Source organism: Ammospiza caudacuta, chromosome 20 (assembly GCF_027887145.1).
Source record: "Ammospiza caudacuta isolate bAmmCau1 chromosome 20, bAmmCau1.pri, whole genome shotgun sequence".
NCBI classification, from domain to species: Eukaryota; Metazoa; Chordata; class Aves; order Passeriformes; family Passerellidae; genus Ammospiza; species Ammospiza caudacuta.
The window spans coordinates 7,303,642-7,420,176 of NC_080612.1; the positions used below are offsets into that span (position 1 = coordinate 7,303,642).

Sequence of the window (116,535 nt, forward strand, 5' to 3'; positions counted from 1 at the left end):
GCGGGCTGGGATGCTCTGGATCACCCAGATGGGGTTATTTTCCTGCTTTTTGGCCAAAGCTGCTGGATTTGACCTTGAACCAGTGTCTGGTTCCCTCCTGCCAGGTTTCCAGCAAAATGAAATCAGGAGCTGGGCGAGAGCTGCTCCTGGCTGGCACCCCAAACACCCCAAATGACCTCAGGGTGCCTGCCAGCCTTCAGTGGGGTTTGCAGGTGAATTTTGGGGGCTCCCAGCAGCAGTGAAAGGGGAGGGGAAGCAAACAGCCCCTGCCAGCCCCAAATCTCCCAATTAACGCTCCTAATTCCCCGTTTGCAGCCCAATCATGGTGCTGATGGAATCAAGGATGCCTCTGGAGGCTCCCTGCCCCACGGGCCGAGCCTGACTCCACCGCGGCGGTGTCACTCGGGGGATATTGAATTATTTCCCTGCCTTTTTCTGGGAATTGCCAGTTAAGGCTCTCAGGCAGGGCTCACTCCCAGCTCCTAATCTCATTCACCTGCCATTTACCCCAGGAGCAGAGCACGAGGCAGCCCTGCCTTCCCAGCACGCACAGATATGGGGGAGCACGTTGCTGATTAGGGGGAATAATCAATGTTTATCAATGGGACGGCATTGCTTAGCAGAGGGAATAATCAATGTTTACCAGGGGTGCTGCAAATTGAAGAGCAGGGCAATTCCAGGTGTGTGGAGTTGGGGTGCAGCAAAGGGGAAAATGGGTCCTGGCACTCCAAAATTCCTCAAGAAAGGAAATGGAAAAGCAGAAATTGGGGTTTGTTGTGCATGTGGATTAATCATATTAATAAAAAAATCAAAATTAATAAAAAATCATATTAATATAAAATAATAAAAATTAACAAAAGATAATTACCGAGTTATTTTAATTTAAAATGATATTATAAATAGAATAGGAAAAATATATTATATTATATTATATTATATTATATTATATTATATTATATTATATTATATTTCTTAATTTTAAAAATTATTTTAATTAAAAAATTAAACTACTTCCCTAAGCACCCAAAACTCCAGCCTGGCACCTAGGAGTCTCCAGGGAGTGCTCTGCCAGTCCCCAGGATTTCTGGGCCCTAAAACCAGATTTGAGGACACCAAAACCATCAAACTTGGCCCAGTTGTTCATGAAATAAAGAAAGAGGAAATCTGACAAGTTTGGATTTCACACTGGCAGAGGGAGAGATTTTGTCCTGAAATCCCTTCTCCACTTCCAAGTTGCCTTCAGGGATGCTGGAAATGCCCTGAAATCCAAGCAGCCCCCCTCACATCCCTTCCTTTCAGCCCTCAAAGTTATCATTTAATTAAATACAACCCAAAATGCTTTGATTGGGGCCCAAGACTGATATGCCTCTTTTTTCAAACCTATTAAAAAATTAAAAACCCCAAAAGCCATGGGGGTGGAAGTTCCCATCAGTTTCAGGCAGAACAGGGACAAAGCAGCACCAGGAATGGATGTGGTGCCACAGAGGCAGATGGAGGAGAGCTCTGGATGACAAATCCTCTTTACCCCACCTATATTTTGCTAAATTTTGATTATTTTTCGACCATAAAGTTTTTAAAACCCTGTTTTTTAACGCCTTCCCAGAGGGCTGCATCTCCCTGCCAAAAATAGGGAGGCTGCTGACACCCACTCCCCGACTCCTCCCGTCCTCAGCTCCACTTTTTTTTTGTGCTATTGATATGATTTTTTTTCTGTCTCCTGGCTCATTTCAAGCCTGAGCTCCCCAGACTCCGGCTGACATCTGTTAATATCCTGAAACCCAAGCCCCAAGGCTCTGAAACCACGACTGCTGCTATTTCCAGGCCACGCTGGGATCAGGAGGGGTTTTCCCCACCCTGGGCTCGCCGGCAGCCCCAGGCCATCCAGGACATCAACCCGCTGAGTTTTCCACTGGATTTGCTCTCCAGGGACAGCACAGGCTCCAGAGAAGGCAGAGAAGCTGCTGGGAGAGGGTGAAACCAAAATCGTCCCCAGTAGTGGGGACAGAGGTGAGAGAAATGGCGGATTTGTCTTTACAAACAAGCTGTGGGTCTGCTGGGAGATAAAACCAGCACTGAGAGATAAACAATGGGAATAATTCCACTGATTGATGAATGGAAAAAGATATTTGCTTTTACAAATAAACCTTAGGTTTGCTGACAAATGAAATTGGACATCGAAAAAGGAAAGAAACAATGGGGAGGAAAAACCCCTAAATTCAGTAAAAATTAAAAATTAAAAGGGAGGGTTATACATTAGAAAGAAATCTTTGGTATCAGGTGTTCTTGGAAGTTTGAACCTCTCAAGTACCTCAGGCAATGGGGAAAGAAAGAAGGGAAATGTGGCTGGGAAATTGGGATAAAAAGGAGGCTGCATCCTCCAAAAATTGGAGAGATCCCAGGGGAATGCCCCATGGCCTCTCCCTTTATTCAAATAAAGTAAAAGACTCCTCTGTCTCCTTTTTGGACATAAACCTCTGGTGTTTGTGGATTAATTTTCCTATCAGAGGGGACCAGCAGACCCCAGGAAAGACAAAGCACATCCCAGCATGCCCAGCCACCTTCCGGCCTCACCTCCTCATCCTGCTAACTCCAATGAAAGAAAACTCCATCTGAGGAGAAGAGAAAAACAATAATTTAATTTTTTTTTTATTTTTTTTTTCAGTGCATATTGAGTGTGCCGTGCTCTCCGCCCGAGCCCAGCCTCTGTTTTACTGTACTAATGACTTTTTACACTCCAGGTAAAATCAGAACAAGACGAGGAGGCTTTTCGAAAGCTCGTTCTGACAAATTCCTCACTGTAATTACTGGAGCAGAAAGAACTCATCAGCAGAACACGCCGTTGCTCGGGGCGCTAAAAGTCTCGAGTGGTGGTGAATGGCCCAGATCTGGGAGCGGGGCAGGGCTCAGCAGGTCCTGCACGCTCAGCCCCGCTCCCCTCCCGACCCAGGAGAGATTTTATACCCCAGTGATCCCGAGAAATGCCCAACTGCCTGGGGCACGGCGGGGAATGGGCTGGGTTGGGTGGCTAAAGGAGATTTGGGGATGGCTGGATTCACTGCGAAGGGTGAGGGTCCCCCCCAGGATCATCCCCACTGCTCAGCCAGATCTGTGTGCTGTGGTAGGGGGGAAAAAAATAAATCCATTTCCATCAAAATCAAAATGAAATCCATGGAAAGCAAGAGGGGGAAATAAAGACCAGCCTGGGCTGGTGGCAAAGCAGCTGGTGCAGGGGTTTCAGCAGCCAGCTGAACATCCCTTGGAGTATCCTTTGGAACGTCCCTTGGAATACCCCTTGGAATATCCCTTGCAACATCCTTGGACTATCCATTGGAATATTCCTTGGATATCCCTCGGAATATTCCTTGGGACAACCTTGGAACATCTCTTGGAATATCCTTTGGAACATCCCTTGGGATATCCCTTGGAATATCCTTGGAATATCCATTGGAATATTCCTTGGAACATCCTTGGAATATCCCTCAGAATATCCCTTGGAACATCCCTTGGGACATCCCTTGGAACATCTCTTGGCATATCCCTTGGAACATCCCTTGGAATATCCCTTGGTATATCCTTTGGAATATCCAGTGGAACATCCCTTGGGACATCCCTTGGAACATCTCTTGGCATATCCCTTGGAACATCCCTTGGAATATCCCTTGGTATATCCTTTGGAATATCCAGTGGAACATCCCTTGGGACATCCCTTGGAACATCTCTTGGCATATCCCTTGGAACATCCCTTGGAATATCCCTTGGTATATCCTTTGGAATATCCAGTGGAACATCCCTTGGGACATCCCTTGGAACATCCTTGGAATACCCCTTGGGATATCCCTTGGGATATCCCTTGGAGCATCCTTGAAATATCCCATGGAATATCCATTGGAACATCCCTTGGAACATCCTTTGGAATATCCCTTGGAATATTCCTTGGAACATCCCTGGAAGAAGAAAGAGTCAGTGCTCTGAGGAGATGCCCACACGAAACACCAAGGCGTGAAACTTTTCTGATAAGGAGACAACGGTGTGGAACCCCTGCAATAAGATGACAACATCATCCCTCATGTCCCGGCCACAGCACAGGGAAAACCCATCCCAGCTTGGCTCTCACTGCCCTCTCCAGTCCCCTCCAGCCAAGGCAGCTCCCAAAGAGGGAAATCCCATAAAAAATGGGCTCTAAATCCAGGCTGAGCAGGTGAGAGATGAGAGATGGGAACCCCTCCAGCTCTCAGACACAGCCATGGGGACAGGCAGGCACCTCCCTGTCCCCATGGCTGTGGCCAAGAGCTGGAGGGGTCCCTAGGCACCGGGGCAAGAGGGGGATTTGAAGCCCAAAAAGGGACAAATGTGGACCTGGATGGATCCAGAGCAGGATGGATCCAGAGCAGGGTGAACCCAGGATGAACCTGGATAGATTCAGAGCATGGAGGGATCCATGATGGACCTGGATGGGTCCAGAGCAGGATGGATCCATGATGGACCTGGTAGGAACCAGAGTGGGTGGATTCATGGACCTGGATAGATTAATGATGGACCTGGACAGATCCAGAGCATGGATGGACTCAGGATGGACCTGGATGGATCCAGAGCAGAATGAATCCATGGACCTGGATGGATCCAGAGCATGGATGGACCCAGGATGGACCTGGATGGATCCAGAGCAGAATGAATCCATGGACCTGGATGGATCCAGAGCATGGATGTATCCATGATGGATCCAGAGCAAGAGGAGAAGTCACCTCCAGCTCACCCCCACCGAGGCCAGCCTCACAGAGCATCCCGAACTGAGCACTCCCAGCAGCACCACGATCCCACAAAGCTTTCCCTTCCCCCTGGAAAAGCTGGAGCTTGGATCCTGACCCAGCCTCTGCACTCTCCAGCTGTGTTTGCTGCCCTCAGCAGCCAATCCATTGATGGGCAGTGATGCTTTTTTGGATCCTGACTCTCCAAAAAGACTTTTAGCTCTTTCCTTGGCTGGCTGGTTTGGCTTTACAACACCCAGGTCAAGAGTTCTCTCTGAGTGAGGCTTGGAAAACAAAACCTTTCCTTTTTGGAGGGGCTTCCTCCCTTCCTTTGGGGTCCCTGCACCCCGATTTTGGCACTGAGTGTGACCCCAAGAGCCCCCCAACACCCTGAGAGCGGGGCTGGAGCAAACAGGGAGAATGGATCCCTCTGCTCTTAATCTCCCTCTATCTGCTCATTAAATATTGATGGTAGTTAAATATTCATAGAACATTTGGCTCGGAGTTTTTATCTGTCTTCAGGCAGACGTGGGGTCTTTGATGTGTTATTTTCCTGGTCACACAAGGTCCCAGAAGCCTCCAGACTTGTCAACACTCTTTTGAGGGAGTTTTTCCCCCCCTTTTTGCCACGTGTTGCTGGGAGAGGGTTGGGGCTCTTTCATCCCCAGCTTCTTTTCCCTTTTTATCCTCTTTCCTCCTGGATCTCTCCCCAGATGATTCCCGTGGTTCTGGAGGTGTCTGGGTGCCTCCAAAGGGGAGGTTGAGCATCACCCGCTGTTCTAAGAGCCTCTCCACCAGCAGGGAGAGGTTCTGGTGGGTCCCCACGGGTACATCCGGACCCTGGGGTGCTGCACCCCAATTTAGGGACCCCAGTGAGCACCGTGACCCGGCCAGGCCGTGCGGAGAACAGCACCGAGAGCCGTTCATGGGGCAGCACTGACATCTTGTGCCAGACGCCGGGAAAACAACATCCAGGGATGGCTGGGATGGATGCAGGAGCTCCTGCACGGCTGCTGCTGCTGCGCCCCAAACCCTGCCCGTGCCCAGCCGGGGCTGGCACCGCACCCAGATCAGGGCTGGGCTGCTGCCATGAACGCCCTGAGGGGCCAAAAATGGCAGAGGGACACAGGGCTCACCCAGCCCTGCACAGCTGGTGCTTATCCCCTTCATCATCTCCTCCATCATCCCCAGCCTCATCCCCAGCTTCATCCCCATCTTCATCCCCATCTATCTTCATCCCCATCATTCCCATCTTCATCTCCATCTTCCTCTTCATCTTCATCCTCTTCATCATCCCCATCTTCATCTCCATCATCATCCCCAGCTTCATCCCCTTCATCATCTCCGTCTTCACCCCTGTCTTCATCCCCATCTTCATCCCGACCTTCATCCTTTTCATCCTCTTCATCCCCATCATCATCCCCATCTTCTTCTCCATCTTCATCCCCTTCATCCCTACCTTCATCCCCATCATCATCCCCATCATCATCCCCATCTTCTTCTCCATCTTCATCTCCTTCCTCCCCATCTTCATCCCTGTCTTCATCCCTTTCATCATCCCCATCATTATCCCCACCTTCACCCTCATTTTCATCCCCATCATCCCCTTCACCGTCCCCATCATCATCCCCATCATCATCCCCTTCATCACCCCCATCTTCATCCCCATCATCATCCCCTTCATCACCCCCATCTTCACCCCCATCTTCATCCCTTTCATCATCTTCATGCCCATCTTCATCCCTTTCATCATCCCCATCATTATCCCCATCTTCACCCTCATTTTCATCCCCATCACCCCCATCTTCATCCCCTACATCATCCCCTTCACCATCACCATCATCCTCAGCTTCATCCCCATCTTCATCCCCTTCATCATCTCCATCTTCATCCCCATCCTCGCCCCCACCATCTCCCTCATCCCCTCTGAGCTGTCCCATTCCAACCCTTCCCACCTGGATTTCTCCCTGCAGCAAACTCCTGGGGACATCAGGAAGGTCCTTCCCCACTCCCAGCCCAGGAAAATATTTCTGGGAGGATTTTGGGGGAATTTCCAGCCCGGGGGAAGGGGAGTCCCCACCGGGGCTCCACCCACCCCACCCCACCTGCTCGGAGCGATGCCAGGGGAAGATTCTCGAGGAAAACACCCCGGGGTGGGCCTGGAGGAAATGAATTCATCTCCCTTGGGGTGTCTTTTCCTCCCTGGTCAGGCGGTGGCAGAAAATACGTGTGAAAAAGGTCACCGAGGCCACAAAGGCAGATCGGAGCTGCTGATAGCTGGGAAAGCACCGCGGGGAGCCGGGGCCAGCTCGGGTGGGCTGAAACAGAATTCCCCAGACCCTGGGGATGCTGATCCCCCTGACCCATCACCTGCATCCCATGGGCACTGCCCAGCCCTGGGGCTGGAGCCTGGAGGAAACCCAGACAGCTCCAGTGTGGATTGTTTGGATTAGTTTTGATCCCAGCATCTGGGTGAAGAGGATTTTATGAGCATCTTCCTTGCTGGTTTTTGGGATTTATCCTTCTTTTTCTTGTTTTGTGCTTTTCGGGTTGCTGGAAAATCATGAGGAGAGTGGAAACTGCAGGAATGGGGGCGCAGGTCAAGAATAGGGGTGCAGATCAGGAATGGGGATGCAGATCAGGAATGGAGCTGCAGATCAGGAGTGGAGATGCAGATCAGGAATTGGGGTGCAAACCAGGAATGGGGGTGTAGATCAGGAATAGGGGTGCAGATCAGGAATTGGGGTGCAGATCAGGAAAGGGGCTGCAGATCAGGAGTCAGAGGAGGCTTTGGGTTTATCTGAGCTCTGAACTCGGGGTTTTCAAAGGCCAGGGTTGCTCAGCCCGAGCAGCCCAGCCCTGATGGCAATCTCAGGCAGAGGAGTTGGGTGTGAAATCAGCGTTGGAGGAGCCGGGGCCGCCCCTGCGGGGGCAGCCAGGATGCCGGGGCCAAAGGACACGGGAAATGAGTCAGCGAGCACCCGGAGATGTGCGGGGAACGGGGAGAGTTCAGCTCGGGACAGCCGAGAGAGGGTGGAATGGCCAGGGACAAGGGGACAGCCACCAAACCTCTGTGCTGTGCCCAGGGACAAGGGGACAGCCACCAAACCCCTGCCCTGTGCCCAGGGACAAGGGGACAGCCACCAAACCCCCTTCTCTGTGCCCGGGGAAAATGGAACAACCACAAAACCCCCATTCTGTGCCCAGGGACAAGGGGACAGCCACAAAACCCATGCCCTGTGCCCAGGGACAGTGGAATAACCCCAAAACCCCTTCCCTGTGCCCAGGGACAACAGGACAGACACCAAACCCCCATCCAGTGCACAGGGACAAGGGGACAACCACAAAACCCCCATTTTGTGCCCAGGAATGAGGGGACAACCCCAAACCCTCCGTCCTGTGCCCAGGGATAAGGGGGCAAATATCAAATCCCTTCCCTGTGCCCAGGGACAATGGAACAATCAAAAAAACCCTTGTGCTGTGCCCAGGGACAAGGGGACAACCCCAGAAACCCCTTCCATGTGCCCAGGGACAAGGGAGCAACCACAAAATCCCTGCCCCATGCTCAGGGACAAGGGGATAGCCACAAAATCCCTTCCCTGTGCCCAGGGACAAGGGAGCAACCACAAAACACCTTCCCTCAGAAGACTGGGACAGCAATTGTCATCCCAAATGGGAATTTTTCACCTCTCTGAGGTCCCCACCACTGTTCTGGGCTCAAACCCTTTCCTTTTGGGTCTGCTCTCCCTCTAGGCCAGCAGGATGTGGGGACACGGCTCGAAAATCAAGAGAGGAGCCCAAACCCCCAGAGATTGACACCAAAGCCACACAATGCCATGTTTTTCACTGTGTTTCCACTTCCCACAGGTGGGAACATCACTCCCAACCTTTCCTTGATCCTGAATTAGGTAGGCCAGGGTGACATGGGCTGGTCCAAGCCTGGAGCAGCTTCTTCCAGCAACACCTGTGGCATGCTCAGCATTCCTCCCATAGGACTGACATCTAAAATTGGATTTAGCTGTGATTTTCCTGGTGAAATCTCCCCTGGAAAAGGATGGCAGCACTCATTCCATCTCAATCCCATAGGAGGAAGGAGTCTCAGGGCAGTTGGGTGCCAGGCAATGCCTTGGACAAAAACAAAATACCCCAAAACATCTCCACTTTCTGCTGTCTGGGAGCAGAATCCAGCTGGGCTCTGCAGGGATGTGGGTGGTGTGAAAAATGCATGTATTTTATTATTGGCTTTTCATAAATATTAAAATTAATATTATATGTGTTGTTTTAGAAAGTAATGCTGTATTAATTATCTTAAGCACTGTGTTAAATATAGTTTTAGGTTATAAAAATTGTTAAAATAGAAACGATGCTATGTAGGATGCTTTTTTTAAAGAAAGGATTCCCAGCGAGATATCAACTACAGGACACCTACATCTTTCAGAGAAAGTGAATTTATTGCTCTCTTATCAGAAGAAAGGAACTTCTTCCCACCTCAAAGGCGCTGTTAGGATTCGGAGGAAGTAGTTCACAATGACAGACAGAATCCTGTATTTGAATGGAATTTTATGAAGTGTATGAATATGCAACAAGCTATTGCTTTTAAGGGTTAATCCTTTGTTAACGTGGGTCCTTTTTCAGGTTCGTGCTCTATTTGTTGTCTCATATTTGTCCTAATTCAAATTGTCGAAATTATTATTACTCTAATTGTATTACTATTTTTATAACCATTTTATTACTATTAAACTTTTAAAATTTTAAAAACAAATGACTGGCGTTTTTAACAAGTGGACAAAGGGGACACCCATTTTCGGGGACATTTTTTTGGTGGCAGAAACCATCTCTGCAGCAGCTGGGGAAGTCCTGCGTGGCTGGGGCCGGACAAGGACTTTTAAAAAAGGAAATAGCACCAACGGGGTGTGAATTCAGTGGTTACCTCAGCGTCAGATGGAAAAGCTGACCTGACCACGCTTGAAAAGGGAGAAGAAGAAACCAAAAAGAGGGAGAAGAAGAAATCAAACAAATCCTTGTTAGAAACAGCCCTGACCTGACAAAGCAGCTCTGATCCCTTTGGCTGCCCCAGCTGCAGCAGCTGCCCCGGGGGCTATTGATCAGCTGAGAGGGAAATAAAGCATCGATAAAGCATCAGGGTGGAAAAGCAGCTCTGCCCCGGGGGTGGCAGCATTCCTGGGCTGTCCCGGGTTGTCCCAGGCTGTCCAGGGCTCTCCCTTTGTGTCCCAGTCTCACACCCAGAGCTAGGAGTGCAAGCACAGAGCCCCCAAGAAACAATATTGTTTTGTTTTTTCTTCAATTTTTTCCTAAGCCTTCTGATATTTATATTTCTGTAACGAACTTTTTTACACACTGTACGTAAACAGCTTATTGTTATGTATTCTTTTATGGAGGAAGAAAAATTTAATAATAATTTTATATAAATTTTAATAATATTAAAATTTGATAATTATTTTAATAAGCTGTTAATTTGTTTAGTGTCATTGGAGAGGTAGCACTGTCATCTCCTAATCTACTGTCACTTTTGGAAATCTGTAAATATTAAAGCTAGAAATTAAACTTTCTTTTTTACTTTAGAGAGCTGGATGTCTGTGTTGTTTTATTTCGTGTCCTATAGCAACAGAAATAGGGGAATAAAGGGAGAAAAAAGATGTTTTTCAGCCCAGTTAATTTGTGGGATCAGAGGACTTTCGGGACCACCCCAGAGCAGAGATTCTGCCCATGTCCCTGCTCTTCTCTGTATCAAACACTGATGAGCTGGGAATGTCATTCCCGGCCTTCTTTGCCTGCTGCATTCGGAATTTTACCTTGGAATAATCAAAAGGGGTTTTCCCAGGCCGATAAACCCTGTCTGTTCCCCTTCCTTTTGTTTTCCAGGGAACATTTTCTACCCTTAGAGGGCCGTGTTTGCCCCAGCTGCAGCAGGAGCTCTGCGGTGCATGGGGGCAGGAAAAGGGATGAGGGAAAAGATGGATCCAGACAGGGAAAAGCGAGCCAAGGGCTGGGCCAGGGCCGAGCCAGAGACGTCCCTGCTCCCCCAGGAGGGATGAATTGGGGATTTGGGGGATGACAAAAGGTGCTCAGCTCTGCCAGACAAACACAAACCCCAATTATCTGCTCCCACCACCCTTGGGGCGTCCCCTGGCACCTCACCGTCATCCCAAAAAAACTGAGGCTGGTTTCTGGGAAGTGGCTTTGGAGAAGAGCGAATTCCCATTCCTATCACAGACATCTTTTATTGAAAATCCTTTCCTTAGGATTTTTCCTCCTGAGAAGCTGAGAGGCCTCAGGGACAAAATGTAAACATTGATTATCTGCTGCTGTGGAATGCAACAGGTGCATCTGGGATTGGTCTCATGTGGTTGTTTCTAATTAATGGCCAATCACAGTCAGCTTGCTCAGACTCTCTGTCCTGGACAGAAGCCTTTGTTATTCATTCCTTCTTTTTCTATTCTTAGCCAGCCTTCTGATGAAATCCTTTCTTCTATTCTTTTAGTATAGTTTTAATATAATATATATCATAAAATAATAAATCAGCCTTCTGAAACATGGAGTCAGATCCTCATCTCCTCCCTCATCCTAAGACCCCTGTGAACACTGTCACACATTCCCATTCCAGGAGCAGCACCCCAAGGCCAGGACAGAGTCTCAAGCTGCATGAAGGGAAATACAGGTTGGATATTAGGAAGAAGTTAATTACAGAAAGAGTGATAAAGTTCTGGAATGTTCTGCCTAGGGAGGTGGTGGAGTCCCCATACCTGGGTGTGTTTAACAAAGCCTGGATGTGGCACTGGGTGCCAGGGTTTGGCTGAGGTGTTGGGGCTGAGTTTAACTCAATCTCTAAGGTCTCTTCCAGCCTGGAGGATCTGTGATTCTGGGCAGGGCTGTGTCCCCATCACCCCAGGATCCCTCAGCGTTCCCAGCACAATCTCCTCCTCTCCCGCTGCTCCCCTTCCTGCACCAGCTGCAGGCAGCTGGGAAGCGCCCTGGGATCTGCAGGGCTGGGGGGGAGAAGGGGCTTTTCTGACAGCTGCAGCCAGGCCAAATCCACCAGGGATTCCCTCTCTGGCCTCTCTTTCCCAGCCCAGCACGGCCAAGAACATGAGCTGCTGCTTTGGCACCGAGAGCGGGGAAGCGCAGCCACCTGCCCATCCTTCCCCTGGGCCCCAAACACCCCCAAAAATGCAGAGAGGGGTTTGTGTGCCTGATGCAACCAGGCAGAAGCTGTTTCTCTATGATTTGTGGTTTCTCTATGGCTGTTTATTTTGTGGTGGAGGAGTAAAGGAGTTTTTGGCTGGTGGTCCCAAGGGCCATGATACAAAACTGCAGGGCGGGGAGAGGACAGGGACAATGGGAGACCCTGCCTGTCCCTTGACCCATCCAAAGGACATCCCCAAACCCTCTCACCTCCCCTCCACGAGGTTTGGACACAGCCTGCCCAGGGGCTCAGGGTGCAGAGCCAAGCTTTGGGAACAGCCTGTCTGTCAGCCCCAGCGCTGGGGGCTGGAGCTCAGGAAAAATCCCAAGCACATCAGTGCCAGAAGCACGGCCTGGGAGCACATTCTTCCTTTCCCAGGGCTGGGGAGGGGATGAGGGGATGAAGTATCACTTTCCCTCTGTGCTTTGGGACGTGGCAGGGGCCAGGCCCTCCCCCATGGATCCCCCATAAAAGCAGCCGGGGCAGGCTGGCCCCAGCACAGGCGGCTCAGCCACTGCCACAGCCCGGCATGGGGACAGCGTCCAGGGTGCTCTGTGCCCTCCTCATCCTCTGCACGCTGTGCTGGCACAGCCTGGCTCAGAGTGAGCATTGCCCCCAGACCAGGGGCTGGGGATGGGGACAGAACCCAGGGATGGGGATGGAGACAGAACCCAGGGATGGGGACAGGGATAGAACCCAGGGATGGGGACAGAACCCTGGGATGGGGATAGGGACAGAACCCAGGGATGGGAGGAACAGGGACAGAACCCAGGGTGGGGACAGAACCCTGGGATGGGGATAGGGACAGAACCCAGGGATGGAGAGGGGGACAGAACCCAGGGATGGGAAACTGGGGACAGAATCCTGGGCTGTGGGATGGGGACAGAACTCAGGGACAGGGACAGAACTCAGGGCTGGGAAATGGGGACAGAACCCAGGGATAGGAGGAACAGGGACAGAACCCTGGGATGGGAGGAACAGGGACAGAACCCGGGGACAGAACCCAGGGATGGAGCACAGGGACAGAACCGAGGGCTGTGGGGTCGGGTTTGCTTCATGCACAGAGCACATGGGGATCCCCCCAAAGTGCTGCCACTGCCATGGCAGGAGGGCTGAGGAGGGGCTGGGGGTCTCCAGGCTGAGCCAGGCTTGTGCTGTCCCCCCCAGGAGCCCCAGCCATGCCAGACAAGTGCTGCTTCAACTTCCAGACCAGGAGGATCAAGAGGGACAACGTGGTGGCCTGCTACCCCACCAGCCCCGAGTGCCCGCACCAGGCTGTGATGTGAGTACCCCAAACCCACCCCTGCCTCCTGCCACACCCCTGCCCTGCTCTGCTGGGTCCATCCTGACCCCCTGAGCCCCTCAGGAGCTCAGGGTTGGGGTCCCCCACTGACCCCAGCCCCTCTGCCCCAGCTTCAGGGTGAGGAACGGGAAGGAGATCTGCACGCAGGCCAGCAGGCCATGGGTCAAGAGGTACCAGCAGAGCTTCCAAGTCAGCTCCTTCTCCATCCCCAGCTAGGGGGGTGGCTGGGGACAGCCCTGTGGGGGACACCACGCCGGCAGAGGGGACACTTCTGCACGGAGCAGCTCACAAGGGACATCCTCCCCACCACCATGACCCTCACCACAGGAGGAAGCCTTTTCCAGCCTTTTCCAGCCTTTTCCAGCCTTTTCCAGCCCACCAGGTTGGAGAGTCCAGACCCTCTGTGGTCCATGGAGAGGCTGCAGCAGGCTGGGGGTGAATGGGGAGCAGCTCCTCAGTTGTTTTTTGTCGACTCTGACCAGAATTAAACGCGATTCCCACGTGCAAACATCTGTGTGTGTGAGTCTCTGGGGCCTGGGCAGGTCCTGCTGCCGCCTTTCCTGCCCAGGTGTTGGGACCAGCAAGGAGCCAGGAGCAGCTGGAGCCTCAGCCAGGTCTCTGTGAGGGTGTCCAGGGGGGAATGGGGCCAAACCAAACCCAGGAGGGCTCTGGGGAAGAACCAGAGGGACAACATGGCTCGAGGAGGAGGCCTCCTGTGCTACTCAGCCACCATCCCAATTAACAGCCCAAATTCACTTAGAGGGGGATCTCAGGCAGCCCAAAACGCCAGGAATGCCACCAGAAAATGTGATGGGTGCTGTGACAGTGGCAGAGCCAGCCAGGAATGGGTGATGGATGTGACGGTGTTCACAGGGGTCTGAGGATGAGGGAGGAGATGAGGATTTGACTCCATGTTTCAGAAGGCTTGATTGATTATTTTATGATATATATTATATTAAAACTATACTAAAAGAATAGAAGAAAGGATTCCATCAGAAGGCTAGCGAAGAATAGAAAAAGAAGGAATGATAACAAAGGCTTGTGGCTCGGACTCTCTGTCCAAGGTAGTTCACTGTGAGTGGCCATTAATTAGAAACAACCACATGAGACCAATCACAGATGCACCTGTTGCATTCCACAGCAGCAGATAATCAATGTTTACATTTTGTCCCTGAGGCCTCCAGCTTCTCAGGAGGAAAAATCCTAAGGAAAGGATTTTTCATAAAAGATGTCTGTGACAGATGGAGAAACAAACCTGGCCACCACCCCAGAGCAAGCCGAGGCCCCAGAGCCAATGGCAAGGAGTGGTTTTTGCACAGGAACTCACAAGTGTGAGCATCATCCTGTGCTCTTTGCTGGTGGCCACAACCCAACCCAAAATAGACTCCCAGCCCAGCATCACCAGCCTCTCCCACACCTCTCAGCAGCCTTGGGGTGTCACGGTGGCCAAAGTGGCTGCCAGGAGGAATTTCCCCTCCCCACTCGCCCCTCATGGAGAGATCCAAGCGGTTCTTTCCACGGGGACGGTCCAGAGCTGTCATGGAAAGCCTGGCAGGGGTTGGTATAAATCACCCAGGGCTGCAGGCAGGAGGGCAGGCATCTCCTGGTGGGCTGAGCAGAACCAGAGCTGCTGGTGCTGACAGAACCTCGGGGTGGACATGAGGATCTCCTTGGCCCTGCTCATCCTGCTGCTGGCAGCTGCCTGGACTGGAAGCCACGGGATGTCCTGTAAGTTGCAGCAGGGAGATTTTCCCTTCTGAGACTTTCCTCTGATGGGATTTGGGGCTGGGAAAGGGGAGGAGAGCTCAGCTCCTGATGGGGTTGTGGGGCTGTGGGGCTGTGGGGCATCACCAGCTGCCTGAGCATGGGGCTGGCCTGGATTTGCTCAAAATCCAGGTAAAAATGGAGTAAAAATGGGGTAAAAATGGGGTTAAAATAGGGTAAAAATGGTGTTGGTTTAGCGCCAAAGTCCCAGCTGAGGAACTCTACGGGCAGGGTGCTCACACCCTGGGGCAGAGCATCACCCCTGGGGCTGTAAGATGCTGCAGCTGCCTGAGCATGGGGGTGGCCTGGATTTGTTCAAAATCCAGGTTAAAATGGAGTAAAAATGGGGTAAAAATGGGGTAAAAATGGAGTAAAAATGGGGTTGGTTCAGGCCCAGAGTGCCAGCTGGGGAGCTCTAAGAGCAGGGTGCTCACACCCTGGGGCAGAGCATGACCCCTGAGGCTGCAAGATGCTCCCTTTGTGGGATGAGGGAGCAGGAGCAGAGCCCACAGCCCTCATGCCAGGATGGGGAGAGCACTGAACCCTCCCTCCTGCTCTCAGTCCGCAGCCTCAGAGCCAAGTGCTGCTCCAAGGAAATGTTCTACCACCGGAAAATCCAAGAGTCCAGGATCCTGGGCTACCTGGAAACACCTTCCACCTGCACCCACAGGGCTGTCTTGTGAGTAACCCCAGCTCCCAGCCAGCCTTCCTCCCCTCCAGCCCATCCTCACCTCACTCACCCTCCTTCCCCACCAATCCCCATTGCTGGGCACTCCCCAAAATGAGTCCCTTGTGTGACGGTGGTCACAGGGGATGAGGGGAGGGACGTGGATCTGACTCTATATTTCAGAAGGCTTGATTTATTATTTTATTATATATATTACATGATAACTACACTAAAAGAATAGAAGGAAAGGTTCCATCTCAGAAGGCTAAGCTAAGAATAGAAAGGAATGAGAAACAAAGGTTTGTGGCTCCGACAGAGAGAGAGAGCCAGCTCTGCCGTGAGTGGTCACTAATTCCAAACATCTACACGAGACCAATCACAGATCCACCTGTTGCATTCCACAGCAGCAGAAAACCACTGTTTACACTTTGTCCCTGAGGCCTCTCAGCTTCTCAGAAGGGAAAAAAAACTTAAGAAAGTGTTTTCATAAAAACATGTCTGTGACACCCTTGCACAAGGTGCTGCGGGTGGGACTGTCCTTACCTGGCTCTTCACACTCACCTCCCTCCCTGCTTGACCCAAACAGCCCCAAATGGCCCCATTTGTGCTGCCAGCAGGCCAAGAGTCAGCCCTGGCAGGGAAAAGGGGGACAGGATGCTGCAGGAACCCCCAGACTGACTCCCAGGATATTCTTTTTCCTCCCCAAGTGTGAAGCTGCTGAAAGGGATGGTCTGTGTGGACCCAGACAAGAAATGGTTCCAGGAGTACCTGAGGAAGCAGAAGAATCCAAACAGCACCTCCACGTGAAGCTGCCTTCCCCAAACCTCTATTTAATTGTACCCCATAGTTCTCTGTGTGTGTGTTTTTGTGTCATTAATTTACAGAGCTGGCTCTGTCCCCTTCCCCTGCACTCAATAAACCTTCTTGTAAATAAACCTGCAGGGCGTGAGATGTCAATGCTGGGCAGAAAATGGATCATATCCAGGGTCAACCTTGCCAGGAATAGTCCAGGAAACCCAAAGGGTCCAGCTCCCCTAGCCTTGCCCAGCTGTGGGGTTTAAGGATGCCCATGGGATGGGGATAAATGGGAGAAAAATTCCCTTTGGGTTGTTTGAGGGTGTTTAGGGATTGGCTCAGTCCCTGGGGAGCAGCACTGGAGACAGCCCCAGCTGGGTGTCACTGCCCTCCCCAGCTTGTCAGCCAAACAGGGCACCCGTCCCAGCCATGGGCAGGCAGTTTCTGCAGAAAAACACTGCATTGTTCACTTTCCTGTTCGTTTGTGAGTCACTTGAGTCATCTTTTTGATGAGCTAGGACATGCCTCACTCTTAAAGACACCTTTACACACATTGCCAGATTTGTTGCCATTTATCTGCCCCCATTTAGGGCATTTTTTGTATAAATCAGTCACCAATTTTTACAAATCAATGTCCAATTTTGTACAATCGATGACCATTTTACAATTAATCTGCCACAATGCCCACAGGACTACATCACCTGGAATTGGACTGGAATTAGAAGGAATAGGACTAGGACTGTGTAACTGCAATTCTCAATTTTTGCAGCAAAAATGAGAGTTAACCAGACTTTTCAGTCTTTGGTGTTGGGAATCCCAGGATCCAGCAGAATATGTGGGATATGTGAAGGACAGGGCAGGAATTGGTTCTCTAAACCATAGAAGCATTAAAGAAAAGACCTTTAAGGTCAAGTCCAAGCACTAACCCAGCACCAAACCACATCCCCAGGGGTGACACATCTTTGGAACACCCCCATGGGTGGGGATCCCACCCACCCAAATGCCACATTCACCCCGAGAAGGTGACTCAGAGCTGGAGCCCACACAGAGGTGCCAGATGATGAAGAACTGAACCCCTTGGAGATGAAAGATTGCCAAGGGTGGGGCTGAGGGCACCAGCTCAGTGTCCCTGTGCCTCTGGTGCTGCTGGGTGGCAGCAGGGTGGCAGGCATGGTGCCTCAGGTTTAGCTTTTATATTCTTTATATTTTTCAGATTCTGTGCTGCTTTAGTGTGTATTTCTGAAATTCATATCATGGGATGGTGAGCTCTGTGCCCAGAGCAGGGAGACAAAACAATTCCTTCTGTAGCTGGGGACCAAGCACAAATGATCCAAATCTCAGGCCCAAGAGCATAAATAATGCTCTTAAATAGTGGTGAATATAATGTAATGTAATATATAATATAATATAATATAATATAATATAATATAATATAATATAATATAATATAATATAATATAATATAATATAATACTATATTATATTATATTATATTATATTATATTATATTATATTATATTATATTATATTATACTATATTATATTATACTATATTATATTATACTATATTATATTATATTATACTATACTAAAACTATACTAAAAAATAGCGAAAGGATCCAGACAGAAGGCTAAAAGATAATAATGAAAAACTCGTGACTCTTCCAGAGTCCTGACACAGCTGGCTGTGATTGGTCATTAAGTAAAAACAATTCACATGAAACCAATGAAACAATGACCAGCTGGATAAACAATCTCCAGCCACATTCCAAAGCAGCAAAACACAGGAGAAGCAAATGAGAAGCAAAATTTCCTTTTTTCTCTGAGGCTTCCCCGGAGAAGAATCCTGGGCGAGGGGATTTTTCATTCAGAAAATGTGAATGTGACAGGGGTCTTACCACAGGATCCTCAGGGAGGGAAGGAGCATTTGGAAATGTGAGCTACAAATCCACCAGCAGGGCCTGCTGTAGGAGCTGTGCTTTGAAAGCAGAGCTATTCCCAGAAAAGCCCACAGAGCAGGGTCAGGGCCAGCTCATGCGGCCGCCCCGTGCTCTCCCCGGAACCCCGAGCCACAGGAGCCCTTTGCAGCATTTTTATCAATGAGTGTCACTTCCAGGGGGATGTTGCATAAGCCCTGTGGCTTCCTCTGCCCTTGCACGGGATCGGGGTGCTGGCTGCGACTTTCATTTCTTCCTGCTGTGGGTTCCTGCCTTGGGGAAGGCAGAGGTTGCTTTGATCCCTTTGGTGCTCCCCAGAGCATCCCTCTCCCTCAGGGCCTGAGCTGGACTTCGTCATCCTTGTGGATCCCTTCCAGCTCAATAATATTCTGTGATTATCTCTTATCCCTTATTTCTGGGATAAGAGCCCTAAGGGAAAGGTTCCTCACCCTGGGACAGAGCAAATTTGGGGTCTGCTCTGGCCCCACACTGTCCCTGCTGATCCCCCTGTCCTGCCCTCAGTCAGGGACGGTCCCTCTGCCCAGCCCCAGAGGGTGAGGGGGTCTCAGACTTAATTCTCTCCTTTTCTTTGGGATACTCATGCAAGGCAGTGCCAAAATCATCAGATTTTGTGAGACCAGTGCCACATTTGCTCTCCCACCCGATGTGAGTTTGTCTGGTGATGAGATGGCCACAGCCTGGCTCAGGAGCAATTTATGGGAATCTTTGTAGCCCTTTTGTTTTGGCTGCACCTTCCTCAACTGCCTCTTCCTTCCTTATTTATTCCTTATTTATTATTTGTTCTCTTTATTATTTTCCTCTTCCTTCCTTATTTATTCCTCATTTATTATTCCTTATTTAATATTTGTTCTTTCTTCTCTCCTGTGTGCACAAAATTCTGGTGGTACTGAGAACTCAACCATAACCAGACAACCCAAAAAAGAAGTGGCATCTTTGGCTCTTTACTCGCCCCATTAACTAATGGGCTTTTTCTTTCTTTAATTTTTCAAATTTGCATTTGTAAAGCTGAAGTTTCTCTTTCCCTGTGTTTCCTCCCCTCCAGATTCTTGTTCCTCTGTTGTCACCTGCTCACAGAGATCTTCCACAGCAGGAGAAATAAAACCACAACTCATTGCTTTACTCTCCCTTTACATCAGTTCCTGATATCTAATTCCTTAAACAGAATTAAACACCAACTGCCTGCTCATGCTGCGCTGCACTTTTGTGCAATTCTCTGTAATATCCTCGATTCCAGTCACAATGGAAAGTATTTCATCAGTGTCCAGTAAGAAGTCCCATCCGGCCCTCAGCTGAATGGAGAACTGAAAGTTTGGCCAGTCACTTCTTCAGCAAAGAGGAAATTTTTTTTTTTTTTTGCTTTTTCCATCAGAAATAAACTATTAATTGTGAGATTTTCTGTGGTTCCTGCCGGATGAGAATTCATCCTGTGGAAACTGCAGCGCCCACAGAGCCCTGATCTCAGTTTCCAGGCTTTTCTGGTTGTGGGATATTTATTCCTCACCACGCTCCTGGCGTTTGTTGGCTCCCAGTGCTGCTCTCTTGCCCATCCTGCCCCTTTTCCCTCTGTTTGGGCACCCAAGCTGAGCTCAGCTCATCCCTGGCTCCAGAAAAAATCCCATCCAGGCTTTGGATAGCTCAGGATCTCATTCCTGTGGTGGACCCAGACAGCAATTCCTGGTTTCTTTCCTCCTGTCTGTCCCTCTCCCACTTCTCCCCCACGCACAAACCCAGCTGGCCCTCTGAGGCAGGAGAGGTGCCAGAATTCCAGAGGGGCTGGAGGGCAGAACTGTGAGGAAATCTCTGTGGGTTTACAGGCAGAGACGGTCATGAAAACACAAAAATCTTCCACTGGCTTGCCCTGAATTTGGGTCTTCTCTGCACACAGAAGGTGCTTTGAGCTCTGGAGAAACCTCTTGGAGTCTTTGCAATCAGCAGAGCAGAAAAATAGAATAAATTAATGCAGATCTGCATTACTCTGGGGAACTGAGCCCCTTCTTTTTGCCTTTGTGCACCCAGGGACATGTGACAAGCAGGTGCCTTTACAGCAGGTGAATTTTCCAAGCCGTCCCTCAACCACCCCAAATGGTTATTGGCAAACCCAAAGGATTTATAAATTTATTTATTCATTGGTAGCTCCATGCAAAGAGTGGCTAAAACAGACAGAGCTGAAAATTGGGAGTTGGAGGAAGAGCTGGAACAGCTGGACCTGTTCTTCCACCACCTCAAGGCCAGATCAGCTCCTCCTGAGCAGCTCCAGGAGATGATTTGCAGCCATTCCCTGTCCTGCTGACACCAGGCAGGACCTGATGGCAGGGGAAAGTTTTTCTGGACAAGAACAGGCATTGCCATAGCTCAGCATTTTGGGCACTTGGACTTTTCCCTTGAATCAGTCAGGAATTAGTCATATACCCCAGGCAGGGTCAGCAGCAGGGCCAGGGGAAGCTGGGCTTTGCATGGCAACTGCAAACTCACTGTGGCAGCATCAGGAAAAGGCTGGAAAAGGCAAAAAAAACTGGAGTAAGGAGTGATTTTGACAGCTCACTTTGTTTGGATGCGCAGCAGAGGGGGGTGTTTGGGGAATTACCCTCTGGAATTGCAAATGCTGCCCTTTTTCAGTCATTTTGCAGTTTCCTGGAGATTTTATGTGCAATGAGCTGATCCCAGTGGGTACCAGTAGGATCCTCTCCTCCCTCCATGCTGTGTCCTGCCATGGGAGTCTCTGCTTGTTGGGGCTAAATCAGGAGAGATTAAATTGGATTAAATGATCCTGCTTGAAGAAGTGGTCACGCAGTTATTGCAACAACTTCAGCCTTGAGAGGCTGCAGCAAAACTGAAACTCTTCAGTGTAAATTCAGTCAGAGGAAAGGCAGGAAAGGGTCAGCTGCAGCCAAAATGAAACCCTTAGAGAAGTGTAAATTCAGCCAGGGGACAGGGGAGGGTGGCAGGGTGGGCTGCAGCCAAAAATTAAACCCTTATAGAAGTATAAATTCAGCCAGGGGATAGAGGAAGGTGGCAGGGTGAGCTGCAGGCCTGGAGCAGGGCACCAGAGTCCAGGCCCTGCACCTGCACCTGCAGGGACTCCGTGTCTCTGCAGCCTTTCCAGTAAGGAAATTGCTCTTTTGACCAACCACCAGCAAAAAGGGACAAATGTGAGGCTCACAGTGACTTCTAGCTCGACACAACCTCATTCCCTCATGATTTTCCCTGTCCAAGCAGGAGTTGTGTTATCAGTGGGGACAAACGTGTGTGCAGTGGTTGTAGACCTCACTCTGGATCCCTGTGGTGGAGCAGGGTGAAAAGTGGCAAACCCAGGGAGAATTTGGCATCTCTCTCCTTGCAGGGCTTTTCTGCCAGCACCCCCAGAGCTGCTGCAGAGCCCTGACACAGTTTGGGAGCACCAGGCACCCAAGGAGAACCTCGGAAGCTGCAGCCTCGTGGCCGGCGCTTCCCCTTCTGCGGTTTCGTCGCCTTTTTCCAGCTCAGCAAAAATTAATGATCCCAACATAATTTTTAGGCACAATTTCCTAGTATGATGTCCTCACTTTCCTTCTGTGAAACCATGCACCCGCCCCTGGGATGGGGATAAAAAGGGAGCACAGCCCCAGGGCCACAGACAGAGTCCTGCAGCCTCCTCAGCTCCATCTCCAGCTCCTCTCTCAGAGCCCACAGCACCATGAAGGTCCTGGCAGCCACCCTGGCCACTCTGCTGCTCCTGGCCACCTGCTCCCCAGCTGAAGGTCACCTTGGTGAGTCCCAGCCCTGGCACGGTGGCTCTGGGGAGGGTTTGGGGGGTCTGCGTCACATTGGGGGATGCGGGTTTGGAGATGGGGGCTGCCCAGAAGGGGTTTTGCCAGGGGATGTGGAAATCCCTGGAGCGGGAAGGGGCCGTGCTGGGCTCTCACCAGAGCCACGTGTGTGTCCCCTGCCCTCACAGATGGTGTCCCCACCAAGTGCTGCTTCACCTACCAGACGAAGCCCATCCCTCAGCGCCTCGTCAGCTCCGTGTTCGACACCAGCAGCTCCTGCAGCCAGCCGGGAGTGATGTGAGTACCCAGGGGTGCCAGGGGGGACCTGGGGGGATCTGGGGTGCCAGAGGTGACAGGGGGACCTGGGGACACACATGGGCGTGATGTGAGTGCCCAGCAGTGCCAGGGGACACACTGGGGTGTGATGTGAGTGCCCAGCAATGCCAGAGGTGCCAGGGTTCACAATGGGTGTGATGTGAGCACCCAGCACTGCCAGGGGTGCCAGGGGGGACCTGGGGACACACATGGGATTGATGTGAGTGCCCAGCAGTGCCAGGGGTGCCAGGGGACACACATGGGACACTCGGGGTGCTGCTGCTGGCACTCAGACCCCGCTGCCCCAGCCCAGCAGCTCAAGGCAGGTTTTGTCCTGGCAGTGTGGTCACCCTGAGGAAGAAGGAGCTGTGTGCAGATCCAAAGGAAAACTGGGTGCAGAAGCTCCAGAAGCACTTCCAGAATGCAGAAAACTGAGCCTTCCCTGCTGACAGCCACAACCCCAACCCTGCACAGCCTCCAGACTCGGGCACAACAGAGAGGATTTGACCCCCAGCCTTCTTCAGAGGAGAAAATTATTTTATTTAACTTATTTAAGTTAAACTAAATATTGTTTTTTCTAAGCATTATTTTTAAAATAATTTCTAAAAATTATTTAAACTATGTCAGAATAATACACTAAAATAAAGAACATTTCAATCATATCCACGTGTCTGTTAATGAAGGGTCAGTTTTGATGCCTCCTTGCACCAAGGTGGGAGAAGGGACCATGGGGGACCCCTGGGTTTGCTGTTGCCAGCTCTGGTGCCAACCAGTTTGTCCCCACAGGTGACACCTGTGTCTCACCTGGGGCTGCCAGTGGTGGCTCTTGTTTGGGGAATGTTCTGGAAGCACCTGTGGTGCCACAGGAGAGCTGGGGTAGGATTTTCTATGGGACGGAAAATCAGCTTGGATCACCTGGCCTGGCTCTGCCCCCTTTACAGCAGCTCCTGAGTCCTTGATGAAGGAAAACACCACTTAGGAACAGCTAAAACATCAACATCATTCTCATTTGCTGAATCCATCAGCAAATAGCTGAAAAAATAATAAAATTGAGCTGCAGATCCATTGTCCCACACCACTGGTAACAGGACACAGGACAAGGGGACAGCAGACCCAAATTTCTTTGCCACCCAATTCTTCATCTACAGGCACATTGATATAATGGAAACTATTTTTGTGTGAACTTATTATCCTGACATATTTGAAATACCAGACCTAATAGCTGCCTTTTGTAAGTTCAGAGGTATTTGTGCTGAAGGAAATGCAGTAGATTTCACTCATCTGGGCTCCAGGAAGACACTTGAATTAAGGCCAGATAGTAAATTATGAGCAAAGGCAGAGGAGATGTGACTGGCATGTGAAAAGTAAATTTGGTCAAGAGCTGCCTGAAAGGGGCATGGTAATTGCTTCAGCTGGAAGGGGCTGTGTCACACTCACAGGGGCTTACCCACACTGTTCCTTGAGTTTCTGCCTCAAAAAATATCCTGCTTGACATTTGCATTAATGACCTTGGCACACAAAGCAGGAGAAGGCAGAGGAAATGTGCTGGTGAGGCAAAACGAGATGGGCTCATCAATCTGGAGCAGGCCAGGACATCACACACAGAGGGATTCCAACGACCTTGAGGGGTGGAGGAGGATCCAAGGCAGCAGTGCAGAGCAGGATCCTGCCGTGGGGACAGGGATAACAGGAATAGGAACTCCAGTTTGGGAGCTGGGAATGGCTGGGGCAGGGAAAAGCACACAGCACAGGATTGATGTTACCATGAAAAGAGCTAAATGCAAAAGGTTTGGGTTGAAAAATGAGGGACTGGTCCATGTGAAGGTAGGAAGGAGGTGCTGCTGGTGTGAGGCCAGGCTGGAAACCAACAGAGAGGAAACCAGGTTTGCACAGGGATGTTGTAAGGTTCTCATGCAGGTTTCTGACCAAAGACAAAAACCAAGCTCCCATGGACACCAGTCCCACTGATGGCTCAGGTTTGAGCTTTTCTATTTTTCAGATTCTGTGCTGATTTAGTGTGTGGGTCTGGGTTCACATCAGGGGATGGAGAGTTCTGTGCACAGAGCAGGGAGACAAAACAATTCCTGCTCCAGCTGGGGACCAAGGACAAATTATCCAAATCTCAGGCCCAAGAGCACAAGCAACAGTGAACTGAAGAAAGAAAAACAAGCATAATCTAAAGCTGGAATTGGACAATAAACTGCAAGATGCAAATGGAGCTGAACTGATCAAAGTAAGAGACCCTGTGAGCAGTTGTGCATTTTGGGACCATTTTGGTTCATTTTGGGCTCATTTTGGGTCCATTTTGGGCTCATTTTGGGACCATTTTGGTTCATGTTGGGTTCATTTTGGGACATCTTGGGTCCATCTTGGGTTCATTTTGGTTCATCTTGGGTCCATCTTGGAACCATTTTGGTTCATCTTGGGTTCATTTTGTGACCATTTTGGTTCATCTTGGGTCCATCTTGGAACCATTTTGGGTCCATCTTGGGTTCATTGTGTGACCATTTTGGGTCCATCTTGGGTTCATTTTGTGACCATTTTTGTTTATCTTGGGTGCAGCCCTGGCTGGGTTCTTGCGCTGCCCAAGGTGGATCCATGGAGGAGATCCTTTTAATAAATCCCTGCTTTATTCTTTAGCTCTGTCTGGTCTCTGTTGTAGCTCAGCCTTCTCAAGGCATCACCACCAGCACATTCCACAACCATCCTGCAGCTGAGATTCCTTCCCAGGTGAGCTGCCCTTTCTTCACAAGGGCCAATTCCCAGAACTGCCTTTCAGAGCCCAAGGTGTCCCTCAAAGCAGCGTTGCTGTGGAATCCAATGTTCTCCAAGGCTGTCCGAGAACCTGGAGCAGCAGAATAACAGCACTTCTGCCCAATTTCCTCCAGAATATCCTTTTTGGACATTCCCATCTCCAACACCCCTCGTTCTGTTCCCTGAAGGAGCAGAGCTGAGGCAGCCTGGGTGCAGACACCCCCATTTCCTAAGCTCACCCCTTGCTGCTCCTCAGGGCTGGATTCATTTTGTGGTTCCAACCTTTCACTCTCCACATTCCCTGTGTTTGCCCATCCCATCTCACTGTTCTTGGGACGTGTCCCCGTCTCTGCAGTACTTCAGGACACCAAATCTCCTCTGGGATCATCAGGGGTTTCTGTTTCTTTATTTCTCTCCTTTTGGTTTCCTCCACATCCTCATCTCTGACCAAATCCCTCACAGCTTCCTGGGCCACCTCACTGCTGAGCTGAAAGATTTTTATAGCACTATTTGAAATTTTCAGGCTTTTTCTGTCAACTTCCTCTTTCTCTGGAATTTCTCTTTCGAATTAACTGGGACAGGACTAATCCTGGGCTCTGCTTGGATCCCTTTCCTTTTCAACCACAGGATGTGGGACTGAGTCACATTTTAGGGAGAATTACTTCTATCCCCCCTGATCTGTGAATCCCAGCACCCACAGCATCCCTCCACTCCCAAATGCCAGCCAAAGCTGTCACTCTGGACACTCTCTTGTCACAGACATCTTCCATGGAAAATCTTTTCCTTAGGATTTCTCCTCCTGAGAAGCTGGAGGCCTCAGGAACAAAATGTAAACAATGATTATCTGCTGCTGTGGAATGCAACAGGTGCATCTGTGATTGGCTCATGTGGTTGTTTCTAATTAATGGCCAATCACAGTCAGCTGGCTCAGACAGAGAGTCCAAGCCACAAACCTGTGTTATCATTTTTTGCTATTCTATTCTTAGCTAAACTTCTGATAAAACCTTTTCTCCTATTCTTTTAGTATAGTTTTAATGTAATATATATCATAAAATAATAAATCAAGCCTTCTGAAACATGGAGTCAGATCCTCATCCCTTCCCTCATCCTCAGACCCCTGTGAACACAGTCACACTCTCTCCTGAATTTTCCTTCTGTAAATTCCCCAGCTGTGAAACCTTTTCTTTGCTTTTACTCCAAGCCAGGAGTAATGGCACCCATCAGCCCTTTACCATCCTTTTCAGAGCCATTTTTTTCCTGCAGCCTCCATGCCTGGACCCTGCTGGGTGTAATTCAGCATGACAAAGCCTCTTCCTCCTCCCAGAGAGGCATCACTCCTGATTCAAAGTGCTTTTTGGTGTGAAATCTGCTTTTTACCCTGGGCTAAATGCCTCAGAGCAGCCCCAGGGTGGGCTCCCCTGTGTCCTTCCAAAAAGCTGACCCTACTACCCCCAAAAATGCCGTGCAGGAAGGTGGGGAAGAGTCCAGAGAGTGCAGAGAACCAAAATTAACAAAACACAGCCAAGTTTTGCATCTGGGCCTGCCTTTTATCTATAAAGCTGAGTGAAAAAAAGGTGATTTTGGAAGCAAGGACTCAGCACAGCAGGACTGTGAGTCACCAAGAGCAGCAGGCTCAGGTGACAATGACAAAGGACAGGTGCCAGCCTGGAGCTGCATGCACACCCCTGAGGCTGGGGCACAAGTGGTAGGGATGCTCTGGGAAGGACCCAGCAAACACCTTGGGTACAAGAGGCAGCAGACCTTGGTGGCTCAGAGGGCACAAGGCAGACACAGGGATGTCTGCAAGGAGAAAGAGGAAGGAATTTGCTCCGGGTGTGATTCTGCAAGAGTCAAGATGTGAACTCATCCTGCTGCAGGGAAGTGGCTCCAGAGCAGCAGCACGGGCAGGAAAGGGTCAGGATGACTCAGGGCTCAGCCAAATGTGTGGTGGTGCCCAAATTCCAGGGCCAGGTCAACCCTGGATCATCCAGGAGGTAAAATAAATCGGTTTTTGAGAGATAGGTCCCAGCAGAGGATGTGCTGTCCCCAAGGATTGAACGTTTGCTGCCTTCCACAGCTTGGGGGTACCCTGAGGAGCTCCCCATGTGCACAGTTCCCTGTGTGACCGTGTTCACAGGGGGCTCAGCTTGAGGGAAGGGATGAGGATCTGACTCTATGTTTCAGAAGGCTTGATTTATTATTTTATGATATATATTACATTAAAACTATACTAAAAGAATAGAAGAAAAGGTTTCATCAGAAGGCTGACTAAGCATAGGATAGCAAAGAATGAGAACAAAGGCTCTGTCTCGGACAGAGAGTCTGAGCCAGCTGACTGTGATTGGCCATTAATTAGAAACAACCACATGAGCCAATCACAGATGCACCTGTTGCATTCCACAGCAGCAGATAATCAATGTTTACATTTTGTTCCTGAGGCCTCCAGCTTCTCAGAAGGAAAAATCCTAAGGAAAAATCCTAAGGAAAGGATTTTTCATTTTTTCATGAAAGATGTCTGTGCCAGTTCTCCATCCCAGGTCTTCTGAGGGAAGGGAGAGGCCCTTGGGGTTACAGCACGTGGTTTTTCAGAGAAGCAGAGCAAGCAGGGCTGAGGAAACACAACTTCCACTCGCTGTGTCACTCTAGGAACAGACTTCCCCTCTCCCCAGGTGATCTCCCAGCACCTCCTCACTGCTGCAGGAATTTTTCTCCCATTATTTTTTTTGCTATTTGAGACCAGAATATCGTGTCCTTTCCAGCAGGAAAACAAAGGATGAAATTGTTCAGTGACCCCTGTGGCCCATTCTCAGGCCTCTCTCACCCTCCTTGCACTGCACACCACAATTCTTCCACGCTCTGCCAATTTGACAAATCCACACTTGTTTCAAGCAGCATTAATAAAAATATCACATAGCAGCAGAGCTGTGGCAGCCAGGGGTGAAACCCACCCAGGCCATTTCCACACGCTGACAATGACAATGAGGTGTCAGAAGCATTAGGGGATTTATTTTTTTGCAATTTGGGGGAGCTGCACAGCACCGAGCTGCTCATGCAATAATCCCTTCCCAGAGAACACCACTCCCAGATTTTGAATCCCTGTCAAAAAATGACGTCAGGTTAAACTCCAGGAGAAGAGCAGGAGCCTGCTGGTGTGGGAACACAGATTCCCAAGGATTTCCCAGGCAGCTCTTCCCAGGCTGCTGCAGAGCAGCACTGCAGCACCATCTGCTGCCTGCTGCTCCCCAGCTCCTCAGAGGCAGCTGAGAAATGCCTCACTCACGCCTCAGGGTGACAAATCCTGCAGTCACTGATGAGAAACTGGATCTGTGTTCTCTTCTTGGGGGAAATGAGGGCTCAGGCTCCTCAGAGCTCCCTCAGTCTCAGATCCTGTGGTCAATGCTGCAGGTGAGTGTGAGCAGCAGAAGCAGCGACTCACAGAGTTTAATTGCTGCAAATATTTACCCAGGGTTTCAGCAAATGAACACCCTGCTGGCACTTCTGTTTGCAGCTGCCTCCCTGTGAGGGCACAGCACACCTGACTCCATGTGTGGCTGGGCATTGCTCAAGCTGATCCCAGCTCCTCCTGGCATCTAAAAGGTTCACAGCAAATCTCAGCTCCTCCTGCCCCATCTGAAAGGTTCACAGCAAATTCCAGATCCTCTTGCCTCATCTGAAAGGCTCACAGGAGATCTCCGGTCCTCTTTCTTCACCTAAAAAGCTCACAGCAGATTCCAGATCCTCCTGACATCTAAAAGGCTCACAGCAGTTCCCAACTCTTCTTTCCTAAAAGGTTCACAGAAGATTCCAGCTCCTCTTTATCCATCTAAAAGGCTCACAGCAGTTCCCAGCTCCTCCTTGCCCATCTAAAAAGTTCACAGGAGATTCCAGGTCCTATTTCTTCACCTAAAAGGCTCATAGGAGATCCCAGCTCCTCCTGGCCCATCTGAAAGGTTCACAGCAGATTCCAGATCCTCCTGACACATCTAAAAGGCTCACAGGCAATTTCAGCTCCTTCTTCTCCATCTAAAAGGTTCACAGGAGACTCCAGCTCCTCCTGGCCCATCTAAAAGCCTCACAAGAGATCCCAGCTCCTCCTGGCCCACCTCAGAGCCCAAACACCCATCCCAGCCTGCAGGAAGGCGGTGCTGCACAGCAGCAATGCCCAGCAAGGCCACAGCAGGCTGAGAACAGCATGTGAAGGCAGGGTTTGTATTTGAGCTGGCAGGAGTGTGACCTTGCCCTTTTCTTCACTGGGATTTACAGGGCTAAGTCCAAAGAAATAAATCAAAGGTGCACATGGAGCATGTCTCCTTCTCCAGGCCACAGCTCAGACCCAAGAGCAGAAGGAAGAATGAGCACGTGTGGAGAATGAGGCACAAGCTGCCTTGTCTGTGGTAAGGCACATGCCAGAATAAAAGAGGGAACAGGAAAAGAAGAACCAGGGGAATCCCAGTATTTCTCCTCACCCTCAAATCCGAGAATGCCACACTCAAAGATGCTGCAGCATTTCCTGGCTAATACAGGAGATGGTTCACTGTCCCAAATCCTGGCCTGTCGCAGACATCTTTTTATGAAAATCATTTGCTTGGGATTTTTCTTCCTGAGAAGCTGAGAGGCCTCAGGAACAAAATGTAAACAATGATTATCTGCTGCTGTGGAATGCAACAGGTGCATCTGTGATTGGCCCATCTTGGATGTTCATAATTAATGGCCAATCCCAGCCCAGTTACCTTGGACTCTCTGTCTGAGACACAAACCTTTTTTATTCATTCCTTTCTATTCTTAGCTTAGCTAGCCTTCTGAGATTAAACTTTTCCTTCTATTCTTTTTAGTATAGTTTTAATGTAATGTATATCATAAAATATTAAATCAAGCCTTCTGAACATGGAGTCAACATTCTCGTCCCTTCCCTCACCTGAAAACCCCTGTGAACACCATCACACTGGCCCATGCCCCCTCCCCAGCTCTGGGACCATGACAGCATCTGCCTCATCATTCTGGCATTTCTGACAGCTTCACACACCAGGTTTCTGCAGACAGCTCAGGAATTGTGTGTACCAGCCAATATTCTGCAAACATCTCGTGCCAGACTGGGCTGGCAGAGAATGGACACAGCCCAAGGCACCCAGGCAAGGCAGGGCAGCCCTGCAGAGCACTCCTGTCCCTCTCCACAGGCAGCTGCCATCCCCCTGTGTGCTCAGCCTGCTGCAGATGTGTGCAGAGCAGATTTGGGTGTTTGTTCTCCAAAGCTGCCTTGTTAATGCTGGAGGAATATTGACACAGCGCTCCCTTGGAAGCAAGTGGAAATTGAAGCTTTTTGTTGAACCCTGGTTTATTCTTTAATCTCAGCTTTTAGAACAAGACATTTAACAACATTACCGTTCATTTTTAAGTCACATGTCACAAGTTCAGCTGGGCTCCTGCTTCAGCTGCAGCTGAATGTTGCCTGCTTCCCCAGAAGTCCTCAGAGCGAAGATTTATGGAGAAGCAGACACTTAAACACACACAAAGCCAGAAAATGCAAGTGGGCTTTACTAATGAGGCAGGCACTTTGCTGCATGCACCTCTCTCCACCAGAAACAAGTCCCACTCTAGCAGACACCAACAGCATCTTTTGTCTTTGTCTAATTTGGGAGCTGTGCTGCACACAAGTGGGAAGGCAGTTAATGTATGCACAGTTTGCTCAAGCAGAAAATGCTTGATCTGGTCAGGGACTGGAAGAACAGAAGCTTTGCATTCCAAACAAAGGATTCCCCCAGGAATGGGAGGTACTTGAAGATGTCCACTTGTGCATCTGGAATTAAAAGCTGAGATTTCTCACAGAGAAATGCAAATCAATTAAGTGAACCAAGAAATGTTTGGGGAGGAGAAGGAAAATACTTGGCAGGCAAACATTGAAACGTTAAGCAGCTCTGTGGGAGTCATGTCCCAGGGACTGGACCAAAACCATAATTAGTCTGTTGTGGAGATAAACACCAAGCTTGTGTTCTGTTTTCTCATCCCAAACACCTCCTGGGCACTTGCTGCCTCACATCCTTCCTCCAGCAGCAAAGCTGAAACACCTGGGGGAGGAAGGGTTTCAGCAAAGTGTGAAGAGTCCTTTCCAAAGTGCACAGGCAATAAACAACATTTCCTCTGGCTTTGCACTGCTCCCAGCCACACTGGGGGCACCTGTGGCATTCCCAGCTGATGGCACCTGCCTGGTAGCTGGATGGCAGCTCTGGATCCACAGTGCCTTGTCCCTCACAGGTGACAGCAGCCAGAGCTGCCCAAGTGTCCCCACAGAGGTAAAAAGGCCACCAGTCCCACCAGGCTGGCAAGGAAATGAAGGGCTTCAAATGTAGATCACATCTGAGTCATGCTGCTGAACCTGCAGGCAAATCAAAGAGGGAGAATTAGTGCTGGGGCTGAAAGTAACTCCCTTTGCTCTGGGTCTTCCTCTCCTCCCACTCTGGAGCCTTTTGCAAGATGCTCTGCAATAGTTTTTTCTTCCTTCTTTAAACAAATTTGCCTCACCCCTGAGTTTAATCTTAAAAGTTGTTTCTGTTGCTGCTCCCTCAGCTGCTGCTGCACTCAGCTGTGTCCTTTAGTTCTAAGCACACCAACCCTGAAGGAGGTATTGAATGTTATATTCAGGAGCTTTTAATTGATCCTAAACCCCTCCAGTTTTGTTCAGCTAAACCACAACAAATCCATCAGGCTTTCCCCATTCCCAACACCTTGCCCAATTAGCATTGCCCTCAGACAGCTGATTTCCTTCCCACTGCTCCCGAGCACATTTCCTTCCAGCTCTTCCTCATTCCCCAGCCCAGTGACATTTCAAAGCAGGTTGTTTTCTCCTGCCACCCAGCTCATTGCTCTTCATGCCTCTTTGACAGGGAGCACATGGAAGAGAACTGAGCTGTTGGGAGCCTGGGGATTTATTGGTCTCTTCCTCCCTGCCTTTTAAAAGCAGGAGACAGGCACAGTATGTTTTAAGCTCTCTATACCTGGGAGCACATTTCTCATTTCCAAGTCTGGCTGGTACAAATAAAATTTAACACAGATCCTCCTACTGTGTACAGACATCTCTGCTTCATTTACCAAGGCTTACAGCTTTGCACTCCAGCTTAGATCAGAAGTGAGAAAAAACAGGCAGCCTCGAGTTATAAACATTCCCAAATGATGTGCCAGCACCAGGGGCTCCAAAATCCTGCAAAATCCTTGTCAGCTGTGAGGCTGGGACAGAGCAGGACAAACCAGCCACCCTCTCTGAACTCCCAACTTTTAGGCAACATTTAGGAATTTATTTATGAATCTGATTACCTTTATGATCTGTTTTCTGGTTCCTGTGCCCACACTGTTGGCAGCCAGGGAATTGGCTTGGGAAGATGACTTTTCCACTGGCACCATGTGCTGAATTTTGTTGGAGCAGGGCCAGCTGCTTGCAGTGTTTAACAAGTAAGCAGGGAAAGGTCTTTGAAAATTTACATCCACTGCATCTCCAGTTTCCAAGGTTTTCATCCATGATGGGGCCTTTAAAAGAACAGAGCACATGGAAATTTAATGCCCTCTCTATATCAACACTCATCAAGCCAAAAAGAACATCAGATGAGTAGTCAGAAAATAAAGACCATCTTTCCTCATCATTTTTCAAGCCTCCCTTCTGTCTCTAAAAAACCATTGACTCAGAGCCATTTTTGCTACATGAGGAACAACCTGCAGACAAAGCCAGCCCTATTCCTGCCCTGCTGCAGGAAGAAGCCAAAGAGTTTATTTAAATAAAAAGCAACTTATGACAAAAATCTGGGTCTAGTTCCTCATTGCCTTCAAAAAAAAAAAAAATACACCAAGGCTTTTATGACTTTCAGCAACCACAAAGCACATGAATGAGAATGTGAAGCAAACTGTAAGAAACCACATTTAAATGTGTTAGTCACAACAATTTCATTTGCTCCAAGACCTTAAACCCTGATTGTGATTTCATAATCATAAAAAATGAGATTATTCTTCTTTGCTGATGCTCCTGGTGTATTCAGTGCAGGAAAAAAGGCCTTAAGATTTTGTTTTGACAATCATTTTCCTCTAGAAGTGCTCATGATTCTAATATTTTATCATCAAGGGTAGTGAAGCTTAGACTGGAATAGAGCATCTCCCTTTGGCACACCCACACTGCTCCATTTTGGGGTTCATGCTGGAGAAAGGGGCAGGGATTTGGGGTTCTTACACTTCCTAAGGAGCGATCCAAGGAGCCCAGGACTTCATTCCAGTGACTGTAAAGCCCAGCCTGTTTTTCCTCCAGCTTCAGAGCATGAATTTCAGATTTCAGTTCTTTCAGCCGATCTTCAAATTTCCTGCTGTTTTCTAAGTAGTCCAGCCTGAGCCCACACATTGGAGGCAAAAGGTTTAGGGTGGCACAATTTAACTCAAAAACAGGTGTTTGTGGAAGGAGGAGAGTTGGTTTTTGTTTAATTTTACCTTTTATAAGTAAAATGAACTCTGGCAATGCCAGCCTGGCTCCCCTGACCCAATGACAAGTTCATTTCTTTCCTTTTTGTTTCCTAACTTTGCACCAAGCATTTCCTTCCAGATTTAGGGATGGTTGATGGATCAGCCCCCAGCAATTCCACCCTTTAGCACTAGAGGGAAACTTCTACATGCTGTTAGTTCAGCAAGGTGCTTTGTCCCTCCCCAAGATGGAAGGTTCTGGATTTATTTATGGCTTGATACCACCAAAAAACCCTTCCCCTGTGTGAAAAGCCAGTGTGACACAGACATCAGCTCAGTAAAAGGCCTCCAGCCACATGCACATCCAAATTATTTTAAAATTAACTGATGTCCAAAGATTTCATTGCCTTTCTCATCCATTTGCACCACAGGCATGCTGATACCTCTCTCTCTCTATCTCAAAGGAGAGTCTCTTGAGGTCGATGTCCTTCAAATCCAGCTTGATGGAGCCTTTGTCAAAGTTGGCATCTCTGCTGTCACCTGGGGAATACTGAGGGTACTTGGCCATGTGCTGGAAGAGGCAACACAAGCACTGTCAGTCAGATCTGATGGATTTGGGATTTCTCTCCTCAGTTTTTCAAGAGTGCCATGTTGAGCTATTTTCTGAGACACACAGAGCAGATGTTCCTGCAGCCCTTCCCTTGCACCCAGCTGAAGTCTACAACCCACAGATCCAAGAGCAGAGATTTATTATCCTGGCTGCAGTGCTTCTATTTCAGCAGAGAATGAAAACCCAGCCTCAGCAGGGCTGGAACAGAAGAGAGAGTTGGGGCACAGACTTTCAGCACTGCCTTCTTGCAGGGGATAACTTCACCTGCTTCACATCCTGGATGTGCCAGGATGACACAGCTGGCTCAGCACAACCCTGTCCACAAAAACTGCCTGGCTGAGTGGCACCATGAGTTAGGCATGAAGGCAAGACAGCCTCTGCTCCCTAAGTGCATCACCAGTTCTGGTTTTAACTCTTGCCTTGCCTTTCTGACCACCCTGAACAAATCAAGCTCCCACCCTCACCGTTCTGCTTTTTCCACACCAGTTTGTTCCCCAGCTGGATGCAGCCATGCCACTACTCAGCTTGATGGGGGCTATAAAAATGCCATCAACACCTGACTATCCCTGAGGATGAAGTGGTGCCCAGAGGAGCAGAACTCACAGGATAATTAAGCCTGGTTATGTCTAAGAGCTTCTGCTTGGCTTTGCGTTCGGCCTCGCGGGCGTCGTGCAGGTCTTGCTTCAGGTGCTCTGCTTCCTTGGCTCTGCAAGAGAAACATCCTGAGGGCAATTCTGATGGTTTCCAACCAACACAGGGATTTCAGGGCTCACTGCCTTCCAGAGAAGTCCATTACTGTGTTATCTTTACACTAAGGTACTCATGGAGGATGCTCCTGACTGGGCACAGCAGGACAGACACACTCCTGCACATAGTGGCTGAATTACCATGATTTTCCTACTCCTAATTTCCATGGGCTCAGTCACAACCTGCTGATACAGATTCTCTCCAGGCCATCAGATCCTCCCTGAGGTGGGGAGAGGTTGCTCTTTATTTTGGCAAGCTTCCTAAAACAAGTAGAAGGATTTCTTAATAACAGGGTTAAAAATCCTCTGTCAACTCTGGCCTGCTCTGCACGTTCAGGGAACATGCAAACACTCCGAACTGTTTATATTCCACATGAGTTTACCTGGCTTTACACTTCTTAAAGATCTGAAAGAGAAACAAGAGACCATTCACTTGCTACTAATGAATGAAAACAGTCTCATATGTCACAGGGTATAAAAAGTAAATTTAGACAGGTAGCCAGTGCTTATTTGATAACACAGAAGATGCTTCAGCATTCTGGATCTTTCTTGCTAAACATTCTCTTTCTTGTTAAACATCTCCTTCCTGCTAAACATTCTTGCCAAACATTCTCTTTCTTGCTAAACAAGCTTTGCATCCGATCCTCTGTAAACCTGACCTGCAATCCAACAACAGCATCCAGGTGGAACAAACACAGCCCAAGGAGGCTTAGTCCCTCTGAAACGCCACTTCAGGAGTAATTCCCCCTTCCTGGGCTGAGCTCTGGGGCAAGCAGCACTCCCTGCAGCCCAGCTGGGAGCACACAGAGCCGGGGAAGCAAACCCCACCTCCTGTCTGACTCCTTCACCAGCTTGGCGGCGATCAGCTCCGCCTCCCGCATCTTCTGCTCCATCAGCCGCTTCTCCTCCTTGCTCTTCAGGGCTGTGATCTCCAGCCTCTGGCGCTCCTGCTCGGCCTCTGCAGCGTTCTGGGCCAGCAGCTTGGCCTCTTCTTCTGCAATCTGGGCTTTCTCAGCCAGCAGCTCTGCTGCTTCCTGGGATCGCAGCTGGGGAGAAAGAATTTTTCTTAATTTTTTTCTCCTTATCTAGAACCAACAAAATCACCCCTGCGGGCAGAAGACATCTTTTACCAGGTGATAAAATATTATTTCTTAAATTAAAACCAGACAATTTAAGGGTCTGATGTTCCTCCTCTGCTCCAGAATTTCCTGTGTCTCACCTCTACAAAGCAAAGGAGAAAAATCTTAGAGCTGGACAAAGCTGAAGCCAACCCCTTCAGCTGCCTCTTTCTCCCAATTTCAGCTCCAAGATTATTTCCTTTCCCCTCCTCTTAGCCTGAAGAGAGCACTGTGAGCCAAACACAGGGAATGGCTCACAGATCATGGCAGATCAGGCTTTTCCCAGGGATTCCTGCGTGCCCTTTCCACCAGTGCTCAGAAACTTTCCAGCCTCGTCTGAGCTACAATTCCTGCTGTCAAAAAAAAACCCTGCTTCCAACCCAAAAAAACCCCATCAAGCACAAGAATATTCACCAGGGCCTCGTTGGCCTGCCTGGCTTCATCTTCCAGCTGGAAAAGGCGCCTCTCCAGCTCCTCTTTGGCTCTCTCAGCTTCTTCCCTGAGCTGCTTCTCCCTGGCCAGCCTCTGGTTCTCCATCTGGAAGCAGGAGAGCAATAGTTGGTGGGATGTTGTATTTTCAGGGACCACCAAGGAAAGGAGGAATGATGAATCTGATGCCATGTTCTCAGAAGGCTAATTTATTATTATATTATATTATATTATATTATATTATATTATATTATATTATATTATATTGAAAGGATATTTATAGAAGGTTAATAAGATAATAATGAAAACTTGTGACTCCTTCTAGAGTCCTGACACAGCTTGACAGCGATTGATCATTAAGCTAAAACAATTCACATGAAACCAATGAAACAACCACCTGCTGGTAAACAATTTATTATTTGCTATTTTAGGATTATGATTAATTATATTATTTATTATTGTATTTATTTAATTTTATATTATTATTTAGTACATTATTTATAATATAATTTATTCTTAGTATTTGTATTGTATTATATTATATTATGTTCTATTATACTAAAGAATACAGGAAGGATACTGACAGAAGGCTAAAAGATACTAATGAAAACTTGTGACTCCTTGCAGAATCCCAACACAGCCTGACAGTGATTGATCATTAAGTTAAAACAATTGACATGAAACCAATTGACATAAAACAACCACCTGTTGGTAAACAATGTCCAAACACATTCCAAAGCAGCAAAACACAGGAAAAGCAAATCAGATAATTATTGTTTTCATTTTTCTCTGAGGCTTCTCAGCTTCCCAGGAGAAATCTTGGGCAAAAGGATTTTTCAGAAAATATGATGGTAACAGTGGGATTGCAGCAGAATCTCACCTGGGCCTGAGTGAAATGCACCAAATGGAGAAGGGGCTGCTCTCCAGCTCAGCAGAGATGCTGAAGCTCCCTGAACTTGGCAGCACTGAACACCCCAGCCAGGCACTCCTGGTTCTTTCAGGCTGCTGGAAGAGCCCTTGGATTGATCTGGTTTGATCCCAGATCTTTGGGATCATCTCTCCACACAAACACCTCTGACCTCCTCAGATGCCAGAGCTGTTCCCACATTCAGTCCTGCTGCACTTCCTCACCTCCCACACACACACACTGGTGGAATACAGAGCTGCAATAATAATCACTGTCTTCAACAACAGAGGAGCAGGGAAATTCTACCTTTTTTCTAGCTTTTTCTTCCCTGGCTTGTGCTTTCATTTGCTGGATCTCTATGGAGTCCACTTTTCTCCTCCTCATAAATAGGTCGTGGTTTCCAATGCACAACTGGAAAATCTGGATGGGAAAGGCAAAGCAAATGGGGTTTGGATGGATTTGTGCCCCTGCCAGAGGGACAAAAGGCCCACACTGGCCTCACAGCACAATTCTGACTTCAGCACAAGTGCTGGCAGCTCCAAGAAAATCAGCACCCAGAGCAGGCTCACAGCACAATTCAGGTAAATTTGTAACAGGATAGAGATTCCTCCTGTCCCACATCTCCCTCTGATCCCATTTTCCTGAATTACACAGGCTGAGATCCCAAGATCACCATTTTGTTCACAAACAATATTTCTCAGTCAGTATCACCAGGCTCTGCTTTAAAGCAGGAAAGCAGTTCACTCACCAGTTTGTTCACTTTGAGCTGAGAGGAGAAGAACTTGAAGACTTCTGCTTTTTTGTCAAGGGGTTTAATAGTCAACTACACAGGCAAAAGGAGAAAAAATAAAAAGAAAGGAAGCACAGTGAGGAGGAAAGAAGTTTAAAACTATTAAAACCAAGCAAACTTGAGCTCATCTCCACTTCTGTCAGGGGAAGCAGTGATTTATGCCACAAATAGGGGCAGAGTGATGTAAAACTGGTTTTGTTCACAGAATCAGGCCCAGCCCAGTGCCAGTGTGGATGGGGATTTTCCTGATGCCACCTGTGCACTGTCCCCAGAGCTCTGCAACAAGCCCTGGTTATCAGGAGAACACAGGACACAGCAGCAATCCCCAGAAGCAACTCCTAGAACCTGGCCTTAAAGCCAGGGAAATGTCAAACCTCTCAGAGCAGCAACAATTGAAGGGATAAACAAATTTGTCAAGGGCCTAAGGGCTTGTTCTTCAGAGCAGCAGGTCAAAGTTCTGCAGACTTCCTCACTTTTTCAGTCCCAAGCTGCTCCCAGAGGCCAGGCAGGGATTTCCTGCTGCCAGCTCAGTGCTTCACTCCATACCTTGTGCTCTGTTGGGCTACAGAACAAAATATGGCCCTTTTTATTTTTTTTTAGGCCCTGTTTTCTGTTCCTCACAGGTTCCCTGGCATTTAATTCCTCTAATTCATTTACAAGGTAATTCCTGTGTAATTCCAGAGCATCTGAGTCACCAGTATCATGTCCTGGAGCTCCTTTCACCCTCTAGGTAATGACTGGCTGCCTTTTGAGGAGCAAGGCTGTGATGTGTCACTGAATAAAGTGAACCTTAAACACAAAATTTCCCCCCAGTAGGGAGTTAAAGCAGTTTATTCACACATCTCAGGGGCAGTTTCATGATATCAGAGACCAAAACTGTTGTGGAGACAGCAAACCTGCAGTCCCCTCTGATTTAATGGATATGAATCTAAAATCTCATCTCAATTTTAGATCTCAGTTTCTGTGGGCTGTTTTCCAAAAGCCCCACAGAAAATGGAACAGGCTGTGCTGTCCTTTGGCTGACAAATTCCAGGTATTCCAGCACCACTGTAGTTTCCCTGGGTTTGTTTTTTCTGATTATAGCCTTCCACACAGCCCATGATTCGGACTGAGAATAAATTTCCCTTCCTAGAAGCAAAAGCTGGGCTTCACAGTGAAATTGCAGTGCTGGGGAGTGAAATCATGTCCCAGCAAACTGGCAGAAGTCAGGCAGAAAACCATTAATACCTCCCTGCATGTCTGCTCTTGCCACTGGGCTCCAAAGCTCAGCTGCAAGGACTTCTGTGTGTGCAAGCAGCATTTAGGTTTTTGTGGATCATGGAATTCCTGCTGGGATAACTGAGGAAGGCAGGCACGGTGGCATTCATAATATCTGTCTTTTTCAGAGATCAACACATTTGTTTTGCAAAGGCCAAGCAGCAGGGAAGGAGCCAGAACAGAGTCAGAGCTCAGGGAACTGAGGTTCAGAGCTCATCCGCAAGGCAGGGCTGTTATTTTTAGTTTTGTAATAAAGCTCCCCAGGATTTTCCCCTTCTCCCCCAAAATTATTTCAACAGAGGAAGCTTTCAGCCTGTTCCAAGAATCCCAGTCCACACCCATGCCCATGGAAAAAGAATAATACATCAAAGCCATCATACCTCTTTCTCACTACAGGAAATGTTTCTGATAGAGCTCCACTCAAAGGATTTATTGGGGGAGAACCTGTTATTAATGCTGTAGATATGAATACCTTTGGCATCAACTCCAAGCAGGAGATCTGTGTGGTTTTTGTTTTGCTAAAAAACAAGAGAGATGAGTAAATGGCATTTTTGGTCATAATGACATTAAACAACCACAGACAAGGAGCACCTCTTTTAATATATTGATATTTGCCTGTATTTAGGCAATTGGTATTTATATAAAATATTATGAGTGCTGTCACTGGAAGTATAAAACTGAGTCCTCTAGGCTGCTTATAGCAGCTCAAACTATTTCTCCTTCCTATTCCCTACCTGGAGTTACTCAAAACTTCTGTCAGGTTGTAAAATATTAATCTTAACTGTTTTATTCACCTGCTTATTTAGCAGGCAAGAAAACCAAGTCAGAACACAACCAGAAGTCAGGAGTCCCAGTTCCAAACTCCCTGGAGGACTTTAAAAGGACAGCACCATTATCTGCAGCCAGTAAAAACTGCTAAAAAAAGGCACTTACAGCAATTGGGAAATAATTGACACCATACATTTCCAAGTCTTGGGCAATTTTCAGATAGTTCATCTCAGCTTCATCCCTGGAGAATAAAGCCATGATTATGAAATGCCTTTCCAGCCTTTCTCTCCTGGCTGACTCTCCATTTCCCACTCAGAAAAGAACAGGCAATCTGACCCTTTGTACAAACTTAGTTTTGCCATCTTGCTCTCAATAATAGAAAAAAAATAATAATAAAAACAGCATCTGGACAGAATAAAGAATAAAATAAAGAATAATAAAGAATAAAAGTTGCATCTGTTTCAAAAGATGACTCATGGATAGTGTAATCTTCATTAAAATTCATTAAAAGTCTTATCCTTATGTTAGTTTTGCCACTCCATGTCTTGGAAAACCATCCTTCCATTGTTTTCCATGAATATATTTCTTTCAGGAAATAGAGTTCATTGAGAAATGAGTCTTGGACAGAGCTTTTGGCCAAGGCCAAGGAAGAGGGAGAATCTCTCCACCCACTTTTCTCCTCCCATCAAAGTAAATCAGTAAATCTTGAGGAAAATATTCAATAAAAATAATGCTAAAAAGCCTCCACAACAGAGAGAAACAGAAACCAAATATTAGGAAAAGCTGCCTCTGGGTGCTAACAGATCTTATTTATTGTTTAATTGGATTTCCAGACAGGCTGAATTACACTGAGAACAACAAATCCCATAAATAAAGAAATTTTCCAAGAAATGCAAAGGTTTCCTACCTGGCAATACCCCTGTGCTCTGCATACCAAGCTGTGATCTTCTCTTCCCACATCTCTGCTGTCAGCTGGTACTGCCTGAGCACCTGCAGGACAAGGAAGGAGCTTGGATCCCTGGGAAAATCCAAATTCCAGTTCTGCCTCTCCCAAGCAAAGTGAATGCAGAGGTGCAGCTCACAGCTTGGGCATTTTGTAGAGTTTTCAATTAATTTAACATTAATTAATGTTGTAAATGTTTTTAAATTAATCCCCAGCAATAGCTGCACTGCAAAAAGGAGATTGAAAAGTTTTGCACTGCAAAAGAGGAGAATTCAAAGATTTTGCACTGCAAAAAGGAGAGATTCAAACATTTTGCACTGCAAAAAGGAGAGATTCAAACATTTTGCACTGCAGAAAGAAGAGATTCAAATATTTGCAAAAAAGGAGATTCAAATATTTGGTTTTGTATGAAATTAAGACTCACCCTTTTGGGCAGCAGCTCATCATGGGCTAGAAAGCCTGGCTCGTGGAAATTTGGGTCGTAGTCACCATACTGTCCCAAAAAAAGAAAAGTTATTTCAGTTTGTTAGAGGCAGAATGCTGAGGGAGTTGTTCCTTGCATAGTTTGAAGTGAAAGCTTAATGCAGATTTTATTTTGGTTCCCCTGCGCACATCCCCTCATCTGAGAAGTCCATGGAAGATCCTTCCAGAGAGATTACACTAAAATGTTAGGACCAAATAAATCCCTTAAATTGCAGAAGCATAGAAAAAAATCCTTGTTGTGGCATTTAATATTTTTTTTTTCCTAGCTGTGCTTGTACCTCCCACGATGACCAACTTTACCAGCAAATTTTAACCCTGCTGTGTTTTACACACCACCACATAGATGTGTTGGGTTAAACCAGAAAAAAGTCAATTAAAAAAGAGATTTTCTATGCACAAACCTTGGCCTGAACAGCATAAGAAGCCAGTAAAACTGTAGCTTCTGGTGAGCAATAGATTTCCTCATCCAGGATCTGCTTCTTCACCTAAACCAACAGAAAAAGGGAACAAGTTCAAAGTCAGGACTTAAGTCAGGCTTGAAATGAAAGCAGACATGCCCAGACTAGAACTTGGCACCAAATATCACCTCTAGGAGTTAATAACAGCAACAAGAAATTGGCATTCAGGAACACAGGAAGCCTTTAGTTAGCATTGCATTTAATGAGACCAAAAATGCCAGTCAGCTCTCTGCACACACTAACATAAGGAGTCCTATAAAAGAAAATCCTATAAAACATCAATTTTATTGTCTGTGCTTCATTTCTTTTAACAATCCTTCTTTTTTCCTTTTTTCTGCCTGTGGAAAAGTCAGCTTTGCATCACATCAGCCATCAGATTTTAGGTTGGGAGGGAGCTCTGGAGGTCAGGTCCAAGCAGAGCAGACTCAGGGCTGTGCAGCTGCCATAGAAAATCCACAAGAAATGTTCTCCAGCTTTCCAGAATGAGAGAATAAAGGAGATCCTCAAAAGAGCAGCTGAATAATAAAGCACTTCATTTATTCATTTTCAATGGTCTAAGCACAATCAGACAACGCTAAAGAGTCTTTCAACATTCTTTTCATTTTAATAACCTGTGGTGCTACCAGGAGCAGAGGTGTTATAGTTTGTGAGGTGTTGTTTGATTTTAAATCAGTTGTGCAATTTCTGTTTGAAAACCTAAAGAGGGAAGGGGAAATTAATCTTCCCAAATCCTCCTCTCAGGTGTATTTAGCTTAGGAACAAGAACAACAAAATTTTGCATAGTTCACAGTCTTCAACATTTCCAAATGGAAAAATTACTTGAGCTAGCACAAGTTCTGTTTACAAACACATCTCTGTAGGTGCTGGGAACTGAAATGAGCCACCAAGAAAGTTTTTTGCTTTTAAATTTAGTCCCTGGTGAGCACAATCTGTGAGGCTGAGTTACACTACAGGGAACATTCTTTCTAAGCTGTTAAAATGGAAAGAATGGAAAGATTTTTCTTCCAATTTGGAAAGCTCCAGCTTTCACTCTCCAGAGTGCAAATCATGCTCCAGAATTCAGAACAATGTGGATAAATCCCCCGTAAGTGTCTGGGTTGTTTTGTTTGTTTGTTTTTTCTGATCAGTTTTTACAAGGACTTTTTGTTGAACTTCATGAAGAAGCAATGAATTACCTCATCTTTAAGCAGACAATATTTAGCTTTAGTCATTGACATTTATTCAGGCATTTATTTGCAAACGTCTGAAGAGTTAGGAGAGCTGAAATCTTCAGGCATCCAGATGTCTGAACATGTTTTTCCTATTAGCATCCAGGTGTGAGCTGAAGTTCTTACACTCAGGAAACTTTGCAAGTTCCAATTTGTTTCAGCCTTGTTTTCCTACTTTGGAATGAGAAGAATTTGCTAATTGCATATCTGCTAGCTAAGGCAGGTTCAAGCAGAAAAGCAAAAAAAAAAAAAAAAAAGTGGAAAAATCAGGATTAAAAGAGTTCTGCTGTCCTCATTCCTTTCCAAAATTAGCTGAAGAAATAAATTGCCAAGTGGTTGAAAGTTCTGGATGAGGTTCTGGTGGGTTTGTGAACCCTCAGAGCTGCAGCATTTCCCCAATATTTCATCAGCACATCCTCCTCAAGGAACAAGGGGATTTACTGGGTTTATTTCCAGCTGCAGACTGAATTTATCCCAGCTACCTGCACAGACTCATCCTGCTGGAACAAAGCAACACTCCAGGGCCTGAAACTTCCAGAGGGATTCCAGAGCAACTCAGAAGAGAAGCTGGATGTCCCAGATATGGGAATTGACCATCCCAAACTCAGCTTTTCCTGGCTGATCCATCTTTATTTTTGATAAAGCTCCAAGAATTTGCTCCTTCATCTACTTTTTGATGGAGCTCAAATGGTGTTTGCTGCTCTGCTCCTCTCAAACCTTGCCATGTGAACAAACCTGGATTTCAGAATGCCTATCAAATTCCACGATCTTTTATCCCTACAATCCAAAATGAAGGTTTAGGGAGTCCTTGTTTTCTAGAGGTTTTGCTCTCCAGCACAAAATTTCTCTAAAATCCTCACAGTTCTTCCAGCAGTTCCAGCTTCGGAAGGAATTTTTAAATTCCAGCTTTGCATGGAATTTTAATTTTTTTAACACCTATTAAAGAGCAAAACAAGCCTGGAATACTCAGGTTTGGAATTATCCCCCAAACTGCTGGGTGTTGTCACAAAAAACCTGCAGAAGATGAAACATTCAGCTTACCTGGACACAAACCCACAGAAGGCAGGAGAAATGTTTGTATTTCATAAAAATAATGTCTACAAAGTTCTTGATACAGCTGAAGCAAGCAAAATTATCCTGAGCAGCCAACAAGATCAAAGACAATGCAAATGGACTGGGGGAAATACAGAAGGAATTCATGGTTCTAAACTTTTCCTGACCTGAAGGAAGAATAAATGCTGGGTAATTTCCTGTAAGAGTTCCTCTTCTACCTTCTCTGGGTAGAATTTAGCCAAAAAATGAAAGCTAATGGGATCTTCTTTGGGGATTTCTTGATCTAAAACCTGTTTACAGATAAAATAAAATAAAATCAGCAGCAAAAAGGATACATGAGTGTCTGAAGATAATATTCCCAAGGAAAATCAGAAAGCAGCCAATAATCCACTTAAAGCCTCCCCATATTTTAGAGGGAAGGGTAATTCTGAGCTTTAATCTAACAGCAATCAGTGGTGATTAGTGTGGGATGCTGCAGGTCAAATGGGATAGAAGCAATCAGAGCAAATAATCCTATTTTCCCCTTAAAGAAAGCCACCATGTCAAATTCTGAGTTGTCATGGAACCCATCCCTTTAGCTCCCACGCTCCAGAAAGTCAATATTTATAGAAGTAAATAATTAATTGCCACCCATGTTGTCTCCTGTACCTTTTTGTCCATCTTTAACCAGGTGCACATTCCTTTAATTGTGTACTGCAAGCCAAAGAACCAGGTCTCCCTTAAACCAAGGGCTCGGCACACCAGGTCAAACAAATCCTTTCCCTTCCACTTCATCTGAGAGAGAGAGAAAAATCAAGAAAAACATGTATATCCTGAATGAATTTGCTCCATTTGAGCCTTTTCTCCTATGAAATCTTATTTCATCTTTAGGTTTTTAATGAAATATTCTTGCTGCTGTGTCAGAGTTGCTGTGTTCCCCCTCCTCTCCCTCTCCAGACACATCCAGAGAGCAGCTGGAGTCATTTCCCCACCAAGCACTTGAGGGAATGAGGATTGTATTATTGATTCCCTGGGATGTGGCAAGTCTTTATTAATAATTTGTCCAAAATTTTCACTCAATGCTTCATACAAATTTGAGAGACTGAGAGAAAGCCAGGGGGAAATCAAATCAGGGCACGGGGTAGGAATGCTGAACAATGAGAACAGATCCACCTTTCACACCCCTCAGGTATTTCAGTGGCACCAGGCCAAGCCTTTATCCTGCTCTGATTTAAATGAGTCTTCTTCAATATTTTCATTTCAATTTAGCAGCCACAGAGAGCAAACTTTCATTCAAGGTCCCAAATTCACACAAGTGTGATGCCCTCACCAAAGGGGCTGCTCCTCTGTTTCACCACAGCTCAGAAAGATGATTTTAGCTAATTGCTAAAACTAAAAACTGAATGGCAAAAAAAAAAAAGGGGGAACTTTTAGGCAGTATTGGAGTGGAAAGCTGGAAATCATCCCAGCAAAAGAGCAGGGTCTGGGGAGAAAGGACAGGTAGCAAAGGAAGGAACACACTATTTGTTAACAAGGACTCTGAGCTCTAAATCAGATTGTCCAAATCCTTTATTTTCACAATCCTGCCTGCAAGTACTGCAGAGCAGTTAGTCATCCAAGATTAATCTATCCTGTTTCTGAAGGACCTAATAAATTACATTAAATGGCTCACAGAGCAGTCAGGTCCCACTAAAACTGCCAGTCCCACTGGAACTGAGTTTTCTAACTCCCCAAAACACCTCTGTGTCTTGTTTTGCTTTTGCTGGATGATTAGGAATTAATTAATCAGGGACAGTTCTGTCCCTTCAATAGTGCAGCCCAATTTATTTAGAAATTGATAATTTCTTTTTCCCCAGCCATGATTTCCCTAATTAATTTATCAGCCATTATTAATAGAACTGCCAGCTTTTTCATCAATCCTTTTTTCTCTTCTGCCCAGAGATCCAAACACCAGGTAAAGAACTGGAGTTTATAAATGGAAAATTGCTCAACAAAAGTACCAGTTTATAAATTATTTTATCAACATCTTAGCACTGGCTCTGACCAGTTCATCCAAGCTGGATGTGTCTTAAATAACTGTGTCAGTTCCAAAAAAAAAAAAAAAAAATTTTATGGAGAAATAGGAATCCTTACAAACAATTGGAATGAAGAAAGCATTTTTAGTATTAATTTAGCTGTATCAGTCAAATGGACTTCATGCAAACAGCTTTAATTCTGAACAGAGTTAAGAGAAAAACACACCTGAGATTAAATAATCCATTATTTATAAAAATAACAGATCAGTTTTAAGACCAACCACGAGCTGATAATCTGAATTTTTTTCCAATTTCTTGCTAACACAAAGGGCACTCCCCAGCTGACACTCTCACCTCACAGCTGAACTCCATCTCAGCATCCACTGTTATAATTCTGACTTTAAAAGTCTTTGGTTGTTTCTTCTTCAGGCCTCTGATGGACATATTTTTCAGCTGATGAGAGCAGCCACACCTGAAATTAAACATTGAGGGATGGAAATTCAGCAGCATTTTCTTGGTTAGATTCCAAACCAGGATGAGTCCAAACATGCAGAATAAATTCACCGTTAGAGATGCATTTTTTGTGGCTAATAAGGATGTTGAAAGAAAAACCTTTTAAATTAGTTTGCTGCTTAAAGGAAGTTGCTCAGAAAAATGTTATTGCTGTCTTTTCTCAGGTTTTGGCTATTATAAATAAAATTCTTTCTCTGCAACATCTCCACTCAGTAGAAAATGCAGTTAAACTTTATTATTTCAAATCCAACACAATCCTTTCCCATCAGTTATGGCTCCTTCAGCAACTAAACTATTGGATTTCCTTACAACATGAGGTTTTAACTCCCTGAAATTATACAAATGCCAAGAATTTATGCAATAAAATTCAGCTGAATTTACCACATTCCCATGTGCTACTCACTCACAATGATAAAAGGTTTTTAGAACAAGAATTTTCCCAGTGAATTTCTCGTGAAATTAATTTAATTTTGCAGAAGCTGACAGAAAATTCCATCAGAAATCTTCTATTCTAAATGTAATCACCTCCATGCCACCCAAAGAATTGAGGAGATGCTGCTTCCACATGCACAAGAGTCTTGTGAAAACCAAATATTGAAATCTGGAGTTAAATGATGGTGTGAATCTGCTCCAGGCACTTCTCAGGCATTTCTTTCTGAGCACAGGAAATCAGCCTGTAAAAGTTTTTGCTTCTTTTTACTTTATAAAATTAACAGGTCAGTCTTGCATAATGTAGTGAGAATCTGTGAACTGTACAGGGCAAGAGACTGAGGCATTCCTGGTTTTCTGCAACACAAAACTATTACAGTGTGGCAGAATTCCAACCTCCCCTTGAGGAATTCCAAAATAAAGCTCTAGCTGAAACTGAAAATTTCCATTTGCCTGCACCTTCCAGGATTTCATAAAATATTTTGTTCCTTTTTTCTTTTTCTGCTGAGCTCTAAATTGGCTTGCAAATGTATTGGTTTTTTCCACTTACCCCACAAATTTTGAGGGGTTAAACAGGAGGGGAAATAGATATAGAAGGTTTTTTTTTTGAGGTGAAACAGATATGGAAATTTTTCTTGAGGTGAAACAGGTATGGAATATTTTCTTTAGAGATTATAGGGAAGTAAAGGCAGGGAATAGATAAAATAGTTACCAAATCATAGGGATATCAGAGGCAGAGCTGAGAACAAGTGATGGAGACAACTCAGAGTGGGGAAGAGGAGCTCAGGAGGAAATTCATCCTTCTGACACCACTGGGGAGTTGGGGAGTCTCTCTGGCTCTGGTGGAGCTTCTCTGAAGTCTTTTTTGGGTTTGGGGCACCACTTCTGGAGCTGGGAAGACAACTGGAGTCCAAAGGAGAGGCCCCAGGGCTAGAAAATCATCTGTGGGGAGATGAAAGCACAGGTTAGAACAGAGAAAGGACGAGTGGTGAGGCATGGCTGCTCTTCAGGACAAGGAATAACGGGGTTCATGAAGTTGCAGACTGAGGAAAATTCAAGAATAATCAGGATATTATGGCGCTGGAAAAGCACAGGGAGGCATTTTTCTTTCAGAACTTCCCCCCAAAACAATGTGACAGCATTGTCCTGGAGCCTGGAGGCACCTAAACCCTCAAAGGACTTCTGGCAGTGGCCATGAGAGGCCACACCACCCAAAACCAGTGAAATGCACGATAAATAAAGAAGAGCACACCCAGAGCCCAAATCCCATCACCCCCAGGGCACCTTTCTCCTCCAGGATTATATTTTAGAGTGAAAACCAAACTTTCCTCTATAATTTAGGCAGCTCAGTGCAGAGCTCAGGTCTTTTCTACTTAGCACAGCAAAGAGTTTTCAGTTAAGGAAAAAGTGAATATTGAAAACCTCCAAAATGACCACAGCAATATTGACAGGGAGAGCATCATGTGAGGGCATCCAAACCAGCAGAAAATTATCACAGACATCTTCTGATCTTTAATCTGCAAAATTAAATTTTAACCTGTTGTGTTCCAAAGATCTTTTCCATCAGTTTTTTTTCAAAACTGTAAATAATTGTACCATACAGCATTTATAGCCTGAGAACCACAGACTTCTACACAAAAATGGAAATAGTTTTATTAGTTTCTAGAAGAAACAGCAATGGTTGAAAACTAAGGAGAAAAAAGTTTCATAATTCATTTTTAATATGTAACCTGAAACAGCCAGCTGACTTAAACAGGAACTTGGAGTTAAGGCCAGTACAGAACATTCTCAGAGTTTCATATGGAAAAGTCTGAACAGATAAAATTGAACAGCTGGAGAAAAATGTACTCATTTTCTCAAAATATGAGAAAAATACCAGAGCTTTTCATTTGGACTTTGAAGTTATTTCTTTTTTTCTTATATAACCAGGTTGAAACGACAATATAATTTGTTCAACATTTCCAATAGCATTTTTTTTTTTGTTCTTTCCAGAATTTTTATTCCATGGAAAAGTACATTCTGACTCACAGCAAAAAGACATTTTTGAATATCAAATTTTCCCCAGAAAAGTAAACTGCATTTTAATCAATAGCACTGGTAAAGAAATTGGAAAGGGTTTTCACACTGAATAGCTGAAATGAATGTCAGATCCTGACAACAGAAGCAAGAGCACTTAGCAGACAAGATTTTAGAGAAATAACTTCTTCAAGTAAGAGAAATCTTGCTGGAAAAAAAAAAAAAGACAAGGAAAAAAAGAAAAATAAGAAGGGTTTGCAATTTTTTTGTGTAAATGTAAAAGCAATTCCTTCTAACAACAGGGAATCAAGTGCTCCAAGGCTCCTGACACCCAGCTCCAGTGATTTATTCCTGCAGGTGCCACAGGGAATCCAGAAGGGGCAAAGTGTGATGGATCAGAGCGTGAATGCAAAGCAGGGCAGGGTGATGACAGATTCCTGCCCAACCAGGAGCTGGGAGCAGAGAGCTCAGGAGCTGGGAATGGGAACGAGCACAGGGAGATGGAGTGATAAAGGCATGGTGTGGTGAGGGGAACAGCAGGGCAGAGATGGGGAGTAAAACGGGAAGGAACAAATGAGCCCAAAGACCCTGTGGGTGCGCGAGATGAAAGGAGGGACATCCAGCAGCTCTGGGTTTGAGTGTTCTCCCTGCTGGAGAATGAGAAAGCAGCAGCAAAGCGCGGGGGAAGAGCAGGAAGAACTGGCCAGGTTGGTGTGTCCCAGCACAGCCCTGCACTTTGATCCATGTGGGGAGGCACCCACAGAGCACCCAGCACCCACTCACAGGCAGTGAGAGAGGCAAAAGCCAAACCAGCAGCACCACACACTCACCAGGCTCCAGAAATCCACCAGAACTCGGCGCCTTGCAGGCAAAAACCTCGAGCAGCCCAAGAGTGAGAGTGCAATTCATGCTCAGTGAGTTTTGGGAGCAATTTGTGCTCAAGGTGAATGGATGGGTTTTGTAGAGCTCTCCACAGGGGTGTAAAACCTTCCCTTCAGGTGGCACTGGCTCTCAGTGACAGTCATGACCAGCTATCACCCTTGGGGCAGCCACACTGGGGTGAAAAAATCATGTTTTCGCACATACACACAAAACCCAGCAGCACTGTTTAAGGTGAGAACTCAGGTGCAGAGAGGCAAAGAATTAATGGTGATCAAGACCCCTCTTACACCTTCATAATTAATCAGCCTTGAAAGGATCAGCATGGTCCTTACAAACACAAAACCTTCGGGACAGCAACGAGGATTCAAGAGACAAGGCTTGGGAATGACTTAAGAGCCACCAGCAGAAGATGCTTGAAGCACCCCACTGCAAAATCACATTAGCACAGCCACTACTGCAGCTTGAAAGAGTGTCAGCGCTGAAATATTTACTGCAACTCCGAGTGGCGAATTCCCCTGACTCATTACGTTTCTCCCGGTTCCTGAATTTCCATACTCCGGCTCGGGAATGAATGCAAAGGATTTGAATGCAGACAACACAGGCGAGCGAGCGTCGTGGGCTCCGTGCTGCTGTTGACTCACACTCCTGCCTCTGCTCCCTGCCCGAGGAGCGATTTCAGCAAAGAATTCATTGTTTTAAAATGGGTCAGCAAGATAAAGGGTGGGGTTTTTTTACCCCTCGCTCTTAAAAGAAGTTATCTAAAGTCACCAGTTGGATCAAGACTTACCTCACAGATGCTTTTATTGAATGATGATAAGAAAGGGGGGGGAAAAAATCCCTTTTAATCCAAAAACTCCGTATTTTCCCCGCAGACATCAATATGCAGCCCTCACAAGTTTTGCCACTGAGAATAAAATCCAAGAACAACTTTTCTACTTGATCCCCTTCCCTTTGTTTCCATGAACTGCAGCATGTTAGCGCCCTCTGAAAAATCAAAGGATTGCTTTCCCAGGTGATAGGAACTCTTTAACCATTTCCTGCCTGCACCAGGGCTCCTCCCCACTTCCCTGCTCTGTAATTCAAACAACCAGGCACTAAAATAAGAGAAACCCACGAGTTTTGGCTTGGATAGCTGTAAAAATTGATAATGAAGCACTGAATAATTCCTTGGATGGTATCTGATCGAATTATTTCAATGGTGTTTCCTGTTCTGCCCATATCAGCCACCTTAAGAAGGGAAACTGCCTGGAGTTGTGCTGTTAATTAAATATAATTCCCTACCTGTCCTCTTCCTGCCGTGAGAGATGATGGGACACCCACAGCAAAAAGAGAACAAGGCTCTAAACTGGGCAGCAGCCAAAATACAAGCAGAAAGGGGTAAGTGAGTACACTTAAATTTAAAAAACAAAACAAAACAAAAAAAAAAGTATGGTCTCAGCCTGAAGTCACCAGAAAAACCAGGAGCACGTTACCTCAAAGTCCAATAATTTTGCCATTATCCAGTTTCTAAGTAGTTTAGGGTTTTTTTGCTAACCCTCCATTTTATATATAGATTTACAGAAACTGAAATATCTGCCAGGTAATGGATATATATCCAGGTTATGGATAGCAAGGACAGGCCAGCTCTCACTCCATATCTACTATAATTATTCCAGATTTATATGGAATACCTTCAAGATTTGTCTCATATCTATCACTTATCAGCAGGGGGAAGAGCACAGCATTTGTTGATATGCAGAAATCTCAAAGTGGCTGCACTGAGAGTCAGCTCCATCCCCAAAATTCCATGTAAAGGATCCCTCAGCACCCACAGTCTGCATTTGTTTGGAAGAGAAGGATCAGGGAAGAACCTCATCACTCGCCAGAATTACCTGAGGGGAGGTTGTGGTGAGGTAGGGTCATTTTTTTCTACTGCAGTGGGAAGACAAGAAAAACAGCTTTAAACTGAGGTGGGAGATTCAGAGTAGATATTAGGGAAAAGTATTTTCACTGTTTGGGTGGTCATGGGAATAGGTTGCCGTGGTGGGGTTACCATCCCTGGAAATGTCTGGATTGAGTGCTGGGTTTGGGGTTCTGGTGGTAGGGCTGAATACACAGTTGGGACTTAACAATCAAAGCATCACAGAATATCCTGAGTTAGAAGGGACCCATCAGGAAGATCAAGTCCAACTCCAGACAGTGCACAGAAGACAGACAGTGCATCCCACCACGTATCAGAGTTCTTGAGCTCTGTCAGGCTTGGTGCCATCACCACTGCACCAAGGAGCCTATTCTAATGCTCCACCACACTCTGGGTGAAAAAACTTCCCCTGATATCCACCATAAACCTCCTCTGACTCAGCTCTAGCCATTTCCTCAAGCCTTGTAACACATGAGATGGAAGGGATCAGAACCTGCTCCACCTCTTCCCACCATAAGAATATTGAGGACCACAATGAGGTGTGACCTCAGACTCATTATCTCCAAGCTGAACAAATGAGGTGATCTCAGCCACTCCCCCTTAAGGCTTCCCCTCCACCATCCTTAAAGCATTTTTGAAGAGTTCTTAAGGATCGTTTCCATCTTTAATCAATCTCTGCAGACACAACCATCACGCACATCTGCCTCACCGCTTCTGAGGGGGCGGCCTGCGCCTTTAAATACCCCCGGTAAGCCCCGCCCCCTGAGGCCCCGCCCCCTGAGGCCCCGCCCCCTGAGGCCCCGCCCCTTCCCGCCGCGCGGCGCTTCCGTGCTCGGCGCCGCCCGTTCCGGGCCCGTCTCTTTAAGGCCCCCGAGGCGCGGCGGCGGCAGCGGCGGTGAGAGGGGACGGGGCTGCCCGGGGCTCGGGCTCGCTTCTGCGGGTTCCCCCCGTGCCGTAACTGCGCTCTGGGTGCTGTGTGACCCGCCCGGCTGAGCTCCGCTGCCTGCGCGGCCCTGCTGGCACGGAGGGGCCGGGGCAGGGCCTGGTGCGGAGCGCTGTGGGGAGATGCCGTGGGGGGGGGCTCAGGGCTCCTTCTCTTCAATTTCTTCTTTTTTCCCTGCCTTATGGTGCTCCGTGGGTATTACCAGTGCTGTACACGCCTGGCTGCGTGGGGTGTTTAGCCGTGGGGTGCAGAAGGGCCCCCCATGCTGATTCCTTGCAGCCCTGAGCGCCCACAGCTGAGCCCGGCGTGGGAAAAGCAGCCCCCGAGTGTTTTCTGAAATGTTTCATCCTCTCTCTGTGTCCCTAAACTCTGCTTTTGATGTGTTGGGACATCAAAGCGAGTGTCTCACAAATTGGGGGGCATGGAGAGTTCACAGGTGTTGGTTGTGCTTAACCAATCTGAGTGGGAGAGAAAATGGTCATTAATCTCCATTAGTTTTAATATTGATTCAAGGCTTCTGGTGGCTTTTCCCCTGATTCTTGCAAGAGCGGTACAGAAAGCTCTCCCTAATTAAACCAAATAAGGTAATGGAATAGAATTTACTTGCAGGAAAGAGCTCAAAAGCAAACACATGTAGTATGGATCAGACAGCTCTTTGATGTGTCATTTATGGCTTGGGAAGCTCATTACCTTCCTTAGGTTCCATCAGCTCTGCTGATAATGAGAGGCACAGAAGCAAATGGCTTTGAACAAAAGCTGTAGGCTGCTCCCTTGTTTGGTGCACTCTGTCCTGATGAACAGGTTTCCAGCCCAAACAGCTGCTGGAGCTTGTGTAATTCATTATTAAATGAATAATTTCCACAGCTACATTTTTCTCTGTTGTGTTTGTGACAATTGGGATGATTTGTTTTTTGTGGGGTAAGGTCTCCTCCTTGTGCTGTTCTGTCCAGTTTTGCTGCTGTCCTGAAGGGACTTTTACTGATAGCAAGGACATAGTGACATCCTTTCTGTATTGTCAAAATTGCAGTAATAAATGGAGTTTTGAGCTGTTCTTCCTACAAAATGACCTAATGAAACTGTCACTCCAAAATAAGGAAATTTTTGGTATAGATCATAAAGCATTTATGTTTTTTACTTTGTTGCAATAACACATCTGCTCTCCTTGCTGCCAGGCACTGCATGACCATAACTGCACAATGTCTGTCCCACGTGGAGCTGTCCATGCAAAATGGATAGTGGGGAAAGTAATTGGGACCAAAATGCAGAAAACTGCCAAAGTGAGAGTGACCAGGCTCGTGCTGGATCCCTACTTGCTAAAGGTAACACGAGTGAACAACCTCTCCTGCCTGCTGAGTTTTGTATTTTGTGCAGAAATGTTCTGCTGATTCAACTCTTAAAAGTTTTGATGACTCTTTACAAATCAAACTCCTCAAGGATCTGGCTGTGGGGATGACTGCAGAGGATGAAAAGCAGTGAGTGGTGAGGACTTACAAATTACCTGCTAAATGTATTTCTTTGAAGTGCCTTGTTAATGCACTTCATTTGATCTTTTTGGGAAGGTAAGCTTTTGTTGTTTCACGCTTAGATTGAATTTTTCTTGTCGATGTGGAGCATGCTTTGGAGACTTGACAGTTTATTAGTCACTTATACAATAAATTTTATAGCTGTTTTTTTCTGTATGTGTAATTGTAGCATTACTGTGATCTTGGATTTATCCCTTATGGATGCTCTTCAAACAAGAAGGTTAAAAATTGAATTTTCTCCATTTTAAATAGGGAAACAGTGGTACATAGAGGTAGAATAAATTGCTTTTGGTGACCAAAAGGTTAAGGATAGCGTCATTATTGGAAAATGGGTCTTGTGGAACCCATTCCAATATTTTATCCAGTAGAAGAACCTTTATTTATTTCTTAACCTAATTTATTTCGTAAAGGATTCTGAATTCTGCCATTCTAATAAGAAAAAAAAAATACTTTATGTGAAAAAAATTATTTCAGCAAGAAAACTCTCTCACATAAAAAACATCAAAATGCAGATTTCAGAGCTTTCTCTTCCCCATCTCCTTTCCTCCAGGCTCAGTTGGCAATCCTGGCAAGAGATTGGGAAGGGCAGTGCTGTGCTGTCTGTGGAGAACCTGTAGAGTGCACAGTTGCTTTTCTCCTCATGATCCAAACTGAATCTCACTTTAAAACATACATAAAACTTCAGAGAAATTTATTTGATAATAATTATATATTTACCCATTGCATAATTTGAAATACAATACCAAGGTTTCTTTTTTTCTTTTTGTTCTTTTTACAGTTCTTTAACAAAAGAAAAACCTATTTTGCCCATGACCCACTGCAGCAGTGTGTTGTTGGAGACATTGTTCTTCTGAAAGCTTTGCCTGAGAGAAGGAGCAAACACGTGAAACACGAACTGGCTGAAATTGTGTTCAAGGTTGGCAATGTCATAGATCCCATCACAGGAAAGCCCTGTGCAGGAACCAGATTCCTGGAAAACCTGTCAGATTCAGAAAATCTCACCGAGGCAGATACCACCTATCTAAGTGAGAAACTTCAGGAACTTAAAGTTTGTTCAACAGACAAATAGTGGGGGAAGTATTTTAAGCAGAGGGCTTCCAGCTTTTGTGTCTCTCTGTCAGGGATGTTTGAGGCCCTGCTGTGATATGTTTAATGTTTCAGTGAAATTTGTAGTCAAAATAAATAGTAAATGTAGTTGCTTTTGCAAAGAGATGTTGCAGATTGATGGGCACCTGGAGCTTTGAATGAAAATGCAGAGAAAAATGCAAGTTTAGTGTTCACACTTCATTTTGTTGCCTGTAGTTTTGCCCCAGTGACAGTTCCCAGCTGTCCTCCTGGAATGACCTCTCTGTGTTCAGACAAGACTGCAGCTGTGTGATGTTTCATTTTGGTGGGAGGGTCATGATATCATTATATTATTTGGTTGTTCTGTATTTCAGGCAGTCTTTTGTGGTTTGTAGGGTTACTGGAGATGATGCTATTAAAGCTTTTGAAAGGAAGTGTAGAATTTTAAAACCAGCTGCATGCTTGTGTCCTTATTTCCTCTTCCAGTGCCTTCTGCCTTCCAAACTCTAACAAAAACACAGAACTTTGCCTTATAGTGGCAGAGAGGTGAGAATCAAAGCTTTGGGCAGCTGAGTGAGGGTGGCTCTGTCCCTGTCCAAAGGCAGGATTTCATTCTGGCAGAGCTGGATCTCTTTGAGCTGATTAGAATACAAATCCTAAAAGTGATTAGATTTATTGTCATCAGAAAAGCTAATTAAAATAACTCATTTGGGGGAGCTAGAGGGGCTGGTTTGCTGCATGTGGAGCTAAAGGCCAGAGCAGTTAGTGATGAAAGATGATTTTATCCTGGTTCAGCTTTGGGGATCTCATGTCCTCTCCTCCAGGGCATGAAGCAAGCTGAGAGCCTGCAGCTGTTGCAGCAGCCTCAAGTTTCTGACTTTGGATCTAAAAGGACACCTGCCTCAAAATTTGTACATGTGGGAGGGGACAGTGGCATAGGAGAGCTGTGAGAAATCCTTGCCGAAGAAAATGTCTGTTGGTCTTTAGGATCAGAAGCAAAACAAGGTGTGTCAGACCTAAAATCTTCTCCTCTGACCCAAAAGATCTTATTTTAAGCAACTGAGTAGCTTCCAGTTGTGTTTTCTGCTGTTGTCACAGTATTAAAGATCATTTGCCCTTTAACTTTGTGCACAAAATCAGTTCTGGCTGCCTAAAAAGCATGACTGAACTCAGCTAATTATTTGGGACAGCAAAAATTCAAAACTTGAAGCTCCTTTAGTGCTTCAAAGCAAAAAATGCTGCTCTTTGAATGTTCATGTGGATGTCAAGAAATTTTCACTGAAATGTCTCTGTGTAAAATTTTGTGGGCACTCTGAAGGAAGTGCCTTAAACATGTGGCTGTAGGGTTTTTTCTTGTTGTTTGTGGCAGAGGTTTGGGTTTATGTAAATTCCTCAGGAACTGGAGCTGGCTGATCAAAGGAAAGAAAAAACCTGAGCTCTGATCCCTGCCCAGGTGAATGCAAAATGTGAAACTTCATCCAAGCAGAGATTGGGAGAACTTGGATACAGGGTAGAGTTTGGCCTTTGGCTGTAGGAAATGCTCTCAAATTGTATCCAAGCAGAACTTGACCCTTAATATATGGGATATAAATATTCTAATGCTACATAATTATAAAAAATAGAAAAGATTTCCTGTTTGCTTAAAAGATTGTATCTACATCTAATTAGGGGAGTGAATATTTTCTTTTCTTGTAATTCCCCGTGAGTAGCAGTGAAAATGCCATTTTTTTTCTATATGATTGATTCATCACAGAAGGTTATAATTTTTCCAGTGTAGGCTCTGGGAGGGTTGCTCAAGAACTTGTCACACTGTCAGATCAAAATGTGACTAAAACCAAATTACATATCAGACTGTGTTATTTAATAGAGTGATGGCAATTGCAGGTTAAATTGTTTTAAAGTACGAAGATTGGGCTTTTGTGATGTTAAAGCACATCATATGTGTTATCTTCTGCATTAGTCTGAGAGTGCTGATAGAAAAATCATAAAATGGGAAGGGAAAGTTTATAGGGTCAAGATAGAATCATTATAGGTGTTATGTGGAATGATAAGGATTAGTCACTGACTGCTTTCTGTGTTTATTGGCTTGTTGCTTTTAGAACTGCCCTTTAATTATTACCCTAATTATCACTTTATCCTCAATTTGAAGTGATTTAAGGATTCGATGCCAGCACACACCTCCTCCTCAGCCAAAATTTCTCTGAGTACAGCAGAGCAGCGTGAGGAAACCCTTCTGCTGCCAGCGAGTGAAAAATGTACCAGGAGAGCAACAACCTGGGGCTGGGGATCCCTAAATTCAGCTGGGTCCCCTAAAACCAGGGCTGGGATTCCCAAAACTGGGGCTATGATCCCCCTAAATCTGACTGGAGGGCCCCAAACTGGGCTCAAGGTCCCCCCAAACTGGGGCTGCAGTCTCTAAAAACCAGGGCTTGGGGATCTCACTAAATCCAAGTGGGTCCTTCACAAAACCGGGGCTTGGGTACCCCTAAATGAGCAGATCCTCCAAAACTGTGGCTGGGGTCCCCCCAAATGCAGCTAGACCCCCCAAACCAGGCTAAATTTGACAGAGTTTTCCCAAACTGGGGCTGGGGTTCCTCTATGTCTGACTAGGTGTTCCTAAACCAGGGCAGGGTCCTCCTAAACCCGACTTGGTCCCCCCAAACCGAGGCTAGGGAACCCCAAAACTAGAGCTAGGTCCCCTATATCTGAGTAGCTGTCCCCAAAGCTGAGCAGGGTCCCCCTAAACCCGACTTCGGACCCCAAAACTAGAGCTCGGTCCCCTATATCTGAGTAGCGGTCCCCCAAAACCCACTTGGTTCGCCAAAACCTATACTGGGGGACCCCAAAACTAGAGCTAGGTCGCCTATATCTGAGTAGCGGTCCCCAAAGCTGAGCAGGGTCCCCCTAAACCCAACTTCGTCCCCCCGAAACCGAGCCCTGGGGGGCTGAGGGCCCGTGAGGGGGTCCCGGGGCCGGCAGGGCCGCGCATGCGCAGGCGGCGCTGCCCGCCAGGGGGCGTGGCCGCAGCCCCCGGCCCAGGAGGGAGGCGGCGGGAGCAAGATGGCGGCGCGAGTGCTGCTGCGGGGGAGCCTGGCGGGAGCGCCCGCCGTGCCGCGCCTGCAGCCCGGCGCCGGGCTGACCCTCAGGTGAGCCCTGAGGGGGCGAGGCGGGCGGGACGGGGCCGCCCGGGGGAAGCCGCACGCGGAGCCGGCGCCGCCCGAGCCACCCGGAGCCCCGCCGCGCAGAGCGTCCCCTTGCCAGGCTGGAAATGGCGCCCCGCTGGCGGGGCAGCGGCCGGGCCTGGGGCGGGGAGTGCGAGGAGGCGCCGGGGTGTCCCTCAAGGTCACGGGCCGCAAGGCCGGCCCCTTCCTTCCCTCCTCCCAGCCCGCCCCTGGCTGGGAGTGTGGCTGTGGCCGGGCCGGTGCCCGGGCTCGGGGGGCAGCGAGAGCCGTTCCTGCACCGCCGCCTCAGCCCTGCATGGACACCCCCGCATGGCACACACGGAACCGGGCACCCCGCGGCTCTCGGGCCGCCCTCCACACGTGAATTGCCGGCGTTTCGCTACCTGGATGCTCGCTGGCCCTCCGCGATCCCAACTCCTCCGAGCAACAGGGTGCACAGCCCGAAATCTGCGTTCCCCCGGGGCTGGGCTGCCTGGCTGCACATCCCGACATCTTCCTGCCACTCGTAGGATCCCCTTGGGACTCGCGGCTGGGGTTTCCACGTCCCCAGGGAGCTGGGATCTGCACCCCGGTACCAGGGCACACAGAGAGGCGCATCCCGCGAGTTTTGGGGTGTAAAGATTGGCATTTCTGTGTGCAGGGGTGACACACACAAAGTGGAGGAAGCAGGCACAGGGTGATGGAAACACGGGAATTCCCAAGCTGCGATGGCTCTACACAGTTTTTCCTCCCTTTCTTTAAACAGGGAAAGCTGCTGCTTCAACCTCAGAAAAGGCAAAACTAAAAGCATCCCTGCAAGCAGCTGTTCAGGGAATGTGTTTTGAAATTTTACCTGCCTGTTTTGGAGTTATTTTAGTTTGGAATAAACTTTGTTTAGACCACAGATTAAAAACTGTCAAAGATAGACAAGTTGTTTTTCTTACTCTTCCAGGCAGATTTGGATTTGTGCAAAATCTAAGTATTGACCTGGTGTGTCCCACCCTGGTTATATTTTGTGCTAAAGCAGGAGCTAAGTGTAAAGAAGTGATTTCCCTTACATTCTTAATTTAATCTAATCAAGTTATTCAGTGTTAGCCTCTGTGTTCAGAGCCCAACCTTTGCAGCAAGAAAGCAAAGCCCACAGTTAATATTTGCAGCTTGAGAACTTGCTGCCAAAGACAAGCTGATGCTCACAGCTGTTGGAAGACCTAAATTCAGTTCCTGTTCCTCCAGAGCTAATTTTGGGTACAGATTGCCCAAAAAACTGAACCAATGATCAGTCCAGGGCTTCTTGGTTCAGTGATATTTTAGGATATTGATTAAAAATCAGGCCCTTGAATCTCAGTTTGGGTGCAGTGAGCATCTGCTTTAATAAACTCAGCCTGTTATCTTAGTTCTGTGTGAGGTGTATATTTAGTTGTGATTTGTTAATCAGTGCTCATGAGGAGCTTTACAGCTGCTGGGGAGAAGATTTTCCATAAAAGTAAAATATTATTCATGACATTGTTTTGAAAATTAACCGTATCTCCAGTTTTAGGTGCAGTTGAACATTCAAATCATGAGATTCTCCTAATAGCAGAGAAATTTGCTTTTTTATCCCTGTAGCTCCAGTTTATTCCTGCTGCTGCTGAAGTTCACAAAAAAGCATCAGGATTATTTCTCTTCAAAGTTTGCTGCAAACAATGATCCTTGTGGATGAGTTTTCTAAATATTACTTTGCTAACTTTGTTTAATAAAGGGGAAGGAATGGTTTAAAATGAGAATTTACAGATATGAGTATTGCAGGAGTGGGCTTGACTTCAGCCTCCTGGAGCCAGTGAGGGCTTCACTTGAGAGAGCTTTTTAAAACAAAATTGAATTTCTTGAATTTCTGAGATGAGATTCACCCCTGTGCTCAGAGAAAGCTCCACTCCAGCAGCAGCCTTATCATGGAATGCCCTTCAAATGCCTGCCCTCAGGAATATCTGCTTGGCTTCCAGCACAGCCACATGTCTGTGTGTGTGTGCCCAGAGCAAGGGAGGCACCATTTTCAATAAACACACCAAGATTTAGACATTATTTCTTCCTGCTGAAGGTCATCTCAGCTGTGCTTGTTGTTTCTCTGCTGTGAAATACTTTCCCTCTCCTCCATCCTGCTCTCATGGGCAGAACCAGGTCATTATGTTCTTTTCTGACACTGGGATTAAAAGGTGGATTGTTGTAAAAAAATGGTTCTGTGTAACACAGGTGTGTCCAGGGGGATGTTTTCCCAAAGGAAATTGAGATTTTATTTCCTTTTTTTTTATTTTTCCTGGTAGAAAGCTTTGGGCTGGAGGTCCAGCTGTCTTCTGGATCCCCAAATCAGTAATTAAGGGTGAAAAGTTGACATCTGAGATAGGAAAAGGCTGAAATTTCCAGCTTAGAAGTAAATATATGTTGTAAACATATACCACATTTAATATTTTAGTATTTCAGGAGAAACTTGTGACAGAATTAATTTTCTTCACTGTGGCTACTATAAGTCTGTCAAAATAAGGCAAATGGAAGGAAGAGAAAGAAGCAAAACCATTTGAGCTTCTCAGACATTGTAGAGGATCAGTGAAATGCATCAGATCCCTTGTCCTGCTCATCTGGAAAAGAGGAATAATTCCTTTAACACATCACTTTAAACAGCAAAGTTATCTCTTGGTATGTGTGCTCTGATGTAAAGGAGGTGACACTATTCTGAAAGTGTACTTGGAGAAGCTGAATAAAGATTAGATAAGAAAAGAGAGTGAAAATTTTGTGTTTTGAGGCAAGGAAACGTGGATGTTGTGCAGAGAGCCTGGCTCTGTGTCCCTAAATGTTGCTGGAATCTGGAATTGAAATATTTCCTGGCTGGTTGTTTCCTACCACTCATCTTTTCCCCAAATTAGCCTTTCATGCTGTTTTTCCTCTTGAAAGACATTTCCCTTCCCCTTTTGTAGAGCTGTCTTTGAGCAGCACAGGAACATATGGCAGTTCCTTTCCCTTTTACACTCTGCACTTTTCCTTCTGCACCTTTTTTGCTCTTTTTCACTCCTGACTGTTTACACCAGGCCAGACCCAGCCCTGGGCAAAGACAGTGGGTTAAAAAGAGGAGAAATAGCAGCAGAAACAGACATTACACAGGGAATAACCATGGATAATGTGCATTTTGGGAATGGATTTGTAGAGAATTTTTAAAGTTTCACAGAATATTTTATATACATTAATTGTTACAGTGCAATGTTAATACCTTGTGTACGTCACACAGCAAATGATGAACAAAGCCATCCAAAAAGTTTTTTTCTTATCAAGAGAGAGGGGGAAATGTGGGAAATGGATTTGTAGAGAGTTCTCAGAGCCTGGCAAAAGGCTCACACAGTGAGTGCATCTTTGTGCAAACCTTGAGATAAGAAATGCTGACTTAGAAATGCCATAAAACAGAAGAGACACTGTTGAGAGAGAAATGGAACTAGAAACAAGTTTTAAAGGATGGCCTTGCAAATCAGACTGGATACTTTGGAGGAATAGAACTATAAAAGATGCACTGTAGTGGCACCCATGAGAGGTAATTTTAGATTATTGGCTTTAAGGCATTTACAGCATTGTGTGGCTAAAGCTGATAGGCCAAGCAATTTTTAATGTAATAATAATTTTATAATACTTATATGTAATTATAATTATAATGTAATTAAGCTTATAATGTATTGTGATTAAAAATATTTAGCTTCTGATTGTGGTAGTGTGAATTATAACATAGCATAATATTATAATATATTAATTATACATTTAATATAGTTAATTATAACATCATATTATAATATCTGTCTCACCCTTCACATGAGACAGAAAATTAAAAAAAAGGTTTAAAACATCTCTGGGTCAAAAAAGAGCATAATCCCACAGTGGATAACTATGGGATGATAATCTCGGTGAAATGGTAATCTCTAATGTCTAGTGAAATAATATAATTATGTCTAAATATATTATATTATATTATATTATATTATATTATATTATATTATATTATATTATATTATATTACTGTGATATAATTAATACATTATTGTATTATTAATTGATTATATTATGATAAAATATTGATAATTATAATTATAATAAATTCTATAATTATATTTTATTATATTGTCATATGTAATATATTAATTTTATATGATGATAATATAATATAATATAATATAATATAATATAATATAATATAATATAATATAATATAATATAATATAATATAGTGAAATTATCAATCTCAGTGTGGATGAGCCACCTTTGCCTTGCTGGTAGAGCCTGGCAGGGAGGTTTCAGCAGTGTGTGAGTGTCCCTTGTGCCATCACAGGTTCTGGTTGTGCTGTGCTCATTCCCATGCAGTGGCCTGGATTCCCTGCCTGCTGCTCAGGGCTGTGCTTGTTCCCTGCAGGGGTCTGGGCTCCTCAGCCCGCAGTGCCCGTGAGGACAGCTGGCTGAAATCCCTCTTTGTGCGCAAGGTGGACCCCAGGAAAGATGCCCACTCCAACCTCCTGGCCAAAAGAGAGACCAGCAGCCTGTACAAACTGCAGTGTGAGTGATGCCTCTGTGCTCCTGTCCCTGTCCCTGCCTGTACAAACTGCAGTGTGAGTGATGCCTCTGTGCTCCTGTCCCTGTCTGTACAAACTGCAGTGTGAGTGATGGCTCTGTGCTCCTGTCCCTGTCCCTGCCTGTACAAACTGCAGTGTGAGTGATGGCTCTGTGCACTGCACCTTGTCCCTGTCCCTATCACTCCTGTCCCTGTCCCTGTCTGTACAAACTGCAGTGTGAGTGATGCCTCTGTGCCCCCAGCCCCATTCCTGTCCCTGTCCCTGTCTGCACAAACTGCAGTGTGAGTGATGCCTCTGTGCTCCTGTCCCTGTCCCTGTGTCCCTGTCTGTACAAACTGCAGTGTGAGTGATGGCTCTGTGCTCCTGTCCCTGTCTGTACAAACTGCAGTGTGAGTGATGGCTCTGTGCTCCTGTCCCTGTCCCTGTCCCTGATGCACAAACTGCAGTGTGAGTGATGCCTCTGTGCTCCTGTCCCTGTCCCTGCGTCCCTGCCTGTACAAACTGCAGTGTGAGTGATGCCTCTGTGCTCCTGTCCCTGTCTCCCTGTCTGCACAAACTGCAGTGTGAGTGATGGCTCTGTGCACTGCACCTTGTCCCTGTCCCTATCACTCCTGTCCCTGTCCCTGTCTGTACAAACTGCAGTGTGAGTGATGGCTCTGTGCTCCTGTCCCTGTCTGTACAAACTGCAGTGTGAGTGATGCCTCTGTGCCCCCAGCCCCATTCCTGTCCCTGTCCCTGTCTGCACAAACTGCAGTGTGAGTGATGCCTCTGTGCTCCTGTCCCTGTCCCTGTGTCCCTGTCTGTACAAACTGCAGTGTGAGTGATGCCTCAGTGCACTGCATCCTGTCCCTGTCCCTATCACTCCTGTGAGTGATGGCTCTGTGCTCCTGTCCCTGCCTGCACAAACTGCAGTGTGAGTGATGGTTCAGTGCACTGCACCCTGTTCCTGTCCCTGTCCCTATCAGTCCTGTCCCTGTCCCTGTCTGTACAAACTGCAGTGTGAGTGATGGCTCTGTGCCCCCAGCCCCATTCCTGTCCCTGTCCCTGCCTGTACAAACTGCAGTGAGTGATGGCTCTGTGCTCCTGTCCCTGTCCCTGTGTCCCTGTCTGTACAAACTGCAGTGTGAGTGATGGCTCTGTGCTCCTGTCCCTGTCCCTGTCCCTGTCTGTACAAACTGCAGTGTGAGTGATGGTTCAGTGCACTGCACCCTGTCCCTGTCCCTATCACTCCTGTCCCTCCCTGCACAAACTGCAGTGTGAGTGATGGCTCTGTGCCCCCAGCCCCATTCCTGTCCCTGTCCCTGCCTGTACAAACTGCAGTGAGTGATGGCTCTGTGCTCACAGCACCTCTCCTCCCCCTGTCCCTGCCTGTCTCATGGCTCTCTTGCTGTTGTTGCAGTTCACAATGTCAAACCTGAATGTCTAGAGGCCTACAACAAGCTCTGGTAAGTGTGTGAGTTCTCTTTTCACCTTTTTGCCATGTTGATTTGGCAGATATCATAGTTATATTTGAATTATGTAGAGGGGAGGTGACAAAAAATCTGCTTTTTTAGGATTTGGTATTAAATGGAATCTATGAAAGAGCAAAATGTCCTGCACTCAGTTCACCCCACCTCTCTCTTGGCATTGCCATTTCCTGAGCTGTAGTTGAGGGTGATTCCTGTCCTGAGAGCTCTGGTGACATTTCCTGGAGCAGCTCCCCCCTACCCTGAGTGATGTTAAAGTTCTGATCCCTGCAGGGAGGGGTGGAGTTTTGGCATTCCCACTGCAGCTGGGGTTTGTGTGCACACTGGAAGGAAAGAGAGACCAGTGTTAAATAAAATTTTACCAATGTTAAACTCAGATGTTGAAACTCAGGGGTTGATTTCCTCTCGGCTCATTTTTATCCCTCTGCACAAATCCTGCTGCTGAGCTCAAGGAGTTCCAGAAACCCTTGGATGGGGTTTGTGCTTTGGGGTGATTCCCTGCAGAGGGAGCAGTACTGAGACAGCTTTCCCAAACAGCTACAGCTTTAGGAATTACTGACATTTTGCTTTAAGAATAAAACTGCAGAACTATTACTCCTTTCTGCCTCCACAATCCCCCCTCTGGAGCCCTGAAAGAACTGTGAGTTTAAATTTGGGGCTGAGCCTGGCAGCCAGCAGTGCTTTTCTCACTGCCAATACAAACATTCTCAGCACAATGACAATAGTGACAATAATGACACCTTCCTGCAACCAACTTTGAGGTGTGAGCACAGCAGCTGGGCTGCAGGGAGGGGAGGAAATCCCAGCTCCCAGTTCATGTCCTCAGCTCATCTCTCACCTCTGTGTTAGTCTGGATAACCCAGAACTGTTCTCCCTGCTGTAGAAGCATAAAAAGCCACTAGAATAACATTCAATCAAGGTATTTTTAGCTTTTTTTTTTTGTTTAAAAAATAGACACACACTAAAGGACAATTAGCATTCAGCCAGCTTGCTGTTTAAAAGCTGAATATAAACATGTCCAATGATGCAAGCCAGGGAATCACTTCTCTGCAGAATTTCATGAGCTGCCTGAATGTTGAGTGAGAGCAGAGATTTCTCTTTGCAAGGAAAGAGACAAACAGCAAAGAAAGAAACTGCTGACAGCAGTCAGATGAAATATCTGTGGTTGGATTGATTCTTTCTTTCCTGAGCAAATTGAAGCATTTCAGGCAAGGAGACAACTTGAATAAAGTAATAAACAAAATTAAGCCTCTCTGAACTTCCCTCCTGCCTCTTCCTAAAGAAAGAAAGAAAAGAACAGGTTACTTCTGTATCATATCAAAATGAGGATTAGTCATCATCATCATCAGGTATTCATAAATAATGTAATGAAGACAATTACAAGATTATTTCATGAATCACTGTGATTTAGGAGCTGAAAAATTAGAGACAGGGTTTTTTAAAAGATGTTCTGTGGGCATTTTTTTCTCTAATTTTCAACAATATATGGTAGAATTATGCAATATTTTCCCATTCCTCTTCAAAGCTGCCTTTCCAGGATCTCATTCTGCTTTGCAAAAAATGAACTATCCTCGAGAATATCCTTGGAGAGTCATTTTATCATATTATTTACACTGGCTAGTGAGAAAATGTCGAGCTACAAATTGGTAATGAGATTTGCTCAAGGTTGTCTGGAAAGTCAGTGGCAAAATCCAGAGGAAAACTCATCCCTAATGACTCCCACCCCAGCCCAGCCTACTTTTTATTCCTTGATACTGTGCAGAGACTCTGCCTGTGAGCCAAACTGAGGAAGAAGGGTAATTATTGAGGGAAAAATAGAAAAAAGGCAGAGTTCAACCAGACTAATTGACTTATTCATCAAGGCACAGTGCAGGGAAAGCTGTCTTGACTGAGTCAGCAATCAGCAAAACTTAATTTCCTCATGCTAATATGGGCCACTGCTAAAGTTTGAAAGAGTGTTAGGAATCCTGGGAAAAATCAGACAGAAATTGTGAGTTGGAGGCATTTTTAAGATTGTCCCACTGTTCATTAGAGGGTGAGTTGCCTCAAAGTAGGAGCACTTTCTGAAATCAAAAATCAATACTGTGAGCTACAGCCACTATTTAATTTATCAGATTATTTTTATTCATTCAGCTCAGCAGCTGTAACTGGTTTAGAAGAGTGTGCTTTCATATTTCTGACTTCTTCTGCCTTGAGGGAGGCTTTTCCTCAAGCAAAGAAAAGCTTTTCCTCAAACAAATCACCCATGGAGGCTGAGTTGTCACTGAGATATCCTGATACTTGTTTTCCTGATGTGTTGGATAACCTTTTAGATAGACATAATTGTTTACAAACACTTCATTTACTGCATCCAAAGATGCAGTAAATGTTATATATTATAGAAATGTTATAGATCTTTGTTATAAATTTCTCAAAAATGGTAACACTCACCTTAATTCTCCATGGGGGTGCAGCCACCTTCCCCCTGCATAACAGAATTTGCTATTTCAGCTTTCCCCTCTGCAAAATAAACCTTGTGAATGTTCCTAGCATGATGCTGTGTTATACATTGATCAAGTGTGGCCTCCCTGAAGGCAATGCAACCCAGTGTCTGTGTGTTCCTTGTTTTCAAGTCAAGAGGTGCTGCCAAAGATTCATGAAGAAAAACACTACCCTTGTGCTCTGGTGGGGACTTGGAACACGTGGTACGGAGAGCAGGATCAGGCTGGTAGGAGATAGAAGTACAATGTACACCCGTGTGCTTGGCAGGTTTTCTTCTTTTGAAATCATCTCCCCTGTGTGCACTGAGGGGGTTTGTGCATCACTCCTCAGCTGTCTTAAATAAATGTGCACTGCTTGCTTTTTGTGCTGGTTGGACAGCAGAGCATTCATCCCTTCAAAATCCCTTCAGTTTTGTCTCGTTGTTGGTGTGTTTTCATGTTTTCCAGGTGGTGATGGTTGGTAAAATGAAGATGTTTTGGGGATATATTTGTAAAATACACTGAATATTTATGGGTGACTCTTGCAAAGGCAGAGTTTGTCCCTCCTTGGGCACTGTAAAAGCTTTGCTCAGCCTTTCAGGCTGTATGATAATAATAAATTTCAAATCATTCCAACCCTTCTGCATTGTAAACTTCGCATTAAACTTTACTGGGGGAAAATAAAAATCTTTCTGTTCATGTTCATACAAGGATACTGCCTAACTATGAAAACAAACTGGAGCTAGACATGGCTGAAGAGCTGCTACAGAGGTAACTCCAAAGAGCCCAGTGCAGAGAGAAAACCTGAAAAATGCCCTGGGAATTGGAAGGAATGAGAAGCCACAGATCCAAACCCATAGAGGTTCTGTGAGAGGCTCAGTGCTGGGGCTTCCTAATTAAAAAATCAACTCCTGCACACAGCAATTCTCCCTGCAGTGCCAGCATATTGCAGTATTGACACTGAACAAATGCAGGGAATTAACAGCAGATGAACCAAACAATGTCTGAGAGCAACCCTGGAAGTTGAAGGGGAGTTGGGGAATGAGGACAATTGAAATGGGAATTCCTCAGGCAAGTCCCAGTGGCTGCTTTTGGAACAGATGAACACAGGCTGGGTCTGTCACTGCATCCCCAGCCTGCCTTGGAAATGTTCTTGCAGCTATGGAATAAAGCAGATTGTGGGGTTGGAATTGTTAGCATATTGTTTACACTGGCTAGTGAGAAAATATCAACATAATGAGATAATTAACAATAATAATGAATTATTAGTGATCAGTGCTGGGTTAATATCAGGTGGAGCCATCAAATCTGCCCTGGGGGTGAGGCAGCAGGAGGAGAAATCTGCTCTCCATCAGCCTGTGGAAAACTCACAGAGCTGCTTCAGAGGGCAGGAAATAAGTTTTATTTTTCTGTGAGGTGAAATTATTGCCTTTCTATACTAAATGCTTGTAAATACATCTTTCTGTGATTTATTAAAGGGCTTTATTCTGATTTATTAAAGAGGGAATGCTTTGAAAAAAATTTGGATACAACCATAGATACTGGGATTGTTTTTATAGGGGAAATCCCAGCAAATATTCAGTTTTCTTCTGCTTTTATTCATGTTGAGCTCAGAAATAACGTTTGCATCATTTTTCATGTCCTACAGAAAGTGTCTTGCTTGTGTGCTGGAGTAGTTTACTGAACTGAAAATCTGCCCCTCTGCTGCTCTTAGATGAAATTGGTACAAAGCAATTTTTGGAACTAAGTCATCCTCTTGAGCTGAATCTTAATTTCAATAACAGTCATGACAAGTCATCACATCTTACTAGCATGGCAACAAAAAGTCCTTTCAGAAATTCCGCTGTTACCCTCAGAGTGAATTGTAAAATTTTCCAAGAGAATCCCTTTCAAAAAGGAGATGATTCCATTATCCCTAAAATAATCCAATGTGATTTTCATTAATGAAAATCTATTTTCAAACCTGCTGCTTGGTTTCTATTTCTGTGTCGTTTTATAGTGTGAAGAATATTCTATAGTGTGATTTTTCCATGAGATTTACCACTGGTCTGGGACATGCCTGAAAAAAAGTGAAATTTTCTCTGTTTCAGTTCATTTGTGGAGATATGAGGGAGGTTACCCAGCTCTCAATGAGGTCATGAGCAAACTTCGTCAAAATAAGGTAAAAAATACTGATTTTGTTACTCAGAAAAGAACAAAGAACAAGGAGAGCAAATTAAAAAATGCAGGTTTAGATACCAAAGTGTCTCCTCCCTTCCTGTACAAGCCCAGAAAGCTCTTGGAGAAAGGATTTATTGTCACATTAATGTTTCATTCCTGATTATTTCCCCTATAAATTCTTGGAATTCTGGAATTCTCAGATTCACCAGAGAGAATTCAGATTCCTTTCAGGATTTCACTGTCCCACAACCCTGACAGCATTAAAAAAAAAAAAAAAAACATTTTAAGGCAGATGTGGTGTCCTGCTGTTTGTTGTTGCAGAATTTGCCCCATTTTGCCCCATTATTTTTTAGGAATTCACAGAATTCCGGAAGGAGAGGGGTAACATGCTCCTGTCCCGTAAGAACCAGCTCCTGCTGGAGTTCAGCTTCTGGAATGAACCTGTTCCCAGAGATGGCCCTAATATTTATGAACTGAGGTCCTACCAACTCAGAGTAAGTCCAGATTTGATTTCTTTCTGTTTTTTGAAGTTTTGTGCTGTCCTAAAACCTTTGGGAGGTTTTTATGGCAAGCAGAGCTTATCTGAAAAATCTGATTTTTATCTGGGGTGGTTTCTGAGTCAGGGCTGCTCTCAGTGTGGGGTCTGAGGTGAAGGCAGGCTCCAACAAGATCCTGATCTGAAACCCTGTGCTTGCTTTGAGGGATGCTTCAGAGATGACTAAGAAGTGGTAAACAGAGCAATTAAAGATTATTTAAATATTCTTATCACTCCCTGGAAGGGATTGTGTCAATACAGGGTGGTTTCCATACAGAAATGGTGTGAAAATTGTATAATATTTTGTTTTAAATTCTAGTTTTAACAGTGGGTTTTGTTTCTGCAGCCTGGAACAATGATTGAATGGGGCAATTACTGGTAAGTGTTAATTAATTAAGGTAAGTGTTGCCTTCAGCCCTGGGATGCTCCTGGTTGGAAAAAGCAGGACAGGAGGTGCCAGGGTGGCACCAAAGCCACCAAACCCCAGTCCAGGGCCCTGCTCAGACAGTCCTGTGACCCTCTGAGGGAAAAAAAGCAATTTTGTGCACAAACAACCCTCTGTGGTTTGGCTTTGCTTCCCAAAACCCTTTTAGCTTGCTACAAAAACCTGGAATTTCAGCAGAAAGCTGCTTGGGAAGAGTGGCACTTCTGGGAAGCTTGGTTCATCTTTCCCAAAGCACTTCCAGCTGAAATCTTGGCTCTTTAAGCTTTCAAAGTCAAGTTATTTATTGATAAGGTGCTGAGCAGCACATTTGTATTTTGATATATGGGTTAGAAGTATTTGAGACAGTTTTCTATTGATTTCATGCTTGTGGGTTTGTCTTATTTATAACCAGTGTATTATTTCAATTCACACTCACATTTTTAACCAGTGTAAGCTTATTTCAATTTACATTCCCTGTTCTAGTGGTTGATAGTTAAACAATTTGAAATATTTTCAATTATTTGGACAAAAGTGAGGACTTAGATCTTCAGACTTGTCATTAATATAATTTTTTCAATTACAATCAATTGAAAAAAATTAATTTAGAATTTTTTTAATAAAATAGGCACATCTCTACTGGTAGAAAATCTGTTTTATAACATAAAACAAGAGGAATATTTATCTTAATTTATGCAAAGATCTGCATGGATAAAAGGTTGTATTCCACTACCACAAAATCTGTGGAAAATTAATGTGGCAAAGCTGACATGACTAAAACTTTGAGATTTAGTAATAAAACCTTCTATAAAAGTTAACTGGTTAACTATAAAGGTTAACTGCTGGGTTTAACTGTCCCAGCAATTCTCTTTATCCTGAATTTGGTTGAAAAAATGAGTAAGACAAAATTTAGTGAAATGTAGCCTTCAATTTTAATGCATCCTAAAAAGACACAGAGGTAAATCTTGATTATTTGGTGCTGAAATTGAGTATGCTGCAGTGCACAGCAGATGTAGTTTAACATTCCAGCTTCTCTTCAAGTCTGTTTTTTTTCCTATTTTACAATGGTTTTTCCCCATTTTCCAATGGTTTCCCCCCATTTTACCTGATGTTCCAAAAATTATCTTTATCCTGACTTTGGTTGAAAGATGATGAATACAAAATTTAGTGAAAATGTAGCCTCCAATTTTAATTTTACTTAGTGCTGAAAAGGAGCATGCTGCAGCTTTTCTCTCACTTTTAATTGCTGAAATGCACAGCAAATGCAATTTAACATTCCAGCTTCCCATCCAGTCTGTTTTTTTCCCCATTTTCCAATGGTTTTTCCCCAATTTCCTGATGTCCCAACAATTATCTTTATCCTAACTTTGGTTGAAAAAATGATTAATACAAAATTTAGTGAAATGTGGCCTCCAATTTTAATGCATCCTAACAAGACACAGAGGTAAATCTTAATTACTTGGTGCTGAAAACGAGCATGCTGCAGTGCACAGCAAATGCAGTTTAACATTCCAGCTTCTCTTCAAGTCTGTTTTTTTCCTATTTTCCAATGTTTTTTCCCCATTTTCCAATGGTTTTCCCCCATTTTCCCTGATATCCCAACAATTATCTTTATCCTGACTTTGATTGAACAATGATGAATACAAAATTTAGTGAAAATGTAGCCTCCAATTTTAATTTTACTTAGTGCTGAAAACGAGCATGCTGCAGCTTTTTTCTCACTTTTAATTGCTGAAATGCACAGCAAAATCAGTTTAACATTCCAGCTTCCCATCCAGTCTGGTTTTTTCCCATTTTTCCGTGTTTTTACCCATTTTCCCTGATTTTTCCCCATTTTCTCTTTACTCCTCTGCAGGGCCCGAGCCATTCGGTTCAGACAGGACAACAATGAAGCAGTTGGGGGATTTTTCTCCCAGATTGGACAGCTCTACATGGTCCATCACCTCTGGGGTAAATTCCTCTTTCTGCTTTCTTCTCCCACTCAGCCAACCCCAATCACTTTGCCCAGGAGTTTAGTTTTATAAAATTTTTACAAATAGTTTTACAAAAGGCAAAGGAAATGTCTTAAAAGTTGGGGTTTAATTTTTTTTTTTTTAATTTCCCATTTTTAAAATTTTTTAATTTGATGATTTTTAAATATTTTTTGTGTAGATAAATTTATTCTTCACCAAGCAAGAAATGAATATTTCCTGTTTATTCTGTTTTTTCCCCACTTTCTGCTGTCCCTTTCTCATTAGGAGCTCAGTGTTTGCTCTCAGTCCCACAGCCATGACCCTGCTGTCCCAGCTCATGCTGAAATCAGTTTTTTTACAGTTTCATTTCAAACCTCACATTCACCACACCTGCAGAAAGGAAAATCAGGCATTTATTTCCACTCCTGCATGGAGCTGTTTTGCCTCTCTCTGTACATTCATATTCATAAACACCTTAGGATTGGTTCAACTTGAAAAACAATTATTTGTTAGAAATAATTCAGGTATTTTTTCTTATCCCAACAATCCAGAATTTTAGATTTCAGCAATCTGGCAGCCCTCATGTAGAGCTGTGCCCCTGCTTTATCTTACCTGTGCCCAGGTATTTTCTGTCTTCCCCAGCTCCTCCTTTTTGAGCTTTTCCTCCTGATTTTTTTTCCTTCCTGCTTTTCCCAATTCCTCCTTGGAATTCTTTTAAGGAATCTCTTCCTGTTCAGGAGGGAAAGGAATCACTTTTTGCTTGTTTTCCCAGCTTACAAAGACCTGCAAACCAGGGAAGATATAAGGAATGCAGCGTGGCATAAACCTGGCTGGGATGAACTGGTTTATTACACAGGTAACCCATTAACTTCTCTGGAATGCTGGGGGCAGACTTTGGGCTTTGTGCCACCCTCTCAGCTCCTCAGCACATCCCACTGGCAGGAAAAGTTTTGTATCTCAGGGGGAAATTTGTTTCTGTGTCAGTTTTTAGTCTGTAAAGGAGCAGAGGGACATTGCACTGAGCTGTAAAGTGAATTTTGCAGCTGGTTGTACATGGAAAAGTTGCCCAAGTGCTAAAAAATTGCTGCATTAATACTGAATTTTTATAGCGGCATTTTTGTGGAATGTGAGAGAACAGATTTATGTAAATGCTTGTCCAAAGATTTAAGGAGCCAGGAGTGAAATTTACCTTGATGTTAAATGATTACTTCTGATATTTAATGAAATACAGGAGCCTTGTTAAATGCATTGCTGGGAAAGGGGAATTTAGACTTTGGAACAAAGAGCCAGGAGATCTTTGAGATCAAAGAAAGCTGTCACAGCAGAACTCCCAGAATGTGCCAAGCATGTCAGATTTGGGCTCCACAGGGCACATTTCAAAGGAAGTTACACCACAAAAATGTAGGATCACTTCCATTTTGGTGGAAAAAATGGAAATATTTGTCTTCAAATGAGCAGAGAGATGATATTAAAATCATTTTTTCCCACAACCACCGTGCTAGAGGGATGATTACTGAATGTGCTGAACTTTTGTCAGTGAAATTCAAACCTCTCTCCATTTTTTTCAGTGCCCCTTATTCAGGAGATGGAGTCCAGAATCATGATACCCTTGAAGATTTCTCCACTTCAGTAAAGTCACTGATTTTCTTGTGCCTACATAGATGAAGTGACAAGTATTTGTCTTAATTTATGGTATACACTGTATATCATAGTCTGAAATATAAAAGTACTGTATTGAGCTTATAAAAGAGACCTCTTTTCTTCAGAACCCACCACCTTCTGCTCTTAGGGGAAAAAAAAAAACAACAACAAGACTGTGATTAAAAGGTTGGTGAATTGAAAACAAGTGCAGATCTGTGGGCCAGGTCCCCAGGGAACGTGTGACCTACAGGAATTGAAATCTCCTGCTCCACAGGCAGTGCCCAGAGCTCAGGAGCAGCGTTGCTGTGAGCATTTAATGACTGCAGCTCTCCACAACAAACGTGGCAGTGAAATGAGAGGCTCTGGAGAAATGAGAATTTCATTTCAAGTTGTGAAAGCAGCAGCTCTGGGGTTGCTGTGAAATCACCCCAGGCTGGTGGAGCAGGCCTGAAATGAGCAAATCTCCATTTGCAAGCAGGCTGGCAGTCATTAATTTGGGACAGTGCTGTGTGGCAGGGGATGGGCTGGGCACAGAAGGGGCATTGCAGGGTCTCTGAGCACACATCTGTGTGCAGCCTCCCCCTGCAATGGATCCCAGGCAGGGTGAGCCACACTTCCCCCACAGACACTGCCTGAACACCCTGCAGGGAATCAACCCACCCCAAAGCATTTCCCTCCCCAAACAGCTCCAAACTCTGGGAAAAGGGGTTGAATTTAATAAGCAGAGCTGGTTCAGCCTCACAGGGGGGCTGGGTTGGTGTGTGAAGCTGGGCTTGGCATTTCTGTGTCCCATGGTGTCCAGTTCTGTTTTGGTTTCACTTTTAGGCTAGAATGTATCCACACTTTTTGGTGTCTGCAACGATGTGAACATCCTGTAAGTGACAATAATATTCTCTCTCTCTCTCTCAAGTGGCTCCAAGAATCAGTGTAACATACTGAATGTACAAATCAGTTCTGAATGTCCAGTTTGTACATTTCAAGAAGTTTTCAGGAAGACCATATCAGTCAATAAAAACCTTTTAATTTTCACTTTTTGCTGGATTCTCCTATGTATTGCATCACTTGTGTTTTTTCTCCTCTTGCAGTGTTTAGTATGGAAAACTGAGAATATTTCAGCTTCATTAACCAATATCACTTCTCTGGATTGGGGACAGCATTTCCCATTTTCTGCTCTCCTTCTCCAAAGTGAATTTACAATTTCTCCATCACATCCCATTCTGCTGAGTGTTCTGTGAAGATAAATACAAACCACTTTTCCTTTTGATTTTTCTCCACAAATGATTCTTCATTTTTCAGGTGTGGTTTCTTTCCTACTTGCACTGGTGCCTCCCCTTGAGTTTCCCCTTGAACAAAGTCAATATTTGATCTGGTTCTTGCCTGGTTTTATATTTTCCTCCTGTTGCCAAGTGATGATGGGGTTTTACTGAGGCACATTCTGTGCTGGATCAGCTTGAAGTTTCTCAGTGGGCCAAGGAAATCATTTGAGCTGATCCTCCTTGTAAGTCAGCCCTGAGCACTGATATCCCCTGGGGATACCATTTTATCTGATTTTTGGGGCTACTCTGCAGCTGCAGAAGGAAAAAGGGGATGCCAATATCACCTTCCAGTCCTTTTATCTCTCCCAGATTTCTTTTCCCTGGAGAATTGTCCTTGTAACTCCCACCCAGCAAACTCAGCCAGAAACAAGCAGCAAAAAAGTTTTGGAGCCACAGGATTTTTTGTGTTCTGATGCACTCCACGTTTCATACCTTCACCAGGAATTCAGTGCTGCCTGGCACGGCTCTTGTTGTCCAAAGACCACAAAGTTTTGCCTGGATAAGGAACCAGAGGAGTAACTGGGTGTCCTGTAGGGTGAAATCAGAGACTGCAGGTCCCTCACCCACTGCCAGGATCTGAATTCCCCCTGGAATTGTGAATTCCCCAGCCCTGATGTGTCATGGATGAGCCTCCCCTCATTCTGAGCTTCCTGCTCTGCTGTGGCTGCCCTCAGGGACAGAAAAAACAGATAAAACTGATAAAACTCCTTGTTTTACCTGCAGCTAAAGCAGTTCCTGCTATTTTCCTTACAGATAACAGTGTTAGCTCCAATGGAAATGGGCAATGCCAATCTTTCCTTGGCTTCTCTTTGCCTGAGCTGGGTTTTCCCTGGTTCTGTGAACTCTGTTGGGATTTTCCCTCTTGATTCCATGGCTGAGTTCAAGTTTTGGAGCTGTTCTTTCAGATGAGTTATAACCTTTCCTTTCCTCCCTGATTCAGCTGTTGGTTGTGTTTCATCAAATCCTGCATATTCTCCTAGGAAACAATGGAAGGACAAGTTGGAAATACAGATATTTTCTGGTAAAATGAAGGAAAATCTCTCTCTGCTGTCTTGATTTCAGTAGGTGAGCAATCCCTCAGCATTTCTCACAGAACTATCCCTCAGCATCTCTTACAGCACAGCTGCTGCAGTTCAGAGCTGAAATCACTTCCCAAAGGTTGAAAAGTGGGGACAGTGCTTGGAAAAGCTTCTGGCAAATCTCAACTCTTATTCCACTGCAATGACACAATTAAAACTCAGGTTTAATTGTCCTGGAGAAGGCTGCAGACTGTCCCTCGTGCAAATACATAATTTAAAGCAATTCTGCCTCATTGAATAATCACATTAAAAGCTTTTTTACAAAGGTTGATGGTCAGAAGACCCACCTGGAGCCCTGCTCCTGCCTGTGTGCCCTGTGCTGCTCCCCAGACTTTGCCCCTCTGTGCTGGGATGTGTCCAGGCAAATCTGTGACACTGAAACTTTGCCTCCCCCTGCTCTATTCCCTGCTGGGAATTTTCCACTATTTCACAGACAAAACAGCTGAGCCTCTCCTGAGCTCAGCAATGCTCCTGCTGCCTCCTGGGCTAGAGGTCAGCCTCCAGTGAAAGGGGAGGGGGGCATTTTGGTGTTTTTTCCAAGGCAGTGTGACCTAAAGAGCTGTTGTGAAATCCCTGGCACTGCCCCACGTTTCCATAGAGCCCCGAGTGGCAGCAGCTCCTGCTGTGAATGTTAAACTTCATTTCCAGGGCTCTGTCTGAGCCCTGAGCCATGCCCCAGTGCCCTCCAGCTGATCAGCTCCATGGCAGACTTATTTCCTTTTTATTTCCTTATTTATTTTCCTTTTTATTTCCTTATTTATTTGCTGGTTTTAATTCCATAAAAAACAGCAAATAAACTCCTTCACTTCCTAACTGTGGGACTGCACAAGGGAAAAGTGGGAGCAGAAACTCCTCAGATGTGCCCTGCTGGTGCAGCCCTGCCTGAACAGAGGCAGGATTGTCCAGGAGCTGCCCTGGGAGCTGGCTGGGATTTCCCTCAGGAAGGATTTCCATCTTCAACACTCCCAGAAGTTGTGGGCGGCACTGCCAGCATTGTCTGCTTGGCTTTTGTGGGGTTTGCTGAAGCCTCTGCAGATTCTTTGGGCTCTTACATGACTGCCTTGCTCCAAAACCATCCCAAGTCTGGTTCTGGATTTGTTTTCTTTTAACCCTTCTACTTCTCTGCTGTTTAAATGCTGTTGTAACCTCAAGCCAAAAAGATTTTTCAGCATCTCTGAGAGCTGCAGCCCTCACCCTGGGCTGGGGTGACTCCTCTGTCCCCATCTCCTCACAGAATGAACAGAACCAGTGTTTGCTTTAATTGCTGCTGCTTTAATGACTGGACAGCAGCTGTCTCATGGTTTAATCATCATAACTTAAAGAAATTCAGTGCTAATTGTGAAAAGCAGTGATTATTATAAAACTCTGGAATTTTGGAGGGTAGGGACATCACTTGTTTCTGTTTCTGAAATTTGTGGTGGGGTGAAAGAGAATTGCCACACTTCAGTTTCTGGAAAAATGCTGGGGCTCTTTGTAAGGACTTAGAAGATAAAAACCTCAGCAGATATTAAATGTTTTTTACATTAAATCATACCATATTTACCCATCTTTCTCCTGTGTGTGGTGGGGATGGAAGGAAGGGGCAGGTGTGATGGATTTTAACATTGCTAAAGCTTTTCACATCCTCACAGGTGAGATTCTTACAAGTCAGGGAAATAAAAATCCCACAATGTGAAAAACACTCAGGAGAGTTGTCAGCGTTTACCAGGTGTGTTCTCCTGGATCAGACACTGAAGAAACTCCTGAAAAAACCAGGATCCATCAGCTGGAGCTCAGAGGAGTTCTTAGAACAGGTCAGGCTTAACTCTGGCAGAGTTTAGGGGTGGTTAATCCACACTGGAGGCAGAGGAAGGGAATGAAGTCTCCCAGAATTTCCTTTAAATGTTGATTAATTCGTTCCCATCCCATTACAGCTGCTGGGGGTGGGTTGGAAATGAATAAAACATTCCACAAACACTGAGACCACTTCCCAAAATCAGCACTTTGGAGTTTGATTGGAACATTTTGATGAAGAATAGAAACCACTCAGTCCCTGACCTGAAAATATTTCTTGGCCAGGGGTGAACATTGCATCTCAGATTTCCCTGCAGCTCCTGCCCCAGACAGGTTGAGTAACTGATGTTGAGTAACGGATGACACCACAGGTTCTCTGTGGCCATAATTTTAATGAAATCAGAGATATTTAGGGATGTTTTCCACCTGTTCACTGCTTACCTGCAGCTGGGATTCTGTGCAGTGAAAGGTACTTGCAAACTACAGCCTGAATTATATTATTAATATCATAATCATTATTATTGTTATTATTGATTAGGCAAAGTTCTTGTTTGTGGCAGTAAAAGATAATAATAATAATAATAATAATAATTAATGTTATTATTACTGTTATTATTCTTGATTAGGCAAAGTTTTTGTTTGTGACCTTGTTCTTTTTTGGTTACCCAAAATAAACAACGCATTACTGATGAAACAACAGATGTCCAATATTGACCAAGAGATAATCTCTTCAGGTATTTTTAACTTTTTATTTTCTATGTTTAGTCTTCCCTTGGAAGTAAATAATTTATTTCTTCCACCATAGGAAAGTTTTATTAAAAACATTCCCCATTTTCATTCCAACCTATCTGAGCAGCATGGTGCCAGAGTGGAAGGTCCCCAACCCCCAGAATCATTAAAAAACTCCAGCCCACAAGTTTGCAAACAAATAAATGTTTAATGGCATTGTATAATGGATTTACAGGTGTTAAATAGATTATTTTACAGGAGGATTTATCGCTCTTCCAGCTCCTTTAGCAGTTCATCAAAGTGGGTGATGTACCACTTGGCTTTCTCCTTCACTTGCTTTCTGACCACATTGCCTCCAAATCCAATGAAGCAATCCTGGAGAAACACAAGGAATGGGCACATGGGTTATTGCATGGAAGGAGGGAGCTCTCAGTAATTAAATTTGCTTTTAAGATTGGCTTTTAAAATCTCTACCCTGTTTTCCTTTGCATGTTCATTTTTCAGATTTATTAACAATTCATTCTGCAGCATTTTGGTTATTGGGATTTTCCTCAGTGCCTTGTAGCTTCCAGATTCTCAGTAAAATCTGAACAATCTGATGTAAATGTGATGCAATTGCATTCAAGAGCAGGTAAACATTGGCTCATGCATGAGCATCCCACAATTACCCCTCTCCTGTTTGTCTTACCTCTGTTTGCCTCATCCCAGAGATACCAAAAGCAAAGTTTAACCCTGTCCTCAATCATTAACCAGAGCAATCATCATTTCTACATCTCACAAAACCCCCTGCAGTGAAAGTGCAGGATTTAAAATTTCCATTGCAACTTTTTTTTAATTTTATTTTTTTCTTCTTTTTTTTTTTTTTTTTTTGCCTTGAGGTGGGAAGCATTAAACAAATCCTGAGCAGTTTTGGGGTATTGGGAGACTTTTGTGTAGGGAAAGGAGCTGAAGGAGAGCTGGAATTAAAATCTCTCCTAAGACATGAGCATTTATAAAAGTTGTCTTTCTGTTAATTTTTAATTAAAGAATCCAAACCCCACTCTTCTCTTTGCCCCAAGGATTTGCTCAGAAGGAATTCAGGATTTCTGCAATACTCACTCCAGGAGGGCAGGCTTCCATGTCTGTAGCTCCATCCCCAATCATAACCACCTTCTTGAAATGGAACTGTTCTTTCAGATGAGTGATAACCTTTCCTTTCCCCCCTGATTCAGCTGTTGGTTGTGTTTCATCAAATCCTGCATATTCTCCTAGAAAACAAAGGAGGGACAAGTTGGAAATACAGATATTTTCTGGTAAATGAAGGAAAAATCTCTGTCTGTGGTCTTGATTTCAGTGCATGCAGCCCTGTAAAACTCACAGCACAGCATCCCAAATCAGTAAGTTTAAGGCTGAGATTTCACCCAAGTGTTTCAAAGAAAAATAGAGACAATTTCAGGGAAAACCAGTGTGGGCAGTGCTACCAATCCATTCCCAGCCACTCTGGTGTGAACATCCCAGAGCAGCACCCAGGATGATGCAGAGTGTAGGAAAGCCTGAGTAAGAACAACCTCAGCACCTCCAGCTCTGCTGGGACATAGCTTCAAACCCAGAGCAGCTCCAGGGCCCAAAGCCCCTGAAAGGCAGGGCTGGGAGAGCACCTCAGGTCATGGACTCTTTAACTTGGAGGAGAGGAGAAAATGAAACTCTGCTCTCAGCAGCTGCACAGTTTTACCTTTGGCACAGCTTGCAATTAAAAAGTAACTCCGGCTCTATTCCTTACACTGAGATGCCCTGAGCTGGTTTTTGGTAAGGTTCTGTGATTTTCCTCCATGGATTGATAACAGGACGGTGCCTGCAGCCCAGTATCTGAGAGCTGGAGCAGGAAAGTGCCATTGATCAGCAGAGGGAGGAGTTTGCAGGGGGCTCTCACCGTTGAAGTAGAACTTGAGCCTGTTGGCAAAGACGTTTGCTGTGGGGATGTTCAGCTGCAGGGCCACGTGTTCCACAATGCTCTGAAAGCCCCCCGAGACCAGGAACACCTGAACCCCTCGTTGGTGGAGTCTGCTCACCAGCTCCCTGAGGACAGACAGACAAAGGTGAAATAAATCCTCCCTGAGCCAGGCTTTGTGCTATTCCAGCTTCGTTTGGGGTGTTTGTGCTATTCCAGCTTCGTTTGGGCTGTGCTCCTTCCATCTCTGCTGCCCAAAGCTTTTCCCTCTCTGTTTGTGCCCACACCTGGCTGGCAAGAGCTGCACAAAACCATCATTTCATTCCTCAAAAACAAACACTCCCTAAAACTGTTTTCTTTCCACTTCCACATTAATTCCCTTGAACAAGTGAGAGCAGATCCAGTTCAATTATTATTTTTTTTTCTCATCTGGAATGCAGCAAAAAGCAGGGGATGAGACAAAACCAGTGCTCCAAAATGCTAAGTGGGCTGAAAAGTGCAAAATGCAAATGTTTGCTAGCTCAGAGTTGGTTCACCAGATGCTGGACATCAATGCCATCTTTAGAAGAAGGCAGCAGCTAGAGAAAAGGAATGAAAAAAAGAAGTTTGTGACTCCAGTAATGCCAGCAGGACTTGAAGGCAGTGCAGAGTTTTGGGATTTGGCTCTGGAGGCAAAAGATCAGCCTGCAGCAAGGGGAAGGGGTGGCAGGACCAGCAGAAACAATAAAGACTGAAAAGCAAAGCAGAGCCTTAAAGCAGGACACAGAAAAGGAGGAAGAAAGAGAAGGAACGAAAAGGAAAATCACATGATCCTGAAGAAACAATGTTCTCTTTGTAGCTACCTCTAGCTGTCTTCTACAGAAAAAAAGATAAAATACAAGCACAGGATCATAAAAAACTCTTTTTATATGCTAAAAATATTTCAGACTTGAAGCTATGGTCAGATTTTGTAGTAAAGGAATTCTTTTCAATTGATAGAAACAATTTGAATAGGGAAAAAATCCCCAGAGCTTTTCAGTTTAAGTAGTTTGTGTTCATTCCAAACCTCAGGATGAATGAATACACATATTTTTGTGTATACACACATATTTATGCGTGTTTGCTTTAATTTTAATGTTTTGAGGGACTGCAGAATGGGTTGCTCCAGGCAATGGATCCCCCAAACTGCACTGAGCAGAGTCAGAGAGAGGTAACAGAGTTGCAGAATAGACCAAATTTAGGGAGGTATTAAATCTCCTCCCAGTCCCATCACCCCTGAAAAACCAGAGGTTGAACAGATTCTTTTCCATGGCCATTTAATCCTCCAGCCAGGATCTGAGCTTGGCAGCCAAGGTGCCAGTTAATATCTAAGAATCTTTTCTTTTTCCATGGATGTTTAACCACTAGCCATGGAGCCAGGCTCCTGATCCAAGCTCTGCACACACCCAGCATGGAGATGGGGCAGGAAAGGCAACACAAACCAGCTCTGTGGCCTTACAGCATCACTAATGACACTGAATTTGCTTTATTTATTCCATCTGCTTCCTGAACACTTAAAAAAAAATAAAAATTCAATTCTTCTTACCTTATTCCTGGAGTTAGCTGAGGTGGGTTGTCAGATATTAATTTCTGCACTTGTTCATAGGAGGGCCTGATGAGACCTAACCGTGCTGTGAGAGCTGCCTTGAATGTCACAGTGCCACCCATGGCTCTGCGGGTCCTGGGGGACAGACAGACATCAAATCAGGGACACTTCATATCCCTGAGCTGAATCCAACAGAGCTTTGGCTGAAAGCTTCAGCTTGTGCTGTTTCCCAGCCTCAGCCATGGGTTGGGAGTGCTGTCCCCTCTCCTCCATCTCATGGTAAGGTTTTCTCATTCAGAATAAAGTTTGGTAGTGCTTAGCCAAGTTTAATGATGAGGGCTGCTCTTAGTCTATCAAAATTACCAATAGAGATTTAATTCAAAATTACTACTAGAGATTTAATTCAAAATTACCAATAGAGATTTAATTCCAGGATAGTTTTGTTGGGCAGCCTCACAATTCGCAAACCAAGTCACCTCATCCTTATCACCCCAATCCTCATCCACTTATTACCCCATCCTCATCCACTTATTACCCCACTTATTACCCCATCCTCATCCACTTATTACCCCCCACTTGTTACCCCATCCTCATCCACTTATTACCCCCACCCCTTTACAAACTGTAACCATCTACAACAGAACCAAATTACTGTAAAGGACAAATCCATGCTCACAGACCAATCCATGCTCACAGCTCCATCACCCCTGGCTCATTCTGCCTGGCCTGTGTGAGCTCCCCAGCCATGGCTCATTCTGCCTGGCCCTGTTTGAGCTCCCCAGCCTTACTCATATCTCTGCCATGGCTCACTCTGCTTTCCTGACCTGTGAGAGCTCCCCAGCCATGGCTCATTCTGCCTGGCCCTGTTTGAGCTCCCCAGCCCCACTCACATCTCTGCCATGGCTCACTCTGCCTGGCCCTGTGTGAGCTCCCCAGCCCCACTCACATCTCTGCCATGGCTCACTCTGCCTGGCCCTGTGTGAGCTCCCCAGCCCCACTCACATCTCTGCCACGGCGTCCCCGACCCCGCAGAACTTGGCCAGCTCGTCGATGCCCTCCTCCCTGATGACGGTGCTGTCCACGTCGAAGCACACGGCGTCGGCGCTGCGGAAGATCTCCTTCAGCTCCATCAGGGATGCCATCCTTTTGGGAGCCTTCTTACTGTGAGGGGACAAGATGAAATCTTTCTCTGAGTGGGAGTAGTGCACTGTTTCCTGAGCCATTGGTGCTGCTGCTCTGGTGTGGGCGAGAAGGGCCGAGCGCAGGCGGCTCAGGGCTTTTATCCCTGAGGAGGGAATGGTGGTGGAGGTCTGCCCCAGCTGCTGATTTGCTCCTGCTGTTGCTGCCTACTGATGGTCAGCTCGTGCTCCAGGTGGGCCGTGGAGCCCTGGGCTGCTGCTGATTTGTTGTCTGCTGCCTCAGCCCCTTCGTGTGTTCAAGGTTGCAATCCTTGGCACTGCCTGAGGCGCCAGGCTGCCAAGAGCTCTGTGGGGTTGCAGGGCTCTGGTTCAGATCAGGGGGACCTTGGTTTCTCATCTCTCACAGCAGTTGCTGCAGGACACCCAGGCCCTAAGGATTGATTACAAACGATCCCAAACCTATCAATGAGTGGTTATCCCTAAATCAGGAAGGTTTAGATCCTGTCCTACATCCTCATTAATAAAAGACTGGACCATTAACATTGGGGATTAGCCTTTTATAAACCCATCAGACCCTTGGCCCTTGAGAACTTCTCTCAACCATCAAGACATCACTGTGACCATGCTCACAGGGTCTGAGGATGAGGGAAGAGAAGAGGATCTGACTCCATGTTTCAGAAGGCTTGACTTATTATTTTATGATATATATTATATTAAAACTATACTAAAAGAATAGAAGAAAGGATTTCATCAGAAGGCTGGCTAAGAATAGGAAAAGAAAGAATGATAACAAAGGCTTGTGTCTCAGACAGAGAGTCCAAGCCAGCTGACTGTGATTGGCCATTAATTCCAAACAACCACTTGAGACCAATCACAGATGCACCTGTTGCATTCCACAGCAGCAGATAATCAATCAATGTTTGCATTTTGTTCCTGAGGCCTCTCAGCTTCTCAGGAGGAAAAATCCTAAGGAAAGGATTTTCCATAAAAGATGTCTATGACACATTACATTTTACATAATAGTCCCTGACAAATAATTTTAATCCCTTTCCATAATAGTCCCATTTTCTACCCCTTTAATGACAAAAGTTTCTTTTCTGCCCTGTTAGATCTGTCCACTTCAACATGGTGAGCACTTCTGCAGATCAGAAGCTTAAGGATTTAAATATCTTCTTACTCATCCCTACTCTCCTTGTGCTTTCAAAGGGGAATTCATTCAGTGTGGATGTTACTGTTTACTAATCTGTAATTTAGACACAAACAACACCTGCCTATTTATCTCACTTCTCAGATTTTTGTATAAGTTTTTGTTTTTTCCAATCTCTCAGACATCTCTCAGGACATGTCTTGTATGATTGATCTGGGCTGCAGGTTCTTTTCCTGTGACAGGGGAAAAACACCATCAAACAGCACATTCTTAAGAATTATAGGTGTCTTTATAACCTTTAATCTTTTGTTTTCCTCTCACTAATGGTCAAAGCAGGAACAAGAACCTTTGGGTTTATTCCCAGGACGTGATGAATGTTGGGATACACAAAAAGCTTTATGAAAAATTCCCATCATCACTACAAATGTAGAGCACACACCTCTCTTATCTGCTCTTTGCATGGAATAAAAGAGAATGCTCCAATCTGTTGTGGGGAGGTGGAAATCTGTGTGAAGGAACCACCCAGCCTGAGTGGTGGAACCTGCTGTGAACAGCCAGGAGCTGTGTCTGCCTGACAAGCAGGAGAGGTCAATGAGCAAGGGACAATGAGTGACATGAGAGGCTCAGACAGGACATTTGTGGGCTTTATTCTGCTGCCTTTGAGGGGTGGTGGCACGAGAGGAGATATCCCAAAAAAGGGCTTTACAGAGCCCCTCTGAACTGCAGTTTGGCACAACCCTGCCCTTGGTGCACACCATAAAACCCCAGTCCAGCTTTAGGACCATGACTAAAGGATTATTTGCTGCAGGCCATGTGGGGTTTTATCTTTTTCTCCAAAGACTGCACCGGACATGTAAGAAAAATTCGTTATCATGAGTAACTGATAACTATATAATAGTCATAATAGTTATATAACAGTCATAATTAGTTAAATGAGCTATCAGCCATCAGCACAGCATGTGAAAGAAAGGTGGACATCAGAACTTCATGGACATCAGAACTTCGTGGACATCAGAACTTCATATATAATAGCTATATAATAGTCATAATTAGTTAAATGAGCTATCAGCCATCAGCACAGCATGTAAAAGAAAACTGGACATGAGAACTTGCCTCTGCCAGCACCCAGCTCTGAGGTGAGGCCTGGTGGCCAGAGGCCAGCTCTGAGGTCAGCCTTGGCACTGGCTGGGCAGGTGCCACGTGAATTCCACGTTTGTTTTAGCCTTGACTTGCCCTGGGCTGCAGAGCTGTGCTGGTGTTTGCAGTGAAAGCTCCCAGATTTCCAGGCAGCAGGGCCGTGTTCCGGGGCAGCTGTGACATTGGCGTCACCAACGTGTGTCCCAGCAGCCACCCTGCTGATGCAAAGCCACCATTGCCACACCTGGGGCTGCTCTGTAACCCTGTGAGGCAATGGCACCGTGTGGGGACATGTCACTGTCACATTCTCTGAAAAATCCCTTCGCCAGGATTGCTTCTCCTGGGAAGATGAGAAGGCTCAGAGAAAAGTGAAAACAATCATTATCTGATTTGCTTCTCCTGTGTTGGCTGCTTTGGAATGTGGTTTGGACATTGTTTACCAACAGGTGAATGTTTGATTGGTTCCATGTGAATTGTTTTGTTTACCAACAGGTGAATGTTGATTGGTTTCATGTGAATTGTTTTTACTTAATGACCAATCACAGCCAGCTGTGTCAGACTCTGAGTCATGAGTTTTTATTATCATTCTTGTTAAGCCTTCTGTCTGTATCCTTTCTGTATTCTTTACTATAATAACACAATATCATAAAATAATACAATCAGCCTTCTGAGAACATGGAGTCACATTCATCTCTTCCCTCATCCTGGGGACCTCACAAAGACCACAGGGACACTGCTCTGTGACGTGATTGCTCAGTGACAAGCTGTAATTTTGGTCTGGATGCAAGGCTTTGATCTGTCCCAGAAAAAGGTTATCTCTCCACAGGTGTGCTGGGAGTGATGAAATGTTCACATTTCCTTCTCTCTGATGTCCACATTTCCCATGCTCCTTTCCCTGACAATGATGGCATGAATGCTGTGCTGGACTTTGCACTTTGATGGACAAATAAAGAAGAATTATTGTGGAGTCATAGTTGGAATTAACCCTGTCCTCTCTTTATTCCTATTTGAAAACAGTTTCAAACTGTGGTTTATGTTGTCTAAAAATGACAAACTGGAAGGGAAGAATTGCAAAAACCATCACAGCAAAAAGAATTAAAGCTGTGTAAAACCCTTCCATGGACAAATCTCAGCTGCAGTCAGGGAAAAGCAATTTTGTATTCCAGAGTGGTCCAGGCCTGTATAAGTGGCAGAGATTAATTATTCCAAATACAGAGCATCTTATTGCTTTAAAGTGTAAATGTTTTAATGAGATGGGAAGAAATTCCCACAAAATAATGGGTTCTGTTTCCACATGAAAAACACTGATAGAGAATCTCTGATCTTCCTGCCACTGAATTTCAGGTAGGTAATCAATTCCTAGCCTGAAAAACATCCAAGCAGCAAACATTTCAAGAGGTCTGATATAAAATACCATGGGGAAAAGGTAGAAAGAAGAATATGGGGAAGAGAAGAACACTGGGCAAAGAAGCGACTAAGGAAGACAAAAGAGTGAGAGAGAAAGAGGTAGGGTGAAACTTGAGATAAAGATGGAGAAAAAAGAAAATTATAAGGGAAAAGTGGAATTCCCATGAGATCTCCTTGCCTCCAGACTATGAAATGTTTCATTAGGCTGTTAAAAAAAAATAAAGATATTTTCACAATAAATAATTCTCTTTCATAATAGACAGGGTGGAGTCACAAACAGGGGAATTATGTAAGAGCACATGGGAAAGGAAAACAACTGAAATCCTCTCTGTTTGCTGTCCCTTCAAAGGGCACTTGCCTCATGGGGAAAAGCTGCCCCATCCTCTGTATCCATAGGTAATGTGGAAATGCAATGGGAGCAGTGAGTGGTGCTCAGAACTGCAGCTGTTCTGGGGCTGCAAGGTTCTGATGAGATCTCAAACCCCTCATTGTGACTAAACCTCCCTTGTTGTCATATTTCAGCTTTCACAAGTGCTGCCACGCTGCCACTTTGCATGATGATCACATTTATTGCTGTTTAAAATGAAGATTAAGTGAATCTTAATGAAATATTACCCAGCACTCAGGAATATCCTTGTTTGCAAACAATTTCTGATTCACTTCCCCATTTAACATTGAACATTAACAGAAGTTCAACCACATTAAACTGTTTATTTTGCCTTGAAGGGAAACTGCTGCTCAGAGCAAAGGATTTGGAGAAAATAGTTCTTGAAAGTTTTTTTCAGGACCTTTTCCTCCTACAGCTTCTAAGAACATTCCCAGGAGTGTTTCCATGGTATGAGTTGAAACAAACCACTTAATCCTCATTGTTTCCAGTTCTGTGTCTGTAAAATGGGAATAATACAGTGGCAAAGCTTTTCTGTGCTGAGCTTTCATCCTCAGAATTAGCAACGTCTTGAAAGCTTTAGAGGAAAGCTGATACATTTAAGCAGATTAGTTATATTTAAGCAAATTGTGTTTGTGTTTTATAAAAGTTTTAGAAGTTCGACTCATCCACACATAACTTTCTGTGGCTTGCAGGCTGAGAATAGGAAAACTCAGTCCTTAATCTCCTGGGTTTTCTTCATTTTTTTAGGTTTTTTGTTAAACCTCCTGGATTTTCTATTTCATTTTGGGTTTTGCTTTAACCTCCTGCTCGGTTTGTAAAGGCAGTGGCACAAAGCTGCCTGCGAGTCAAGAGATGAGCTGCTCGCAGCTCCGCACGATTCTCTGCACAGCAGTGCCTCACAGCGAACTCATTCAAACACCTCGCGAAAAGCAGGTGAAAAAGGGCAGAAGGAACCTGTAGGATGTTGACATCCACCTCCCAACTCTCCAATCCCCTCTCGCCCCTGCTGCCAAAACGCCGCTGCTCCCCCCGTGCCCGATTGCATCATTCATTCACGCTGCTGTTATAAACCAGCCGGGCAGCACAAGGCACAAGATCCTCCTCGTTTTCCCTGCTGGAAAAACCCCCCTTGTGTTATGGAGCCGCGAGCCAAACTCCAACCCCTTCCGAGCTGCGAGAAAAGCACGATCCCGGTGACTTACAGGATACAGAAGGGAAGCGGCCGCGGCTGCTGCTGCCGCCGGGAGGCTCCGGGCTGCGCCTGGCAGGGAGGGATCAGCTGAGCCCTCAGCGGCACAAACCCCGCGCACGGGCTGCGCTGGACGACAGCCGCATTTTGCCGCTCGGCCCCTGATAAAGCGCTGAGTCAGACGGCCCGGGGGGTTTGTTTGAGGTGCTCGCACACATGGGAGCAGAGCGGGGCAAGCTGTTCGCTGCCAGCGAGGGCGGCAGAGGTGTGACCGCCCCGGGCCAGGGGAGGAGCCGGCCAGGCCGGGCCGGGCAGGGAGCGGCGGGCGCGGGGGGCTCGCTCGGCCCTCACGGGCAGCTCCGGGCAGCGGCAATCGGGAGCTTCTCCTGGCTGAAATCAGCGAGGAGATCTCCTGTTTTCGGGAGAGAAGGGAGGATTTATGAGCTGCGATCACAGAATGACCAGGTTGGAAGAGACCTTCAAGATCATCGAGTCCAACCCAGCCTCAACACCTCAGCTACACCCTGGCACCCAGTGCCACATCCAGGCTTTGTTAAACCCTGGCACCCAGTGCCACATCCAGGCTTTGTTAAACACATCCAGAGATGGGGACTCCACCACCTCCCCAGTCCCAAAATTCCCAGAATTCACAGAATGACCAGGTTGGAAGAGACCTTCAAGATCATCGAGTCCAACCCAGCCCCAACACCTCAGCTAAACCCTGGCACCCAGTGCCACATCCAGGCTTGTTTTAAACACACCCAGGGATGGGCACTCCACCACCTCCCCGGGCAGCAATTCCAGAACATTATCACCATTTCTGTAAAAAACTTTTTCCTCACATCCAACCCAGATTTTCCTTGGTACTGCTTAAGGCTGTGTCCTCTCCTTCTGTCAGTGCTGCCTGGGAAAAGAGACCAACCCCACCTGACTACAGCCGCCTTTCAGGAATTTAAAATTCCAATATCTCCTCTTGGCTTGAGCTGTTAGTGCATCCCTGAGTGAAGTTACACACACAAATCCCATCCAAAGCTGGCAAAAGCTCGACAGCAAAGGGAAAAGGCGTGGGAAAAGGCTCTGTGTTGTGTCCCCAAAAGCTGTGGAAAAATGGCCAAAGCTGCCTGTGCTTGTGTTTTGGCATCCCACGGAAGAGCTTCCCTTGCTCACTGCCGTGGCTTGGACAATGGGATAGTGCCAGGCCAGGAGTTGTTTGGTTCAAGGTTAAGAAAAGCTGATTTAGCTGATTTAGCTGCTTTTGTCAACTTGTGCCAGGAGTCCTGTGACTGCTGCCCGTCTGTTCTGCACCGCTGGGTGCTCCAGTCATGCTCTGTGCATGACCTATTCTGCCATCCTGGCAGTGTCACCCCTCAAAATTCCATTTATTAATTAAATCCCATCACCTTTTGTGCCCCTCCTCCCTTTATGCTTTTTCAGAATTTCTCAGTACATGACAGGATCATCTCTCAGGAGCTTCTTGAGTCGGGAGAAGATGGGACCAAGCCCCTGTGCCAGGGATCAGCAGCCCAGTGCTGTTTGTCAGCTTTATCGTGGCAGGACAGGATGTTGTTCAAAGCAGATTTAGAAATCATTTCTGTGAATAAGGTTAAAGGAAAACCCATCTTGATAAAGATGAAAGAAAATGGCTTTTACTGAGAATCTCAGAGGGGTTTTTGCCAAGATAAGCAGTGCCTGGCTTGACTAAGAGAATTGCTGCTGAATATTTCATGAAGGATGTTGCCTTTATTTGGCTTAGTTTAATGGACATGTTGGCTTTAATTTAGTTAAATATTTTGATTTTAACCTGGTGTAATCCATTGAATTCATAGGGCAATTTAAGTCTGGTAAGCATTTGCCCTTTATTTTCATTACACATAAAAAACAAATAGAACAATTCTACAGCCAAGGCTGGAAAAAAAAAAAGGGAAAAAAGCTTGTCTTGATGGCTGAAAAATGCTGCAAAATGGGATTTTAATGTGGAGATGCTCATGAGAAATGTTACTATAACACAAAATAACTATCCTGAGGAATGTGAGCCAGCAAGGAAACACACAGCTCTGCCTGGGAGCTGTAGGTGGATGCTCAGGAAAATACAAACACAGTACCCAGCTCTGGTATGTCACTACAGAACCTCTCAATTTTTACAAAAAAAAAAAAAAAAAAACCAGCAGAAACCACCTGCATGGAGGATTAGGATGTCTTTGAAAGCAGCTTTTCCCTTTTCCCCCTTCTGGTCCTAAAAAAAAAAATCTCAAAACTAAATTTTCTCTCTATTTTCCAGCAGAAATAATTCCTCTCACAAACCTGAATCTGGCCCACATCACTGCTACCCCCACAAATGTTTTAGGATGGGCAATTCCTGCCTTTCCATAGGCATCAGCAAGGAAAACATGAAATTTAACAAGCCTGGGATGGGTTTGACAAGGCTGCCCTCTGCTGAGAACAGCCCTGAGAGGAACAAGCAAAAAAATAACAAACCAGAGAAGCAAGAGCTAGAAAATATTTGATCTGGGAGTTCCAGAATCCAGGGCAGAGCAGGGGATCGGGGTGTTTTAACTGGACATTGCATTTTAGCTATTTGCACAGCAGCCTTGGGCCAGGTTTGGTGGTTTGTTTTGTTATGGTTTCAGCATCCCAGTGAAGTGCAGACAACATTTTAACAGAGTTCCAGAGCTAACATTGAAATGACAACTGTGATTCCCTGCATTTTGCAATGTTTAATGTTTATTTCTAATGATTGCAACCACAGAGGAGAAAGCCCAGCCACTCCATTGGAGCCAGCGTCAAAATATTTCACAAGACACTGCTCAACAATAGGGCTCCAAACTTGCAGGATGTCCAAACACCACCTAAAACATTAAAAAACCACAATCCCAATGATATCAGCAGCTGTCCCTCCAGGGAGACAGACAGGCCCCATGTGGGAGTCCTCCTCTTGAGCACAGCGTGGCATTTTGCCCAGAAACCTGAGATCCTCACCCAAAGCAGGTGCCACAGCCTGCAGCCAAGCCCAGCCAGGCTGCCCTGACACCTGACACTGGCATTTCCCATCAAGCTCCCCCAAAAGCAGCAAAACTGGGCCCAGCAGCAGGCTCAGGCTTTACTCCTGGAGATGGTGTGGAAATACATCCAGCTCACTGCACTGCTGGAGCAATCCAGGGCTGCATCCAGAGCCCCCTGCTGCAAAAAGTGGGATGGAGAGGGAAGGATTTCATAGAATCCATAGGTTTGGTTGGAAGGGAACTTAAAGAGCATCTTGTTTCAGCCATGGGCAGGAACGCTTTCCACTATCCCAGGTTGCTCTAAGCCCGGTCCACCCTGGCCTTGGACACTTCCAGCTTCTCTGGGCATCTTCACACCTGGTGGGAGAGGGTTGGGGAAGGGTCTCTGCCTTCCCTGCACCAAATTCTGACAAAATTCTGACCTCAGGGCTATTGTGCCTGTGGTCAGCAGCCTCTGGAGCAGCTGGGCTGCAGAGCACAGGGAACTGCCTGGGGATTATTGTGGGGCCTCATGCAACACCTGGAATCAGAAGAGGTTGTGTCACACCCGGTGTTGCCGTGTGGGTGTTGGAGGGGACAAGCCCAGACGGAGCAATTTGGGATTCAAGCCTGGTGCAATCGGTGCCCGCAGGGTGTGAGGGACCATGGCGGGAGCTCCTTCTTCAGCTCCTCTCCAGGGAAACTCACTTGTCTTTCCATTTCAGAGTCCAAAGACACAAATATTGGGAGTGAGCCCTGACAGGCTGCGTAGGGAAAATGTTTCAGCACCCACCGAGGTTGTCTTGGCAATAATATTGCTGGTTTTATTCTAGACAGAAACCTCTGCATGGCCTTGGGAGGGACCATCCCCATCCTCAGAACCCCCGGGAGGGATTCAGTCCAGGAAAGCCCCGGGCAGAGGGTGTGCACTGGGGGCTATGGAGGGCTCGGCTCCCTATACATCAGCTTGTGGGCTATGAGAAAATGCGTTTTTATTAACTTCAATCCCGAATTTAACCAAGAACCATTGATTATTAATCCACGCCACTAAACTATTAATTTTATCGGTCTAATGTGAAATCACTGGGTTTAATTATTTATTCTGACGGTTCTGCGGAGTTGCTGGGAGTGTCCGAGATACCAGAAGGCGGATTAAGCACCGACCATCCCCGCCCGTTCACACACGCCCACACCGGCCCCGGGCTCCCCTCACAATCCTCTCTGAGGGCGGTGCCACGCCCGCGCCTCAGACGCACGGAGGGGCGGGACTAGGCGGAGCGACAGGCTCTGCAGCCAATGGAAGCGCGGCTAGCGCGCCAACGAACCAATGAAAACCGGGACGCCTTGGCGGCGGGAGCAGCCGGGATGAGCGACAGGCATATTAACCAATAGAAACTCTGCTTCGCGATGGGCAGCCAATGGGCGAGCCCGGAGTGTTCTAGAAGGGGCGGGCAGGAGGCGGGACCGCGGTGCTCCGCCCCGCCGGCGCGGCCCAGAGCGGAGCGCAGTCATGGCGGTGAAGGCGCTCAACCCCAAGGCCGAGGTGGCCCGTGCCCAGGCCGCGCTGGCCGTCAACATCAGCGCGGCCCGCGGGCTGCAGGACGTGCTGAGGACCAACCTGGGCCCCAAGGGCACCATGAAGATGTGAGGGAGCCCCCGCGCCTCTCGCCGCGGGTGGGGCTGGGGGGGAGCACGGCCTGAGGGGAGGCGTGAGGGGAAGCGGCGGGGCCGGGAGGGGAACAAAGGCGGAGGCGGGAGGGGTCCGTGCTCAGGGATGGAGGGATGGGAAGGAGCGGGCGGCCCCGCACGTGTTTTGGGGCCGGGGTGGGATGGATGAATGGATGGGGAAGGAGCGGGGCGGGCCCGCGGCCTCACACGTGTGTTGGCGCTGCTCACCCGCCCGTGCCGCCCGCAGGCTCGTGTCGGGCTCCGGAGACATCAAGCTGACCAAAGATGGCAACGTGCTGCTGCAGGAAATGGTGAGCTGGGGCTGCTCCGAGCAGGGGGTTTAGGGAGGGACGAGCGCCTTTGGGTGAGGGGGAATCGCGTCCCCCCTGCCCCAGCCACCCCTATCCATTGGAGCAAAATGCGCCTTGGGAGGAGGGTGGAGAAATAAATGCAGGTTGAGGCAATACTGCAAAGAAAATAATGTTAAAAATACAAACGGAATGAGTAAAATAATCAGCCAAAGGAGTAGCAAAACAGTTAGGGTAAACCTTCAGAACATCGCCTTCAGTTCTTTCTTAGTTCTTTCTTCATTTCTTCTGGTCTTGGATTTTCGTTTGCTGTACCACTTAACTGCTCATCTTCTTATTTTTGTCTAGCAAATCCAACACCCCACGGCCTCCTTGATAGCAAAAGTAGCAACAGCACAAGATGACATCACTGGAGATGGCACCACCTCAAATGTCCTCATCATTGGAGAGCTCCTAAAGCAGGCAGATCTTTATATTTCTGAGGTGTGTATGCAGTGTTTCATAGGTGGGCAAGTTGAAACCTTCAGTGGGCTTTTTTTGTTAAATGTTTAACAGGAGTGGAGCATAAATACATTGTTCTGCTTAAAATGAGAAGTTGTAAAAACGGGGAAAAGCTGGAGGAGAGGATTTAAACCGTGTTCAAAATCAAACCCACTTGTTGTGGATACTGTAGCTTTTGAGGTTTTGGGTGATACCTGCTGTTACTTTGTTTTGTGGGACTGAAAACACTTCTGGAGTGTTTGACAGGAGCTCCTCCCTGAGGGCAGGTAAACGTGGATATTGCACAGCGAACACCCAAGTGTGCTTTGTAGTTCCCTTGGTTTCAGTCTGTGCTAAATTAATCTGTGCTTTTCCTCTGCATTGGAAGGATTTCCATTCCTTTTACATGTATTCAGAAGGACAGAACACATGGCCTGGGCAGCATATTCCCTGTGCTTTGCCATTCCTTGGAATGTTGAAACCACAGGTTCTGTTTGTGCAAAAAGAACCATTTTATCTTCCATTGTCTAATGATCTCTCTTCCCTTGCCTTAGGGTTTGCACCCTAGGATAGTAGCAGAAGGATTTGAGATTGCCAAGGAAAAAGCACTTGAGGTTTTGGATCAGGTCAAAGTGTCCAAGGAGATGGACAGGGAGACCCTCATTGATGTTGCCAGGACATCCCTCAGGACTAAAGTGCACGCTGAGCTTGCTGACATCCTGACAGAGGTGAGTGTCCCTGTCACCTCTGCCTCTGTGGGTGAAGAGAGCCAGCTGTGGAAGTGCTGCAATTATAATTTTAAGTGTGAAAGATGTAAACTTGCACTTTGGAAGACTGATGGTGATTTTGGGATGTTTCCCTCCCCTGTTCTGCAGGCTGTGGTAGATTCTGTCCTGACAGTCAGAAAACCAGGGGAGCCCATTGACCTGTACATGGTGGAAATCATGGAGATGAAGCACAAATCAGAGACAGACACCACGTAAGTCTGGAGGATCCTTGGGCTTCAATTTAATGGGACCCTGAGCTTTGAGGAGCCTGAGGGGTTTTGGTTTCTTTTTAGGGTGTCCTAAAGCTGCCACTGAAAAGTTGAAATACAAATTTCAGCCATAAATAACTTTATGAGGGAGAGGTTACAATAATCTGCTCTTCCAAACTGAGACAGTCAGTCAAGTCTGGCTTAAATCTGTCAGAAGTTTCTCACTCACTGAATTGATTCCTTAATGAAATTACTAAATAGCAAAGAACCTCGCTGGCTTAACAATGTTGGATAAATACTCATTTTTCTTAGTGTCTGTGGCTTGATAATGCTTTAGGTTGGCATCTGTTAAATACAAAGCAGCATTTGATAAATGGAAACTGGGTTGTGGATTGGGTATTCCATAGGATTTCCCTTTCCCTCAGTGCATGGATGAATTCTGCCCTAGCTTTCCTCATAGCTGGTGCAGTCAGACACCATGCCAGAGCAAATTCCTTTTTCCCACTGTGCCTGGTGTGCTTTTTGATGGGATGAGCATGCCCTTGGGAGGGGAACACATCACCCAGCAGTGCCCAGGCAGTTTGGGCTGGAGCAGTTCCACTCTCACGCTCCATGGAACCCTGTGTTTGTGTCCATGGACACCCAGAGGGGTTTTTAACCTTGCAGGCTGATCAGGGGGCTGGTGCTGGATCATGGAGCTCGCCACCCTGACATGAAGAAAAGAGTGGAAGATGCTTTTATCCTTACCTGTAATGTGTCTCTGGAGTATGAGAAAACGTGAGTACCCAGCACATGCTCCTGTCCTGAGGACTTTGATTTAAAATGTGCTTAAATACCAGCCAAGACTGAAGGGGAAAGGTGATTTCCCTTCTGCAGCCCTTTTGGGAAAGGTGGAGAGTGAGCAAATCTGTGAGAGGCAGAGCTTCACAGTGGGTTTTATTTTGTTGTATGATCACAGAAAGGTTGAAAGTCCTTCCTTTCTTGGGCACAATTTGATATTGTAGAGCAAACACATTAATACACTTCAGAGTTCTCTCAGTTTCAAGCATCTGCCTTATTTTTTGAAGTGGAAAAGCTCTGAACCAGAGAGCAGAACATCAGTGTGGGTTGGAGGGACTGGTTTGTTCTGGGTTGATTTCTTCAGTATGTTACTGAAGAAACATTCATTATGCTCATTCCTTATGCTCCAGTTTATTTCTACAGCAGAGAGGAAATTTTCTCACTGCATTTTTGTGGGGTTTTTTTTTCCCCTTCAGGGAGGTGAGCTCTGGATTCTTCTACAAAAGTGCTGAGGAGAGGGAGAAGTTGGTGAAAGCAGAAAGAAAGTTCATTGAAGACAGAGTCAACAAAATCATAGAGTTGAAAAGAAAAGTCTGTGGCGACTCAGACAAAGGATTTGTTGTGATCAACCAGAAGGTGAGATGAAGAGAATAACTAAAAATTATTTGAAGTGCTAGAATTAGCTAAATTTAGGCTGATAATTCTGAATATAATGTACAGTTCCTACTTGAGATCTTCTCTGAGCCTTGAGGAAGATCTTGTGTCAGAGAGAGAGGAGGTGATTTTAGCTTTGTCCTTATGCTGATGGTCCCTTTGTGTTTGCAGGGAATTGACCCATTTTCCTTGGATGCCCTTGCCAAAGAAGGAATTGTTGCTTTGAGGAGAGCTAAAAGGAGGAACATGGAAAGGTCAGTTTTGGGGAGAGGAGAGAATACAATAATCTGCTCTTCCAAACTGAGACAGTCAGTCAAGTCTGGCTTAAATCCATCTTTAAAGGCTTGACTAAAAATTCCACTTCAGTCTGTGCAGCTCTTCTGGTGTAACTCAGGGCAGTTTGGACAAAGTGCAGAAAGGGCAGTTTGAGCTCTCGGGATACTTTAAATGCAGACACCTACAGAGGAGCCTTAATTCTACAAGTCAGTTTTTTAAAGAGCTCTTCCATGAACAAAACCAAACTGTTGCAAACCTAGGATCTGCATGCTGAAATACTGCAGTGATTTTGGGTTTTATTGAACATAAAGCTGAGCTGTGCCTGTTCTCTGTCAGACTGACCCTGGCCTGTGGTGGCACTGCCATGAACTCTGTGGAGGATCTCACTCCTGACTGCCTGGGACACGCAGGGCTTGTCTATGAGTACACCCTGGTGAGTGACCGAGTGTTGGAAGGGTAAAGCTGGAGTAGTGAAATAAAACACTTAAAATCCACTTGGATGTGAACATCTGCCTGGGTGTTTGCTCCTGTCACAGGCTGAGAAAACAGAAATAAAGTTCTGCTGCTTCTCATCACTTCTTGAAGTGCTGTCAGTGCAGAACCCAGCCTGACAGAATCCAGTTTATTAATTTGTGTACACAAATTGCTGAAGCAAGTGGCTGACAGGCAAACCTGATGCTGTTTTCCCCAGGGGGAGGAGAAGTACACCTTCATTGAGAAGTGTGAGAACCCCCGCTCGGTGACCCTGCTCATCAGGGGCCCCAACAAGCACACGCTGACCCAGATCAAGGATGCAGTGAGGGATGGGCTGCGGGCTGTGAAAAACGCCATTGAGGATGGTGAGTGCCCTCCCTGTTCATCATCATGAAGGTGTGTAGAAGCTCATCCCAAAATTAGGGAATTCTGTATCCAGCCCCCTTGGTTCCTGCTCCAATCCAAGCCTGAGCTCAGGGTGAGGTGATTTTATAGTTCTGGGTTGATTACTCACCTGTTCAGGTGCAGGGTACAGAGGGAAGAGATCAAACTGCACTAAAAATGAGCAGTTTAAACTGAAACAGGTGATGTTCCCTTGCAGGATGTGTGGTGCCAGGAGCAGGGGCTCTGGAGGTGGCAGTAGCCAATGCTCTTGTGAAACACAAACCCAACGTGAAAGGAAGAGCCCAGCTGGGAGTTCAGGCTTTTGCTGATGCTCTGCTCATCATTCCTAAGGTAAAAGGAGTTCTGGGTGATAAATTGGCTTTAAAGCACACACAGACTCAGTGCTTTTTCTGCTGCAGGGCTCTGTAATCAGCAAAATGAAACCAATCCCTCTGTTCTGTGCCAGGTGCTTGCCCAGAACTCGGGCTATGATCCCCAGGAGACGCTGGTGAAGGTCCAGGCAGAGCACATGGAGTCAGGGCAGCTCACTGGGGTTGATCTCAACACTGGTAAGGACTCCCTCAGCCACAGGCTGATGCTCCAGTAAGAACCTGGCTCAGCTCTGAAGCACAGAGGGCTCTGAGTGCAGAAAGATTTATCTTTATTGATAAAAAGCTGCACAGAAGCCTTGGCAGTCAGGCTGCTGTAGTTCAGTGTGTGCCGATTTGAGGTTTTTAGAGGATAAACCACACAGTTGGATGCAGTGAGGGATATCAGATGTCAGCCAGCAGAAAGTCTCTGTGTGAGCTGATTTTTAAAGGCTCTTCACTTCCATTGCAGGGGAGCCCATGGTGGCTGCAGCAGCTGGAATCTGGGATAATTACAATGTCAAAAAGCAGCTGCTTCATTCATGGTAAGGCTGGCAGGATTTCAGTTGTGACATTACTCTGTGTGTGTGTGTTCAGGTGATGAAAAACTGGGGGTCCCATGTACAGGAAGATGTCTTGAAGCACACAAATGAAGCTGAGTTTGGCAATTGTAACAATATTTCTTTGCTGTTTTCCTGTTTCCAGCACGGTGATTGCCAGCAACATTCTCCTGGTGGATGAAATCATGAGAGCTGGGATGTCCTCCCTGAAGGGCTGAGCTGGAGCTGCTCCCTGTGGAATTTCTCCAGGGAATCCAGCCCAGGGCCCTGTCCTGGCTGTGGTGGAGTCACTCTGCCATGAGGGGCAGCCCCCTTGAAAACACGGCCACCCAAAATCTCAGCAACTTAATCAAAGATTTGGCTCTAAAAAGGAGTTATTTATTTTTGATTTCACTGAACTGTGTGGCTGCAGTTGCTTTCCATTTTTACCCAATAAACTGTTCTGTTCTGTGCTTTGGGTGTCTGTTCTTTAAACCTTCTGCAGTGGGGGCTGCACTCCTGAGTCCTACCCTTGGCAATTTTGTGAAATTACTACTCAACACTTGTGAAATTACTGCTGCTGCTGCTGTGGGAACAGGGTGGGATCAGATCTGGAATTTGTTCAGTAAATTTTAAAAACTGGATTAAGGCAATCACTAAATAGTTTTGTACTTGCTTATGAATAAAACTGAGTTCACTGCAGAATGGCTTGGGGGGGGGGGGGGGGCTGAAGGACCTGTTTTAAGGGTTGGGTTTTTAATAGTGATGCTTCTACGTTATTTATGGATAATCAGTGCCAGAGGAGGTCTGCGCAGAGCTTCCAGTGGGTTCGTGGCAGGGGAATGGAATGATTTTCCCTAAAACCAGCGGTGCTTTGTGTTAAGAGTAATCTCCTTCCTCTGTCATACACAAAACCTTAAAAAAACCCTTTCAAACACCCAAAAAACGCCTCCCTTGTATGGGAGGGCTGCTGTGGCTCCGGTGCTCGGCAGTTTTAGCTCCCGGGGAGGGACAGAAATCCCCGTTCTTACAGAAGCGCTGCCCCGGAAGCGCTTCCCGAGCCCGCAGCGCCTCCGGGTCGGGCCCGCGGCTCCTCCGCGGCTCCGCGATGGGAGCGGCGGGGCTGGTGCTGCTGTGCTGCGGGGTGCTGGGGGCTCAGCGCGGTGAGAGCCCCGACATCCCCCCGGAACCCCTAAAATCCTCCCATGGCACCCCCGAAATCCCCCCTGGCATCGCCCTCCCGGAGTCCCTGCTGCTGCCCCAGCCTGGGATCGCTCCCCTCCCGACAATGGGATTTTAAATGCGGACATCGATCGCTGTCATCACCCCTTCCAGCACACGCAGGGACATCCCGTCAGTATCTGCGCCTGGCCAGTGTTTTTAAATGAAGTTTGTACTGAATTTGTGCCTTTCCAGCGCTCGCAGAGGATGGGAGCATGGTGCAGCTGCCCGGGGGCACCTTCCAGATGGGGTCCCTGCAGAGGAGCGGCGAGGAGGAGCCCGCCAGGGAGGTGACAGTGAAGCCCTTTGCTCTGGACAAACACCCGGTGACAAACAGGGACTTCAGGTGAGCTCGGGTGGCTGTGGGGAGGGCAGGGCCAGATGTGGTGCGAGCTGTTCTGTTCTGGAGGTGGTTCCTGGCAATCTGAAAGCCAATGCTTGGGTGCTCATTGGAAAAAAATGTGTCTGTCAATAGGAAATCACTGTCACAGGTGCAAGCTGAGCCATCGTGGTGGTGTAGCTTGCAAGCACACTTTTATTTCCTTTTTTTTGTCCTTCTCTTTCCTCTTTTTTTTCTTCTTTTTTTCATCTCCTCCTCTTCCTTTTTTTCTCCTCTTCTCCTCCTCTCTTCCTTTTTTCTTCTCCTCCTCCTCCTGTCCTTTTCCTCTCCCTATTCTTTCTCTTCTCTTCTCTTCTCTTCTCTTCTCTTCTCTTCTCTTCTCTTCTCTTCTCTTCTCTTCTCTTCTCTTCTCTTTTCTCCCCTCTCCCTCTCTTCTTCTCCTATTCCACCAACAGCAGCCACAGCTTTTATTGGCTTTTAAGGGATTTTTTCTCTCCACAATTACAGAAACCTGAGTGCAGGCTGCGTTTACCTGCACAGGTGACATAAAAATTAACAAATCTGTGCAAAGATGCTCCCTGGACTGTTTTATCTGTTAAATCTAAATTAAACCATCTGGAGCAGGGGGGTCTGTAAGTTTTGTACATTTTGCCTTGCTCTGAACTCGTTGCATGAACAGATTTGTGAGGCAGAGCTTGAAGAACTCTTACCCAGAGCGTGTTGTGTTTATGCCAGGGAGTTTGTTAGAGAAAAGAAATACAAAACAGAAGCAGAAGCATTTGGCTGGAGCTTTGTCTTTGAGGATTTCGTATCTGAAGAGCTGAAAAAAAAAGTCACCCAAAAACTGGAGGTAAATGTGAATCCTATGATGAGTTTGGTGTTGCTTTTCCACTGAGGAGCAGCTGCCTCTTTGCAGAGCCTGCTGTTCTCAGAGGTTTTTCTTTAATCTGGGGTTGTTTTGCTTTTGAACCTCAGCAGGATTGAGCTGGGGTTGATTCATGTGCTCCTCTATTTCCATGCTCTGTGAGCTGTCTGTCTGGGCTCCAGGGAGCTGGGAGGAAGTAAAATGTGTTTCAAAGTACTTCAATAATCCAACTTTAATATAGAAAAACTGAACAGCATGAGCCTCTTGATCTGTTTTCACTTTTAAAAGCCTCTGCTCTGTGGGAAAGCAGCATCCAAATGTCTGTGATAACCCAGCTCAAACTGCAGCATTTCCTGACTAACACACCCTGCTGTGGGACGGTGTCACCAGTCCAGGTGTCACCAGTTCAGTTTTAATCCTGGTGTCATTTCTTTCCCCAGTCAGCCCCGTGGTGGCTGCCCATCAAGAAGGCTTTTTGGAGACAGGTGAGTAAAATCCTGGTGTGATAAAATCCTGGTATGGTAAAATTCTGGTGTGATAAAATCCTGGTGTAGTAAGGTGATTTCCCTTCTGCAGCCCTTTTGTAAAGGTAAAATTCTGGTGTGATAAAATCCTGGTGTGGTAAAATCTTGATGTAATAAAATCCTGGTGTGATAAAATCTTGATGTAATAAAATCCTGGTGTGGTAAAGTCTTGGTGTGGTAAAATCCTGGTATGGTAAAACCCTGATGTGATAAAATCCTGGTGTAAAATCCTGGTATGGTAAAATCCTGGTGTAGTAAAATCTGGATGTAATAAAATCCTGCTGTGGTAAAATCCTGGTGTGGTAAAATCCTGGTGTAGTAAAATCTGGATGTAATAAAATCCTGCTGTGGTGAAATCATGGTGTGGTAAAATCCTGGTGTGGTGACTCCTCCCCATGCTGGTAGTTCGTGTGTTGTGTGTGCTGAACCTTATTGACTAAAAATAAGTGAAAAACCATTTTCCATCCTTTCGTCTCTTCCACCCCTCATTCCCTTTGTAATGAAAACTGTATAAAATTAATTCCGGTCTGCTTCAATCCCTGCCAGCCCTCAGGCCCTGGCTCCAGCATCAAGGACAGGCTGGATTACCCCGTGCTGCACGTGAGCTGGAACGATGCTCAGGCCTTCTGTGCCTGGCAGGGGAAGCGGCTCCCGTCGGAGGAGGAGTGGGAGTTTGCTGCCAGGGGAGGACTGCAGCGTACGTAGCACAAGCTCTGAGCAGGCATGGAGTGCTGTTGGTTCCACCAGATCCAACCCTCCCTCCAGGGATGTTGTCAGATGTTGATTTGAAGGGGGCTTGAACCACCTCTTTTGGCCTGAGAGGGTGGTAATATTAATAATTCATAAAATAAATATTTCAAACTTCAGTAGCTCAAGCTGAGTAGAAGAGGACAATCCTGAAAGCCTGGCTGGAGTGACCCAGGGCTAACAAGTGTCTTTTCCTCCCTGGCAGAAAGGATGTACCCCTGGGGAAACAAGTTCCAGGCAAACCGTACAAACCTGTGGCAGGTAAGGTCCTAAAAATCATCCCATCCATGCTGGGCTAAAAATCATCCCGTCCATGCTGGGCTAAAAATCATCCCGTCCATGCTGGGCTAAAAATCATCCCATCCATGCTGGGCTAAAAATCATCCCATCCATGCTGGGCTGTCCTCAGGGGGGGTTTCACTCAGCTACTGAGTGAGGGTGTCCTGGGAAACACTGGGGGTACTGAAACTGAGCTTCTGGGGGGGTGTAACAATACCCTCAGAGGGAGCAGGCTCAGCCCATCCTCCCTGGGAAAGCAGGATTTTACTGCTTCCAAAAATTCACACATAGATTTGTTTGAAGAGGGAACTTGGGACAACTTCAGGTAGCTGATCTCTCTTGACCAACATAAATTGCCACCAGAGAGTTATTTGCTTACTTGGAGTGTGGCACAGCCCTGTGAGGAGCAGGGTTTGGGGTTTTTCTGGGGTGGTTCTTTGCTGGGAGGGATCTCTGTTCCCCCAGGGTGATTTCCCTCGGGAGGACACGGCTGAGGACGGCTACCACGGCGTCTCCCCGGTGACAGCCTTCCCTGCCCAGAACAGCTACGGTACACAGCACCCTCACCCTGCTCTGGGGATGGCAGCTGCTCCCTCAATTAATGCTAATTATCAAATCCTGGAGCTGGGCAGAGTTTAGATGTGTGGGGTCTGGAGTAGAGGGAAAGCATCGATGGTTGGGGCTGGAGTTGGCTGAGGTGCACCTGCTGCACTTCAGGCACCAAACCAGCTCCTTTTAATTAAAACTGGGTTGTTTTGCAACTCAGTGGAGTGTAACAAAAATTCCAAGGACATTTCTGGCTGCCCTGTCCTTGTGCACTGTTTGAAATACAGTGAGGAATTTCTTCAGCCTCACCATTAAACCACACTCTTGAATGATCCTTTGAACGTTGTTCCCCCTCCCATACACCAAATTTACATTTCTTGTATACCTAATTCTGTTCTAATTCTGACACAAAACCATCTCAGGGCTCTATGACCTGCTGGGAAACACCTGGGAATGGACAGCATCAGAATTCCCAGCTCCAGGAAGGGCACCCAGGGCTCAGAAGATGCAGGTGCTGAGAGGGGCCTCGTGGATTGACACTGCAGATGGCTCTGCCAACCACAGAGCTCGTGTTACCACCAGGTAGGTCTGGCCAAAGCCCAGCTGCTGCTGCACAAGGATTTTTTCTGGGTTGGTTTTATTTTAAAAGAAGTTTGTTTGTTCCTACACAATTTTTTTTGAGAAGCAGTTGGCAGAGCACACTACAAATATGGCTAAAACCACCCCTGCTATAAATCCATTCCTAAATGCTTCTCAAATCATGTGTTTTCCAGTAGGTATTAATAACTAAATGCTTTTCCCGAAGTAATTCAGGAGAATTGGAAGATGTTTTTAGGCTGTTCTAGCAGGTCAGTTAGGGTTGTGAGTGTTGTAACATATTGGGGATATGTGTAATGAGGAAGGATCCCTGATTTTGGGTCTCTTTTTCCCTGTGAGGATGGGGAACACACCAGACTCTGCCTCTGACAACCTCAGCTTCCGCTGTGCTGCCGACATCCCTCCTGTGCCAGCCTGGAAAAGCCAGAGCAAAGCTGAGCTCTGAGGGCTCCCTGGGAACACCTGAGGCATTTTCTCCTGTGGAGATGAACAGTAACCCCCAGCTGTCACTTCCATTAAACCCCAATTGTTTCTAAAATTAAAAGTAATTTCAACCTTTTCAGTGCTGGCATGTCTGGATGGGAGCAGTGATTGGGAAGGCAGGAAGGGGGGGTTGCTTTAGTGTCCTTCTGGTGTGGGAGATGCTCCAGCTCTCCTGTTGTTGTAAAGCAGAGGGGTGCAGGTGTGAGACTGGGCCAGAGCTGCTCTGACCTCCAGCCCCAGTGAGGAGACACCCAGAGCCCTCTGTGACCATCAGGGTGGGGCTGCCAGGGGGAAGTGATGGGGGCACATCCCTGGAAAGGGGAGTCATAATCAGTCCCCATTCCCTTGGGAAGTCCCAGCTCTGGAGCAGTGCTGAGCCTTCTCAGAAGCAAAACAAGGCACCTTCATTGGCATTTGACAAAATGATGTGTGACAAACCAGTGTCCCACCTCTCCCAGGAGTTACAACAAGCACAAACTCTCTCTGCACCAAACCTGACCAGGAACCTCGACCACAAGGGTGGGCAAGAACATTGCTCAGGGATCCACCTCAAACTGTCCCAAAACAGGCACTGCAGGTGCCTGAGGGCTGAGCCTTCCCCATGGGGAGCTGCAGCTGGCTCTGTTAAATGTGGCTTCTCCAAACCCATTCCTCCAGTGAGACACACCTCAGGAGCAACTTATTTCCCAGGTTTGTATTTGCACCAGTCGTGAGCAAAGTGAAAAAAAAACTTAAAAACCCCAGAAATCACCATGTTGTTTTCCAAGATTTTACTCGCCTTACAGTGAGCCAAACCAGGGGCTGGGCAGGGATCAGAACAGCCCCTCCTCGGTGGCCAGGGTGAGCAGGATGGCCTTGCAGGTGTTCTCAAAGAGGGCAGCTCTGTTCTGGGCCTCCCCCTTCTTCACCCAGTGGCGGTAGGTGCGGAAGGCGCAGGCGTCGATGAGCTTGCGGACGGGCTTGAGGGCGTAGGGGTCCCTGACCACCAACTCCCTGGTCACTGACTTCACCTGCCTGTACTGGTAGTAAATCCTCACCGAGGCCAGCACGGTCAGGCAGATCACCTGGGGCACAGGGAACAGCCTGGCAGTCAGGGGAGTCCTCCCAGAACAGCTTGGGATTCAGGGGAATCCTCCCAAGAGCAGCCTGGCAGTCAGAGGAATCCTCCCAGAGCAGCCTGGCAGTCAGAGGAATCCTCCCAGAACAGCTTGGGATTCAGGGGAATCCTCCCAAGAGCAGCCTGGCAGTCAGAGGAATCCTCCCAGAGCAGCCTGGCAGTCAGAGGAATCTTCCCAGAACAGCCTGGCAGTCAGAGGAATCCTCCCAGAACAGCTTGGGATTCAGGGGAATCCTCCCAAGAGCAGCCTGGCAGTCAGAGGAATCCTCCCAGAACAGCTTGGGATTCAGGGGAATCCTCCCAAGAGCAGCCTGGCAGTCAGAGGAATCCTCCCAGAACAGCTTGGGATTCAGGGGAATCCTCCCAGAGCAGTGTGGGATTCAAGGGAATTCCCACAACAGCCTGGGATTCAGAGGAATTCTCCCACAACAGCCAGGAATTCCCACAACAGCCTGGCAGTCAGGGGAATCCTCCCACAACAGCCTAGCACTCAAAGGAATTCCCACAACAGCCTGGGATTCAGGGCATTTCTCCCACAACAGGCTGGCATTCAAGAGAATTACCACAACAGGCTGGCATTCAGGGAAATTCTCCCACAGCAGCCTGGGATTTTTGGGAATTCTCCCACAACAGCCTGGGATTCAGAAGAATTCCCTCAATGGGGTGGTCCCAGTGCATCACCTCATGTGGGGGAATCAGGAGGGAGCTCAGTGCCTGGCACAGTTTAGTTCCTGCAGGGCTGGCAAAGGGCAGGAGTTCATGCCAGGGAATCACAGAATCACAGCATGGTTTGAGTTAAAAGGGAATTTAAAGCCCATTTCATTCCCTGCCATGGGCAGGGATGTCTTTGCCTATCCCAGGTTGCTCCAAGCCCTGTCCAGCCTGGCCTTGGACACTTCCATGGATGGGGCAGCCACAGCTTCTCTGGGAAACCTCGGCCAGGGCCTCAGCACCCTCACAGCCAAGAATTTCTCCCCACTATCCCATCTGACCCTGCCCTCTTGAAGCCATTCTCCCTTGCCCTGTCACTCCATCTCTTGTCCAAAGTCCCTCTCCAGCTCTCTTGGAAGCAATGGAAGGGGCTCTAAGGTCTCCCTGGTGCCTTCTCTTCTCCAGGCCGAACTCTCCAGCTCTTTCAATGTTTTTTTTTTGGAGGTGAGAGGCAATTTCTCCCTTCTCCCTTAACTCCTTCCTGTGAGGGAATGCCCAGGCATCCTCCCAAAACCCATCCCCACCAGCCTTCCCCAACCCCCAGTTTCTCCCAAACCCATCCCACTGCCGGCTCCTGCAGCTCCCAGCCCCATCCCCACCTTGAACTTGCGGAAGGGGCTGAAGTGCCGGACCTCCTCCACGTCGTACTGCTGGAAGAAGGGGTGTGCCAGTGCCTCGCCCGCCGTGTACCGCTGCCGCGGGTCCACCACCAGGAACCGCGAGATCTGCAGGGGGAGCCGCTCGCCCTGAGCTATCGCCGGGCTCTGCAACGCCCCCTGCACTCCAGGTTTTCCCAGCTCAAGCACCTACCAAGTCCTTGACGGTGTCAGAGCGGTCATCCCACTCTGGGGAGCCGAACTGGTAATCGCCGTTCATGATCATGCGCAGCATCAACATCTGCTTGCGGTGCCAGAAGGGCGGCGAGCCGGCCAGCAGGGTGTACATGATCACCCCCGTGCTCCACCTGTGGGCAGCAGGGTGTACATGATCACCCCCGTGCTCCACCTGTGGGCAGCAGGGTGTACATGATCACCCCCGTGCTCCACCTGTGGGCAGCAGGGTGTACATGATCACCCCATGCTCCACCTGTGGGCAGCAGGGTGTACATGATCACCCCCGTGCTCCACCTGTGGGCAGCAGGGTGTACATGATCACCCCATGCTTCATCTGTGGGCAGCAGGGCGTACATGATCACCCCATGCTCCACCTGTGGGCAGCAGGGTGTACATGATCACCCCATGCTCCACCTGTGGGCAGCAGGGTGTACATGATCACCCCATGCTTCATCTGTGGGCAGCAGGGTGTACATGATCACCCCAGTGCTCCATTTGTGGGCAGCCCACAAGGAGCCTCCAGCACCCCCTGTGCCACCCTCGGGCACCCAGCTGGCTCTGCACCCCAGGGGAAAACCAGCAGGGAAACTGGCAACACCTGGAAACAGCTGGAAAACCAGCACGGAACTGCCCTGCGTGTGCCTGAGGGGCTGACCTGAGCTGCAGGGGACTTTGAGCTGAGCTGGTGGGGAGTTGTTCCCTGGATGCTGCAGGAGGATGCCTTGAGATGGAGAATTTGGCCCTTGCAGAGGTTTTTAGGGAAGGGAGTGGGGTTTGGTGATGCACAGCTCAGGTGTTGTGGCTCAGACTGGAGAGGGGATGAGATGCCCTGATGTGTGTCACAGCTCTGACCACTGCAGCCTGAAGCCACCAGAGGTGGTGGCAAAGTCCCTGCAGAGCTCTGGTGAGCTGCCCTGAGCTGGCTGCTCTCCCAGGGGCTGCACAAGGTGTTTAAAACCCCCATGTCTTGGAGCTCAGCCTAAGCTGACTTCCATGAACAGAGAGTTTTGCTTTCCCTCCCACAATGGGGCAAAGTGAGGAGATGGGTTTGTCCCCAGGCTGCTTCACTCCCTGCTCTGTGCCAGAACCCCCTGGTGACCCAGACAGCCCCTCACAGCCACCAATATTGGCTTCTGGTGCATCATTTCATTCTTTCCAAACACTCAAACACCACATGTGTGTGTTTAGGAACAGCTTCTCACTCACATATCCACCTCCTTCCCGTAGCCTTGGTGCTCATCATCCATGGAGCACTGCAGGATCTCGGGGGCCAGGTAGCCAGGAGTGCCACAGATCTCTGTGGGGACAGGGACACAGGGCAGAGCATCAACCCAGGTGCCATTCCCACCCACCTCCAGGCAGCCCATGGTGGCATCTTTGCAGGGATGGTGCTCACAGGGAGGAACTGCAACCTGTGTGCATCTCACTGGTGATTTTTTTTGTGAATTATTGTGGCTAAAAAGTGAGAAAAAAAAATTACATAGATGCTTGTGGGAGGGGATGCCTGTTGATGGGTATGTGGCTCTTTGCATGTAGGAATTGGGGGAAACAATAGGTCAGTAAGTGGATGAAGTAATGGGGATCATCTGGAGGAGAAAAGAAGTGGAATGGATTGGGATTAGGTTTTCCTAAAGAGCAGCAACTTTTCCATGGCAAGGAGAGAAGCGTGGAGGCTGTGTGCAGGCAGAACTTGGGTGTGAGGACAGCAAAAGCAGCCAAACAGCACCAATTTGCACCCCAGGTGAGACTGGTGACAAGGAGAGAGTGGGGCTGGAAAAACTCACCAGCCCAGCATCCCCCCACCTCACCTTTGAGCTTCTCATTCTCATTCAGCTGGCAGGAGAAGCCAAAATCTGTCAGCTTGATGTTCATGTCATCATCCAGCAGGATGTTCTCCGGCTTCAGGTCGCGGTGGACGATGTTGATGGAGTGCAGGTACTGGATCACTTCCAGCAGCGCTCGCATGATCTTCCTGGGGATGGGGACAGCTCACCCCCTGTCCCAAACACCCACTGGCACCACCATCCCAGGGGAGGGGACAGGGACAGTGCACAGGGACACAGCCCAGGGTGCTGTGCTCTCCCCTCTAACCACACTCTGCTCTTGCAAGGTGATTTTCACACCTGGCCTTACCTGGTTTCTTTCTCGCTCAAGGTGACTTTCTCAGTGAGGTAGTCAAAGAGCTCCCCTCTCTTCATCCTGCATGAGGGAGGGGACACAGAGTCAGGCAGAGGCTGAGCTGCAACAGCAAACCAGCCCTGAGTCCCTGGGGATGATCAGTCAGGGGTTTATGCCCCTTAACAACCTAAAATAACTTTCATAACAAGGGGTAAAAGTGCCTTTATATATTTTAGTACAATATCAGGCAGAAGGAGAGGCTGTGCCTGGAGAGGGCAGTTTTGGATAGAAACACAATTGTTAAGGTTGAAAAAGACCTTTAAGATCACCAAGTCCAACCATCAAAGATGGGGCAGGGATGGGGCTCTCCCCGTGCCATCCCACTCCTCTGACATCCACTGCACTGTCCTGGCATTGGGAATTGTGACTTTGCAGACACCCTGGTCCCACTGAGCATATAAATAACCCTCAGGGATGCCTGACAGCTCCCACCAAAGGTTACAGGGAAACCCGAGCAGTGCTGAGCCGCTGACAGAGGGAAAACAGTGCTGGCAACAGAGCTGCAATGAGTTTGCAGTAATTGGGGCTTGATTCTACCTTAAGGGCTGCTTGTCCCTCCACTGCTTGCCATTTTTGCCCCATAAAAAGCTGGGACAAATCTGCAGAGAGGGAGTGGGCCCAGGGTGCTGAGCCAGCTGGTACTTACAGGTCAAACACCAAGAAGAAGAAGGTGCTGGATTCATAGCTGTCCTTCAGCTGGACTGTAATAAAGCACAGGGGCTGTGAGCACAGTGTGAGTCCATCAATGGACTAAAAATCTGATTAAACTGCTAATTGAGTTAATGAGGAGCTGATCTTCACAAGTGTTGTGCTTGGGAGACAATATGGGAGGCACTGCTGGGGGTGTGTGTGGCAGGAGAGCAAACACTGCTCTGAGCAGGTGCCTGGTATTTCACCCCAAAAATCCTTCCTGGGGACTGGTTTTGGGGTCCCCCTCTGCCCTGAGGAACAAAGAGGGCAGAAATTGCTAATTGAGTTAATGAGGAGCTGATCTTCACAAGTGTTGTGCTTGGGAGACAACATGGGGGGCACTGCTGGGGTGTGTGTGTGGAGGGAGAGCAAAAAACGCTCTGAGCAGTTGCCTGGCATTTCACCCCAAAAACCCTTCCTGGGGATTGGTTTTGGGGTCCCCTCTGCCCTGAGGAACACACAGGGCAGAAATTGCCCTTGAGGGATGCTCAAGGCCTGACTTACTGACGTTGGGGTGGCCCGAGACCTTGCGGAGGATGTCGATCTCCTTGGTGGTGGCTTCGCGCAGCTCCTGCACCTCCTTGGGGGAGATGTTCCCCGCCGTGATGTCGATGATCTTCACAGCATATTCCTGCCTCGTGGTCTTGTGGATGCACCTCCGGACCACGCTGCTCACCCCCCTGCCAGGGACAACAGGGACAAAAGGGGGGTTCCATCCCTGCCTGCCCAGCCACCGGCACCTGGGCTGGCTGGGATTTTCATGCACCAGCGGGTCTCGCTCTGTCACCCTGTCTCGGTGGGACAGAAGGTTTTGAGCTGATGGAAAGTGCTGTTCCATGCTATTTTTAGCCCCATGCTGCTGTGGGCCCTGTTTGTATCAGATTCCCAGGGAACACTGTTCCTATGTGGCACTGGGGGACGTGAAACCAAAACAAGCCGCTCACCAAAACTAAAGCTTTACCTGCCCAAAACCTCCTTTGGCTCATATTTTTCATAAAACTCCTTGGATGAGTTCCAGTCTGGTAGATCTTCTTCCTTGGTCATCTCTGGCTCCTGTCAGGGCAGCACTCTGGGCTTGTCTAAGGGCAGAAAGGAGCTGCAAGGAAAAAAGAGCCAGGATGGGCACACACTGCTCCCAGAACTGGGATCATCAATCCCTTATGGAAGAAAAAACACTGAGGAGGAAGGAAGAGAAGGAAGATCCTGGACCAAGCAAAGGAGGTGTTTTGCTGCTTGGAAAAGCCAAGCTTTGCCCTTGGGATGCTGCAGACATCCCACTGGGAACAGGAGAAACCCCACTGGATTCCCTCATAGCCTGGCTGGGGCCAAGGCTTTGGGAAATGCTGCAGCACCCCAAAACCTCACCCCTTCCCTGTGCCCAGCTCACAGCAGCAGCCTCCAGAAACAGCACCCCACACCAACACCACCCAAGTGGAATATGGAAGCTGGAATCTGCCCCTGTTGTTTTTCTCTTTCTTTTCCTTATTATTTTTAAGCAGTAGAGGGGGCGGGTGGGTCAGGGTGCAGGTGGGGACAGAGGGACTGGGGACAGTGGGAGCTGAGCCAGCCTGAGGACAGCAGCTCAAAGAGTTCCCTCAGCCACTCCTGTGCAGCTGCCAGCAGTCTCCACAACTCCCGAAAGGCTCTTGTCCCATTTCTTTTTCCTATTTCAGGCTTGGAAGGATTTTTATACAGCTTGTTTCTGTGCCCATACACGGAGTCCAGGCAGTTAGGATGGAAAGCAGTTCTTTACAAGCCTGGGCAGCAAAACTGTCCCTTTGAGGTGACAGTTTGTTGCTGGGGAGGGGACAGAGGTGGGCAGGAGATCCCCAGCACTGTGAGTTTCCCTTTGCCCTCCTCTCAATAGCTCTGCCAGGGCACTGGCAGCTCTAAATACATTTAAATCTCATTAGCAATGTGTTATCTGTCCTGACCTGGTTTTAAGGACCAAAGTGTGTTTTGGGCGACTGGCTGCTGCTGCCAGGGATGTCTAACATGGGCTGGAGCATTTCTAAACAACCACAACCTTAACTTACAGAATTTTAGTTGTTGGAAATACTGTGAGTAATGCCAAACCAAGCTGAAAACACAAAGGAGAGGCAGGACCAGGAAGGAGGGAAAATAAATATCCCTGAGATGGAGGAGGGGGGGTAACCAAAATCTGATTATTTTTGAAAATCCAGGTCCTGGGGGTTGGTGTTGTGGGGAAGGGCTGGGGAGCATCCACGGAGCACTACCGGGAGAAGCCTGGAATCTGTGTGCTGAACCCGGGAATTTGTTTAAAATACCCTGGAATTATAAAAGCAGCAGGTGCAGGGCTCTAATGGGACACTCTGGGTTCATCAGCAGAGTGCAGGGGGGGTCGTGAGGGGATTTTCTGCCGGGAGGAACGCTGAGGGTGAGGCGCTGGGCATCGCCCCCCGCCCGCAGCCGGGAGGATCTCTAAGCACAACAAAGATATTCAAATATCAGTTGGAATAAACCCGCAAAGCTCAAGAAAAAGCAAGCTTTCATGCCGGCAGAAACGCGGCCCCTCTCCCTCAGCCCCGACTCTCTGGCGCTGACCCGGAGCCAAAGAAAGCTGAGCACGGGAGATTCCCGGGGCAGGACCCCCCTCACAACCCTCCCTCAGCGCCGCCCGCTCCTCACCTCGCTGAGGGCCCGGGCCCAGGCCTGGGAGCCGCCGGGAGCCGAGCGCTCAGGGCCGGCCGCCGCCGCCCGGCCCCGGAGAAAGCGCAGCGCGACTTGGCAGCGGCGGGAGCCGGGCGGGCATGGCCGGGCAACGGGCAAGGGGGGGCCGGGGGCCGCCCCGGAGCTTCCCCGGTTTAACCCTTCCGCCGCCGAGCACGGCCGGCCCCGGCTCCTCCTCCCCGGGGGCGTTGCTGAGCGGCCGCCGGGAGCTGCGGCTGCCCCGGGCACGGGGAGGCTCGGCCGGGGAGCGAAGAGCGGGGAATGGGAACGGCGGGAGGGAGCTTGGAGAGCAGCCGGTCCCAGCCTGAGCACCGAGCCGCTCTAAGCTCACCCACCGCCACGGCCGGGCTCCTCTTGGACACCTCCAGGGATGGGACACCTCCACAATTTCTCCGGGAAACTGTTCCAATGCCTGACCACCCAAACAGTACTCTTTTTTTTTCCCCTCCTAATATCTAACCGAATTTCCCCTGTATCAGCTTAAGGCTATTTCCTCTTATCACAGAGTGGCCCAAACCACCCACTGGTTTTATTTCAGTTTCACCAGGACGGTGAAACACCCCAGAAATGAGATGGGAGCTTGATCAGCACACAAAAGCTGCTCCTGTCAGTTCTGTCCTCATCCCCACTGTGGGAGGTGACTCCTCTCCCTTCTGAACACTGATTTAATCTTTTCACTTTCAGAACAGCAAGCGAGATGTGAAGTGCTTTAGGAATGGGCAGAATATCCATCAGCATAACAGCATTTCAAGGAAAACAGGTAATGCTAGGGAAAGTATTTTTAACAGCAATTGCACTGTTCAGAGCAGGGTTATTCCCCACCACAGTCCCTTATCCAGGCTTTTCCAGTGATGTCCAGGAGGGTGTTTAATTTATCAGCCCCAAGGATTTGAGCAAGGCATGATGTGGCAGCCCCCTCCGATGCGAAAAGGTTGCACTTTGCATCAGTAAATACTTTTAAGATAATAATTATTTTCATGTAGCTGCCATGGCTTTGTAACTTGCCTGAGCCAGGCCGAAGGGAAGGTTACAGGACCATCATCTCATGGTTCAGCCCTATTACAGCACAAAAAGAAACACCTGCAGAACACCCTGCCAAAATCAATTCTCACCTCCTCACCCTTCTACTCCAGCACTCAAACTCAACCAAAGCAAGGTACTTCTAGAGAGAGAAGTTTATTTATAGACATTACATACATTCAACACAACAATCAGTAAAACCCATGTTAGCTCATGCTGCTTAATTATTCACTCTTCCATTTTGTGCTAAATTAAATTGCGTCTGTGAAGTTGGATCACATCAGAGGCAGCTGTGGCAGGAGTCAAGCCACAGAGATGAGTGTGAATATATGAACTAACAAGATACCAGGCAGCTTTAAACTTTATTACTGAAGCTTTTTGTTTTTCATTCGTAGGTCAGTTCTTGCACGATGATCTCCAGCAGCTGCCTTGTACAGGCTTAGGACAAACCTGAAAGGGAAGGAGTTAAAGTCAGTGAGTTTTGGATCCCTGAATGGAAGGATAAACAGTTTTCTCAGTGAGTTTTGGACTCCTGAATGGAAGGGTAAGGAGGTATCTCAGTAAATTTTGGATTCCTGAATGGAAGGTGTTTTCCCTGCCGCAGGTCAGATTTGTCAGGGTGTTCCATTTGCTGGGATATGCTGAGCTGCAGACATCAGCACTAGTGCACAGCTGCCTCCTTCCTCCTGGGACAGGATGGTTTTGTTATCCTCAGAGCTCTGCTAATGCCCCAAATGTGCTGCTGCCACTTTTCCAGTCATTTTCAATCCAAGCATCAGGAATTCACCCCTCTCCACCCACAGGACCCAAACATGAAGCCCAACAGAACAGCAGCTGCTTTACCAGACTTCAGAGCACCTCCATCACTCCCCAGCTGCATCAAAGCCCCAGGACATCATTCCCATGATATTTTTACTGATTATCCCAGTGAAGAGCTGCCTGCCAGCTCTGTGTACTTACCATTGGAAATCCTGCACTGCTTGAGCACCTCACTGAAGCCCTCACACAGCTTGAGGTCGGTCTGCTTCTGGGCACACTCCAGGAATTGTTTCATCTCATACTGGCAAGGACCTTGCTGCTGGGCAGCCTGAGCACCCTGGGGCTCCTGAAACACCAAATGGCTCCATAAGGACCCTTCCAACAAAGCCAAAGCACCCCCACACTGCTTGCTGAGGGTTCTTGCCTGCATTTCAGTCAAAACCTTCATTTTTTTAATGGAAAACAAGTGAAGGGCTAAAGTACAAAACAATTTTCCAGCAGAGGAATGCCACATTCAGAGCAGTTTTTTAAATTACAAACACTTGAGTGGTTTTGATACATTTGAGTAACTCTGGATGGCACCTGAGCAAAGGCCTCCCCAACATCAGACCTGGAATATGAAAGTCCTGCCTGAATCAGAGGAATAGAGTAGAAAATAACACCAACACCTTGCCACACATCCCTCTGAATTCTTTATAAGATGACTCATGGTGAGTTACCTTGGAGATTCAGTCTGTAGTTATACTCTATATAATATAGTTTTATATATAGAGAGAGATTATATAAAGACTGTAAGCATCCCAGCTGTGCTCATAAGGCTCCAGTAAGTCCCTCAGCACAGAGCTGAGCTGCCATCAGCGTCCAGCCGTGCTTCCCCTCACCTGGTAAGTGACATCAGGCCTGGCAGCTTCAGAGCTGCCCCCTCCACTAAATCCTCCGGTGATGGCATGGCCGATGGTGTGTCCCACAGCCGAGCCCACGGCCACCCCGGCCGCAGTTGAGGCCATCTGGGCCATCAGCCCCGGCTGCTTCGGGGCCGGGGACGCCACGGCCGAAGGCGGAGCTGCTGCGGGGACAGAGGCCCGAGGAGCCGGAGCTGGAGACGGGACTCTCCTCGGGGGTGCCCGGCTGCGGGGACACAAAGAGAAACATCACTCCATCATCATCATCATCATCATCATCATGGTGATCCCAAACCATGCCGGGCAGGGGCCACACGGCTGCAGGGACACAAAGAGAAACATCACTCCATCATCATCATGGTGATCCCAAACCATGCCGGGCAGGGGCCACACGGCTGCAGGGTCTGGAGCCCGCTGCTCCTCCTGTGAGGCACGGGATGTCCCCAGCTGGAAGGGACACACAGTGTCACAGAGCGTGCTGCACAGGAGGCCCCAAGGATCACGCTGGGATTGCACACACCCCTGTTACACACTGAAGGAGTGAACTCGCTGTTCTGGTAAGCGTCTTATGCAAGACGTGGTCAGGGTTACAGGCGCCTTTCTGCTCACACGGCTGTTTTGGGGAAAAATACAACACGACCCAAAAGCGGTTGATCACCACGGTGCTGGTGTCCTGTCCCTGCGGCCGAGCAGACCCAATTCCACCCCCAAATCGCCCAACCCCGCTCCGCTAACCCACGGCCAGCCCGACTCAAACCAGCCGGGCGCTGCCACCACCCCGGCGCGTCACCCGCCCCCACAATGGCGGCCAGGCCACTGCGGCCTGCGCGGGGGAGAGGGGAGAAGGAGAGGGACCCCCGGCCGCCCTCACCTGGCGGGGGGCGGCACGCGGGACGTGCGGCTGCGGCTGCCCCTGGGCATGGCGGCGGGAGGCGGAGGGAGCCCCGGGCGGCGCGGAGGGAAGCGGAGGGAGCCCCGAGCGGCACGGCCTGGTCCGATACCGGCACGCCGCCTCTGAAGGTCACCGCGGGTGCGTCACTTCCGGGGCGGGTCTGAGTGGAGGCCACGCCTCCTCCGCCCGCCTGAGGCGGCACGCGGGAGCGGCCGCGATGGCGGCGGTGGGAGTAAATAAATAAACACCTAAAGTGCGGTTAAACCCGAGCTTAGTGTCCGTTCGTAATAATAAACGTCTAAATAGCGATAGACCTGCGTCTGCCGGACCTTCAGCCGCAATAAGCACCTAAATTGTGATAAATACGCGCGTGCAGGA

The 116,535-nt window shown here is 46.9% G+C and overlaps 11 protein-coding genes and 2 non-coding genes across 16 annotated transcripts; 9 read left to right on the top strand and 4 right to left on the bottom strand.

Moving 5' to 3' along the window:
- The first annotated feature begins 12,460 nt into the window (after positions 1-12,460).
- On the top strand, positions 12,461-13,760 carry LOC131566622 (C-C motif chemokine 4-like). Its single transcript, XM_058817965.1, has 3 exons — positions 12,461-12,551; positions 13,117-13,231; positions 13,363-13,760. The coding sequence occupies exons 1-3, from the start codon at positions 12,479-12,481 to the stop codon at positions 13,466-13,468; spliced, it is 294 nt and encodes a 97-aa protein (XP_058673948.1). The 5' UTR covers positions 12,461-12,478; the 3' UTR covers positions 13,469-13,760.
- Positions 13,761-14,862: 1,102 nt separating this feature from the next.
- On the top strand, positions 14,863-16,603 carry LOC131566643 (C-C motif chemokine 13-like). The gene is made up of 3 exons (XM_058817986.1): positions 14,863-14,980; positions 15,578-15,695; positions 16,391-16,603. The coding sequence occupies exons 1-3, from the start codon at positions 14,911-14,913 to the stop codon at positions 16,488-16,490; spliced, it is 288 nt and encodes a 95-aa protein (XP_058673969.1). The 5' UTR covers positions 14,863-14,910; the 3' UTR covers positions 16,491-16,603.
- A 5,474-nt stretch (positions 16,604-22,077) lies between these two features.
- Positions 22,078-23,119, top strand: LOC131566601 (C-C motif chemokine 3-like). The gene is made up of 3 exons (XM_058817943.1): positions 22,078-22,182; positions 22,371-22,479; positions 22,839-23,119. The coding sequence occupies exons 1-3, from the start codon at positions 22,110-22,112 to the stop codon at positions 22,930-22,932; spliced, it is 276 nt and encodes a 91-aa protein (XP_058673926.1). The 5' UTR covers positions 22,078-22,109; the 3' UTR covers positions 22,933-23,119.
- A 7,468-nt stretch (positions 23,120-30,587) lies between these two features.
- On the bottom strand, positions 30,588-52,028 carry LOC131566430 (merlin-like). The gene is made up of 20 exons (XM_058817732.1): positions 51,953-52,028; positions 51,070-51,354; positions 48,097-48,326; positions 46,797-46,914; positions 45,097-45,222; positions 44,616-44,738; positions 42,131-42,214; positions 41,671-41,739; positions 41,211-41,293; positions 40,469-40,544; positions 39,916-40,053; positions 38,237-38,311; positions 37,795-37,908; positions 36,567-36,689; positions 35,863-36,080; positions 34,892-34,994; positions 34,122-34,249; positions 33,458-33,608; positions 32,557-32,766; positions 30,588-31,621 (listed from the first exon to the last, which is right to left on the bottom strand). Exons 3-20 carry the CDS (start codon positions 48,102-48,104, stop codon positions 31,586-31,588), a joined length of 1,983 nt encoding a protein of 660 aa, XP_058673715.1. The 5' UTR covers positions 48,105-48,326; positions 51,070-51,354; positions 51,953-52,028; the 3' UTR covers positions 30,588-31,585.
- Positions 52,029-52,994: 966 nt separating this feature from the next.
- On the top strand, positions 52,995-56,166 carry MRPS17 (mitochondrial ribosomal protein S17). Of its 3 annotated transcripts, none has more exons than XM_058817815.1 (3): positions 52,995-53,077; positions 54,298-54,444; positions 55,427-56,166. In XM_058817815.1, the coding sequence occupies exons 2-3, from the start codon at positions 54,322-54,324 to the stop codon at positions 55,715-55,717; spliced, it is 414 nt and encodes a 137-aa protein (XP_058673798.1). In that variant the 5' UTR covers positions 52,995-53,077; positions 54,298-54,321; the 3' UTR covers positions 55,718-56,166. The 3 variants fall into 3 exon arrangements, with proteins under 3 accessions (XP_058673798.1, XP_058673801.1, XP_058673799.1); XM_058817818.1 differs by lacking the exon at positions 52,995-53,077 and adding an exon at positions 53,209-53,227; XM_058817816.1 differs by lacking the exon at positions 52,995-53,077 and adding an exon at positions 53,413-53,709.
- Positions 56,167-58,743: 2,577 nt separating this feature from the next.
- On the top strand, positions 58,744-75,111 carry NIPSNAP2 (nipsnap homolog 2). Its single transcript, XM_058817824.1, has 10 exons — positions 58,744-58,859; positions 63,292-63,431; positions 64,848-64,893; positions 67,527-67,621; positions 69,464-69,534; positions 69,887-70,027; positions 70,415-70,446; positions 72,345-72,439; positions 73,214-73,297; positions 74,010-75,111. Exons 1-10 carry the CDS (start codon positions 58,774-58,776, stop codon positions 74,072-74,074), a joined length of 855 nt encoding a protein of 284 aa, XP_058673807.1. The 5' UTR covers positions 58,744-58,773; the 3' UTR covers positions 74,075-75,111.
- Positions 75,112-79,167: 4,056 nt separating this feature from the next.
- On the bottom strand, positions 79,168-88,983 carry PSPH (phosphoserine phosphatase). 2 transcript variants are annotated; one of them, XM_058817914.1, is made up of 6 exons: positions 88,891-88,983; positions 83,473-83,631; positions 82,471-82,605; positions 80,889-81,034; positions 80,078-80,226; positions 79,168-79,354 (listed from the first exon to the last, which is right to left on the bottom strand). In XM_058817914.1, exons 2-6 carry the CDS (start codon positions 83,610-83,612, stop codon positions 79,244-79,246), a joined length of 681 nt encoding a protein of 226 aa, XP_058673897.1. In that variant the 5' UTR covers positions 83,613-83,631; positions 88,891-88,983; the 3' UTR covers positions 79,168-79,243. The 2 variants fall into 2 exon arrangements, with proteins under 2 accessions (XP_058673897.1, XP_058673896.1); XM_058817913.1 differs by lacking the exon at positions 88,891-88,983 and having other exon boundaries at positions 83,473-83,733.
- Positions 88,984-93,336: 4,353 nt separating this feature from the next.
- CCT6A (chaperonin containing TCP1 subunit 6A) lies at positions 93,337-99,235 on the top strand. The gene is made up of 14 exons (XM_058817793.1): positions 93,337-93,499; positions 93,771-93,834; positions 94,180-94,314; positions 94,866-95,039; positions 95,187-95,290; positions 95,954-96,064; positions 96,544-96,703; positions 96,893-96,975; positions 97,334-97,430; positions 97,689-97,836; positions 98,073-98,206; positions 98,322-98,424; positions 98,696-98,768; positions 98,929-99,235. The coding sequence occupies exons 1-14, from the start codon at positions 93,366-93,368 to the stop codon at positions 98,999-99,001; spliced, it is 1,593 nt and encodes a 530-aa protein (XP_058673776.1). The 5' UTR covers positions 93,337-93,365; the 3' UTR covers positions 99,002-99,235.
- Positions 94,612-94,742, top strand: LOC131566704 (small nucleolar RNA SNORA22). The gene has a single exon (XR_009275579.1). It is a non-coding gene; the product is annotated as a small nucleolar RNA SNORA22 (small nucleolar RNA).
- On the top strand, positions 95,714-95,848 carry LOC131566703 (small nucleolar RNA SNORA15). The gene has a single exon (XR_009275578.1). It is a non-coding gene; the product is annotated as a small nucleolar RNA SNORA15 (small nucleolar RNA).
- Positions 99,236-99,799: 564 nt separating the features above from the next.
- SUMF2 (sulfatase modifying factor 2) lies at positions 99,800-104,440 on the top strand. The gene is made up of 9 exons (XM_058817858.1): positions 99,800-99,925; positions 100,179-100,329; positions 101,059-101,173; positions 101,629-101,673; positions 102,259-102,409; positions 102,665-102,720; positions 103,204-103,288; positions 103,707-103,866; positions 104,221-104,440. Exons 1-9 carry the CDS (start codon positions 99,871-99,873, stop codon positions 104,324-104,326), a joined length of 924 nt encoding a protein of 307 aa, XP_058673841.1. The 5' UTR covers positions 99,800-99,870; the 3' UTR covers positions 104,327-104,440.
- A 679-nt stretch (positions 104,441-105,119) lies between these two features.
- Positions 105,120-112,770, bottom strand: PHKG1 (phosphorylase kinase catalytic subunit gamma 1). The gene is made up of 10 exons (XM_058817837.1): positions 112,543-112,770; positions 110,855-110,989; positions 110,398-110,573; positions 109,850-109,904; positions 109,159-109,224; positions 108,834-108,997; positions 108,232-108,322; positions 107,003-107,156; positions 106,792-106,917; positions 105,120-105,428 (listed from the first exon to the last, which is right to left on the bottom strand). Exons 2-10 carry the CDS (start codon positions 110,935-110,937, stop codon positions 105,177-105,179), a joined length of 1,167 nt encoding a protein of 388 aa, XP_058673820.1. The 5' UTR covers positions 110,938-110,989; positions 112,543-112,770; the 3' UTR covers positions 105,120-105,176.
- Positions 112,771-113,744: 974 nt separating this feature from the next.
- Positions 113,745-116,309, bottom strand: CHCHD2 (coiled-coil-helix-coiled-coil-helix domain containing 2). The gene is made up of 4 exons (XM_058817893.1): positions 116,137-116,309; positions 115,245-115,491; positions 114,565-114,709; positions 113,745-114,054 (listed from the first exon to the last, which is right to left on the bottom strand). The coding sequence occupies exons 1-4, from the start codon at positions 116,184-116,186 to the stop codon at positions 114,044-114,046; spliced, it is 453 nt and encodes a 150-aa protein (XP_058673876.1). The 5' UTR covers positions 116,187-116,309; the 3' UTR covers positions 113,745-114,043.
- Between the last annotated feature and the right edge of the window lie 226 nt (positions 116,310-116,535).

Bases quoted from the DNA above. Each gene is read 5' to 3' on its own strand.
- CCT6A (XM_058817793.1), top strand. From the start codon at position 93,366: ATGGCGGTGAAGGCGCTCAACCCCAAGGCCGAGGTGGCCCGTGCCCAG. The intron at 95,040-95,186 runs GTGAGTGTCCCT...CCTGTTCTGCAG, and splicing joins TTGCTGACATCCTGACAGAG to GCTGTGGTAGATTCTGTCCT. The intron at 98,207-98,321 runs GTAAAAGGAGTT...GTTCTGTGCCAG, and splicing joins CTCTGCTCATCATTCCTAAG to GTGCTTGCCCAGAACTCGGG.
- PSPH (XM_058817913.1), bottom strand. From the start codon at position 83,693: ATGGCTCAGGAAACAGTGCACTACTCCCACTCAGAGAAAGATTTCATC. The intron at 82,606-83,472 runs GTGAGTGGGGCT...TCTGTCCCCCAG, and splicing joins GGGGACGCCGTGGCAGAGAT to GACCCGCAGAGCCATGGGTG. The intron at 80,227-80,888 runs GTGAGAGCCCCC...TTTGTTTTCTAG, and splicing joins GCTCAAGTTCTACTTCAACG to GAGAATATGCAGGATTTGAT.
- PHKG1 (XM_058817837.1), bottom strand. From the start codon at position 110,937: ATGACCAAGGAAGAAGATCTACCAGACTGGAACTCATCCAAGGAGTTT. The intron at 109,225-109,849 runs GTAAGTACCAGC...TCCCTCATGCAG, and splicing joins TTCTTCTTGGTGTTTGACCT to GATGAAGAGAGGGGAGCTCT. The intron at 107,157-108,231 runs GTGAGTGAGAAG...TGCTGCCCACAG, and splicing joins TACGGGAAGGAGGTGGATAT to GTGGAGCACGGGGGTGATCA.
- LOC131566622 (XM_058817965.1), top strand. From the start codon at position 12,479: ATGGGGACAGCGTCCAGGGTGCTCTGTGCCCTCCTCATCCTCTGCACG. The intron at 12,552-13,116 runs GTGAGCATTGCC...TGTCCCCCCCAG, and splicing joins CTGGCACAGCCTGGCTCAGA to GAGCCCCAGCCATGCCAGAC. The intron at 13,232-13,362 runs GTGAGTACCCCA...CCTCTGCCCCAG, and splicing joins TGCCCGCACCAGGCTGTGAT to CTTCAGGGTGAGGAACGGGA.
- SUMF2 (XM_058817858.1), top strand. From the start codon at position 99,871: ATGGGAGCGGCGGGGCTGGTGCTGCTGTGCTGCGGGGTGCTGGGGGCT. The intron at 102,410-102,664 runs GTACGTAGCACA...CCTCCCTGGCAG, and splicing joins TGCCAGGGGAGGACTGCAGC to AAAGGATGTACCCCTGGGGA. The intron at 102,721-103,203 runs GTAAGGTCCTAA...CTGTTCCCCCAG, and splicing joins ACCGTACAAACCTGTGGCAG to GGTGATTTCCCTCGGGAGGA.
- MRPS17 (XM_058817815.1), top strand. From the start codon at position 54,322: ATGTCTGTCCCACGTGGAGCTGTCCATGCAAAATGGATAGTGGGGAAA. The intron at 54,445-55,426 runs GTAACACGAGTG...TTCTTTTTACAG, and splicing joins TGGATCCCTACTTGCTAAAG to TTCTTTAACAAAAGAAAAAC.
- LOC131566643 (XM_058817986.1), top strand. From the start codon at position 14,911: ATGAGGATCTCCTTGGCCCTGCTCATCCTGCTGCTGGCAGCTGCCTGG. The intron at 14,981-15,577 runs GTAAGTTGCAGC...TCCTGCTCTCAG, and splicing joins TGGAAGCCACGGGATGTCCT to TCCGCAGCCTCAGAGCCAAG. The intron at 15,696-16,390 runs GTGAGTAACCCC...TTCCTCCCCAAG, and splicing joins TGCACCCACAGGGCTGTCTT to TGTGAAGCTGCTGAAAGGGA.
- LOC131566601 (XM_058817943.1), top strand. From the start codon at position 22,110: ATGAAGGTCCTGGCAGCCACCCTGGCCACTCTGCTGCTCCTGGCCACC. The intron at 22,183-22,370 runs GTGAGTCCCAGC...CTGCCCTCACAG, and splicing joins CCCAGCTGAAGGTCACCTTG to ATGGTGTCCCCACCAAGTGC. The intron at 22,480-22,838 runs GTGAGTACCCAG...TTGTCCTGGCAG, and splicing joins TGCAGCCAGCCGGGAGTGAT to TGTGGTCACCCTGAGGAAGA.
- NIPSNAP2 (XM_058817824.1), top strand. From the start codon at position 58,774: ATGGCGGCGCGAGTGCTGCTGCGGGGGAGCCTGGCGGGAGCGCCCGCC. The intron at 69,535-69,886 runs GTAAAAAATACT...ATTATTTTTTAG, and splicing joins GCAAACTTCGTCAAAATAAG to GAATTCACAGAATTCCGGAA. The intron at 70,447-72,344 runs GTAAGTGTTAAT...ACTCCTCTGCAG, and splicing joins ATTGAATGGGGCAATTACTG to GGCCCGAGCCATTCGGTTCA.
- LOC131566430 (XM_058817732.1), bottom strand. The intron at 36,081-36,566 runs GTGAATATTCTT...CTTTCTCCCCAG, and splicing joins GGCAGGCCAACGAGGCCCTG to CTGCGATCCCAGGAAGCAGC. The intron at 34,250-34,891 runs GTGAGTTCTGCT...TGCCTCTTCCAG, and splicing joins TAACCAGGCTTAATTATCCT to CACATGGCCAAGTACCCTCA.
- CHCHD2 (XM_058817893.1), bottom strand. From the start codon at position 116,186: ATGCCCAGGGGCAGCCGCAGCCGCACGTCCCGCGTGCCGCCCCCCGCC. The intron at 115,492-116,136 runs GTGAGGGCGGCC...GTGTCCCCGCAG, and splicing joins CGCGTGCCGCCCCCCGCCAG to CCGGGCACCCCCGAGGAGAG. The intron at 114,710-115,244 runs GTGAGGGGAAGC...TTGGTGTTTCAG, and splicing joins GGCCTGATGTCACTTACCAG to GAGCCCCAGGGTGCTCAGGC.